Below are 143,628 nucleotides of genomic sequence, written 5' to 3' on the forward strand. Positions count from 1 at the left end.
CAGCTTTTCCCCTCCTTTTTTACATAGCAGGACTCTACAAGATTTTGTTGGAAAAAAGTTGCCACTGCTAAAAAAATAAAAATAATATTTGTTAAGTTTGAAAATTACTGAAATACACAGGCAAAGAGAGTAGAGAATGGGGCCAATTTCATTTTCACAGTCTCATGTTGGTTTTTTTTTTTCAATTTAAATTCTAGTTAATGAGCATACAGCACAATATAGGTTTCAGGTGTAGAATTTAGGGATTCAGGTAGAATTTAGTGTTTTATCACTTACATGTAACACCCAGTGCTCATCGTAACAAGTGCCCTCCTTAATACCCATTACCCATCTAGCCCATCCCCTACCCACCTCCCTCCATCAACCCTCAGTTTGTTCTATATTGTTAAGAGTCTCTTATGGTTTGTTCCCTTCTCTCCTTTTTTTCTTTTTCCCCCTCCCCTATGTTCATCTGTTTTCTTAAAATCCACACGTGAGTGAAATCACATGGTATTTGTCTTTCTCTGACTGACTTGTTCATTTAGCATGATAAACTCTAGCTCTATCCATGTCATTGCAAATGGCAAGATTTCTTTGTGTTTTTTTTTTTTTTGTATTTGATGGCTGAGTAATATTCATTTATCCATTCCTCAGTCGATGGACATTTGGGCTCTCTCCACCGTTTGGCAGTCTTGTGTCTTTAGAGAACTCACCAGAGGTCGGCAGGCATCACAGACTGAGGGTCACAGTGCCAAATTGTATGTGTCGGTATTGGCTGCCTTGGGGCAGGGCTTCTCCTACTCCTGTGAGATCTCAACCCAGGGACCAATGGGGAGGTCAGATACACACAGATTCTGCTTTAGGGCACAGGGATCGCCTTTGTTCTACGAAGACATAACCTCAGTTATTAAATCAGCAGTGAACATGATAACAGTTAGAAAATGTTTTCTCTGGCTGGACCATTGCTTCTAAGCAACAACTTCTAGAAGGGCTGATGGACAGCTAGTTGTCTCTGCAAGTCCCTCTCCTGTTAAGTGACTAAAACCTAATTTCATTCAATTCAGTGGGATCTCAGCTTTGTCGAAGCCTCTCCTCAACCCCCCTTCCTAGCTTTCAGAGGCCTATGGAGAACCAAACCCACCAGCTGGGACTGGGAAAGAAGACAGGACATCTGGTCCTCTATTGTTATCATCAGTTTCTGTTGACACCTGCACTGTCGTGTGGTATTGGGTAGAGATCAGGCAAACAGCCATGGCCTCTACAGGCTCTCCGAGCTCTCTCAACCCCGGCTTGCCCCTCTCCAACGGCATATCAAATGTTCAGCCACTCTTCAATGGCGCTCTAGGCAGAGACCAGGAAATAAGGCGTACATAGAGCCATTTCTCTTCTACACTCACATGGAGTGCGGGGGAATTTTAGGACGACTGTCACTTCCCCGAGCTCCAGCAGGACAGGACTGTGTCTCTCAGAGTATTCTTCCAAGTCTGTTGTTCATATAAATGTTTTATGCCCTCAGCCTTTGGGGCTAGATTCTGATATTTCACAGCTTGTACTCTGATGACCGCTGCCTCTGCCTTGAATTTCAAAGGTTTGTTTTTAAAACCAAAAAGTTAGGAATTACCGTTTTTGTCTACTGTTCTCCTCTAGGAATCATCTCTGAAGAAATGAATGCCTTACCTTAATGTTTTAGTTCTAATGAAGGGAATACCGGAAATAAGAAATATATTCATATTTTAAAAATTGGCCCATTGTATATACATGAAGCCAGCTATCATCAATTTTTTTAAAAGATTTTATTTATTTATTAGAGAGAGAGAGCGAGAGTGCGCACAAGCAGGTAGAGCAGCAGGCAGAGGGAGAAGCAGGCTCCCTGCTAAGCAAGGAGCCCGATGCAGGACTCCATCCCAGGACCCCAGGATCATGACCTGAGCCGGAAGCAGACACTGAACCAAATGAGCCACCCAGGCCCCCCTAGTCTTTTTCTTTTTTTTAAATTTATTTATTTATTTTGGGGTGGAGGGACAAAGGGAGAGTGAGAATCTCAAGCAGACTCCTTACAGAGCGCAAAGCCCGACAAAGGGCTCGATCTCAAGACCCTGAGATCACAACCTGAACTGAAACCAAGAGTCAAATGCCCAACCGACTAAGCCATCCAAGTGCCCTCACAAATCATAAAGTCTTCAAGAATCCATAATGGACCTCTTCCTTTTCAAGATCAAGTGATTCATGATCATAAAATGTGTTTAGGCTAAACAAATCCAGAAACGTTATTTTCCTTAAAGATTAACTTCAGAAATTTATTATGCATAAATTTCTGAAAGCAAAATATGGGATCCTAGCTAATTAAAATCAACAAAACCTGCCGTGTTCTTAATCAGGACATTTCTCTCCTCTAGATGCCAGAGAGAAATCTGGATCTATATCAATGAATGAAGAGGAGCCGAAATGCCTAACGTGTGGATAAATATAAAAGACATTATTTCTTGCTTTACAATTCCTTGTTTAAATAATTGGCTATTTAAAGCAAAATAATAATAGTGTATGGAAGCAAAGCATATGAAAACATTAGCACAAAAGACAAGAAGGGGGAAATGGAATCATTGTTGTCATGTTCTTACATTTTACATGACGTGATAATTATTATCTGAAGGTAGGTTGTAATAAGTTAAAATGTACAGTATAAACCCTAGAGCACCTACTGAAAAATAAAATAAAGAGGTAGACTACTTAGCCAATAGAGAAGATAAAATGAAATCATAAAAACAACACTCCACTCTATTATTCCAAAAGAACATAAGAAAAGAGAAATAATGGGAAAATGGAAAAAGAACAAATGGAGTAAATAGAAAACAAATATCAAGATGGTCGATTTAAACAGCCATATCCATAATTATATTAAATCTAAATGACCCTCTAGAGGGTATTATGCTAAGTGAAATAAGTCAGTCAGAGAAACACAAATACCATATGATTTCTTTTTTTTTTAAGATTTTATTTATTTATTTGTCAGAGAGAGAGAGGGAGAGAGAGCGAGCACAGGCAGACAGAATGGCAGGCAGAGGCAGAGGGAGAAGCAGGCTCCCTGAAGAGCAAGGAGCCCGATGTGGGACTCGATCCCAGGACGCTGGGATCACGACCTGAGCCAAAGGCAGCTGCTTAACCAACTGAGCCACCCAGGCACCCCTAAATACCATAAGATTTCACTCATATGTGGAATTCAAGAAACAAAATAGATGAACATAGGGGAAGGGAAGGAAAAATACGATAAGATGAAAATTGAGAGGGAGACAAACCACAAGAGTCTCTTAACTATAGGGAACAAACTGAGGGTGGCTGGAGGGATGGGGGTTGGGGGCTGGGGTTGATGGACATTAAAGAGGGCACTTGATATAATGAGCACTGGGTGATATATGCAACTGATGAATCACTAAACTCTACCCCTGAAACTAATAATACATTATATGTTAACTAAATTGAATTTAAATTTAAAAATTTTAAAAAATAAAATTACCTGAACCCTCCAATTAAAAGGCAGATATTGTCAGATAAAATTAAAAAGAAAAAAGCAACCAACTATTTGATTTCTACAACAAACCTACTTTAAAGAAACAGATAAATTAAACATGAAATGATGGGGAAATTATACCACACGAACATGAATCAAAAGATTTTATGGGTTTTCTTTATCTAAAATATAGAAAAATATTTTGAGTTTAGGATAAAATTATTTGTAACATTTTATTTATTTTATTTTAAAGATTTTGTTTATTTAACAGAGAGAAAGAACACAAGCAAGGGGAGCGCGCGGCAGGCAGAGGGAAAGAGAGAAGCGGGCTCCCTGCTCTGCTGGGCTTGATCCCAGAACCCCAGGATCATGACCTGAGCCAAAGGCAGACGCTTAACCAACGAGCCACCCAGGTGCCCTATTGGTAACATTTTAAAAGTGCCATACTGATCCCTAAGCGTTAGTTAACCTTTCTTTAGAATGAAAGACAATTACAATATCACCGTGGAACAGAACTATGTAAGTCCCAAAGTGAATCTCAACCATGTGTGTAATTTTAAGTTTTGTAACAGCCATGCTAAAAAGAGTAAAAAGAATAGTGGTGGGGGGACGCCTGGGTGGCTCAGTTGGTTGGACGACTGCCTTCGGCTCAGGTCGTGATCCCGGAATCCCGGGATCGAGTCCCGCATAGGGCTCCCGGCTCTGCGGGGAGTCTGCTTCTCTCTCTGACCTTCTCCTCGCTCATGATCTCTCTCACTGTCTCTCTCTCAAATAAATAAATAGAATCTTAAAAAAAAAAAAAAAGAATAGTGGTGGGGATGCCTGAGTGGCTCAGTTGGTTGGGTGGCTGCCTTCAGCTCAGGTCACAATCCCAGGGTCCTGGGATTGAGTCCCACACCAGGCTCCTTACTTGGCAGGGAACCTGCTTCTCCCTCTGCCTGCTCTGCTTGCCACTCTCCCCGCCTGTGTGTGCTCTCTCTCTCTCTCTCTCTCTGACAAATAAATAAAATCTTAAAAAATAATAATAATAATAGTAATAGTTGTAGATATGTGTCTTCATACATTTGTCAAAACCCATAGGATGTATAACACCAAGAATCAACCCTCATGTAAACTCTGGACTTGGGGTGACAGTAATGAATCAGTGCATGTTCATTGATTGTAACAAATGTGCCGCTCAGAGCAGGATGTTGACGGTGGGAGAGCCAGTGCCTATGTTGGCGTCAGGAGTATATGAGAAGTCTCTTAGTTTCTGTTCAATTTTGCTGTGAACTGAAAACTGCTTTAAAAAAAAAAAAAAGTCGGGGCGCCCTGGGTGGCTCAGTGTGTTAAGCCTCTGCCTTCAGCTCAGGTCGTGGTCTCAGGGTCCTGGGATCGAGCCCTGCATCGGGCTCTCTGCTCAGCGGGGAGCCTGCTCCCTCCTCTCTCTCTGCCTGCCTCTCTGCCTACTTGTGATCTCTCTGTCAAATAAATAAATAAAATCTTAAAAAAATAATAAAAATAAAAATTAAAAAATTTTTAAAAGTCTGTAAAAAACAAAAACAAAACAAAAGAAAAAAACCCCAAAACTCAAAATAAATTTAAAAAGACAGGTGGAATTAATTTCAATAATATTTTCCATTCTTATTTTCATACCAAGTCTTTAAAATCTGGTGTCAGCACATTTCAGTTTGGACTCGCTATCTCTCCAGTACTCAAGAGCCACATGTGGCGAGTGGCTACCATGTTAGACGGTACAACTCAAGATTTTTGACTCTCCTCTCCTGGGAAAGAGCTGGGAAGTAAGGTGGGAAGTAAATTCAGACAGTCAGTTCTGTGACCCATGTTGAAGGTTGTCCGTAGATCTCATATAGTGTTTAACATCATTCACGGTCTGTCAGGCACTGTATTAGACATTTTAAATATAATATCTTCCTTCCTGTTCTTAAGAAGTCCAAGATAAACGTAAAGGGAAAAACCGAGACCCAGAGAAGTTAAATGATTTTGCCCACGGTCAGACAGCTAGTTAACAAAATGAACTACTAATGTGATTAACAGCTAGGGAGTGCAAATTGAACTTAGGTGTATCTTAAGCCCGTGCTCTTTACACTACATTACATTGCTGCTTTCTATTTCATGGGAAACCTAACTGCTTCTGGTGGTCTGATCAGAGGGAAACAGGAAATAAGATATTGGCTTCATCAAAACACGGTAAGGTAATCCCACAATGGACGTGCTGTTTGTTCAAGCATACTGCCCGAGGCCAGGGTCAGATCACTTGCCTCAGTGGACAGTCATCAGTAGACTTTCTATATCCTATATGCTTCATAGGGTGCCCCCCACCCCCACCCAGAAAGGTTAATGAGCCATATAGTTGGCCAGAAAGTGTTTGGATAAGGGCCACAATTGTCCCCGTTTCTTGACTTCCCCCATGATATAGTGGCTGGTCAGCCATCTTTTGGTGTGAGAGGATCTCAGGCAGCTTCCATTTGATGGCTCATCATCACCTCTCAGATTTTAGCCATTCTTCTAACATGTCCATCTCAAATATAAATCTTGGTAGCAGAGAAATTGTCTCTACCACCAGGTGCCCTCAACCTCATTACTATGACTATATCGATTTACTTGTCCAGAGCAACTTTACTGCCGTATCTCATAAGAATTACCTGGAAATAAAGTCATTTTTTATTCTATAGCTAAGAGCTCTCCAAGTATTCAGGCATTCTCTTCGTGCCTGAGACTCCAGTTATCATCTCTGTGAGTCGACAGAGGTGCAGCCAACCACTCCTGTTATTAGGGACTTAGGATCTTTGAACCGCAACTGAGCCGTCCTTTATGCTCTTCCTCCTTCTTCAGCTCCTTCAGAGTCACTGATTTCTGTTGGGGTGGGTGGATAGTCTTTCCTTTAGGAACTGTTATGGGTTGAACTGTGTGTCCCTGCCTCCCCCAAATTCATAAATTGAAGTCCTAATGCCCAGTACCTCAGAATGTGACCATATTTAGAAATAGGGATTATTGTAGATGTTATTTGTTAATATGCAGTTGTACTGGAGTAGGATGGGCCTCTAAGTCAATATGACTAGTGTCCTTATAAAAAGGATAAATTTGGACACACACACACACACATGCACACACACGGAGAATTCCATGTGAAAATGAAGGCAGAGATCAAGTTGATGTGTCTACTAGCCCAGAAGTGCCAAAGACTGCCAGTAACACAGCAGAAGACTAGGAGAGGGGTATGAGTCAGATTCTCCCTCAGGGCTCGCAAAAGGAACCAACCCTGCCAACACTTTGATCTCAGACTTCTAGCTTCAAGAACTCTGAGACAATAAATTTCTGTTGCTTAAGCCACCCAGTTTGTAGTACTTTGTTATGTCAGCCTAGGAATCTAATACAGGGATCCAGTGGTCGAATGGCCCATCTGCATGGCTTGTAACAATCGGTCTACCTATTGAATTATCTTGGAAGTGGTAGCTATTACCTGTATGACCCCATTTTTCCATATGGAAACCTCCTTACAGACCTCTCTTATGACATTTTCTAAGGTGCACAGAGCTAAGGAGACCTATTTTGCCTGGGACTAAGGAAGTGTCTGAGATATGAGACTTTCAGTTTTAAAATCAGGACAGTCCCAAGCAAAGCAAGATGTGTTGGTCACCTTACACAGAGCCCACTTCCTGCCCAGGTCCTTCCAGGGCACAGCTGAACCCAGAGCAACCATCTTAGTCTCCTCAGCTGAGGGGGTTACCACAGGAATTGGGGAATTCTGTGCAGAGGAGTTACATATGGTGGCATAGGGGTGGAAGCTCTTCAGGGGTCCGGAACTAAAGGTAAGAGGTTCTGAAAGAATGGTGGCAGAGGTGCAGGGAGGCTGTGGAGATGAAGCTGGAAAATGTGATTGGGTCCAATGGCTAAGAACCTCTGACCCCACATTAAATAATTGTACGTCACTCTGTCCTATAAAAAAACAGGTGGCCTCTCAGACTTTGAAGCAAGAGAGTTGTCATCAGAGCAGACATTTCAGAAATTATCTTAATTTATATTTTCCCTTTGTAAACTTAAAAGAGAGAAGAGATTAAAAGGGACCTAAAACACATATAAATTACAATATATGGACTTTGTTTGGAACTTGAAAAATGTAAAAGGAAATTATGAAATAATGCAGGAAATGTAAACACTGGATATTTAATAATATTAAGGAATTTTAAATTTGTAGCTGTGGTTATTTTTTTTTAAAAAGGGGGGCCCCCCCTGGGGACTCAGTGGTTAAGTGTCTGCCTTCTGCTCAGGTTATGATCTCAGGGTCCTGAGAGCACCCGCTCTTCAGGAAGTCTGCTTATCCCTCTGCTCCCTCCCCTTCTCCACCCCCACCCCCCATCGCTCCCTCTCTCTCAAATAAAATCTTAAAAAAAAAAAAAAAAGGTATTAATTTGGGAACGGAGAGAGGGAGAGAGGCACTTTAATAGCCAGTGGGCCCTCTCAAACATTCCCCACAACAGCTGTGGTGGTAAGGGGTGGAGGGGGACCTATGCCCAAATTACTTCTTAAACAAAATCTAAATCTGACATTCAAGGTTCTCCATATCTAGATACACAACCATTCCAACACCTGGCTTTTCCTAACAGGAATAAGTACTTAACAGTCCATCAAAGACACATAGAGGCTACATGTGTCAAAGAGCTTTGGTGGTGAAACTGTCCCTCCACCCCATTAGGAGAGGGACACTTCAGCAGTGCCCCTCAGATTTTAGGGGAGGTCGAGTTGACCCGGGTGGATTCTTTGCCTGGGAGGCAGCATCTGGTGAGAAAGGATATTACGAGGCTCATTGAGGGTAAAGAGAAGTGAAAGAAAGAGGTTTCTTTGGTTTAGCCTTGGACTGTGCCCTAGCTCTCCGGCGAACTTAAGAGTGTGATTCTGGCAGGTCAGTCTCCTCTGTAAGCCTCAGCGACCCCAGATGCAAAGCTCAAGAGGTGGTAAAGGTGTTGTAAGGGTCCTTCGTGATCTGACATCTTCTGATCTGGCACTTGGGGAAAGCTGTCTGCGGGACGCCTCAGCAAAAACCGACGCACAGCTGGGCCTTAACAAAGAGACGGGGTCTCGGGAATGTTCCCGCCCCCAGCAGGTTTTGGAAACTCCCAGAGGCTGAGGGGCGGGGCTTGAGAGCGCCGCAACCAATCAGTAAAGGTCCAGGCCGCCGGGGCGGGGTTTCCGCGAGCAGCCGCGGCTGCCAGGCTGGGTCCGAGCATCCCGTGGCTCGAGACCCCCGGCCCGGACATGGCGGCGGTCCCGGCTTCCCGGCGACGTACGGTGCTGCTTCTTCTGGCCGTGGCGGGGGTCGCGGAGGTGGCAGGAGGCCTGGCCCCGGGCAGTGCGGGTGAGTAACTGCTGGGAGCAGCGGTTCGGGGCGGTCCAGGGCGGCCGCCTCAGCGCTCCAAGATGGCGCGAGGCAGGGGGCGGGGGTGCGCGCGACCCCCAGACCTGGCCCAAGTCCGGTGACCCAGGGTCGGAAGGTCCCAGGAGGCGGGAGAGGGCCCTGAGACGCGACGAGCGAGGAGCCCTCTCCACCTTCGCTTTCTCCGCTCCGAACATCTGCTGCACGGGGAACGGTGACCCGGGTTCGAGGCCTTGCCCTGTCACCCACAGGGCAGGGGCCCCGGTATCGACCCTCACCCCCACAGCGGACTCGGGTCTCTGCCAGAAGTGGTGAAATGCCTTTGCCCAGGACGGTCGCAAGGGTTGGATGGGATTTCCGAGGTGCAGCCGCCTTACCGCCGCCCTGGCCAGTTATTGTAACTTGACCCATGGTTCAGAAAGGCATACCTCAGGCGGCGAGCACTGATGGGCCCCACAGCCTACCAGGTTCAAGTATCTGAGAATGGGCCCGAGCCTGCTGAATCTAATTCTCCTGCGGTCCGCAGCGGGTGCATGGTGTGTCCAAGGTAGCGCTGGGCTCTGGCGGGAGATTAAAATCAGTAAACCCTGCTTTCTGGGGGCTGTTGAGCTTAAGGAGAGTTGTGTTCTTGCTCTTGAGGAATTAAACCAAGAATGGATAAGAAATTGTTCAGTGTTTCCCACTTTCTGGGCCTTAGGAGTTGATGCCAACTCTTGTTCCCTCCGCCCCCCCCCCCAGCTCTGTAGGAGGTGGGGTACAGCAGGACACAAGCCACTGGGATTCAAGGAATAAGTGTCCAGAGGAGATGGAAGACTGTGGGGAGGGAGGGAGAGAGATGACATCCATGAGGGTGGGAGGAAAATTGATCCCCCAGTTGCATAAACTTTATAAGATGGCTGGGGTTTATACAAGCAAAGTGGTGAAGTGCATTGCCTACAGGTAGAGACACCCAGAACAAGCAAAATCAAACCCAACAAGATTTTAAGATAGCTTACAGTGTTAAAGGTTTTGTTTGTTTGTTAAGACACTATAGTATTTAAAGAAGAGAGAGAATTGTGTTGGGAACCTGGGATTAGATAGTTAATTGTAATTGAGTTCTAAAATTTGGCTGTCAGACATCAAAGGAGAGAGAGAATGAGAATATGCTGTGTATTCTTGGCTAAATCAGCTGACCTTTCTGGGCCCCATTTTTCTCATTAAGCTGATCTAAAGCACTTCCAAATTATGGCCCATGGAATACTAGTTGTCCATTCTCATCCCACAACCACTTGATTCTGTGGAGTAATTAAGAATATTTGAACAAGTTACTTAGCCTTAGTCTTTTTGTGCATTAATATCCACATTTATCATATATAGTACCTTATGGATTTTATTGTGAGAATTAATTGAAGTAATACATGTATAAAATTTAGAATAGTGTATAATGAGCACTGAAATGTCAACTATTAAATAAGTTTGGGAAACACTGCACATTGTACCCTTCTCTTATAAATTCACAAAACATGTTAGATTCACAATAAAGGGTCCAAAGATTCCTGTAGTAAAGAACCTTGTTTGCTGGGGAATGGGAAAAAGACTTCTAGAGGTATGGAGTTTCTTTTTACAATAATGAAAATGTTCTTAAATTAAGTAGTTGTGATGGTTGCACAACTCTGAATATTTTATTTTTTTTTTTTAAGATTTTATTTATTTATTTACAGACCGAGATCACAAGTAGGCAGAGAGGCAAGCAGAGAGAGAGAGAGAGGAAGAGAGAGGGGGAAGCAGGCTCCCCGCTGAGCAGAGAGCCCGATATGGGGCTCGATCCCAGGACCCCGAGATCACGACCTGAGCCGAAGGCAGAGGCCCCAACCCACTGAGCCACCCAGGCGCCCCTGAATATTTTATTTTAAAAGCAACTGAGTTGTACACTTTTAAGGGTAAAGTTAATAGTACGTGATTGTTAATGTGTAAACTGAGGCATATTAAACATTTTAAGAGTTTATTTGAGCAAAAATTGATTTGAATCAGGTAGCACCAAACAGGAAGTGATAGGAGCTAGAGGAAAGATTTTAATAGAGAAGAGGTAGAAGCAAAGCAAGGAAATTATTTGATTGGCTGTAGCTTAGGGGGATGACTTATTGGGAAAGCCTGGGTGGCTGTTTGTGATTGGTTGTCCTTAGATTTCGATTTCTTAATCTTGAGGCATTATAGGCTTAGGTTTTGGTTTGCTTAAGAAGGCTACCAAGCCATTAAAACCACCCCAGTCTAATGGCCTCCTTGTTTAATTGATTTAACATGATTTATATCTCAATAAAAGTATTATAGAAAGAAGCTTGTTTGCTTATGAACTCTTTTTTGTTCATGATACCTAAAGGACACATTAGAAAATGCTGGGCTAGGGGCTCCTGGGTGGCTCAGTCCGTTAAGGGTCTGCCTTTGGCTCGGGTCATGATCTCAGTGTCCTGGGATCAAGCCCAACATTGGGCTCCCTGCTCAGCAGAGAGTCTCCTCCTTCTGCTCCTGCTCGTGCTCGCTCTCTCTCTCTCTCTCTCTCTCTCTCTCAAATAAATAAATAAATAAAATCATTTATTTAAATAAAATTATTTTTTTTAAATGTTAGGCTAGATAATTTCTAAAGGCCCTTCCAGCTCTAAAAATCCATGACAACATACAGTTTTCATTGTTTGAGAAAAAGAGAAATTCTGTTTGAACCAAAAGTGAGATTTGTCCCTCTATTAAGTTCTAGGAAACATTTATTGCCTGGTCCTTACATAAAGGACATTGAGTATTACAATGGACAAAAGCTTCCATTGTAAATTTGTAGAAAGTGTGGGAAAAGTTCTTCAATCCTCAATAAAAATTTAGAACAGAATATTAAATTGTATTTCAGTGAAGGCCTGGCTTTTATTCCTGATCAGACAGTCTTCTTTTTCCTCTCCAAATCTGGGTTTCCCTATATCCTCTGGTATAAGGCTTTACTTAGAAGTCTTAGCTGTTCTTAGCGATTTTTATTGCTTTTCCGGGGGGTGGAGATGAGGGAATGATATTTCTAGCTCAGTGAAGAAGGGCACACCTTCTTCATTGGAGTAATGCTACTCTTACTATCCCAGTGTACTTTCCAATCCCAGCACTGCCCTCTCCCCCATTTCTGATATTCTCTTTGAAGGATGGGATGAGACCCTATGCTGTGGTTTCAGGATCTGTGTGTCATGGCATCTGATAATAGGTCTGTTTCTATTTAAGATGTTTTGTAATGGTACAAAAAAGGGAAAGATGAAACATTAAGGGCTAAATTTCAATAAGTTAACATTTAAGGAATTATGTAATAGTCAGCCTAGAATCCTGAAAAAGAATGTAATGAATTTTAAGTTAGAAAAAGCAAACGCCTATCTGGAGGAAAGTAATAAAAAGCAGATTCTCTTCTCAAAGACTTATCTTGGCCCACATGGTGGAAAGAGCTAGGATTGGTGATAGACCAGATATGACAGTTTATTCTGGTATGCTGCTAAAAGTTCCTGTCTCATATCCATAGATTTAAGCAATCAGTAACCATGCTTTTCACTGTATGCCTCTTCTAGAAGAAATTGGAATGATGTCAAGGAGGTGGTTTTTATATACTTTAAGTGTGGTTTTTATTTTTTTAAACATATTTTATTTTTTTTAAGATTTTTTATTTATTTATTTGACAGACAGAGATCACAAGTAGGTAGAGAGGCAGGCAGAGAGAGAGAGAGGAGGAAGCAGGCTCCCTGCTAAGCAGAGAGCCTGATGCGGGGCTTGATCCCAGGACCCTGGGATCACGACCTGAGCTGAAGGCAGAGGCTTTAACCCACTGAGCCACCCAGGCGCCCCTAAGTGTGGTTTTTAAAAGAGCAAAACATCCCACAGAGGTTTGTTTATTCAAAAAACCTGTATTTATTCAGTGCTTGCTCCTATCAGGCACTATTCTAAATACAGGATTGCTGCTCTCAAGGAGCTTACATTCTACTGGAGGAGAGATAGACAATAAACAAATAAATAAAATGTGTTTTGATAGTGATAAGTAGGCTGTGAAGGAAACCAGCTGATAATAGGATTGTGTGTGTGTGTGTGTGTGTGTGTGTGTGTGTGTGTGTGTGTGTTGGGTGGTGGTGGGGGGTGGTTCTTTACACAGTGATAACAAGAGAGTCCTTTTTGGGAAGGAAAGTTCAGAAGCAAAATCTGAAGACTGAATGTCTAAGAAAAATAGGGATAAGGACCAGAAAGTGCAGAGGCCCAAAGTCAAGAAGGAACCAGTATGGTTGCAACATGGTGAGCAGGAGGGTGGGCTAGGGCTAACAGTACTGAGCCTTGCAAAAAGCCACATAAGGATTATGGATTTTATTCCTTGTGCAGAAAGAAACCAATAGACTATTGTGTAAGAGATGTAAGCTTTGATTTGTATTTTAGATCACTCTGGCTGCTGAATGAAAAAAAAATGATTGTAGTGGGGTAGGAGTAACAGCAGGTCTGCTGGAAGAAGCCCTCTGAAGTACTTGAAGCAGGAGATAGTGGTGATTTACAGTGAAGTGGTGGTGGAAATAAAAGAGGAGAGATTCAGGATACCACCTGAATCTGATCCCACATGGATCGGATGTGGGAAGTGAGGGAAGGAAAAAATTAAAGATTACTTGTAGGTTTTTACCTTGAGCAGTTTATTAAAAAATGATGCCATTTACTGAAGTCTGGAAGTTGGGGAGAGGAGCATAGATTGGAGGAAGGTTGGCAGGTGAGCCAAGAAGAGCATCAAAAGTTCCGTTTTTGTATGTGTTTAAGATGGATAATAGGAATAACTGCTTAGGTCCATTTCATACCTGTCAGTAATCCATTCAGCAAATATTTGTTAAGCTGTTAATAGTGCCAGATACTGTGATAGGTGCCAGGTATAAAGGGATAAGCAAAAACAGACATGGTCTCTGCTTTCATGGGTTTATTGTTTAGTAGGAAATTCAGACATTAATTATCATATATATGTGTATATATATATCTACATTGCTAACATTATGTGGTTTTATTAGTACATACCCATTTACATTCTAAATGTGAAGAATATATCTGAGGAAAAATGTGATTTAGTTAAGTATATAACATGTAATATGATGGATGTTGTAAAGCACACAGATAACATGAAGAAGATGTCAAGAAGAGTGTAATATTAAGAGAAACTTTTTGGTTATACCACTGGCTGCCAGGCCTTTTTACTTTTAGATTCCTTTTTTTATAGATGGAGTCCTGCAGTGTAGAATGGACAAAGGAATTATCTAAAAATACTGGCTATTAGCCTCTTTGGGGAGGACCTTAGAAGAGTCATTTGCTTTAGTTATTTCAGCATGATGAATGTCTAGGTTATGGCTCTTTTGACCCCTTAAAGGAACAGAAACCAAGGTGGCTCAGGATTGGGCGGCTAGTCTATAGCACCTAACAGGGAAGAACATGGAAAACCAAAGGTAGGAAATTCAGCAAAGCAGACCTCAGGGACTGCTGTGGGAACTAGAAAGCAGCCAGGAGCTGAAACTGCTGTTAGAAACAGTCTCTCTGTACCTTTCATAGTTTCTCTGTGCCTCTCGCATTTCCCACTCCCCACCAATCAGCTTCCTCTTTTTACTCATCATTTCTGAGCTGCCATAAAACTTCAGCTTCCCTAGCTGCAGCCCTTCTTGACCTTATGGCTTCAGGGCCCACAACCACGTGGCCATACACTTCTGTGCCTGAATATATGATTGGGTCCAATTTATCTTTTGACTTAGGCCAAAACCTTGTATGATGTTGCTAAATTATTGATTGGTCACTGTGTGAAGTGTGATACTGAAGTGTCCCGGTGGGAGAAATACAACTTTTTTTAGTTTTTTTCTGATAAATTCATTGTATAACTAAGAAATTTTTACTTATTAACCAATGAATATCATGTTTTGAGCTGAGCAGTATGCTAAATGGATACAAGAAGTTTACAGTCAAATTGGGGATACCATAAGTACACACATGAAGTAATTAGAGAAGATTTAAATGTTAAAGTTGCCAGTTCTGACTAGACTATCAGGACTTTCAATAACCAAAAAATCAACAGGGCTTAGAGTTATTGGAGAGTTGAGGTGGGATTTAAGCCTTGAAAGATGTTCTGGATTTAGGACAGCAGCAAAAGGGCACTAAACTTTTCAGTCAGAAGGCTGTGTTCATGGCAACTGTGGGCTTTCCTTGTTAAAAAATAATAGAAGGTCAGGGAAGGTAAAGTTATAAGAAGACTTGGAAAGTTTAGAACTGGAATAGCAAGAGGCCATTGTGGGCCCTTTATTAGAAGAGTGACATCATGAAGGGTCTGTCTGGTAGTCATACCTGTAATAGAATCAGGTGAATATAACTGGCTGTTCCGTCACTGTAGTACAAGGGAAGCAATGGGGAAGGATATCTGTAATTTGCCAATGATTCAGAAAAAATATGTATCTCTCTAGATAGATAGATAAAGCAGTATGATGAAACGTCAGCAATGCTGAACCCAGGTAATGGGTATATGGGTGGTCACTTCTATTTGGCTCTTCCTTAGCTGATGATACATTTTATGTAGAAACACAGACACCACATATTTTTAAAGGAATAAATGTAACAATTGCAAGAATGTGCTTTTAAGTTGAAGATATAGTTGTCATTTAAATGTTTTAAAAGTGTCCATTTCCAGGCTGTTTTGAAAAAAAAAAAATGTGATTAAAAATAAGATGAGTTTTTTTATTATTAACACGTCTTTTTTATTTAGAATTACTTTTTCTAGTATCAACTCAGATGTAGTTTTTTTCCCTCCTCAACAGTGTAGGATATATATATATTCTGTATTAGTAATTAATTCTTTAGGAAGACATTAATTAGGGGGAATCTTTGTTTTCTTTAAAAAAGAAAGCAGGAATGGCTTTTCATTAAATTGAATTATAGCTTTTAAGAGGTTTCTGTGGCAAAATTCCTTTTAACTTCAAAAATCCTATAATTCTATGAATATTTTAGTTTTAGATTAGGATATTTGTTTTTTTAAGTGCTGGTTGGTCTTAGAAGTTGCATTTTTCCCTTGTGGCTGGAGCATGTGCTTCCTGCTAACTTGCCTATCTTTAGTACACATGTGGCCCAAACTGTTAGACCTTGATGTTTCTAATTATTGGATAATTCTGCTTGCATATTTCTAGGTTACACTAATGTCTTCTTAAAGCCAATATACATGGCTTTTAGCAATCTCTTTGGTTTTTATTAATTTTATAATTATAGACTCTTAGAATGAGGTGCAAAATATCCATATGTCTTTAATGAGGATAACACTTGGGCTTTTTATTTTCATCATGTCAATATCAAGTTTATTTTTAACTAATTTACCTTTATCTGTTCAATTCCATTTCTTGAGAATAAGAGTTTTAAACTATTTTTCTTGAAGAACAAGAAATTAGATTAGAATCAAATTATAAAAACAAAACATTTCTAGAATTGTCTTATATAAAAACATTAGGCCTTGGAAAGTTTTTTTGCACTCTAATTGTTAAATGACCCAATTTATCCATTTTAATAGCTCTAAAAAAGACAAAGACCTTTAGTTGCCACATTAATTGCATTTGAATCCCTTCTCCCCATGTGAAGGGGAGGCATGTGAATTGATGTCTATTTGTAGACTTCTATTTCTTGAAAAATATGTACTGTTAAAGATTGTAAAAAGTTTTGTTGTTTCAAGGAAGAAAAATGTGCACCAATGTAATAATGGTTAAGGTTAAGGATATGATACGGAAAATATGATGGAACATAGGTCCCCTAGCCTGTTCATGGAGTGTGGCAGTCCTCTCAAGGGAGGAAATGTACTATTAGTGAGGAATGCTCTGTTGGGAGGGGGAAGGGAGTTATTACCAGAAGACTTTGGGCTGCCCTCTGTGATCCCATATTGTCAGAATTATCAGAAGGCTTTTAGAGGGGCGCCTGTGTGGCTCAGTCGTTGGGTGTCTGCCTTTTTGCTTGGGTCGTGGTCCCGAGTCCTGAGTCAGGCTCCCTGCTTGGTGGGGAGCCTGCTTCTCCCACTCCTACTCCCCCTGCTTGTGTTCTCTCTCTCTCTGTCAAATAAATGAATAAAATCTTTTTTTTTTTTTTTTTTTTTTTAAAAAGGGCTTTTGAAAGACTAGAAGGAAATATGTCAAAATGTCAGCATAGGTTCTGGCAAGACAGTGGGAGTATAGATCATTTTTCATCTTATTTTCCAAACTTTGGGGTTTCTTTAAAAAAAAATTATTTAAAAAATTTAACTTTGGTGGTCACCACATTGTATATTTGACCTTAACTATTGAACAGGGGGAAATGGGCTTTTATATTTATATTTTTAATAAAACTTTCCATTGTTATTGGACTTTTAATTTTAATTATAACACATTTTGCTTCTGTTCTAAATAGACCTTTGCTCCAAGAAACTGTTTTTACAAAAGTCCCTAGGCCCAAATCAGACTCTTGTCTGCCTGGTTGTTTACTTTTTGCTAAGCTTGTGCTTATTGGGACCATATGTTATCCTGAGTTATCTTTGCTCATGATCAGCTGGATTTTTTTTGCCCTCAAATGACCTTTGTGTTAGAAGATGGTAGAAAGTGGCAACTTCTTCAGCACTTCAAAAGAGCACATCATTATCACACGAGAGAGCCTTTTTTTTGGTTTGGTTTGGTTTTTCTTTTTCCTATCTGCCTTTCCCATTGTAATGCATAATAAGACTGGGGACATAACAGGAATCTTAGAAGATGGGGGGAGCCTGGTGTGGCATGACAGGGAGAAGGGGTGTTTTGTTTGTTTGTTTGTTTTTGAGAAGGGGTGTTTTGAGAAAGCCTCGTGAATGATTGCCCCCCCCCCATACACCCTGTTTTATGGAAAACAATTTCCAGTTTGGAATTTAGAAGGCTTGTTGGTGAGATCTAAAGAGCTCTTTGTTTATTCATCTATTCATTCATTTTCCCCCAATACAGATCCTACCTTCAATCAAAAAAGCTCTGCTTTCGTCTAATTTGTGTACTGAAATTGTGTAGATTGCATTTGAAGAGATAATAATGCAAATTTATATTTTAAACCATTGTATCAGATCCAGCTGCCTGAAATGTAACATTTTCATCTTGTCTCTTTTGACAGCCCCTGATCAATCCAGCTGTATCTTTTTTCCAGTTAGGTAAACTAGAATAACATCTCTCTGCTGTTTATTTCCGTAGCCCATTTATGCATTTCCTGGCCTGTAATGCTGCTTGGCAATGTTTTTCCTTTTCTCTGATTTGTTGTTTCTCAAGCTGGCATTCTGAAATGTTAGTGCCATGAAAAAAATGCTGTGCTCTGAGAAGTCTGTCTACTTAGATCTCTTTTGGGGAGATTAGTAAAGTGTAAGCATATTAAAGGCTTTGTGAAGTCCTACAATAAGGAATTCTCTTTAACTTTTTAAAATTCTTCATTTCCCAATTTGTTTGAACATGAAACGTTTTCTCTTGAGGGATAATATTAACAACTCATGAGTAGAATACAAGTTTGAGAAACATATTTATAGTTGCCTCCTTTCTCTGTTCTCCAAAGTGACTGCTCCACACTTCCAGTTTCGCCTCAAGCCCCCAACCCCATCTCAACTGTTTTTGTTTTCAGACCTAATCTGTGTTTCACTGAGAAAATGGAGGCTATCAACTTCCCTCATAATTTATTAGTGTCCTTATATCCTTTCCTCTTGTCTAGACTTTGTTTTACCATCAGACTATATGTAACCTGCATAAAGTCAGAGAATATAACATTTATTCACTGTTGCACCCCTTGCCCTGAATTCAGTGCCTTTTCTTTTTCCTTTTCTTTTCTTTATTTCTCTTCTCTTCTCCTTCCTTCCTTCCTTTTGTTCTTTCTTAAGATTTTATTTATCTGAGAGAGAGAGAGAGCACATGGAGGGGCAGAGGGAGAGGGAGAAGGAGAAGCAGACTCCCCACCGAGAAGGGAGCCTGATGCGGAGCTCAATCCCAGGACCCTAGGATCATGACTTGAGCCAAAGGCAGACACTTAACTGACTGAGCCACCCAGGCACCTCAGTGCCTTTTCTACTTTTTTGTTTTGTTTTGTTTTTTTGTTTTTGTTTTTTAAGATTTTATTTATTTATTTGACAGACAGAGATCACAAGTAGGCAGAGAGGCAGGCAGAGAGAGAGGAAGGGAAGCAGGCTCCCTGCTGAGCGGAGAGCCCGATGCGGGGCTCGATCCCAGAACCCTGGGATCATGACCTGAGCCAAAGGCAGAGGCTTTAACCACTGAGCCACCCAGGTGCCCCTACTTTTATTTTTTTTTTAATGGGATTTTTTTTTTAATTATATTTATTTATTTGACAGAGACAGAGATCACAAGTACACAGAGAGGAAGGCAGAGAGAGAGGGGAAAGCAGGCTCCCTGCTGAGCAAAGAGCCCGATGTGGGGCTTGATCCCAGGACTTGGAGACCATGACCCGAGCCGAAGGCAGAGGCTTAACCCACTGAGCCTCCCAGGCGCCCCCCCAGTGCTTTTTCTTAAACCCGTATCTCTTTCCAGCAATCACCTCATTTCTCCAATATTCTGTTTCAACCACAGCTGTATGTGTGGAAGTTCAGTTCTGGCACTAACCATCCAGAATTAGAGCAGACTCCACAAGTGCTGTCCACAAGACAGCACTTATCCCAGACACCAGCCACACTTCGGCAGTCTCTAGGCCACCCATACTTTTGAACAACTGGCTATATAAATCCAGACTTCCCATGACCACCTCAAAATCAGTAATTCACTAGAATGATGCATAGAGCTCAGGGAAGCACTATAGTTATGATTGCAGTTTTATTATAAAGTACAAATCAGGAGGACCAGCCGAGTGAAGAGCCACTCAGGGTGAGGTCTAGGAGGAAATGCAGAGCTTCTGTGCCTTCTCCTCACGGGATCAGTGTGTATCACCTTCCTGGCACATCAGCGTCTCCACCAACTAGGAAAGATCCACTTAGCTGCAGTATCTAGTGTTCATTGGGATTTCATCACATAGACATGATTGATTGGATTGTTGGCCACATGGTTGAACTCGATCTCCATGTCCAGTCTTGCTAGAGGTTGGGCTGCTGTCATGTGGCTCAAAGTCCCAATCTTCTAACCTTCTAATCAAATGGCTGGTCTTTTTTGACATACCGGCCCCTATCCTAAAATTATCTAGGTGAGACATTTGGGGGTGGGGGGTGTACCTCATTGGCATAACAAAAATATACCTCTTACTCTAGAAATTTCAAGTATTAGAGTCTTCGTCCCAGGACTCAGGGAAAAAGGCCAACTACAAATGGGGAGGGAGGATTTTTTCTTCCTTTGATCCCGCATCCTCCTGTAACCACTACTCTCTTTTTCCCTCCCATTTCTCTCTCTCTTTTTTTAAGATTTATTTATTTGAGATAAGCGTGCGCAAGCAGGGATGGACAGAGGGGGAGAGAAAGAGAGAGAACCCCAAGCAGCCTACCCACTGAGCACAGAGCACTGCTCAGGGACTCAATCGCTGAGATCGAGACCTGGGTGGAAACCAAGAGTTGGATGCTTAACTGATTGCATCACCCAGGTGCCCCTTCCCTCCTGTTTCTGCCAGACTTAATGAGAGCCATTATTTGTTGTTTATACTTCCTCACCTCTGGTTTACTACTTAATATCATCCACTTGTAGCTCCACAGAAAGTACCTTGTGAAGATTACTAAGTGGCCTCCTAATTGATAACTCCATTTCCTTTTTTTGAGTCTTCAATCTAACCTGTATGTTTTGGTACATGACACTGTTCCCTCTTCTGTAATGCTACTCTTCTTGAGGCTGACCAGCCTGTCTGACTATTCCATCTCAGTGTTTTTTCTTATTTCTTCCCATGTCACAGACTTTGTGTTCTTTAGATTTGGTGCTGTGATTTCTCACTACTCACTCTCCCTAGGTAATGTCTTTCATTTCCGTATGTCTCCTTTATGTGGAGGACTTTCCACCTGGATCTTTCAGCTTGGCTTTACCTGCAATCCAGGTTTAGATTTCTGACTTTACTGCTATTCCATCTGGATGTCCTATAGGCCTTAAATTTAACATATCCAAACCAAAATTTACTACCTTTTTTTTAATCACTTAGTCATACATTGTAGATATAAGAATAGAATATAGCCTATAGGGTAATTATAAGGATTGAATGAGATAATGCTTAAAGCAAACTTAGTGGGCGCCTGGGTGGCTCAGTGGGTTAAGCCACTGCCTTCGGCTCAGGTCATGATCTCAGGGTCCTGGGATCGAGTCCCACATCGGGCTCTGCTCAGCGGGGAGCCTGCTTCCCTCTCTCTCTCTCTGCCTGCCTCTTTGTCTGCTTGTGATCTCTCTCTGTCAAATAAATAAATAAAAATCTTTAAAAAAAAAAAAAAAAAAGCAAACTTAGTAAAATTCTGGTGCATAGAAAGTACACATGACAGTCTCCCTTATTAGCCTGCAAGCTTCTTGAGGGCAGGAACCATGTGCTCAGACAGCACTGTCCTTGGTTTGTAAATGTTTGTTAAGTTAAAATAATAATAATAATCTGTTGAATAAATATTTTTTGTAGCCATTGGATTTAGTTTAATTGTCTTGTTTATTTAATAGTGGGCAACATCTGGTGTTTATTTTTTCTCTTAGGTGCACTGTGTTGTAATCATTCAAAGGATAATCAGATGTGCCATGATGTATGTGAACAGGTAAGCTTACATAATAATTGTTGAGGTTATGTGACTGTTTATTAAGTATAGTTTTGGAGAAATCTGCTGGACAGCACCTTAACCAAGTCATCACAGTTCACATCACCAATGATGGAACAAATTAATATGTGTCTGCTGACATAATGCACTGAAATGAAGCACAGCATCTTAAGTAGCATTCCTGTCAAAAATACATAACCCAGGGGCACCTGGGTGGCTTAGTGGGTTAAAGCCTTTGCCTTCAGCTCAGGTCATGATCCCCAGGGTCCTGAGATCAAGCCCTGCATTGGGTTCTCTGCTCAGCAGGGAGCCTGACTCCCCCTCTCTCTCTGCCTGCCTCTCTGCCTACTGGTGACCTCTGTCTGTCAGATAAATAAATAAAATCTTAAAAAAAAAAATACATAACCTGAATCATGAGGAAACAATAGGGCAAATCAAGATTGAGGGATATTCCTCAAAACAATAGCCAGTACTCTTCAAAGTTGTCAGGGTTAAGAAACTTGCAGATTAAAAGTAACTACAGCTATATGACAACTAAATGCAATATCCAGTCTTGGATTGGATCCTGGAGTTTAAAAAAAAAAAATTGCTGTAAATGACATTATTGGATAAATTGGTGAAATTTTAATATGAACTATAATAATAATGAATCAGTGCTATGATCCTAAATTTGGTGATTGTATTACAGTGACGTAGGATAGTGTCCTTTTTCTTGGGAGATACATGCTGGGAATTGGAATGAATGACCATGTCTGTAATGAATCCTAAAATGTTTCATCAAAATAGCAATAATATCTGTATATGTAGAGAGAGTTAAAGCAAATGTTGCAAAATGTTAATAATGAGTAACTAAATGAAGACTATGTAAGTGTCCTATACTATTCTTGAAACTTTTCTGTAGGTTTGAATTTTTCTGATTGAGCCTTCTAAGTTAAGTTCCACTGAGACAGTACCTGTGCATAAAGTCTTTACTTTCTTTCATCACCTTGGTTGTGCAGTTCTGGCCTTGGCACTTGAGAACAAATGGTCTCCAGTATCTTTTTTTTTTTTTCTTTTTAAAGATTTTTATTTATTTATTTGATAGAGAGAGATCGCAGAGAGGCAGGCAGAGAGAGAGGGAAGCAGGCTCCCTGCTGAGTGAAGACCCCCGATGTGGGGCTCAATCCCAGGATCCTGAGATCATGACCTGAGCTGAAGGCAGAGGCTTAACCCACTGAGCCACCCAGGCACCCTGACCTTGAGTATCTTTTGAAGAGTTTTCAATAATGTATATTTTGTTACTTCCTAGAATTTAGAGAGCTACCTAACTGGAATTAAAACTTCTCTCAAACAATGTTAGGAATTTATGTATTTATTTATAAAGATTTTATTTATTTGAGAGAGAGAGAGAGCTCATGCATGAATGAGCGGGAGTGGTGGGCAAGAGAGGCAGAGGGGGAGGGAGGGGCAGAGCAGATTCCTTGCTGAGTGTGGAGTATGATGGGGGGTTAGGGGCTGGACCCACAACCTGAGCTAAAACCAAGACTTAGCTGCTCAGCCAACTGAACCACCCAGGCACCCCCTCAAACAGTATTTTGAGTTTAGAAAGATTTTGCAAGACACTCTTTAATTATAAAACAAGATAGTGACTCAGCTCATGTAAGTACATAATTCATGTCAAAACACTATAGCAGATTAAGTTTTCTGCAAATGTATTGTCAGAACAACAGCTTTTTTTTTTTTTTAAGTAAAATCCATGCTTTTTTATGTACAGTTTTGATTATGTAACTAACACCATAATGCACCAATTTTATCAAGTCCTCCCAAATTCTCCTGTGCCACTGTGTAAACAATCCCCTCTTCTCCCCCTGGCCCCTCCCCTGGAAACCACTGATTTATTTTCTGTCCCTTTTTCAAAATGTCATATAAATGTAGCCTTTTGAATATAGCTCTGTCAGCACAATGTGTTTCAAATTCGTACATGTTATATGTGAATCCATAGTTCACTCCTATGTATGGCTGAGTTGTAGTCCATGTGGCTGGTATGCTACAGCCTGGTTACCAACTCCTCAGGGGAATGCATTCTATAGACCATCAATTTATCCATCTAGCAGGGCATTAGGACATACAGTCATTCTGAGATTGAGGCTGGTAGGGTTGTAGGATCCAGCTTTTAAAAGCAAAAATGGCTTTTAGATGGTATCATCATAAGGGAGCTGAAGCACTGCTTTCCTGACTTTGCTTATTTGGTGAATAAATCTGGCCATTTATCCTGTAGTTTCTCACAATCTGAGTTATGCCATTTGCAACTCCATGGTATCATTTATTGTGTTCCCCTGTCCTCTATATTGCTTAGTAATTGGTAGGTAGATTTAGAGCAGAGCTATCCAATAGAGCTTTCTGCAGTGATGAAAATATTCTGTATCTGTGTGATCCACTATGGTAGCCACTAGCTACATGTGCCAAGTGAACATTTGAAATGTGTTTAAAGACAGATGAATGGATAAAGAAGATGCGGTATATATACACATACACATACACACACAGTGGAATACTATGCAGCCATCAAAAAACCCCAAATCTTGCCATTTGCAATGACGTGGTTGGAACTAGAGGGTATTAAACTAAGTGAAATAAGTCAGTCAGAGAAAGAGAATTATCATATGATCTCTCTGAGGAATTTGAGAGGCAGGGTGGGGGTCGTGGGGGAAAGGGAGGGAAAAGTGAAACATGATGGGACCAGGGAGGGAGACAAACCATTAGAGACTCTTTATCTCAGGAAACAAACTGAGGGTTGCTGGAGGGTAGCAGGGTGAGAGGGATAGGGTGGCTGGATGACAGACATTGGGGAAGGTGTGTGCTATGGTGAGCGCTATGAATTGTGTAAGACTGATGATTCACAGACCTGTACCCCTGAAACAAATAATACATTATTATATGTTAATTTAAAAAAATTTAAAAGTTAAAAACAAAAAGAATGTGTTTAAAGAGGTCGAGGAGAAAGAGAAAAAGTTTGGGAAACTGAATTTTAAATTTTATTTAATCATAATTGATTTAAGGTTAAATTTAGATAGCCACACATGGCTAATAGTAACCTAATGAGACAGGTCCAGAGGCTTGATCAGATTCAGGTTAGGTTTTGCTTTATTTTGGTTTTGTTTGTTAGTTCAGCAGGTCTTACTCATAATGTTATTTTGTCTGATTGCTTCTTTTTGTAATTAACATTATAGTCATTATTGATAATTGCCTAAATGCATAATTCACTAATGGTTGCAAAATGGTGATATTCTAGCTCTTGTCACGTATTAACTATAGTTGGTAGTTTGGGAGAAAAATGGCTACTAAAACTAACTGGAGATAAATGCTTTTTCATTGCCCTTAGCATTCATGGATTTCACAGTCTTGACTTGCAGGTAACCATGAAGTTCTATCCCCTATATAATGGCTTATAATTTACTGAGACATCAAGTTGTAATTGCAGTAATTAAAATTCTGTTTGGAAGAGAGCCACCAGTTAGCCTGGTGAATGAATTGGTCACCTCCTCAGCATCTTTATTAAAAATGGCTTTGGGGCGCCTGGGTGGCTCAGTGGGTTAAGCCGCTGCCTTCGGCTCGGGTCATGATCCCAGGGTCCTGGGATCGAGCCCCGCATCAGGCTCTCTGCTCAGCGGGGAGCCTGCTTCCTCCTCTCTCTCTGCCTGCCTCTCTGCCTGCTTATGATCTTTCTGTCAAATAAATAAATAAAATCTTTAAAAAAAAAAAATGGCTTTGTCTCTATTTAATGGTATTTTATGGAAGTTTATGCCATAATGCTATTCACAGACTTGTTGTTCATTAAGAAGGGTATGACATAATCTTTTTACATTGTTGTCAGTTGACTAACAGCGGTTTATAGAACAGTTTAGAATAAACTTATCTTTTTTTCTTTTCTGTTTTCTTCTTTTTCTCCTTTGTCCTCTAACAGATTTGGTAGCATGGTTTTTTCCATTTTTGGTCGTTAGAAAAGGTCTAGACTTGCATATATGGACTTTCTTGATTATTTGCCAAACTCACCAACTGTTTAAGAGATGTTACCTCAGCTTAATTTAGATCTTTCCAAAGGTTTCCCATTTATAAAAGGAAGTTGGAAAATAGACAACTGATAAGTATAGAGGACAACAAATTTTACATCTTCTTATTTCTTGCAGAAAAATGCCACAAAAACTTTTTTTTTTTTTTCAAATAGATATTCTCCTCAAAAAGTGAATCCCGACTAAAGCATCTGTTACAGCGAGCCCCAGATTATTGCCCTGAAACAATGGTAGGTTTTGTTTAACTTAAAGCTTTTGTCTAAATGAAGCCATCTAATGAGTTAACTTCTAGATTCAGGAAAATTTTCAAAATGATTTGGGTTTGTGACCAGATTAAAATGTTAGATTTAACTAGGTATTTTAAAAAGATCGTCACACAAATTGCTAGGCAGAATATTATCTTTCATCTTTTATTGTTTATCCTATGATGTAGGTATAAAAATAATACTAAATATAAATGTATTACAGTCTTCAAATTTCATTATAACCTTTTATCTGGAATTTGGAATTTTACTTATTTTGATAATGTTATTAGATATTGTTACTAGATAATGTTATTAGATAACATTATCTTGATGATAATATGAAAACCATAATAACTATATCTTATATTTATTTTGAATTTGAAAAGTTAAATTTGGGATAAGGGGAAATGTGTGACTTCTCATTATTCCTATCTTCCCAATTTTTGGTGTATTGTAGATATATTGCTTGCATGTCTGAATCATGTAACTTAACATCTTTACAGTGCTTGGTCCATCCTCAGTGTTCAGAACACTGGTGGGCCAGGCTATGGAATATGAACTTACATGAGACAGACTTTTTAGATATGGTGACTTGCATTATGTGAGGGGCGAAAACTTGATAAAAAAATTCTGACAGTTACATTTACTTTTACTTGCTCTATAGACACTTTTGTCTTTGTGGTTAGAAACAGTGATTCCAATAAGCATCCTGAGTACCCAGACTCATCGTTAGTGCTCTTAGATGGGAAGATAGCGAGCAATATTTTTGCATCTCAGTTTTATTTTTTCTTCCTTCAATAGCTGCTTGATACTCATATAGTCTTAGAACACTGACTACATAGAGACAAACATAATCAAATTAGCTGTACATAATTTCTGTATAAATTGTCGTATTTAGGAACTGGTTATATAAAAGCTTTTTGGTGATTACAATTTTAGGTTGAAATTTGGAGTTGTATGAATTCATCTTTGCCAGGTAAGCAAAGAAGTGTAACATTTATTTAGCACTTTATCTTTAAAAACTTATTTTGTGGTTGTAAAATCTGTGTCATAGTCCTGTAATGTAATGTATCCCCTTGAATTCCTATCTTCTCTTTCTTGTAGTCACCCAAATTTTCGAATGTATAGTTTATTCTCATTCACTCAATCATTGACTGTACTCTTGTCTCTACTTCTTCCATTCTAGTGAAACGGGTCTTTGAAAGAGCACTAGGATCTCACGATACTTAAAATCATACGGACTTTTCTCAGTACTTACTCCCTTTGACTGCCCTGCAGCACCTGGTACTGTGACTGCTACATCCTTATGACTCTACCTTGGCCTCATGCATGACCTTATCCTCTCCTGCCTTCCCTCTCCACTCCCCTCCCCCCATTAAAGACCTTGGTTTTTCGTGTGTGTGGTCCTCTTCTCTTCTCTCTCCACACTTACCTGGTAATTGCTTTCCTTCCCAGAACTGTTAACTAATCAGCCCCGGGAAGACAGCCTTCAAATCTAAGTTGTACTCACAACTTCTAGACACAGCACCAGGATGGGTCTCTGCATCCTGGTAACATCTGAAGTATAAATTTAAAACCAAACTCATAGGGGTGCCTGGGTGTCTCAATGGGTTAAGCCTCTGCCTTCAGCTCAGGTCATGATCTCCGGGTCCTGGGATCGAGCCCCACATCGGGCTCTCTGCTTGGCAGGGAGCCTGCTTCCCCCTCTCCCTCTGCCTGCCTCTCTACCTACTTGTGATCTCTCTGTTTGTCAAATAAATAAATAAAATCTTAAAAACAAAAACAAAAACAAAACTCATAAATGCCCGTCTTGTGAATGACACTGGACTGGAATCTCTCAAGTTATCTTTGATTGCTTTTTCTTTTTAGCCCCATTGACTCTGTCCTTGGACAGAGTCAGTGGGGCTTTTATTTATTTATTTGACAGAGATCACAAGTAGGCAGAGAGGCAGGCAGAGAGAGAGGCGGGGAAGCAGGCTCCCTGCCGAGTGGAGAACCCGATATGGGGCTCCATCCCAGGACCCTGGGATTATGACCAGAGCCAAAAGCAGAGGTTTTAACCCACTGAGCCACCCAGGCACCCCACTATTTTGAATGTAATAATCCTTATGCCCTTTTTTGTTTACATATTACGTTAAATTAGAAGCTTTGCCTCAGATTCACAGTTGTAAAGTGAGGAGGCCTCTTCTTGCTTTCCTTAACCTATGTGTCCTCTAGAGACACTGTCTACCCAAGAGTGAGAATGATCTAAAGAGAGTTTAGGGTGGGCAGAGAGAAAAGAAAAAACAAAGCACCTGATGACTATGTTGTGGGGGCTCTGAGAAGACTGACAGCATTGCGAGTAATGGTGGGAGGAGGGCCTTAATAATTTTGAGGCCCTGCTGTCTCAGCTAGTTTTCCTATGGACACCTGCTTTGACTTTTAGTGAGATCCACGAACCAGTTTGGCATGCCATTTATGTTTGTTACTGCTTATGACCAAAACATTTGAATATTTTGTTTTTTAAGGTGTCTTTAAGAAGTCTGATGGCTGGGTTGGCTTAGGCTGCTGTGAACTGGCTATTACCTTGGAGTGTCGACAGGCATGCAAGCAGGTAATACTGGGCAGTCAGACTCATAAACTGCGTGGCATACAGTGTGAGTATTAGCTGTGTGTATGTCTTGGACTTTGCCCACTTCATACCTTTGGAGAGGTGACCCATAAAAGCTGCCAGTTTAGTATTTCTTATGTAGACCACTTCCTTTTAGATTTGCTGCTTTCTCAGTTATGGCTGCTGCTTGTAAGACCTTCAGCCTTTTCTTATTCTTTCTTCTCTTAGCCATGCAAGAGAGAAGAAAGAATATTATAGGAACTGAAGCCTTTTGTATCTGCCTGTGGTGATACTTAGTCCATGCTGAGTGACTACAAATGGTTGTATAAATTTAGAGTATGCTTGGATGAGAGCAGATGACTCAGTTGGCTTATTTAGCTTTCATCTTTCCTTCTCTCTTTTATCATGGGTTTATCCTGATCATGTTCTTATATCCCTTCTCTGCTCCTAAGGTGAGCACGACTCCAGCAGTGAACTATGACTTCTCTTTGATTGGATAGATCTCTGGTCCAATTCAAGTTAGGCCCCTGAGCTCTTCCTCACTGTGTGTATTTTCACACAGTGAAATTTCACTGTGTGTGGTTTCTCAGAGTGCTGTGGGAAAACTGGTCTCCTAGCTGCTCATACTCCCAACTGGTGAGAGTAGATGTAACTGGGAAATTTAGGTGGACTGGAAACCACAGCTCGAAAGCCTTCTCTTATTTTCTTCTTTTAATGAGTGGTCTCTGGACCAGAGTCCATGAGACATGGTGGCACCTTTACTTTCATTCAGACCACTGTACTATTTAGCCTGAGCAAAGCTCACTGAGCAGCACACAGCCTAGCAATCTGCTGCTCTGCTCCAGCAGATGAAGCTGAAGTTGCAGTTGAGATGAAGCTGAGTTGCAGAGGATTTGAACTGTAATGGGTCTAGGGGGACACAAAGAGAATTACATAAAAACAACTTTTTTTAATTGCCTGGCATAACCTTTCCCTCTTTAGTTGCCCTGTCCATTATATGTGGATCTTTTCTGAGGAGATTGACTCATAAATCAGTATGAGAATTTAGAATATAGGGGCGCCTGGGTGGCTCAGTGGGTTAAAGCCTCTGCCTTCGGCTCAGGTCATGATCCCAGGGTCCTGGGATCAAGCCCGCATCGGGCTCTCTGCTCAGCGGGGAACCTGCTTCCTCCTCTCTCTCTGCCTGTCTCTCTGCCTACTTGTGATCTTTGTCTGTCAAATAAGTAAATAAAATCTTAAAAAAAAAAAAAAAAAAGAAAGAATTTAGAATATAAAGGGTTTAAGAAGAAGCAGAATATAAATGCCCTGGCAGAGCTTCACAAGAAAATTTGCCACAGAGTGAAATTCAACTAAGAAAAAAGTTCTCTGATTTACATTTCCTTCAAAGTCATCTAGTTTCTGAAATAACAAAAGAACCCTGTTATTATGTGAGATTAAAGCCATAAAAGAGTGAAGTTTTAGCATATCAGGGAGGTTCTGGGGCTGATATTTGTTTTAAAGAACGTGCCTGAAATTTGTTTGTTGTATTTTGTGAACTTTTAAGTATTGGAGCGTAAGATTTTCCTTATATCATACCAGCAAGTAACATATTAATGTATGTTCTTTTTGTTCTGTATTGAATAGCATGTGTAATAAATTAATGGAGAAATTTGTTATCTTTTAGGCATCTTCAAAAAATGATATTTCCAAAGTTTGCAGAAAAGAATATGAGGTATGCATTTTACTTAACAAATTTGGATAGATAATTCAAATATTATCAGAATCAATAAAACCATTAAAATTTAAAAATGAATTCATTCTTGCATTAAACTGCCTTTTACTTTACCTTGTTTAGAAATGTCATGACATTAATCGACTTGTTGAAATTGAACATTAATTTTAAAGAAATGCCCTATTAGCTATACATGAGTTAAGAAAATAAAATCTTAAAGTTAAAAAAAATTTTTTTTAAGAAATGCCTGTATCACATAGATGCTTTAACCTGTAATGTATTCATAATAGCAACTGATTGTATCCAAGTTTGTACAGTAGTTTTTCTTAGGTTCCATGTCCTTTTTTGCCTCTTTTCCTATACATTGACCCATCCAGGTATCCATCTTTATAAACTATCTCTAATTGAAAGAAACAAAATCACACTGCTAGTGTGAATAGCTTCAAACTTTGCTAGCTCTTGCATTTGGAGGAAAAAGTACTAAATTACAAAGTCTGAATTAAATCTGAAGGACTCTTGTCTCCCAGTGGTGGTATTTCCAGCACGTGTATCTAGATGGGTGGTTCCTAAGGCAGGCGTAGAGGAGGTATTTCACATCATGCAAATACTTACAGATGATTGTCCCTGATGTGAAAAAGCTCCTCACTGGACTACTTTCTTCAATTTTTAGAACTCCATTGTTAAATGTGACATAATTGTTCTTCATAGCGTTAAGACCATGCAGTTAAGGGTACTTACATGCATATGCCTCATTCATCATTTTTACCTATTAACATTGGGATTCCTTTGCTTGTAATAGTCTGTATTCTCTTAGAAAAGAAAAAACAGTTCTCTTAATACCTTCTAGATTATAGTTCTACCTTTTTTTTCCTTTTCTCGATGCCTATAATTACATCTCTTGATTAATGTTTTTAAATTGGAAAAATCTTAATTTATCTTTTGTCCCTTTGTACTATTTGCTAAGTTATATCTGTTTCTCTGAACACATTTCCAGAATAACAGCAACTCTTCTCTGTTCTTATTAAAAGGAGCCTTGCTGCAAAGAAATAAAAGATTTCTTTTTTTTTTCCTTATCTCTCTACCTTTGAAATAACTAGTTTTAGTTTCTCTTGAACAAAATGGCTAACTGTGATAATTCCTTCTTTTCTCCCACATGATGTCTGACACTGTCCATCTCCTGTAGCCTGTCCTCCATTATTTTAGTGTGCTTCCTTCTCTTGTCTGGATTTCTGCATTGCCCTAGGAAGTCTGCCAGTATGTGTTGATGAAGGACGGGACAGGAAAGGTAAGAGAGATAAACACTGTCCTATGAGAGAAATACTAAGGATAGTTTACTTTTCCCAGTCTGTCCTCCCTTATTGGCCTAGAATTAAGCAACTGTTTTCCAAAAATCTACATGCCAAGGGGGTTCTTTTACATATATATGTAAAAATACATATGTAAAATACATATACGTAGTATGATATATATGAAAAATTTACATATGTAATATAAATCTGTTAAAAACTGACTCTATAAATTATTCAAGATAATTCAAGGCTCAATTTGATTTCTTATGTATTACTTAGAAATAAAAGAACACTTGAATGCCGAAGGAGGGTTCTGCATTATAAACCCCAAATAACATTCACTCTCACGATTGTTGAAGTCTAGTCCAAAGACTATGACTATTTGTTAAGAAGTGAATAGGGTAAATACAGTGTAATGCAAGCTATTTTAACTGGACTGGTTGTTTATCTACAAAGTATAATTTATAAAACTAGGCTTTCAGTATCTTTTCCTTAACACTGAGAGTGATCCCTGGAGTGAACTTCCAGATGTGTAAGCTGTTACTTTAGGCTTACAGTTACAGGGGTTAGCATTTACCCTGCAGGATGGTTTTATGAAGCTTGATTAGATATTCAGAGAGTGAGTAATTTTATTTGGAGGAGCTAATGTTTGTCTTAACTGGAAAGCTGCTGCAGGAGCCCTTTTGAGGGCATTTCCTGAGAAATGTACTTAAATGAATGAAGTTTAAAAATTTTAATGCCATTTAAAATTCTGTTTTGTTCCAACCGAGCTAAGAGAAAGTAGTTAATTGTAAAGCATTGTTATGTCTGATTTTATAGCATCTGGTTCCTTTTCTTATACAAATCAATTATTTATTGAATGTAAAGGCAGTTTTATATAATAGAAAGCATAAACTTTGGAGTTTTACCTAACTTAGAATTCTAGCTCAGCTACTTATAATTTAACTTCAAATACTAAAGAATTGTATCTGAGTATAGAATTGAAATATATACAACACACACGAGGGTTCAGGGAAATCAGAAAGCAGAGTGAGCACATTGGGGTTTATCAGGGGAAACTTTGCAAAGGAGAAAGGCCTGAAAGGATTGGCATACTTTGGTAAAAAGACTGTGGATCAAAAACATGGCTTGTGCAGGGGACAGAAAGAAAATAGACCTGTTTGGGGCTGAGAATCTGTGCTTAGTTGGATAGGCAACATGGACCAGATCCTGGAAAGATGGTATTTTAGGGCTCAGCCCATCATTAAGTAGAAGGAGATGATGAAGATTCTCTAATAGGAGACCAATATAACAACTCCATATTTTAGAAATATAGGAATAAAAAAGCCTTAATGGTATGCATGCTAAGTTTTAGATCTCACAAATCCCTGTACCTTAGCTAAAAGTAGGTAAGGCCCCAAACTAGGATGATAACAATAGAACCAAGTATTCAGGAATAAATCAGAGATTTGAAGGCAGAATCCATCAACAGGATTTGTTAATGGCGAATTGAATATAGTAGATAATGTTCAGGAAAATATACAAAAAAAAAAACACAATTATTCCTGAATTGGGAGGTAGAACTGAGGAAATTATATGGACAAACAGCACAGAAGGACAGACAAAAAGAGAGTTTAAGGGACATGGGAGATAAAGTGTTCAAATTGGAATACTAGAAGAAGAAAAGAGAATATGGGACAGAGGCAATATTTAATAAGACCCAACAAATCTCCAGCAGGATTAAAAAAGAAAAATCCTTACATTACAGACATACCTCATAGCCAAAGATCTTAAAAGCAGTCAGGGAAAAAAGACATTGCCTTCAAAGGAGACTAATAGCTGATTTCTCGAGAGCAGCAGAGGAAACCAGACACAGTGGAATGATACCTGAATTGTTCTGAAAGAAAATAATTATCAACCTAGAATTCCATATCCAGTAAAAATATTTTGCAAGGGCAAAATTAAGGTATTTTCAGACAACAAAAATGAAGAATTGCCATTACTGGACCCCTATAGGCAGTTATAAAATACCTTTTTTGAGATGCAAAGGAAAATGAGAATGATGAAAATACAAAGTGACAAAGGTAAAACACACAGATTGTAGAAAACAATAATAATACTCAGTTTTTTAAACAAGAGAAAATACACAGCAACATATATGTTGTGAAGCATATATGTTGTGAAGGGAGTTTAAAGAAATGGAGAGATACTGAGTATTAGTGTTTTTAAATATAATAACCTGTATCTCAGAGGTAGTTAGAAAACAGGACTAAAGAGGAGGAGAGAGATCATGCCCAAGTCAACTGTGAAGTAACGCTTGGACCTTGAGAGTTAAAGAAAACTTGATGAAAGATAAAGTGTTGAAAAAAGTGGAGAGCTGGATTTTGAAATTGCTTTTTTAGGGACCTAGAAGAGATCCAGATACCAATTAGGAGGACCCTACCTGTGTTGGAATGAGATGTTCCAAGAAAAAGAGAACTAACTTCTTTTCAGTGGAAATGGTCAAGCAGAGGTTTACTGGATTCACATATTGTGGGAGGGATTTCTGCAATGGATGGAGATTTGGCTGATGATCTCCCAACTCCGCAGTTCTTTTTCTGACCCGTACCAAAGAAAGAGTACTTCAAGTACTGATGAGTATTTTTTCAGAATCACACTTTTTATTAGAGCTACCTTTATCAACCAGTAGCTTGATAACTCTGACCCAAGGACATGTTCAGGTGTTGTGGACACACTCAGTTCTAGATTCTCCATGCATTTTCACAGGTGTGGTCCTTGGCCCACCTAAATATTGGTGAGGCCCCATGGATTTGTAGATGTGTGATACTAGAGTCAGGGATGATAGGGAAAATATTCAACAGCTAGAAGGCACCAGCTGAACAGCTGCTGGCTGTAAACCATCACCAAGCCATACTAGCACACACCACCTGTTAGAGCACCATCCGTAAGCCATATGAGTCTGCACACACTGCCTCATTAGAGCCCAGGTACAAACTAAGTTGTGTTTTCTATGAGTTGTGAGACATCTAGTATAAGATATTTTTACATAATTTTTGTCTGCAAGTTAGCTGAAAATATTTTCTTCTAGCCACCAAATGGTGATTAAAAAAAGAATTTTATTGTTCATAGTTTTTTTCTTGAATGTCAGGATAAACGTTAAGTGAAGCTGATTAATTTCCGGAGACTTGGCAATGGCTGTAGAGTGGTGACACAAATTTTAGTTTTGGGTTCATGGATTCTACCTTTATGTCAGGCTGCCATTCTTATAACGTAGTGGTCATAAATATAAATACCTTTTTCATTTGCTGAGTGAACCACTGAAATACAGTGCTACAGACTTTTATCAGACTTCTACATTTTTATTTGTTTCTTCTCCCTTTCACAGATCCTTTTCTATGTTTCTCTTTATATTCTTTTCAGAAGTGTCATTTTCAATTCTCTTTTCTTTCCTGCCTTTTTTTCACTCCAGTTATTTGATGTTACTTCATTAAGAAAAGTGAGAAACTATAAAGGAAAGCAGTAGGAGGTATTTTTGTGAGAGCTCACTTTTTTTTTTTTTTGACAGAGATCACAAGTAGGCAGAGAGGCAGCCAGAGAGAGAGAGGGAAGCAGGCTCCCTGCCGAGCAGAGAGCCCGATGCGGGGCTTGATCCCAGGACCCTGGGATCATGACCTGAGCCGAAGGCAGAGGCTTTAACCCACTGAGCCACCCAGGTGCCCCATTTTTTTTTTTTTAAATCGTAAGGCATTTGGGGCGCCTGGGTGGCTCAGTGGGTTAAGCCTCTGCCTTCAGCTCAGGTCATGATCTCAGGGTCCTAGGATCGAACCCCACATCTCTGCTCAGCAGGGAGCCTGCTTCCCCCTCTCTCTGCTTGCCTACTTGTGATCTCTCTCTCTCTCTCGCTCCCCCTGTGTGTCAAATAAATAAATAAAATCTTTAAAAAAAAAAAAAAGTAAATAATATATATATATGTGTGGTTCTCCTCCACCCCCTATAACACAAGTGGTCATATATCCCCGGATGCCAGTGTTTGGTACATATTTACGTATGCCTACATGGGCTGTACAGTGTATTCTCAGTAAATATCACAATAATATGTTCCGCTTTAAAGATTTCTATGTATTAATTTTATTTTGTTCCTTTTTCTCTCAAGTTAACCTTGATTCTAGATTTACTACCAGAAGCATAAAGGAAAGGGATGAAGAAATAGCCCTAAAAATTTGGAGATAAGAAGGTGGGGATGTCAGGGCCAGCAGGATTATCTGGACAGATAGAGGCCTCTGATGACTCATGTGATTGGATCTGTTCTGCAGTGTTCTAAGAGTAGAGTAGACCATCTTGTATGGCAAGTGATAGTCTAGGCTGTAGTTAGTCAGCTTTGGGGAGTTTAGCAAGAAGAATAATATGGTACTTTGCCCAAGCAAAGCCTTCAGGACCTAAATGTAAAGCTTCTTTGAGTTAGTGCTAAGGAAATTCCAAGAATTGGCAGAATATGGTAAATAGAAGACTGTGAGTGGGAGGCTTGTAGATGAAACAATGCGGTATCAAGACCCTGTACCAGAGTGGATATGAGCCGTTACCTGCAGCTGATGAGCTCCAAAAAGAGCGAAACCTATTAGGTCCTGCAGTACTGGCTTAAGATGGAAAACCTTGATTATATTCCATGTGCATTTGGTTTTGTTTTGTCATATTTTGTATTGGAAGGGAATAACTCCTATTCAGTCTCCTTGTGCTAGTGTATTTCCTCTTCTAGTCCTTTTTCTCAGGAGTCACCTGAATGAGATCATTCTAAAGGGAAGTTGGATCTAGTTTGATTAGATTGTGACCTGGTCTAATCTAAATGGCCAGGCTCTTCCCCCTAGGCAATCTCATCTACTCCCATAGTTTTAATTGTCCCATTATGATGATGGCAACTCCAAAATCTTCTTTGGCTAACCTTTTTCTCTGAGTTCCTGAGTCACTACTGAATATGTGTACTTTTGATGTTCAACGGGCATTTCAAATCCATGAAACTGATTGTTACCTTCCCTACTTCCCCTTCCCTCCAAGCCACTGCTACACAGTTTGTGTGTGTGTGTGTTTGCGTGCATGTGCACACGCACACATATCCAAGACAAATTTTCATTCATTTCTTGTTTGGTTGTTCCAGCACAGTCCTCCCAGACATATAAACTAAAAAACCAAGAGGTATTGTCTACTCCTTCCTCTTTATCACCACCTCCCACAAATAAGAGACTATCAAGCCCTAAAGATTTACCTCCAAAATCTATCTTAAGTCAGTCTCCCTTCCAGATCCTCAGTTACTGCCTTCCCTCAGGATGCTATACCACTTTTCTGGACTACAGTAGCTGCCCAGATAGCCTTCCTATCTAATTTCTCCCCTTACTGACTCTCTCCAGTTCTGACAGGGTGATCTCTTTAAAGACTAGATGTGGTTGTGTCACTCCCTTTCTTAAAACTCTTGAGTGGCTCACCTGTAGGATATAATCCATGTTCCTCGGTTGGTAAACTAAGCTTTTCTCCATCTAGCCAGTGACTGTCTTCTCCTTTGCTCTTCAACAGCATGCTACTTGTAATTTCCCAGACTGACCATGTGTTTTGTTAGTTGTACTTGTACGGCCTGTTTGTTCTACCTAGAATTCCCTCTCCTGGAATCCATCCTATTACCCCATCCAGTGGTATGCTGGAGCCAGCTCCTCCTAGCTAGGGAGAACTGTTAAATATTCAGGAATTTTGCCAGCCAGTTTTTAACCCAAAAACAGCCACGATGGGGGTATTTTCACCACAAACATCTGCAAATATTACAAATCAGGGCTTTCCCTCCATCCTCAGCCCTACAAAAGTTGGTCCTAGCACACCAGTCCAACTGCCAACAACCTTTGCCTCAAATTCTGGCTTAGGTAGTTCTTTGAAACCTTTCCTGCCCAGCCCTCTTTCTGCTATACACATAAAATTGCTACTTCTAAACACTTTACAGCTTGATTATAGCATTTTCGATGTATAGTATAACTCTGTGTTTACATGTCCCTTTTTAATATTAAACTTTTAAGTTCCTGGGACAGAGTATACCTCTCAGTTGTCTTTGTATCTGTCATCATTCATTCACTTAACATTCACTGAACTGATAACACACCAAACTGATACACTTAATGTGTCTCAGGTACTGTTCTCAGGATACAAAGGTGAAGGGATTTAGCCACTGTGTAAGAAGCTCATAGCTAGTCCATGGTAAGAGAGAAATTCAAATAGCTCATTATAATAGTGAGACAAGTCCATTGCTAGAAGGCTGTACAAGACACATTGGAGCCCAAAACAAAACAAAACAACCCTGCACAGTGTAATGGGAAAGTCTTCACAGAGCAGGTAAGGCTTAAAGGATGAACAAAAATTTGTTGCCTTTAAATAGGTGCTACAGTTAGTATTTTTACAGATAGAACTTTTTAGTAGAAACTTTCCATTGTGGAAAGCTGTTCTTACACAGTTCTTTGTTTCAGAGTAAATAGCAGTTTTATGTGGAAACCTTGTATAAATGTCTATGTATTAGGCATTCGCAGAATAAGAACAGAAAGCACTGAATGCTGTATCTGTTATCACAGTAATGTTGTGTAGCAGACTATTCCCAAACTCCATCATTGCCTGAAACTATAACAGTTTATCATTTCTTATGAATGTAAGCACCAGGTAGGCAGTGCTGGTCTGGCCAACCTTAGCTGATTTGGGCTAGGCTTACTCATGATTCTGCAGTCAGCCCGAAGGTCAGCCTGAGTCTAGCTTCTTTAGGATACTGTTGGCTAAGTCAGCTCAGCTCTCAACCATGCGTCTCTTCTAGCCTTCTAGCTCAGGCATGTTCTGGTGGTGGTGATAAGAGCGCAAGAGAGTAAGTGGAAAGATGAAAGTCTCTGTGCAGGCCTCTGCTTGCCTCAAGCTTGCTACTGTCCACTTGACCAAAGCAAACCACGTGGCTAAGTCCAGTTAGTGTAAGAGAAATAGGTAGAGGAAAGTGTGAAGAAATAGGACCATGACTGCAGTCAATCTACCAAAACACTGTGCCGAGCTCTGTCCTAGTCCTTGGGTTACTCTCAATAGATATTCCTTGCCCTTGAATTTGCTTCCAGTTGGTTGGGTGCTCTGGAGTAATGAGTAAACTTTGAGCAGTCTAGGCCTATTATTCTTATTTCAGTTTTGAGTGTTTGTTTTTATCCAGCTCTTGAAATGGTATTTATTATTTGGGAGGCAGAAACTGAAGAAACCCTCGTTTAGCAGTATCTATATCAAGATATTAAATCCTTGACATATTCTAGTCACTTAAACTTTTTGACTAAAAAGCCATGGTGTCCACAATAAGGAAAAAGCTTCTTGTAGAAGTTTAAAAACATGTTTGTTTTTAAAGGTCAATTATTTATGGGTGCCTGGCTGGCTCAGTTGGTAGAGCACGTAACTCTTGATCTTGGGGTTGTGAGTTCAAGCTCTGCATTGGACCTAGAGCTTACTTAAAATAAAATTAAATAAAAATTAAATAAAGTAAAATAGAGAACAATTATTTAATCTCTCCAACTTAGCACCTGATGAGCTAGATTCCTCATATGAAATGCAAAACTTCAATGTGGGGGAAATTTCAGTCCATTTATGAAAAAGAAACATTTTATTTATTGAGGCCTTAAGAACAGAGCAGCTCCTTTACTTTTAACTAATAGCCTTGGGAATAGGGAACATTAAATAACGGTTCATAAAATGTGCTCTTTTGGGTCTTTATCCGGGAGTAACTGAAGCATCCAAAATGACCCCCCTTTTTTAATGAAGTTCATATAGTCCGTGTTTGTTTAGTTTTCATCATCCTCATCATTGAGACAAATGGGCAAATGGAGAGATGTTAAGTAGGAAGAAAAGAGTCCCAGAAATGGAAAAGGATGTGTGTCTGGGAGAGAAAATAAATCCACAGAGCCAACTTCTGAGCAAGTGATTGGATCAGGAGAGTCTACCTCCCAGTTGCGCTCCAGTGGCTCTTCCCCCAAAGGAGGATCAGTATGGCTTGCAGGATCACTGTGGTTCCCTTGACTTTGATTTTACTTTGTATTTTAGTTTTTCTGTCAGGCTTGCTCCCCGCTCCCAGCACTAGGTGGAAGGACTTGTTGCAGTTCTCTAAAGCCACTGCGAGTGGGGCAGGGAACTAGAAGTAGCTACCTGAGGAAAGATTCATGATCAAAAAATTTTTTTAAAGATTTTATTTATTTATTAGAGAGAGAGAGAGAGAGAGAGCATGAGGAGGGGGAGGGTCAGAGGGAGAATCAGACTCCCCACCAAGCAGGGAGCCTGATGAGGGACTCGATCCTGGACTCCAAGACCACGACCCGAGCCTAAGGCAGTTGCTCAACCAACTGAGACACCCAGGCACCCCATGATCAAATATTTTTAAGAGAAATAATATGAACCTCAAGAAATGATTGTTGTCCCTACAATTTAATGTGCTGATTCTAAAACTAGGAGACTGTTAAAAAGAGATTACAGGGGCAACTGGGTGGCTCAGTCGTTAAGCGTCTGCCTTTGGCTCAAGTCATGATCCCAGGGTCCTGGGTTCGAGACCCATGCCAAGCAGGGAGCCCACTTCTCCCTCTCCCACTTGTGTTCCCTCTCTCACTGTGTCTCTCTCTCTGTCAAATACATACATACATACATACATACATAATAAAAAAAAAGATTACAATATGGACGTAAATTCAACCTTGCATTGGCTGCATTCGGAAAAATAATCCAGTCTTCTTATAGCATAGTGGCATGAGAGAAAGTGTGGTGCCCTGGCTCTGCCCTTTGCTTACTGAGTACATTGTCTGTCCAGCTGGATAGTGGAGGCTTTTAGATTTGAAGATCTATTGGGATCCTGTCAGCTCCAGCACACTGCTGTGTTTTTTGGCTTTCTGAGGTTGGGGCAGATCCTCATCTTGATAACACTAATTTTTATCTATTCTAGAAGAAGATGAGCAGAGGAGGGAGTTGTTACATGGAGGCAAAGTGCGTACAGTAATGGCCAAAGGTCAGAAGAGACTCCATCATGTTAGTATAAAGCCTCAGTTACCTCTTTTGCCACCAGATGGCGACCAGACACTTGCAAGACAAGAATTAGCTTTCGCTAAGACTTTTTTTTTTTTTTAAGATTTTATTTATTTATTTGATAGAGATCACAAGTAGGCAGAGAGGCAGGCAGAGAGAGGGAGAAGCAGGCTCCCTGCTGAGCAGAGAGCCCGATGCAGGGCTTGATCCCCAGGACCCTGGGATCATGACCTGAGCTGAGCGCAGAGGCTTTAACCCACTGAGCCACCCAGGTGCCCCAGCTTTAGCTAAGACTTAACAAATGTCTTAAGAAATGAAGAAATTATAAGTTAATGGTGTAATGTTATATGTATGTCTAAAACCCTGTCAAACTATCAGCAATAGTTTCAGCAGTGAAAAGGCCGTTATCTATGATTCATACATTAGATATACTTACCCAAGCTATAGTTTATGCCTACCTATAGTTACTTAATGTTAAGAATCCTTTATCAAAGAGGATGATGTGATCAGAGTTTGAAATCATGATGCGTATAAAGTAAGCAAGAGAGAATTGATTAATTCATCAAATGCTGGTATACTTGGAATGAAGGACCATTCTTTAAAACCTTAAAATTAATAAAGATAAAAATAGAGATATAAAAATTGTCTTTATTAATACTAGAGGTACTGCTATATATAGTTCAATAAAGCAGAAGTACTGCTATATATAGTTCAATAAAGTAAACTTATCCACAAAAGTTCTATCAGTGAACATTAAGAGAAAATCCGAAGTGCTTGAGGAACATTTCTGAACTGTGGATGTGACATCGAGGGAGACAGTTGGCCCTCCTTTTGCCTCAGGGGTTGACAGACTTTCTGTAAATGGTCAGATAACAAATATTTTAGGTTTGCAGTTTATATGGCCTCTTGTCTACTCAACACTACCATTGTAGTATGAAGTAGCTGTATACAGTATGTAAACAAATGAGTGTGACTATTCCAATAAAACTTTATTTACAAAAAGAGGCAGCAGGCAAGATTTGGCCATGTGCCATAGTTTGCTAACCCACATGAGGGTGAAGGCTAGAGTTCTGAAGATTTCTCCTTTTTAGGCTTCTGTCTCTGGCTTTGGTCAAATAATGGGTTGAATTAGATGATCTCCGACATTTTTCAGGTTTTGTGTCCTTCAGTATCCCTCCCTGAAGCTAAGATCCATCAGGCCAAGTCAGAATGATATTTCTTTTATTTATAAGGTCAAATTTCTAAAAATCCAGCTTGAACAAATTTGAAAGTCTCCAGAACAGGGTTTCTGAACCTTGGCACTATTGATGTTTTGGCCTGTTGTTTGTTGTTGTGGAGGAGATGCCGTGTGCCCTAGAGGGTGTTTAGCACCACTGGCCTCCTCTGCCCATTAGATGCCAATAGCGCACACGCTCCCGCTCCACCCCCAATGCCCCCTGGGGAGCACATCACCCCCAGCAGAGAACCAATGATCTGGAGACTTGTATGAATAACTGGAAGAATATCAAAACTGGAGATCAGGCCATTTGACTGAGGATGGCCACCGAGATAATAAATGCATTCCTTTAGGTACAAGGTTGAAAAAGCCAAGCCCAAAAGAACAACCAGTTTATTAGAAAGAGAAAGGTGATGAGAATCAAAGGGGGCTGGAAACTTGGTAGTAGATTGCTTTTTATTTCTATTTTATTTTATTTATTTATGTATTTATTTTTGAGTGAAAGGGAGTGAGCGGGTGGGCGAGCAGAGGAGCAAAGAGAGAGGGAGAGAGAGAATCCTAAGCAGGCTCTATACCTGGTGTGGAGCCCAACTCAGGGATTGATCTTCCGACCCTGAGATCATGACCTGAGCCAAAATCCAGAGTTGGACACTTAACTGACCAAGCCACGCATATGCCCTGGTAGATAGCATTTTAATACTGATTTAAATCATTTTATGGAAAGTGTTCCTAGAACCACTGAACCAAAATAGATGGCTATATATAACAGGTAGGTAAAAAGTCAAACAAAAAAAAACATGTCTGAAGAGAGATCTAGAAGAGATCATTAACGTCAAAAATGTTTACTTTTCACTCCCCATATCACTTGAGATCTCTAGCAGAAAGAATTCAGACTGGATGAATCATTAGCCCTTATCTATCAAGTCTGGGTTTTTTGTTTTGTTTTGCTTTAAATGGATAAATCAAGTATGGTTTATTTCTACAGTAGAATATTACTTAGTGGAGAAAATGAATGCAGTATAGCTTCACACAGCTGCATAGGTGGGTCCTTAAAGGTAGATTTTAAATGTCAGTAAAGCTGCTCCTTTAAAAGTCTAGACCACATAGCTGGCTTGTGATTTAGCTACAATTAAAAGCCAGAGTCATCTATATTGAACTATAAGAGCACTTGATTTCCATCTTCCTTTTATTTATGCCCATATTATTTCTTTTAGGAATTCATTCTCTTTCAGTTGTAATTATGGAATATTAATCATAGCCAACAAGCCCTGAATATCCATATGGCTTTGAACAAGAAATTTTTGGGTTTTGTCTTATTTTGCCTCTTGTTTTCCTTACAGTGACGTTAACACGGTGTGATGTTTTCTGAACAGTGATCTGAGAACTCAGAATACTGATTCTAGTCTCAGGTTCTATTTTTGACTTGTCATATGACCTGGGGCAGTCTCCCCACTGCTGAGGGAAACAGTTTGTTCATCTTTAAAATGGTAGAGATTCCCCAGCTTCCCAAGGTGGTTATATAAGAATCATCATTTTGTTTTTATTTTAATTCCAGTATAGTTAACATACAGTGTTACATTAGTTTCAGGAATACAATATAGTGATCCAACAGTTACATAAGAATTATCTTTGAAGGCTTATTTAATATGTAGATTTCTGTGGTTTATTCTCAGCTCTTGATTCTTTAGTGTAGGGTAAGGCTTAGGAAGCCCACATGATTCTGGTGCATCGCCATGTTTGAGAAGGATTAAAGATGATCTCTAAGGACCTTTCAACTCTAAAATGCAGTGTTACATGAGGTCTCTATTTCCCTAAATGCCTTTTATTATATTACCTTCTGGGAGCTCTTTTATATACTGCAAGAAATATTTGAGATCAATACATTGTAGGTTACCCCACATATACACAGGTTCAGCTTTGGTTTGCTATGCTGTGATCATCTTATGGCTCAGGATGAGAATCTTGACCCCCAATAATTGTGTCAGAAGATGATTTCCCTTTTCACCAGGGTCCCATGCTTTCTTTGTCTTCATCCTTGGATTTAGAGAAGAATTAAATAACTTGATATTCTGATTTCCCTGTAACCATAAAGTGGAATAAAATTAGAAATTCTGCATCGTGGTTAACTTGTTTGTTTTTCTTTAATTTACAGAATGCTCTTTTCAGTTGCATTAGCAGAAATGAAAGTAAGTATATTGTCAATGGTTATATGAGCAGTCCAAAGAGCAAAATACAGTTTAGAGAATATGATTTAGCTGTTACAAGTATTGCCAAGACCTGGCATTATGACGTGGGCTGTTAGTAAGCTGCCTGAAGGCCCAGCAGGATTTTGATAGGCTCTTTCCTCAGTGGTATCCAGGGTATTCGTGAATTATGACAGTTGCTATGTCTTAACAGTAGCTTTACAAAGCAGATACAACTGTTAGATGGGAAGATCATGCCCTACTTGAATTAATAGGATTACTTGCAGAAATTAAGCATACCCAGGTGATACAATGTTGTGCTTACCAAAGACTACTTCCCAATTCATTCAGCAGACATTTACTGCCTACTTGCTCTGAGGAGACAGACACAGGATTGGTATAGTGTCCTGATAAAAGTGCCATGGGAGTTCAGAGGAAGGAGGGATCACATCCAGCAGGGGTGTTTAGAGTTGACTTTGTGGAGTTGGCAGCTGAGCTGGGCCTTGAAGGATGGACAATATATCAACAGTGGAGATGGGAGGAAGGGCATCCCAGGTGAAGGGAGTAGTGAGAGCAGTTGCAGCTAGGAAGACACAGCTGAGGAACAGAAGAGTTGTTTGGATTAGCTTGGCAGTTCAGTGTATCAAAGTATGATAAGAAACATCAGCTGGCTAGACTTTATCTTCTAACTCTCTCTAATTAGGGCTTAATTCACAATTTCCAAGACATTCTCATAGTGATCTCTGTCCTCCCACACTGGCGAGGAAGCCAGGCTAATGGAGGAATCAGAAGATGGGCGCCCTTGGCTTTTCTTCACTTGTCTCTTCTGTCCTCAGTATTCTCCACCCCACCCCTCAGTTTATCTTAAGGTTAATGGTGATACATGTAGCCGTTAATCACTTTTTGTTGAAATTGAACAGTTCAGCAATGAGGATAGTAAGTAGTAACTGTAAGTTACAAACAGGTGGCACAATAAGTATTAAACAGTTTCCTGATGCAGGAAACAGACCTATCCTGTATCAGTTCAGTCCCAGTTTAATTTGTGTATAATTTTATCCTTGTCATTATTTCTGGAAGTTGCCTGATTCCTTGCTGATTCCCTGGTCGGTGGAATTCACCAGAAACCTGATTCTGGTTCCTCCATAACCTCTAATAATTATAAGAGATTTCCTACCTGCCTTTCTCTTACCTGTTTCCTGCCATACCTGGGTTCCCTTCAGCTTCGCACGACCCTCTAACCTCTCCTGTGTGGGTCTCTTGCACTTCCCCAGTATAAAACCCACATCTGCACCCCCAACCACTCATCTAGGCCCGCCCCCAGAGACCTGAGATGGTCCCCCTTGATTTCTAAAAATGCACAAATCAAAAAAGGTATTTCAAATGTGGGTTTTACTTTTCAGTATTAAAGCAGGTAATATCAGTTGTAAGGTAAAGACCACTTCAAATTAGACATGTTCTTAGAGATGTTCAAATGCAATAGAAATTTTGAGAATTTTCTCAAGATACACAGTTATATAACTGTCAAATATATGAAATGAGCCTGGTATCCCAGCTTTTACTGGTCCTGTTTTATAAATGGGGAGCATATTGGGTTTGGTTTTATTTTGGTTTTATTTGCCTTGCTTTGTTTGTTAATCTCCACAAATCTCACATGAAAAGAAGCTGTTCCAGTGGTTCTTGGCATGGGCAGTATTGGCATTTTGGGAGACTGCTTTGGTTCTGTGAGATGGCCCTGTACGTTGCACAGCAGTGAACAAACCCAACCCCATGCACTAAATGCCAGCAGTGGCCCCCAAGTCATTGTGAAAACCAGAAACATGCAGAGGGGTGATTGCACTCTTCCTGAGAACTATACAGTATAGTATAGACTATACACTCACAAATACAGACTCTTCTTCACACCAGCAAGCACCTGAATGTCCTCATGGCTATGCCTATAGTAGTGATGGTTTAATCTGTGCCGTGGCTTTATTTCTCAAATTCAAAAAGGTACATATTGTTCTATTAATATTCTGATGATTTATTGTTAGCAAATGGCTATTTCCATTTCAGCGTCATCTCCTTTTCTTCCCCTTAGTGGGCTCTGTTTGTTGCAGTTATGCAGGCCATCACACAAACTGCCGAGAATACTGTCAAGCCATCTTTCGAACAGACTCTTCTCCTGGTCCATCTCAGATCAAAGCCGTGGAAAATTATTGTGCCGCTATCAGCCCGCAATTAATACACTGTGTGAACAATTATACCCAATCTTATCCAATGAGGAACCCAACAGATAGTAAGTCAAATGAACATATTCCTCTCATTTCAGTCAGTGGTAAAATCATTTGTAAAAAGGAAGTAAATGCTTGGGAGATCTGCATGGATCAGTTGTTTAAGCATCTGACTCTTGATCTCAGCTCAGGTCTTGATCTCAGGATGGTGAGTTCACACATCCCAGTGGGCTCCATGCTGGCTGGGTGTGGCGCCTACTTAAAAAAAGGAAGTAAATTCTTGTAGATATCTGCAGTCTCAGTCGTTTGGGAAACACCAGACTTCCTTTGGTGTTTTCATTTGGCAGATTGCACATTATTATCACAGCTGAAAGGTACCAAGAAAGGTAGAGCTGTCAAGGGTATGAGGAAGCAGACACTCTTTGTTCTGGGGATGAGAGAATTCATTGGTATGGATATTTTGAAGTTGGGTTATGACCATGAGAATTTCAAATGATCAGACCTTTTAATCTAGCAATTCCATTTCTCAGAATTTATCCTTCATGAAGATTCATAAGTTTACAAAACTATACACACACGTGTAAAGGATGTTTGCTACCACACTGATGGTAATGAAGAAAAATTAGAAATAACCCAAATACCCATCAATAGGGTATTGATTAAAGTTGATGAAATAAGTTATATATCTGTATAATAACAATACTTCATAACCAACATAAAGAAAAAAGCATGTTTATGGAAAAAGAAGTCCAAGATAGAGTAAGGAAGATAGTCAAGTTGCAGAACTAACTGTAGAGTATAATACATTTTTAGTTATATACATATTTCATTTTATGTTTTTATAATGTTTGAATTTTTATAATGAACAGTTATTACTTTTACAATAAAACCATCATAAAAATGAAAAGAGATCCTGATACTTTGGAAAATCGGGACCTCCTAATGAACCTGTACCTTATGGGATCTTCAAAGTCTCAGCTTTGTATATCCTATAATCCATTTTCTTCATTTAAAAGTGGACAAACTTTAAGCGATTGACTAATTAACCAAACTGACAAAACATTTACAAGATTTATAAGCCAAATGCCAAAATTTTGTTTACCCTGGGATACTGAATGACTTGTTTTTGTAAACTCAGAGGCAGTGATATGCACCCTGTTTGTCCAGCACCTGAAGCAGAACTCTAATGCTTATAATATTTTGTGGTGTGGCTATATGATGAAAATAAGAGGATGAAGCATTTGCCACAGATAACCTTTATTCATTTTTTTTATTTTAAAGATTTTATTTATTTATTTGTCAGAGAAAGAAAGCGGGAGTGTGAGTGAGCACAAGCAGGGGGAGCAGCAGGCAGAAGGAGAAACAGACTCCTCACTGGGCAGTGAGCCGGATGTGCAACTTGATCCCAGATCCCCAGGATCATGACCTGAGCTGAAAGCAGATACTTAATCACTGAGCCACCCAGGCATCCCTATTCTTTTTTTTTTTTTAAGATTTATTTATTTTACAGAGAGGGTGCGTGTGCATGGGGGGAAGGGCCAGAGGGAGAGGGAAAGAGAATCTTAAGCAGACTCCCTACTGAGTGCAGTGCAGACTCAATCTCCCAACCCTGAGATCCCTACCTAGGCCAAAACGAAGAGTCTGATGCTTAACTGACGGCACCACCCAGGCACCCCAAACTTCATTCATTTTAAAGGCAGAAGCAACCTGATGTCTTGTCAGAATTTGCTATTGTATTATTTAAATACAGCTTAGGGGAGCCTGGGTGGCTCAGTAGGTTAAAGCTTCTCCTTAGGCTCAGGTCATGATCCCAGGCACCTAGGATTGAGTCCCACAGTGGGCACCCTGCTCATCAGGGAGTCTCCTTCTCCCTTTCCCTCTGACCCTCCCCTCTACTTGTTATGTTGCTCGAGTCCTCTTTCTTTCTCTCTAAAATGAATAAATTAAAAATCTTTAAAAAATAAATTACAACTTAGTTAACTTGTACAGATACATGAAAGCTTTATATCCCAGAATGTGACGGAATATGGTTTTTGTGGATTTTGCTATTGAAATTGGTCATCTCTGTCATTCTGTCAAGAACACAGTCCCTTTTAGGCAGTTGTTTCTAGCATGAAATAATTCCAGTTTGATCTGTAATACCTTTTCCAGGAACATAAGATACTTTGCATGTCAGGACTTCCTAGGTGTAGGATGAGATGACCTTTCATTTGTGTAGTATTGGTGCTAAAGATCCCATGATTGGAGACAATGGTAAATTCTGGTAATAGATACCTTGTCTATTAGCTCTTCAGTTATTTGTTAGACTGCAAATAATGGAGAGAGAATTTGGTAGACCCTGTGTACTGTGGATACTGACATATGACTGAGTAGTAGTGTTTCCGGGATACCACCATGTTCTTCTGTTCTGAGCAGTGCATGACATAAAATCAGCTAATTAAGCCACATATATTCTGAAAATGTAGGTTTATATTGCTGTGACAGAGCTGAGGACCATGCTTGCCAAAACGCCTGCAAGAGAATTCTGATGTCTAAGAAAACGGAGATGGAGATTGTTGATGGCCTCATCGAGGGTTGTAAGACCCAGCCTTTACCTCAGGATCCTCTTTGGCAGTGTTTTCTTGAAAGCTCACAGTCTGTTCACCCTGGAGTCACTCTACACCCTCCTCCCTCTACGGGCCTCGATGGAGCTAAATTGCATTGTTGTTCTAAAGCAAACACTTCAACATGTAGGTCAGTATCTCATTTTCCTTTATTAAAACTAGTAGAAAATAGCATTTTACTTAGTGATTTTAAGTCTAGCAAATGTACATTATGTTTTTGCATTGTGTAGACTTAAGAGTTTAGAAGATGTAAAATCTTTCTTTTATCCAGCAAATATTTATTGAGTGTCATGTGTATGTAAGACATTATTTTTGAACATTGCTAAAAAGAACTGTATTTTGGGATATAGAGGATTAACATTGGCAGGGCAATGAATATTTAAAGATGATGAAGCATGGATTCTACCCTCAAGGCTATCATTAGGTAAGCTTACAGTTTAGAAGATGTTTTGATGTGACCTCTAAGGGACATTCTCTTTGTTAAATTATGAAACTTTGAACAGTAACTGACCTTTTGTATATATTGGTGAATGATCTGGGTTGGCACTTAAACCCAAAGTTAGATAGCAGTGTATTGGCATTCATTTGGATGATACACTTAGGGAAAAATTACACAAATATAAGACAGAAGAAACAATCTAGAAACAAGAATAAATGGAGGTAACTAAGGTCATGGTAGAAAACAGGTGAACTAGAAGTTTACTTTATTAGGGATATTTTAGATGAAAATGGACCACATATTACTAGAAATTACTAGAAATTTCAGAATATCACCTACCATGAGTGAAACAGTTTTTCCTAAAACTGAATGGACCTTTAGCAAAAATTTTGCCTAGAATAACTCCTCAAATACCAAAGATATTAAAAAAAACTGGAAGATATCCGAAGAAAATTAACAGAAGAACTTAAAGAGAAGTTAAATTGGTCCGGTAATTAAGGGAATTTGATTGCTAATGGGAATTAAATGTATTTATGGGAGGGATGCTGAGTAATTCTTTGAATGTCCTTAAAAGTATTTATGCCCTAAAGTCACTAGAGATCGGAATTGCTGTGTCGTCTAGAAGAACTTCACTAAGAAACACTTTGCCCTACCTTACCTTGATGTAGGGTTTTTTGGTTTATTTCCATCTTATGATTGGTGTTGGTTTGTATAATTCCTGCATATATATAGAAAACTAATTCTGAGATGTTATTGAACAGTCTGTTGAAGGTCATAGAGAAAGTTAAGGACTAGAGAAAGGACTGGTTTCCAGCTCAAGGTACAAAATTTAACTCAGTTGCACCTTCCTCATCTCAAAGATGGATAAGCTCCATGGAGAGCAGGGACTTTATCTCCCCTATTTACTGTGATATATCCAGTGCCTTGAACAGGGTCTAACACAAAATAGACACTCAGTAAACATCAGCAGAGTGAATGAGCAAAATTATAAAAGTAAAAACATCCTCCTAATAGGGTTAGTTATGAAAGTCAAATAAAATGCGGCAGGAATGGAGAATTTTTATGTGTGACTTTGCATATTTTGGGAGTATTATATTTTATATTACATGTATTTTTTAACCTTTTTATTACTTTTATAAATTTTAAAAATTAATATGAAATTAGTTTGGAAATGGTACTGATACTATTTTAGTCATATGCAAGTTGCTTTGTAATCATTGAGTACTGCAAATAAGATTGTCATATATGAACTACAATAGTATATAGAAGCCTTGGAATTCATAAGCTTTTACATGTAGACTACCTTGGCCTATCTTTAAGAATGTAAGTGGCTTTGGGATAACTTTTCAGGGAGAAACTAATGAACCCTAAGTCTGTATGCCTTCTTAAACATTTTTTTTTTATTATTTTTATTTTTTTTGTCAGAGAGAGTGAGCACAGGCAGACAAAGTGGCAGGCAGAGGCAGAGGGAGAAGCAGGCTTCCTGCTGAGCAAGGAGCCCGATGTGGGACTCGATCCCAGGACGCTGGGATCATGACCTGAGCCAAAGGCAGCTGCTTAACCAACTGAGCCACTCAGGTGTCCCTGTAAGCCTTCTTAAATCTGAGGACCATGTCACAGTTTTATCTCCTGTGATTGAAATATAAATATAAGGGAATCTATCTTTGTGGAGGCAAAACCATATGCCTTACCTTACTTTATGTAAAGGTAAGACAGAGATCAGAAATATAGGAGAAATAACTGTGCCAAGAATAAGGATGTACAAATACTGTAATTAAACATTACCTTTAGCACTGAGCTTTGTAGCAATGATGGGAAAATGGAAAGAAATAGATGACAAAACAAGGCGAAGATTTTCATGGAAAAGTTCACTGTTTATGGCTCTAAATTCTAAGAGGTAAATTTGAGTCTTTTGGTTTTAGTAAGTTTTTTTTATTTATATTCTGCAGTATAGTTCATAGATTTTGAGTTTTATGCAAATCAAATTATTTATTCATTTGGCTCATCTGTGTTTCTACATTTGTGCCTTTGTTTCAGAGAACTGTGCACTAAACTTTATAGCATGAGCTGGGGCAATACACAGAGTTGGCAAGAATTTGATCGTTTTTGTGAATATAATCCAGTGGAAGTGTCCATGTTGACCTGTTTAGCAGATGTTCGGGAACCTTGCCAGTTGGGCTGTAGAAATCTTACTTACTGTACAAATTTTAACAACAGGTAGGAGTAAACTATTGTACATGGAATGGAAGTATTTTATCATTATCTTTTTCTTAAATAAGTGAAAAGACCACTTTACTCTGATTTTTACTCTGATGCTAAGTTAAAAGGAAGTAGTATTTTTTTTTCTGATTTCATCTTTAAATGCTATAATCTATCCAGTAAATCACCTCTGGGAAAGGAAGCACCATAACAAAGTTCCTTCTAGACTAGTGATACTTAAAGCATCTAGAATTCAAAGAACCTTTTCTGCCTCAGTCTACCATTCTTCCCCTCTTCCTTCTATTACACAACCAGTGGAAACAATACATTGCAGAATAAATCACTGTAAACAATTTGGCCATCAAATGCCCTCTTTTGAACAGTTTGCTTCAACCAGTCTGGAAGTCCCACTCAGTTCCCTATTTCATACAAAAATATTGTCTTCTTTGTATTTTCTTGAGGTATCAAGTATGGTCAGAAAAATTACGGCCCAAAACTGAATGCCTGAACAAACAGTGAAGAAAACAAAAAGGCATCCAGAGGCATAGAGAACACCATGTCAGAGAAGGCAGAGACACAGTTTCTAAGCAAGAGGGGGCTGGTTTTGTGAGCTACAGTCCGGAGATAAAGGGGGCAAAGAGGGAAAGTATCATTCAGTTGGGCCAGACAGAAGTTCCAAAGGACATAAATCCTATTCTTTTAAAAGTATTCAGAATATTTCTTTAAAAAGGTATTCAGAATATTATTTTGAGTAAGAAAACTGAGATATCTCGGGGCGCCTGGGTGGCTCAGTGGGTTAAAGCCTCTGCCTTCGGCTCCAGTCATGATCCCAGGGTTCTGGGATCGAGCCCCACATCGGGTTCTCTGCTCAGCATGGAGCCTGCTTCCTCCTCTCTCTCTGCCTGCCTCTCTGCCTACTTGCCATCTCTATCTGTCAAATAAATAAATAATCTTTAAAAAAAAAGAAAACTGAGATATCTTTACAGCTGGTGATAGAGTATTAGCCAGTAAGGACCTGGTTTAGAGATTGAGTAAATTGAAACCTATGAAATGTTTGAAGTTAAGCTTGGACTTATAGTCTGGCTTCGGGGGATAGTGGAGTAGTTTGTATCAAACTAATACTTCTGCAAGTACCAATTATGAACTCTGTACAAAATATGAAAAAGTATTGTTTTGGAGGTGGTAGAGAGTGACCGAGCTGTATCTCATGAAACATAGAAACCGTGCTGCATGAGGGCCACATTTATCCAGTTTTTCCTTCCTGAGTACCCTTAGCTCCCTCACATGGCCTGAAAAATTCAAGCAAAAAGCAGCCACCTTGGGCTGAGGAGCTAGAGATCAGAGTTTAGGGCTGCCAGGGTGGCTAGATGTAGGAGTAGAAAACCCCAGAAAGGTGGGAACCACAAAAGGAGTTGCGCCCAAATCTGCAAACAAACTCCCTGTAAATCCTTAAATTTAACAAAGTGACAGTCTACAAGGTTAACGTAGAAAAGCCAACTGTAATTCTGTATGTTAGCAAACAATGGGAAAATGAAATTTATTTTAAAAATACAAATTTACAAAATTACATCAAAAAACATGAGATACTTAGGGTAAATTTAACAAAAGAGGTGCAAAATCTGTATATTGAGAACCAGAAAACTTCGCAGAGAAAAATTAAAGACAGTGAATAAACAGAGAGAGGTACCCTGTTAATGGATTAGAGGACTCAATATTGTTAAGATGTTAATTCTCCTGAAACTAATCTCTAGATTCAGTACAATCCCAATCAAAATCCCAACGGGCTTTTTAAGATTGAAATTGCCAGACTAATTCTGAAATTCAAATGAAAATACAAAGGACCTAGGATAGCTAAAATAATTTTTTTTAAAGATTTTATTTATTTATTTATTTATTTGACAGATCACAAGTAGGCAGGCGGGAGGGTGGGGGAAGCAGGCTCTCTGCTGAGCAGAGAGCCTGATGCAGGGCTCGATCCCAGGACCCTGAGACCATGACCTGAGCTGAAGGCAGAGCCTTTAACCCACTGAGCTACCCAGGTGCCCCAGCTAAAATAATTAAAAAAAAATTTTTTGGAGAACTTAGAGTATCTGATTTTTTTTTTTTTAAAGATTTTACTTATTTATTTGATAGAGGTCACAAGTAGGCAGAGAGGCAGGCAGAGAGAGGAGAAGCAGACTCACTGCTGAGCAGAGTGCCTGATGTGGGGCTCGATCCCAGGACTCTGGGATTATGACCTGAGCCGAAGGCAGAGGCTTGAACCCACTGAGCCACCCGGGCACCCCAGAGTACCTGATTTTAAGACTCGTTATAAAGCAACACAAATTAGAGGAACCTAGGGTGTCTCAGTGGGCTAAGTGTCATGATCCCAGGGTACTGGGATGGAACCATGTTGGGTGGCATGCTCATCACGGAGTCTGTTTGTTATTTTCTCTCCCTCTCCACCTCCTACCTGTTCTCTCTCTCAATAAATAAGTCAATAAAATTAATTAATTAATTCTTAATTAATTAATTTAAGATGGGTCATAGAACAAAACAAAACAAAAGCTAAAAATATAAAGCTTCTAGAAGAAAATATAGGAGAATATCTTGATAAACTTGGTATAGATAAAAGTTTTGTAGACAGGAGACAAAATGCGCTAATTATAAAAGAAAACAATAATGAGTTAGGGTTCAACAGTAAACACTTATTCACCAAAAGACACCATTTAAGATTTGAAAAAGCAGGCCACAGTTTGAGAGAAAATATTCAGTGTATCACATGTGCACACTTATAGTCACACACACATTTGACAAAGGGCTTGTAACCAAAATATATAAATAACTCTTATAACCTCATAATAAAAAATCAAACAACCCTTGGGGCGCTTGGGTGGCTTAGCTGGTTAAGCATCTGCCTTTGGCTCAAGTCACAATCCCAGAGTCCTGGGATCGAGCCCCACATTGGACTCTTTGCTTAGCAGGGAGCTTGCTTCTCCCTCACCCTCTGCCTGCCATTCCCCCTGCTTGTGCTCTCTCTTTCTCTGTCAAATAAATGAATAAAATATTTTTTAAGGATTTTATTTATTTATTTGAGAGAGAGAAACAGAAATAAGAGAGAGCATGAGTGGAGAGAGGTCAGCAGGAGAAGCAGACTCCCTGCCGGGCAGGGAGCCCAATGTGGGACTTGATCCTGGGACTCCAGGATCATGACCTGAGCCGAAGGTAATCACTCAACCAACTGAGCCACCCAGGGGCCCAATAAATAAAATCTTAAAAAAAAAAAAAAAGTCAACCCAATTTTTAAAAAATGGGCAAAAAAACTTTCAAGGGTCTTTCACCAAAGATGACATCAAAATAGCCCCCATACATTCAAAGCTGATATCCTTTGATGCGTTATATGTACTTTCTTTAAGAAAATCAGATTTTCCTACTGCATTATGTATATATGTCAGGATCTTAACTATTACTTCTCTCTAGAAAATAATTTCCTCTTGATTCTTTCTGGATGTTTTTCTTTTCAGGCCAACAGAACTTTTCAGGAGTTGTAATGCTCAGTCAGATCAAGGAGCTATGAATGACATGAAGCTGTGGGAGAAAGGAAGCATAAAGATGCCATTTATCAACATACCTGTTCTTGACATTAAGAAGTGCCAGCCAGAAATGTGGAAAGCAGTCGCTTGTTCACTGCAGATTAAACCTTGTCATAGTAAATCCCGGGGAAGTATTATTTGCAAGTAAGTTTCTTCCCTCTTAATGACTCTCCAGTCTTGTTTCAGATGATGGTCTGAACCGCAGCCTATCTTTAGAGTTTTCTCTCCCACCACTTCCCTTTGCCCATCCTCCCCACATGTCAAATGCTCTCTCACTTTTTCCTTCTCTGCTTGAAACACTCTTCCATCTCCATTTGCCCACTCCTGTCTTTCTTAGCCTCTCTCAAATGCCAGTCATTCCCATGGAATCTTCCCAGCTCTCTCCAGCTAATAGTAATTTATCCTTCCTACAAACTTCTGTAGACCTTCATCTGAACTTCTCTTATGGAATTTAGTTTCAGAAATATTTGTCAAGTGCCTTCAAAAATTCCATTTTTATATTTTAATTTGTTTACTTATAGTCTGTTAGACTTTGCTCTCCTTGAGTTTATACTTTATGACTTCTTTTTCTTTTCTCCTCTTTTCTCTTTTTCTCTTCATCAGGGATTAGCAAAATTCTGACACACAGTAGGTGTTCCATACTGTTTAGTGAGTGAGGGAGTTAGTGAATATAGTCATTAGGGCCTATTTCTAGTGAGCATTTTGTGAATGGTTTGCTTAGGAGATCTAGGATAAAATAAAGATGAAAGCTGCTATCTTGGGTGAAACCAGAAGCATTACCCATGTAGTATCTATGCCAGCTGATCTTCAACATCTATTTTTTCAAAAAGCTTTTCTAAAAACCAGGTTACTATCCAGCCCCTAAGCTGTTGGTGTGTGTCTTGATGCCACTGGGCACTTGATGACTGATTGCAGATCATTTCAACCTTAAACAGGGTCCAGATATATTCTGTGGCATGACTTGGTAATGACTTGAATAAGGGGAAAGATGGGGGATAAGTTGGGTGACAAGAGGCAACCAGTGGGAAATTTATTGACTCTTAGCATAAGAACTTATAGAAAAGGAGTCAAATCCCTTTTAAGACTGAGAAATTTTAAAGTAGTGTACTTTCTAGGTGTTATGGGCCAATCCCCTTAACATTGATAACAAAAAGATGTTTAAAGGGGGCCTGGGTGGCTCAGTCGTTAAGTGTCTACCTTCGGCTCAGGTTGTGATTCCGGGGTCCTGGGATCGAGCCCTACATTGGGCTCCCTGCTCAGTGGGAAGCCTGCTTCTCCCTCTCTCACTCCCCCTGCTTGTGTTCCCTCTCTCACTGTGTCTCTCTTTGTCAAATAAATAAAATCTTTAAGAAAAAAATATATTTAAAAAGAGAGGGGGAGGGAGGGAGTAAGAAGCAAGTAAGTATAAGATGCTGAAAGAAAAGGTGTATGATTTTGCAAAGAGCAGATCAGACTGGTCTAGTTTAATTTCCTTTCGAAGACCGGGACAAGCCACACTGATGGTAGTAACAGTATGAGCATAAAATTTGAGCAAGCCCTTGGATCTCAGGTAAGAGAAAGGGATGCTTTGCTAGTGTAATACATTACTTACTACTCTGCAACCTGAGGTAGTCTATGACTCCTGGGTTTTTTTGCCATTACTCTGACAATTGTAAAATATTGTTATGAAAACTCACCTTCTGGAAGGCTTCAGAAACAGGATTGATACTGACTAGACAATATGAGGAGGTTCCTTGAACCCTAAATTTGTGTGTATTTTTCTTCTTAAGATCAGACTGTGTAGAGATTCTGAAGAAATGTGGGGACCAGAACAAATTCCCTGAAGACCACACAGCTGAAAGTATTTGTGAGCTTCTGTCGCCTACAGATGACCTAGAGAATTGTATACCTTTAGAAACATACCTCAGTAAGTACTTCGTTTTTTAAGATTTCAAGTATTTCTGCCTTCCATCTCTGCCCTTCATGTTTGCTTTGGATGAACATCTATCTGTTGCGAATGTGTGGTTTAATGATTCTATCTCAACTGCAGACTCTTATCTTATTTGCTTGGCCTTTTTGGCCCTGGAAAGAATTGTCATCTTAAAACATATAAGCCCAAGTGACTGTCTTATCAGTCTGAGGAAATGATGAACTATTGTCAATCAGGAATTGTAAGCAGTGAATCTGGGGCAAGCATCATAGATAATAGTTCCATATCATTGCTGTCCCCTTGCCATGATTTGACCAGGAAGTGTAATTTCCCCCTGGGGCATATTCAGCTTTTTGTAATTAAAACATTAGTGGGCCTGAGCCAGGCATTGGTTTGGACAGATCTACCAAATAGGGAGTAAGAAATTGACGGTCTGAGTTAGTATGTGAAAATGGAACTTTTATCTCTGCCAAAATACTCCTGCCAAGAGCTAGGCAAAGAGCCAGAAGAATTAGTCGGTATCTCCTTGAGGGATCCTGGAGCTGAGTTTCTCAGCAGGAGGTGACCTTGCGTGGTGGAAACCAGAAGGATAATGAGAAGAACTCAAACACACCATGTATTGTAGTAGCGGTAGTGCAAGTGTCTAGGATGCCGCCAGAGGGCGTTAGTGCCCCAGGCTGGCTGAAAAGGCACACCTTGAATTCAGCTCCTGCTTGCTTCGTTCTGTGTTGCGTATGACTAAGTTCTACTGCAAATAAACAGAACAATAGGTAAACGTAAAGGGAAGCCCAGAAATAAATAGTCCAGGGCTTAGAGTGGTTCCACCGTCCAGAGTCCAGCCTCTTTTTGCTTTCTGCATTCTCCTTAGTGTTTCACTTCCATCATCAAGGTTACTTCAGGTACTTTATTCTCATGACATGGCTCCTAGAAGTCTTATATCTTAGTGTAAGGGAAAACCACCCTACCTGTAAGGGAAACTGAGAAAGATGATCATTTTAGCTATGGACCCATTGTCACACTATTATTAGTAAGCAGAAAGAGAAGAGTGGATGCTAGATGTGCAGCTAGTAATATCAGCCACATTTTCTTAAGGCCAACAAACTATGTCCCTCAGCTTTTATGATCAATATAACAAACAAAAAAAAAGAGCATTAGACTAGAGTATAGACCTCTGTGACTTTGGACAGATCACCTCTTTCTGCCTCAGAAAGGCTAACGAGATGAACTCTAAGAACTCTTATACCTTTCTTAACCCTACAGTGTGAGTCTGGCCTAAAATCAAGTGAGCAAAGCTAATGTATTCAAAAGCCTAGACTCTATTAAAGCAGTGAAATATATGTGTAGAAGGAAAAAAGTTAAAAAAATATTTTTGTTTGAATTTTAGTACTCTCTTTAAATATCATATATGCTTAATATAAAGTGAGACTCTTCCATGGTCATTATTTTATAAGGTGACAAATATAATCATGGTACGGGATCCATCGTACCATAGTGAATTATTGTCGTTTATAGTAAAATGTGCCAAGTTATTCCTCTTAGGCATAAGCACCTATTTGACCACTCTACCCAATGTATACTTGTCACTTTCCATTCCTTTATACTACTTATTACTTATCATTAGGTGACTTTTTTATTTTTACACACAGAGAGACGCACACACACACATATCCCCAGTCTGTTTATTGTCTCTTTCCCAAATAGAATATAAATTCTACATTAGGGATTTGTCAGTTTTGTTCACTACTGTATCTCTAGTGCTCAGAACTTTTTCCAGCGTATCATAAGTACCCAGTAAATAAACAGGTGAATAAATGTATATATGTTTATGCTAAATTCATAAATTATCAGAGAATCTGTGTGTTTTAATAGTTTCTTGGAATCAGGCCTTGCTTTCTGCTCATGAGCTCTCATTTATTCTAGCCATAATTAATTTGGATAATTTACAGACCTCTGTTACCTTTTTGGGTTGGTTAAACTGATCTGTGTTTGGTTTTTCAGGGCCAAGTACTTTGGGTAACATTGTAGAAGAGGTCACTCATCCCTGTAACCCAAATCCTTGCCCTGCTAATGAGCTCTGTGAGGTTAACCGGAAGGGGTGTCCGTCTGGAGATCCCTGTCTTCCATACTCTTGTGTTCAAGGTAAGAGGTAGATGGGTGTGATTGTGGAGTGGGTATGGATTTGTGCTGCTGGTGTTTCTGTATAGGGATACTCTTTGGAGTAAGCTCTAAATAAATAAATAAATATCTTTTTTTTTTAAAAGATACGTGTAATTTTACAACTAATTTTTTTAATTTTATTTTATTTCTAAAAATATTTTATTTTTTAAAGATTTTATTTATTTACTTGACAGAGAGAGAGATCATAAGTAGGCAGAGGCAGGCAGAGAGAGGGAGGGAAGCAGACTCCCTGCCTAGCAGAGAGCCTGATGCGGGGCTCAGTCCCACGACTCTGAGATCATGACCTGAGCTGAAGGCAGAGGCTTAACCCACTGAGCCACCCAGGCACCCCACTAATTTTTTTTTTAATTCAGGAAGCCTCTTGAATAAGAAATGCTTATCCCATTGAATTTTGATAGTCTTTCTTTCTGCATCCCTTTAGGGTACAGTGGGCAACGTTTTGCTTCCTTTTATTTTTTTCCCAATTGAAATTGTTTCTTTGTCCTGTTAAAATCACCATTTTAAAATATCTTGAAGTGGGGCGCCTGGGTGGCTCAGTGGGTTAAAGCCTCTGCTTTCGGCTCAGGTCGTGATCCCAGGGTCCTAGGATCGAGCCCCACGTCGGGCTCTCTGCTCTGCAGGAAGCCTGCTTCCTCCCCCCTCTCTCTCTGCCTGCCTCTCTGCCTACTTGTGATGTCTCTCTCTCTCTCTCTCTCTCTGTCAAATAAAATCTTAAAAAAATAAATAAATAAAAATAAAAAAAATAAAATACCTTGAAGTAATAAGGGATATAAGATTAAATTAAATAAGCATGATGTCTCAAAGGATCATCTATAATATGTGTATAATACCAGAATATATCAGTCAATATAAATTTTGTTAAAATTGGAAATGAATGGATTTTCCTTAAGCCCAATCAAGTATTCAGCTTTTCTTGAATTTATGATATCCTTATATTCTATCCCTAAAAGTTTTCCTGACCAAGAAGTTTCCATAGTCCATTTTTAAAATATCTATGATTTTTTAAAATATCCTTGATAAGCCCAAAGCAATTAAAAAAAATACATATCTTATAGCATTTTTATTCTGAACTATAGCTAACTCTGGGGAATAGGTCCATAATCACCACCATCTTACGGAACATGGAATTTTCCATTTGAGAGGGTATGTTTCAGTCAGTGAACCAGACCAATTCTTTGACTTAGTGAAAGTTCTATTACATAATCTTTAGTAGCCACACAATACCTATGAGACCAATGTAAAATATATCTAATGTCATAACAATGTCATGGCACAATACCATCTCTCTCAGCTTATTTTTGTTTGTACAGGTTGCAAATTAGGAGAAGCCTCTGATTTCATCGTTCGTCAAGGGACACTAATCCAGGTGCCATCATCTGCTGGGGAAGTTGGTTGTTACAAAATTTGCTCATGTGGACAAAGTGGACTCTTGGAAAATTGTATAGAGATGCACTGCATAGATCTTCAGAAGTCATGTATTGTTGGAGGAAAAAGAAAAAGTGAGTCTTGAGCTGTACTTATTTGCTTTTTGTTTTTAATATGAGATCAGTTATCTTTTTTTTTTTTAAGATTTTATTTATTTATTTGACAGAGATCACAAGTAGGCAGAGAGGCAGGCAGAGAGAGAGAGGAGAAAGCAGGCTCCCCGCTGAGCAGAGAGCCCGATGTGGGGCTCAATCCCAGGATCCTGGGATTATGACCTGGGCCGAAGGCAGAGGCTTTAACCCACTGAGCCACCCAGGCACCCCTGAGATTAGTTATCTTAACTTTGTAGGAAGAACATTGGATAGATTCCCACCAAAGAGTAAGGTCTACAAATCAGATCCTCCAGACCAGTATTTTCCAAACTGTACTCTACAGAACACCAGGACTTCTAAGGAACCCTCTTAGGAGCCTCCTCAAAAAGGGACTAATAGCTAATAATAATTAATACTACTAAACTTTTGGGGGGCCTGGGTGGCTCAGTGGGTTAAAGCCTCTGCCTTCGGCTCAGGTCACGATCCCAGGGTCCTGGGATCGAGCCCCGCATTGGGCTCTCTGCTCAGCAGGGAGCCTGCTTCCCTTCCTCTCTCTCTGCCCGCCTCTCTGCCTACTTGTGATCTCTGCCTGTCAAATAAATAAATAAAATCTTTAAAAAAAAAATACTACTCTACTTTTAATTGTGTGCCAAGCACTATGCTAAGTCTTGGCCTGTGTTATCTCATATGACCCTTCCAGTTGTTCTTTGATTTCTGTGTTGTTGTGAGGAAGATGATGCTCAGGCAGGTCACCCAGCTAGTAAGTAACTAAAGAAGAACTCAGTCCTGGGCCTGTCTGACTCCAAAGCCCTTGACCTCCACAGGCAAAGACACAGGTGTGCTCCTTCCCATTCCTTCCTCAACTACGTTTCTTTACGAAAAGTAAAAGTCAGAGTTTGATGTTGTAGAAAGCTAACTATTGACTAGGCATTGGGAGACAGCACATGAACAAGTGCCACCCTTTGATGCCCTCTCTAAAAGTCTGAGGGTCTTGCTTTCTTATTGCTTCCTTAACCATGTTTTGCTTATAGCCCTAACAACCATTCTGTCAATATACAACCTCTGAGGATAAAGAAATTCATTCCTTCCATAGACTTCCAATGATTAAATGCCTGCTCTTTACAGAAGAACATAGTAGCACCTTATGGGGCTGAAACTGGGATGAGGGATTCAGGTCATGTTGTACATGATCAGATGGGGGAGCATTAGAGCCACAAAAGGAGCAGACCCAGTGCTCTTCAAGGACCTAGTCATTCCCACCAGGGCATCAGGAAAGTCTTCAATTCAAAGATGGCAGGGCTGATTGTGGAGAGATGACTGAAGTTCCAGAAGGAAGAGAGGAGCTTGTCAGGCAAGAGGGGCAGCCAGAAACATTCTCAGAGAACAGGGAGCAATCTGGTAAGACTAGCACTTCGGGGGTTTGGAGAGAAATGGTGGGAGATAAGCATGAAAATATAAATATTACAGATTTAGCTTCTCAGTTTGTATATTCAGAAGTCATCTTTCAAGAATTTCTATTTTAAAACTTTTTAAACTACTAAATTGTTAATATATGATTTATTTATAAATGCATGAAATGGAGCAACATTTTATTTCTCCTTTCCTTAGGTCATGGGACCTCCTTTAACATTGACTGCAATATCTGTTCTTGTTTTGCTGGCAATTTGGTGTGTTCTACCCGCCTGTGCCTCAGTGAGCACAGTTCAGAAGATGACCGGCGCACCTTCACAGGTAACCACGGCCACCCAGAAGCAGCCCTTAGTGGCCATCATCCCTTTTCCCTTCAAGGTAGCTTCACCGCTCTTGCCATAACTGCAGATGTACACGGTAAAATAAATACATAATCTGAGAACAAGGTACTTTCCCTCTCTGGATCTGTTTCTTCCTCTGTGAATTGAAGGCATTAAACAAATGATTTCCTGGGACCCTTCTAGCACTAATACTCTGAAATTCCATGGGTTAAAAAGAACAGGGCCAGTGACTGGGACGGTTTTGGTAAAATGAAACTTTGCTACCTAGTAAAATCCACCCCTACCATTATATTAGAAAATCTATTTTCTAAGTTAGTCTGTGTTGTAATGTTTTTCTCATCACCTTTTCCCTGTCCTGCCTTAGCTTACTAGTTCATTCAATGGAGACCCCTATAATAAAGCTATAGATAGGAAAAGTAAAGAATGCTCCTTCCAATCTAGTGTATAAAATCTAGAAATTAGAGATTTAAAGTCTGGCTTGGGGGATTTCTGGACTGTCAAAGGGTAATACCAAAACCAAAATAAAGACAAAGGTTGTAAACTCGTCGTGTTCCACTCTTCATCTCCTTAGAGAAGGGGAAGAACAAGAACTTGGGAAATTATTGTAATTTTGAGACTTAGGCATTTTTATGAACATCTCTGGGTTGTGTTTGGACTTAGACAATATCTGAGTCCCAAAAAATGAGGTACACTTTGTGGCCAATAAAATCTCTTTAGAGTCTGTTAGCTAAACGGTCATTACCTTAATTTATCCCAGGACATGAGGGGCTACACACCACAGGGAAAAAGAGTCCTGCTAGTTGTAAAGTTCATCTTCCAAATATATTTGGATATAAGTAAGTTAATAAGTAAATTAAATAAATAAATAAGTAGTTTTCCATAAAAATCTTTAATTCTTCATCCCCAGTGGTTTTATGGTTTCTCTAAGCAGAATGAATTGCTCTCATCAAAACAAGCAAATAAAGGATAATAATAAGGATAACAACAACAAGAATGACAATAAAACATCAAGATTGGTACTCAGGATAGGTAGAGGGTGGGGTGGGGTTAATCCTGTCTTTCCTTCCCTAGCAGCCTGCTGTGTACTTCTTATTTCTGATATCCTTTTTATTTTAATGGGCTGGAGGTAGACCAGTAAATCCCTAATCAGTTCTCATCCCATCCCTCTCTATGTGCCATAACAACTCCCGGGAAAGAAGAATCAACTTGCTGCTGCAGCTGCATGAAATGGGGTAAATTTAGGGGGCTACCTGGCTCGTCTTTACCCAGAACCAAGCGTATTTCAGATCTGGAGCAAAACAGATCCCAGTAGATAGCAAGAGACCCTGCTGTTGCTGTCAACAGCTTTAGCTGCTTCTCAAGAAAAGAGCCTCGCATCTCACTGGCCTGTTTGCTTACTGGAGCATAACCCAGCAGAATAAAGCATAGCAATGTCAAGAAAGCAGTGTTCTTGATTGATGCTCATAAACACTTCTAAGTCTCAAAATTACAGTAATTTCCCAAGTTACTTTCTTGTTGTTTTGGTATTACCCTTTAACATTCCAGAGATCTCCCAAGCCAGACTTCAGACATCTAAATTCTAGATTATTCACGAGATTGGGAGGAGCTTTCTTTACTTTTCCTACCTATAGCTTTGTTTACATGGGTCTCTACCTCTGGGGTCAAGGTCTGGAAGCCCCCAATTAGCTGGCAATAAATGGAACAAAGGAAAGCCATTATGCAGACAAATGGCTTTTCAGAGCCTTGCCTCTTTAAAAGCACTCTCAGAGACTGGAGGGATGCCTTTTCCTGAACTTAATTCACAATGCTGTTTTAATGTGAGAGTTCCATGTGAATTAGGAAATATGACAGGCAGGAGAACGTATAAGTAGCCAGCATTAAATCTGTGTCCTCTTCCACAGGTCTGCCCTGTAACTGTGCAGATCAGTTCGTCCCTGTGTGTGGGCAGAACGGCCGCACTTACCCCAGTGCCTGCATTGCTCGCTGTGTGGGCCTCCAAGACCATCAGTTTGAGTTTGGATCATGCATATCAAAGGATCCATGTACTCCAAATCCCTGCCCAAAAAACCAAAGGTAAATTAAATGACTCCTTATCTTTTTTCCTTTTTAAGATTTTTATTTTAATCACCTGCTGCTGATCACCTATTTCACCAGTCTCCCCACATCCCTTTCCGCTGGTAACCATCACTTTCTTCTCTATAGTTGAGAGTTGTTTGTTGTTTTGTCTTGCTCTTCTTTGCCCCGTGTATGTTTTGTTTCTTAAATTCCACATCTGAAGGAAATATATTTGTCTTTCTCCGACTTCTTTCACTTAGAATTACACTCTCTAGCTCCACCTATGTCATTGGAAATGGAAAGATTTTATTCTTTTGTATGGCTGAATAATACTCCATTGTGTATATATGTATGCCACATCCTGGAGAGTGGCTCAGGGGTCCCCAATATGGAGGATTTGGGGGCCAGGGCTCTGGGGACAGAAGCCCAAAGACACAACCTGAGTTTATTGTTAGGACCTCAAGGGCATAGCAGGCCTGATCTGCCAGCACAGAAGTGGGCTTCCAGGGAGCTGAGTAGAGGGCAGGGTTGGCAGGTGTTCAAGGATATTCCGGCCATGCGGTCACCTGGCATTTAGCGAGCTTTCTCTCAGGGTTCAGGCGCGACCACTCAGGACCAGGGGCCGGTCCAGGCGGCTCCCCTGAAGGCACGCGCAGCTGGAAGCGAATTCGCGGGGGGATTCTGGCCAATTCTCAGGAGCTTTCTGCCCAAATTGACATCGATTTGGGCAGAAAACTTGTGAGAATGGGCCAGCATTAGGCAGCGATCCGTGCCGCTCACGTGCCTGGTGTCTGCAGCACTTTCTAGCTAGGTGCGTGTTGTGACCATCGGGGACCGCGGGCCGGGCACACGAGGCTCCCTACGGGGCCTCACTGAGACGAGCATCCTGGGGGCAGAGTTGAGGGAGGGGGTCAGGCTGAGGGTCAGGCTCCCGGTTTGTGGCCCTGTTGGGGACACCAAAGGTGGGGGTGGCCTCAGGAGGGCATGTGGGTTTCTCCCGCTCTGAGGGTTTTGCGCGGCTCCAAATGGCGCGGTATCCTCCAGGGGCGGGGGGCAGAAGTCCTGGGGTGTGGCTTGGGGTCCCCAACATGGAGGGCTTGGGGGCCAGGCCCCAGGGAATGGAAGCCTGACAACCCAACCTAGGGATAGGGTTCGGGCCTAGGGGCATGGCAGGCCCGATCTGCTGGCGCTGCAGTGGGCTCCCAGGGGTCTGAGTAGAGGGCGGGGTTGGCAGGCGTTCAAGGTGATTCGGACCGCACGTGCACCTGGCGTGTAGCACGCTTTCTCGAAGGGTTTGGGCTGCGACCACTCGACCACTCGGGACCATGGGCCAGGTCCAGACGGCTCCCCTGAAGGCCCACCCTGCTGCAAGCAAGTTTGGCGGGGGTTTCCGGCCAATTCGCAGGAGCTTTCTGCCCAAATCGACATCGATTTGGGCAGAAAGCTCCTGAGAATTGGCGGGCGTTGGGCGGTGATTCAGGCAGCTCACCCGCCAGGTGTCGAGTGCTTTCTTGCTAGGTAGGTGTTGCAACTGTCAGGCACCACAGGCTGGACCCACGCCTCTCTCCTGCTGGCCCCTGCTGAGGCAAACTGCCTGGGGCCAGAGTTGAGGGAGGGGGTCAGGCTGAGCATCAGGCTGTGGGTTTGTGGCCCTAGGGGGTGGGGCGCTGAAGGTGAGGGTGGCCTCAGGGAGGCATGCGGGTTTCTCCCACTCTGAAGGTTTTGCGAAGCTCCAAATGGCATGGTTTCCTCCTGGGGGACAGGTGGAGTTTTGGCGTGTGGCTCAGGGGTCCCCAATCTGGAGGGCCTCTTGGGACAGAAGCCTGTAAACCCAACCTAGAGTTAGTGTTAGGGCCTAGAGGCATGGCAGGTCTGATCTGCTGGAGCTGAGGTGGGACCCCTGGGGGTCTGAGTTGAGGAGAGGGGTCACGCAGTGGGTCAGGCTCCAGGTTGGTGGCCAGGGGGTTGCCAGATTTGGGGATGGCCTCAGGGAGTCATTCAGGTTTCTCCCAGTCAGAGGGTTTGGAGCAGGACCAAATGGCACAGTTTCCATCTGGGTGGCAGGCAGACTCCTGGGGTGTGGCTCCGGGGTCCCCAATCTGGAGGGCTTGGGGGACAGGCCACGGGGGACAGAAGCCTAAAAACTGACCTAGAGATCGGGTTAGGGCCTTGGGGCATGGCAGGCCCCATCAGCCGGCGCTGTGCTACGGCAGGGCTCCCCAGGGGCCGAGTACAGAGTGGGGTTGGCAGGTGTTCTGAGGCAATTCGGGCCACACGTGCACCTGGCGTTTAGCGTGCTTTCTCACAGGGTTTGGGCGGTGACCACTTGGGACCATGGGCCCTTTCCAGGAAGCTCCCCTGAAGGCCCATGCCGCCAGAAGCGAGTTGGCTGGGGAATTCCGGCCAATTCTCAATGATCTTTCTGCCCAAATTGACATCGATTTGGGCAGAAAGCTCATTGAAAATTGGCCAGCATTGGGTGGCGATCCAGGCCGCTCATGCACCTGGTTTCTGGAGTGCTTTCTCTCTAGGTGTGCATGGCGACCATCAGGGACTGTGGGCTGGGCCCATGAGGCTCCCCAGTGGGCGCCCACTGAGGCGAGCTCCCTGGGGGCAGAGTTGAGGGTGGGAGTCCGGCAGCCCATGAGCCCTCCGGGTTTGTGGCCACTGGGGGAGGGGGGAGGTGGGCACCGAAGGTGGGGGTGGCCTCAGGGGCACATGCAGTTTTCTCCCACGGGGAGGGTTCTGCGTGGCTCCAAACAGCACTGTTTCTTCCTAGAGGGCAGGCAGAGTCCTGGGGTGTGCCTCAGGGATCCCTGATCCGGAGGGCTTGGGGGCCAGGCCCTGGGAGCTGGAAGCCTGACAGCCCAACCTAGGGTTAGGGTTAGGGCCTAGGGGCATGGCAGGCCCGATTTGCCAGCACTGAGGCGGGATCCCCGGGAGGCTGAGTTGAGGGCAGGGGTCTGGCAGCACGTCAGCCTCCGGGTTTGTGGAGAGGGCGGAGGGTGGGGATGTAGTGCCAAAGATAGGGGTGGCCTCAGGGGGGCATGCACCTTTCTCCCATTCTGAGGGTTCTGCAGAGCTCCAAATGGCAGGGTTTCCTCCTGGGGGGCCAGTGGTGTCCTGGGGTATGGCTTAGGGGTCCCCAATGGAGGGCTTGGGGATGAGGCCTTTTGGGACGGAACCCTGAAAACCCAAACTAGGGTCAGAGTTAGGGCCTAGGGACATGGCAGTCCCTATCTCCCAGTGCTGAGGCAGGCTCCTTGCATGGCTGAGTTAAGGGCGGTGGTCTGGAAGTACGTCAGGCTCCCTGTTTGTGTCCAGGGGCCCGCTGAAGTTGGAGGTGGCCTCACGGGGGCATGCAGGTTTCTCACACTCTGATGGTTCTTTGCATCTCCAAACGAAATGTTTTCCTTATGGGTGGCAGGTACAGTCCTGGGGTGTGGTTCATCAGTCCCCAATCTGGAAGATTTATGGGCTAGGCCTCTGGGGACAGAAACCTAGAAACCCAACCTAGGGTTAGGGTTAGGGCCTAGGGGCAGGGCAGGCCGATCTGCTGGCACTGAGGTGGGCTCCCCACATGCGTAAGTTGAGGACCCAGTTTAGGTGGCGAGTCAGCCTCTTCTTTTCTGGGCACTTTCCATAGTTTGGCTATTTAGGACTTTGCTGCTATAAACACTGGGGTGCAGGTATCCCTTCGGATCACTACATTTAAATCTTAAGGGTGAATACCCAGTTGTGTGATTGCTAGATCATAGGATTGTTCTATTTTTAACTTTTTGAGGAATTTCCATGTTGTTTTCCACAGTGGCTGCACCAATTTCTATTCCTACCAACAGTCCAAGAGTGTTCCTTTTTCTCCACATCCTCACCAACAACCAGTTGTTGATTTTAGCCATTCTGGCCAGTGTGAGATGATATCTCATTTTAATTTTGATTTGCATTTCCTGGTGATAAGTGATGAGCATCTTTTCATGTGTGTATTGACTATCCCCATGGAAAACATTCCATATGTCTTCTTTGGAGAAATATCTGTTCATTTCTTCTGTTTTTTTAACTGGATTCTTTTTTGCGTGTTGGGTTTTTAAGTTCTTTATGTGTTTGGGATACTAACCCTTTATCAGATATGTCATTTCCAAATATCTTCTCCCATTCTGTAGGTTGCCTTTTAGTTTTGTTGATTATTTCCTTGGCTGTGCAAATCCTTTTTATTTTGATGTAGTCCAAATAATTTGTTTTTGCTTTTATTTCCTTTGCTTCAGGGGACCCATCTAGAAAAAAATTTCTACAGCCAATGTCAGAAAAATTACTGCCTGTGTTCTCTCTAGGATTTTTATGGTTTCATGTCTAACATTTAGGTTTTAAATCCATTTTTAATTTGTTTTTGTGTATGGTTAAAAAACTGGTCCAGTTTCTTTCTATTGTGTGTTGCTGTCCAATTTTCTCAACACCATTTGTTGAAGAGACTGTCTTTTTCCGATTGGATATTCTTTCCTTTGTTGTCAAAGATTAATTGACCATATAACTATGGGTTTACTTCTAGATTTTCTATTCATTGATCTATGTGTCTATTTTTGTGCCAGTACTGTATTGTTTTGATTATACATCTTTGTAATATAACTTGAAGTCTAGAATTAGGATGCCTCCAGCTCTGCTTTGCTTTTTCCAGATTGTCTTGGCTATTCGGGGTCTTTTGTGTTTCCATAAGCATTTTGGGATTATTCTAGTTCTGTGAAAAATGCTGTTGGTATTTTTTTTTCTTTTTTTTTTTTTTAAGATTTTATTTACTTATTTGAGAGTGCAAGAGAGAGGGAGAACATGAGCGGGGCGGGGGGGGCAGAGGAAAGAGGGAGCAGCAGACTCCCCAATGAGCAGAAAGCCCGATGTGGGACTCGATCCCAGGACTCTGGGATCATGGTATGAGCCCAAGGCGGATGCTTAACTGTCGGAGCTGCCCAGGCATCCCTGAGTTACTCTGAAAATCCCTTAGCCTTAGTTACACAAAGGCAAAATGGGGCAGCTAAGAGTACATATAGGGTTATCAGTGAGAATTACATGAGTTCGTGGTATCTAATAGGTACTTAATGATAATAGCTATTATGTTGTTATGGGGTGGGTATAGGCTTAATTGGTTTTCAGTATCCATGGACACTTGTGTGAGACTGTCTGTAGTTCAGGAAGCTTCTCAGAGAGAAGAGATTGACTTGGAGCAAAGATTTTTAAAAAATTATAATTTGGCAATTCAAAAAAATGAACATTTGCTAAGAATTTAAACAATCCAAAAAAGAGCCAAGCTTTCCTCTGACCAGATTTATTGAATGTAAGAAAATTCTGTGTACAAAGTGACTGGGACCTGCTGCTTCAAAACATGATCCTTTCTTACTAATATTTGGATAAGTCAGTCCATTGAGTGTCCAAAAGAAGCTTACTCTAAAATTAAGAGAAAAGTGCCCAATGCACACGAAATAAATGGCCTGACTATTGGGACTGGTGTAGTTGTCTAAGATAATTTACACAGGCGGGATCGAGCCCCGATGACAGGCTGCTGGAGAACCGCCATGAGCCGTCAGGAGGCCATCTTGAGCACCGCCACCATGATGCCGTCGTGTTTCTGGATCATGATGTTCCCATTATCTGATTCTAGACACACCACAGGGATATCAGTGGGGTCTGAGGTCAGCTTAGCTGCTTGCTGGGCTAGAACGGATATCACCCCGGCCTGCTCATCTGACAGGGTCCCATGGCAGCCCAGATTAAGTCCTTGTGAATCTGTGCACAGGACTCCAACAATGGATGGATTCTTCATTGTATCCTCCAAGTGCTGCTCCAAGGTGGCCTCCATACCCCCCCCCCCCACCCGGGGGATCCCGCAGCTCGACACCTCCTGCTCCGCCCCTGCTGTTGTTATTTTGATAGGGATTACATTAAATGTGTAGATTGCTTTGGTTAACATAGACATTTTAACAGTGTTTGTTCTTCCAGTCCATGAGTGGGGAATGTCTTTCCATTTCTTTGTGTCATCTTCCATTTCTTTCTTTTAAAGTTTTCAGAGTATAGGTCTTTTACCTCTTTGGTGTGGTTTATTCCTAGACATCTTGTGATTTTTGGTGTGATTATAAATGGGATTATTTTCTTAATTTCTCTTCCTGCTACTTCATTATTGGTGTGTAGAAATGCAACAGATTTCTGTAAATTGATTTTGTATACTAGGTCTTTATTGATTTTGTGTATCAGTTCTAGCAGTTTGTTGACAGAGTCTTTCTGGTCTTTTTTTTTTTTTCTCATCTTTTATGTATAGCATAGAAGCATGTCATCTGCAAATAGTGAAAGCTTTCTTCTTCCTTACTGATTTGGATGCCTTTTATTTCCTTCTGTTGTCTGATTGTTGTGTCTAGGACTCCTAGTACTATGTTGAATAAAAGTGATGAGAATGGTCATCCTTCTCTTGTTCCTGACCTTAGGGGGAAAGCTCTCAGTTTTCCCCTTTTGAAGATGATGTTAGCTGTTGGTTTTTCATATATGGCCATTACTATGTTGAGGTATGTTCCCTCTAAACATGTGTTGAGGGTTTTTCTCATGAATAGATATTGTACTTTGTCGAATGCTGTTTCTGCATCTATTGAAATGAACATATGGTTCTCATCATTTCTCTTAGTGATGTGATGTATCATGTTGATTGGTTTATGAATATTGAACCACCCTTGCAACCCAGGAGTAAATCCCACTTAACCATGGTGTGTGATTTTTTAAACGTATAGTTGGATTAGGTTGCTAGTATTTTGTTGAGGGTTTTTGCATCTATGTTCATCACAGACATTGGCCTGTAGTTCTCTTTTTGTGATATCTTTATCTGGTTTTGGTGTCTGGGTAGTGCTGGCCTCATAGAATGAATTTGGAAGTTTTCCTTCCTTCTCTATTTTTTGGTATAGTTTGTGAAGAGTAAGTATTAACTCCTTTTTTAAATGTTTGATAGAATTTGCCTTTGAAGCCATCTGGTCCTGGACTGTTGTTTTTTGGGAGTTTTTAAGTTACTGATTCAGTTTCTTTGCCAGTAATCAGTCTGTTCAAATTTTCTATTTCTTCCTATTTCAGTTTTGGTAGGTATATGTTTCTAGGAATTTATCCATTTCTTCTGGGTTGTCCAGTTTGTTGACATCATTTTTCATAATATTCTCATAATGGTTTGTATTACTGTGATGTTTATTGTTACTTCTTCTCTCTCACTTGTGACTTTATTTATTTGGGTCCTTTTTTTTTTCCTTGATAAGTCTAGCTAGAGGTTTTTCAATTTTATTGATTTTTTTTTTTTTTTTTAACTAGCTCCTGGTTTCATTGATCTGTTCTATTGGTTTCTGGTTTTTTGTTTAGTTTCTATATAACTTATTTCTGCTCTAATCCATATTATTTCCTTCCTTCTGTTGGTTTGAGGTTTTAATTGTTCTTTTTCTTGCTCCTTTAGGTGTAAGGCTATTTATTTGAAATTTCTCCTGCTTCTTAAGGTAGGCTTGTATCGCTATAAATTTTCCTCTTAGAACCACTTCTACTGTGTCCCAAAGGTTTTGGACCACTGTGTTTTCATTTTCATTTGTTTCCATGTACTTTTTAAATTTCTTCTTTTATTTCCTGATTGACCCATTCATTTTTAGTAGCATATAACTTAACCTCCATGTATTTGTGGTCTTTCCAGATTTTTTCTTGTCATTAACTTCTAGTATCATAGTGAGAAAAGACATATGGTATGAGTTCAGCCTTTTTAAATTTGTTGAAGCTTGTTTTGTGGCCTGATATGTGACCTCTTCTGGAGAGTGTTCCATCTGCCCTTGAAAAGAATGTATTGTGCTGTTTTATGATGGAATGTTCTCAATATATTTGTTAAATTCATCTGGTCCAGTGTGTCATCAAAGCTATTGTTTCTTTGTTGATCTTCTGTTTAGAGGATCTGTTGATGTCAGTGGGGTGTTAAAATCCCTTACTTTGTGTTATTATCAATTAGTTCCTTTATGTTTGTTACTATTATATGTATTTGGGTGCTCCCAGGTTGGGGGCATAAATATTTACAATTGTTTTATCTTCTTGTTGGATTGTACCCTTTATGATTAAATAGTGTCCTTCTTAGTCTCTTGTTACAGTCTTTATTTTAAAGTCTGTTTAATCCAATATAAGTATTGGCCTTTCTTTTGTCTTTCTGTCTTTCTTTTGGCATCCATTTGTATGATAAATATTTCTCCATACCCTCACTTTCAATCTGCAGGTGTCTTTAGATCTAAAACAATTCTCTTGCAGGCAGTATACAGATGAGTTGTTTTCTTATCCATTCTGTCAGCCTATTCTTTTGATTGGAGCATTTACCTCATTTATATGCAAAGTAATTATTGATTGCTGTGTACTTATTGCCATTTTATTACTTGTTTTGTGGTGCTTTCTGAAGATTTCCCTGATCCCTTCTTGTCTTTCTCTCTTCAATGGTTAGCTGGTTTTCTTTAATGATGTATTTGGATTTCTTTGTCTTTATTCTTTGCATATTTATTAGTAGATTTTGAATTGTGGTTACTATTAGGTTTGTATATAACATCACCTCCATATAACCATCTATATTAAGTTGTCAGTCATTTAAATTTGAACTCATTCTTTACTCCTCTCCTTCCCACATTTTAGGTATATGGTGTCATATATTACATCATTTTATTTTGTGAGTTCTTTTATTTTTTTACAGAAATACTCATTTTTTATATTATGTATTTCCTACCTTCATACTACAATTTTTGGTCTTTACACTCAAAAAATACTCTTTAATATTTCTTATAGGGCTGGTTTAGTGGTCATGATCTCTTTTAGTTCTTGTTTGTCTGGGAAGCTCTGTCTCTCCTTCTGTTCTGAATGGTAGCCTTGCTGGATAGAGTATTCTTGACTGCAGGTTTTTCCCATTCAGCACTCTGAACATATCATGCCACTCCTTTCTGGCTTGGAAACTTTCTAGTGAAAAATCCACTGATAACCTTATGAGGTTTCTTTTGTCTGTAACTCTCTTCTTTTGTCTTGTACCTTTTAATATTTTTTTTCTTTATCACTGTGTTTTGCCATTTTAATTATAGTGTGTCTTGGTGTGGATCTGCCTTTATTGATTTTGTTGGGGGTTCTCTGTGCCTCCTGGATCTGGTTATCTGTTTCCTCCCCCAGACTGAAGAAATTTTTCAGCTGTTACTTCTTCAAATAGATTCCCTGACCCCTTTTTCTCTCTTCTTCTAGGACTCCCATAACATGAACATTATTTTGTTTGATGGAGTCACTGAGTTCCCTAAGTCTTTTCTCATTTTGCCTAATTCTCTTTTCTCTTTTTTGTTCAGGATTATTACTTTCCATTACTCTGTCTTCTAGGTCATTAATTCATTCCTCTGCTTCTTTCAGCCTGTTGTTTTTTCCATCAAGTGGGTTTTTCATTTCATTTATTGAGCCCTTTATCTCTGTGTTATTCCTTACTCTGTGTTAAGTGTCTCACGGATGTCCTCCACTCTTTGGTCAAGTCCAGTGAGTATCCATATGATCATTGCTTTAAGTTCGCCATTGACGTGTTACAACATCAGTTGTTATATCTATTTTGCTTAGATCTCTGGTCATGGCCTTGTCCTATTCTTTCATTTGGGACAAATATTTCTGTCTTCTCATTTTGTCTAAGTCTCTATGTGTTAAGAAAGTCAACCACATCCCCTGTTCGTGAGGGTAATGGCTTTATGACGAAGTTCTGTAGTGCCCTGTAGTGTCTCCTGTTCCTCAGGGCCTGGTGCTTCTGGGAGTGTCTCCAGTGTGTGCTGTGTGTGCTCTCCTATTGTGTCCTGGCCGCTTTATCCTTCAGGCCCGTCGTCAGCAGAGGATCTCTGCTTGTTGTGGCAGTGCTTGGTCCTGGCCTGGATGTGGTGCTTTTTACCTAGATGTACTCTGGTTTGTTTGTGAAATGAGACCTGTCACCATTGCTACTAGAACCTAGGCTCTCCAGAACCCCACATGGGGAGATGCAGTGTTACTGGGGTTTGGGCTAGTCTTCTGGAGGAAGGTGCCTGCCACACTGGGACTCAAGCAGCTGTGCCCAGAAGGGGCAGTTCTACCAGAACATGATGGTGTGGAGCTTGGTTTAAGCAAGTAAAGTAGTGAGTGTTGGTGCTGCACTGTTTCCCAAAGGTGGCCCTATGGTTTTGCTGAGAAGCAGGGGAGGGAAATGACACCTTCCAGTTCCTTTTTTCCCTGGAGGGGTCTCTCGGTGAATGCTGTCTCTCTGGGACACATTCTGAGATGAATGAATAACCGCCCTACTGTGTGCCCCGGGTACTCTTCAGATTGCCATTTCCACACTATATGTCTGCAAACTCTTTGCCCTGCCTTCTTTTCAAAACCAGCCCCAATGTCCTCTGAGCTCTCCCAGAGCCAAGCACACTGACCTTTAAAACTCCAGGCTTTAAGCACACTGGTTCCAAGAACTCATGAAAATCAGGCCCTCTCACTTTCCAAGCCAATTGCTATGGGGATTTGTTTTCCCCATGCACTCCCCGGTATGCAAGTTTGTCTCTCACCTTCCTTTGCAACTGTGGCTGCCTCCCCACCACAGGGGCTACAACCCATTTCTCTCCCAAGCCATGTCTCTGCACTTCCTGCCTTCTTCTCTACTTCTAGTTTTAGAGTTTGTTCTGCTAGTCTTCAGATCAATTTCCAGAGTATTTAGAATGGTCTAATAGTTGTCTAGTGTGTGTGTGGGTTGAGGTGAGCCTAGGGTCCTCCTACTCTACCACCATCTTCCCCAATGGCTCCTCATCTTTTTCAACTGAAGACCAGCACTTACCAAGCATCTATTGTATACCAGACACGGAAATACAAAAATGAATTAAGAAGACCTCTGTCCTGAAGAGTTCAATCTACAGGTAAAGAGCCATGTAAAGCTCCTTGATGACACACTATGATTAGGGGCCCAGAAGTGTAGCTGATGCAGCCTGAGGGAAGCCTGGGAAAGCCTCTAGAGGATGTGATACTCAGCTAAGAAGATGAGAAGGAGATTGCCAGCAAGGCTGACAGTAGAGGGTGGTGTTGGTGAAGGCAGGGAGAACAACAGGAGCAAAGATCTTGGCCACTAGAAATGAGAAAATAGTGTGATGTCTCTTGGGAGCTACAGCAATTCTATAAGACTTAAACAGAAAGTGCAAGGCACAGAATGGTAGCAGACAAGATGAGAGAAATGGATGTGTTCTCTTTATTAGCTATTTATGCCTGATAGTAATAGAAATTTTCTTCTATTTATCTACCTCCATATTAGGGATTGGAAATGAGAAATCGCTGGAAATGCAACTTCAGCTTTGTGCGAAGTTTTTTGTTTAGGGGCTTCTTCCTCTGCAGTTTCCTCATGAGCTCAGAGTACAGTGGACCTAGCCTTCATGATGGGTTTCTGTATATGGTGGCGAGAGGGCAGGAGTCCTGCTGACTGTCTTAGGTTTAGACTTCTAGAGCAGGAGTTTTCCCTAGCTGCCTTAGTGACCTGAATAGGACATATCCTTTCCTAGTGAAGAATGTTGTGGAGAATAAGCAGTTGCATCTCCATCCTTAAAACCTGTTGCAGTAGGGAGTGAGGGAAAGATTCTCACACATGCTAAGAGAAATGACAAAATTGGTCACCTATCTGGCAAAGTTTATACATGAAAACTAAGCCCAAAAAGTTCTTATAGAAGGAAGACAGGATGCTGGGCATAAGAAATAAACTGATAGGATGATATAGTTGTGTTGGGAGGTGACTTGAAGGTTGTTTTGTTATTTGTTCATTTGTTTTCTCTGTTAGCTAACCCTTCTGAATAAGGTTGTTTTGCTCTTATAATAAAACAATAAAATCCCAAAGTGGGAAGGTCATGCTGGGTATAGTACAAAACCAAAATAAAAAGAAAAGATTGGGGCACCTGGGTGGCTCAGTGGGTTAAGCCTCTGCCTTCAGCTCAGGTCATGATCTCAGGGTCCTGGGATCGAGCCCCACATTGGGCTCTCTGCTCTGCAGGGAGCCTGCTTCCCTCTCTCTCTGCCTACTTGTGACCTCTCTCTCTCTGTCAAATAAATAAATGAAATCTTTGTTAAAAAAAAAATATATATATATGTATCATATATATGATACATATATATACATACATATACACATATATATATGTATTAAAAAGAAAAGATTGAGGGTGCCTGGGTGGCTCAGTTGGTTAAGCGACTGCCTTTGGCTCAGGTCATGATCCCAGGGTCCCAGGATTGAGTCCCACATTGGGCTCCCAGCTCTATGGGGAGTCTGCTTCTCCCTCTGACCTTCTCCCCTCTCACACAAATTTTCTGCATCATAACAAATGATAAACTGGAAAGAATATCACAGAGAAAGGGCTGATGTCCTTAGAGTATAAAGAGTCCCTACAAATCAACAGGAAAAAACCAACAACCTAATATCCTCTGGCCAAACAGAGAAGAAGGTACAGGGAGCTATGAGTCTGCAGGAGCTGGGAGTCACTAGATGGAGGGATCTTAGGTTTCTGAGTCATTTTGTGGAAATCCACTTGCTGAACACACAAATGGATTGTATTTGAACTTATGTTATATTAAAGTACTGATACTTTGGGGGTTGTAGTCACTAGAGAGAATTACTCTATAAAAGCCTTATTTCAAATGTTTAATAACTATTTGTTTTTCTTGTTTATATCTTTGGTTCATTTTTCTATTAGGTTTTTTTTTTTAATTTTTGCCCATTTTTATATTAGGTTGTTGATGAAGGTTGCTCTTGAGAAGCTTTCATAGGCCAGGTTTAAAAGTGACATTTACCTCTACTTCTAGCCACACTCTCCTGTTAGAACTCAATCATTTGGCCACAACTTTTGCCAGGGAGTTTGGGATATATACTCTAGATGTGTGCCCATGAAGAAAATTAAATGAACTTGATGAACATCCAGCCAAATGTACCACCATGCTTCACCTTTCTCATTTTAAGAGAAATGTAAATTAAATTAAAACTACAACTATACACCATTTTCCATCTATCAGATTGGCAAAGGTAAAAAGTTTGTAACATAATGTAAGGAAACAGGCACTCTCCTACAAGAAGGGGGTTGAAGGAAGGGTTGGTACATCCCCTGTGGAGGGCAATTTGTCCAAGCCTATCAAAATTTTAAATGCACATACTCTTGACTCAGCATATATAAATATTTATACTTACATAAAAGATCTTGGGAAGACTAAACAAAAAATTGACAATAGCAGCTGTTTCTGGGAAGTTAGGGGGGCAGCTGGGATGGAAGAGTAAGAGGCAGACTTATTTTGCACCACATATAATTTTCTATCTTTCCAGTTTCACCATGGGCTTGTGTTATCTGTTCAAAAAATAATTGGTTAAAAAATACAAAGTTGTGTTCATTCATCAAATACCTACTGATGTACCAGCCATCTTTCTAAACATCAGGACACAACGATAAGAAAGACAGAGTCCCTGCCCTGATCATGTTTAATTTACTCCCTGGATTCTCAAATTTCTAATTGATCTTATTTCTCTATACTCAACTTCATAAAGTTTTTCCTTCAACAATTACCAAATGCCTCCTGATATTCTTGTTCTCATCCCTTCCATGTTAATAGATAATGAAGTTCTAAATATTCTTTTCCATTATTTTTTTTTCAAAGTCTTACATTTCCCAAAAACCATAACTATGTGCATTCGAATTTTAAATCCCATCAAGAAAGGCGCCCATGTGAAGTAGTAGTGATGGAGCTGGTAGTCATTTCAGAGCAGGAGACTTATCCCTAAAGAGATTAGAGGTCATTTCCTTTGAAATCAAAATAATGCTAGCTGCTATATTCTTCTCCTTTTATTGTACAGACTAACATTTGTGTTTCCTGTTATTTCAAGGCCCAGTGAAACCTCAACATTTTAATAGGTCTCCTTATAGAAAGTTATAAATGCCAATGTAGAAATGAAAGAGCAGAAAAGTCTAAAGAAGAGCTATCATCCCCAGCCCCTCCAAGGTAGTTCAGGAATTAAGAATGAGGCAAGGTCCTGACATTACTAGGAAGACCCAACTTTGTGGGGTGGCATTGTCTCCGTGATTCACAACCAGCCGGTGGCAGGTCCTCAGCCTATAAGCACAGAAGCCTGAGTTTTTCAGCTCATACTATGAAGCCTTCTCTTAAGACAGACTCAGTAATACCCAAGCTGGAAATTAAACCCCAGAAAAAGCTTCTTTTATTATTGACTAGAAGGCCTCTAGCGTCAGACCCCAACCCACCTGATGAGCCCTCATATCCTGCCACTTCTGTCCCTGTGAACTTGGCTCCTACCCTCAGGGTCACCTCCCCTTTCCCCCAGCACTGTAGTCACATCACACCTTTGCTCTTGCTGCTTCCTCAGCCGGGCAGGCCAGTGCGGCCCTCCTTATCCCCCAGGTGACAACCAGGACACCACCTGTTCCTACTGCTTTCTCCAGGCTCCTGAATCAGAATGACTCACTCCCATGGGCATTTTGTGTAGAACCTACTCACTCACTTCATATGCATGCTTGACTCTCCTCCTCTACATAAGCTCTCGGGGATAGGGACTCTTTCAGACTTCCCTCTTGCTTTTTCCTCAGCCTCTTGCCCCTTGTCAGTGTCTTAGCAGCCCCATCATCACCCACCCCCACCTGCAGCACTGGCTGATGGTGCCACATTTGTGTTTTTCAGATGCATACCCAGACCACAAGTGTGCCTGACAACTTTTGATAAATTTGGATGTAGCCAATATGAGTGTTTGCCAAGACAGCTCACTTGTGACCAGGTTCGCGATCCTGTTTGTGACACAAACCACGTGGAACATGGCAATCTCTGCACTTTGTACCAGAGGGGGCAAAACCTCTTATACAAAGGCCCTTGCCAGGTACAGTTTGGTGTCAGTTTGGCTGACAAACCCAAGCATAAAATCAGTTGATGATCTTTTACAGATGAAGCAACAGTAAGACCACTTGGGGGTCTTCTATAAATCCTATCAAATCTAGAGAATTAAAATGAGCCATCCCAAGTCTGGCTTTTTCTTCCTAACTCTGGAGGGCTGTCCTACTCCTGTTGGTACTTTGGTCATCTAGTGGACAAGCAAGAACAGAGTGGCCTCATGCCACCCACCATTAGGGAAATAATGTAAAGTTACACACCCTGGGGTACGTCAGTACCATTTTCACTTCCCCTTCTGTGGCCCTCATTAGCAAATGGTCCAGGAAGAATGCAAGTTAAAACCACCAAGAAAAGAGTGCTTTCCCACTCTTTCCACTGAAGTCCCACTCACAGAAGAGTGAGTGAAAAATTCTTGAAGACTTGATGTCTTTTTACATCAGTTTATCTTGCAGCCTTTTGCATTTCGTGTCCAGAAAATACCCCCAGGGACAACCACACACACACACCACTGCAGGGCCCCCACTCATGGCCAACTAACACCTGACATGATTGCTTCTCATTTCCTGGTCTTCACTGGCAGGAGAATGCCTTCAGCATGTCTCCCTAGGTCTGTTTTCCCTCAGAGCTTGTGTTCCAAGTGCATTGATACCATCTACTCTGAATTCCCAGTCTTCCCTTCCTATCTATTCCCTCCTACTGGCTACAAGTTTTATCTTACTTAGCCTAACCTACCTGATGGGTCCAGAGTCTCCACTCCACTGAGCTCTCCACCCTTCCCTCTCCCTATCCCTACCCAGCACGAAATGATAAGTCTTCTGAATTTGCATGGAGATTGATCTTGTTTTCATCAAACAGGTAGGTACTTCAGAAATGATAGAAGTCTGGGGCGGGGGAAGCAGTATCTCATATCAGTTCACATGGAATGAGCACCCAAGTCCCAGAGAGGCTCAGCAAAGTAATCATTTCAGTTCATCTTGGGATAGCCCTATTGACCCCACCCCGAACCCAAAGTTTAGCTGACCTTAGGAGCTTAATTAAGAGGGTCCAGGAATTTATACCTGTATCTTTTTTCCTTTCTGTTTTGTGCTCTTGGTTAGGAAAAGTGTACTACAGAGGTTTATAGGCTAAATGTGCTTTGTTTGTCATTAGCCCTTCTGCAGAACCACGGAGCCCATCTGCGGGCACAATGGGGAGACGTACAGTAGCGTGTGTGCTGCTTACTCAGATCGCGTAGCTGTTGATTACTATGGGCCCTGCCAGGCAGTTGGGGTCCTCTCAGAGTACAGTTCTGTCGCTGAGTGTGCTGCGGTCAAATGTCCTTCACTCTCTGCAACTGAGTGCAAACCCATCATCCCACCAGGTAGGCTGGCAGTATTTGGGGTGGGATTGGACAGACAGACTGACCCACCTCCAGGGAGTGAGTCACTCAGAAAGAGAGTTGACTCATTTACTTAAATTTTTCAAAAAGTCTTGACCTGAGGCTCCTGGGTGGCTCCATCAAGTAAGCATCCAAATCTTGATTATGGCCCAGGTCATGATCTCGGGGTTGTGAGATCAAACCCTGCCTCAGGCTCCAGTGCTCAGTGCAGAGTCTACTTGAGATGCTCTTTCTCCTTCTCCGTCTGCCCTTCCCCTGCTCATGATCTCTCTTTCTAAATAAATAAAATCTTAAGAAAAAAAAGTTTTGGCTCTACCTGATGCTGATTAGATGCATTACTCTGGGTCCCCCTTAAAAAGCTCTAGATTACTTTAGACATCATCTTGTCCATGGGACTTAAAACAATATAGCAGAGGCGCCGAGCTGCTCAGTCAAAAGAGCATGCAACTCTTGGTCTCAGATTTGTGAGTCTGAGCCCCACATTGGGTGTAGAGATTACTTAAAAATAAATCAGCTTAAATAAAGAAATAAATAAAACAATATGGCAAACATTTTCAGGCAAAATCCCACCAAACACCAATATATAAATAGATAAAGCGACATTTCATTACTAAAATTATGGTTAGTAGCTCAAATGTGTAAAGTTTACTCATCATAAAGGTAATAAACAAAGAACTAGTAGTTAATGAATAAAGAGTAAGTAATTAATGAATGAATAATTGAAGTACTTTTGAGGAACACAAACATTTGCAATTCAGAGAAATGTAAGATATTGGTCTTAGATTGGCCTTAGCATCTAGTTGCCTATAATCAAGAAAGTCTTGTTTCATACAGAATGTTATAAGAGTAATGAGTTGTTGTTTTTTTTTTTTTAAGAAGATTTTACTTATTTATTTGGCAGAGAGAGAGTACAAACAGGGGGAGTGGCAGGGAGAAGGTGAAGCAGACTCCCGCTGATCAGGGAGCCCAATGTAGGGCTTGATCCCAGGACCCTGGGATCATGACCTGAGCCGAAGGCAGACGGTTAACCACCTGAGCCACCCAGGTGCCCCAGTAGTAAGTTTTCTTAAACTACTTACCATAAAGTGCTGTACTTTTCAGTTAAACAGAGATAACAGACAAGACTTTATCCAGTGTCTGCACGGAACAGGTTAATCTGGAGTCTCCCAAGTTCATTCATCCATCCCTGGATTCATCAAGTGTTTCTTGAGCTTCTGCTGTTTGCCAGAGACTCTTCTAGACACTGGGGCATAGCAGTGAGCAAAAAAAAACCAAAGCCTCTTTCTTCCTGAAGACCATGTTCTCATATTTTGTCATTTTTAACAGCTTAAATATAATTTTTAAGATTAAATTTGAATCAAACACTCATGGAATCCCTAGAACATCTGCTCCCTTGTTTTGCAGACAGGAAATCAAAGTCACAGGAAAGCACTTCCCTGGGATCACAGTGAGTTCTGAGTCAGGGCAGGGTCCAGGCCCCACACCTCGTGAAAGGCGAGCTCTCTCTCCTGCCTTATACCATCACGGGTTGCCCTGAGAAGTGGTAAAGGATGAAAGCAAGGGTGGTGGAAGGTTTTGGGTAAATGTATAGATAATAAGATCCCAGTTGGTGAGGGAACATATCTAAAAGTACATCAGAGAGGATAGCTACAACTCTCCTAGCACAAAATGAAGGGTTGGTTATTTCACTATTTTGAATTCCAAATTTCTAATTCTGAACACGCATAAAATGGTTTCTGTTATACAGGTGCTTGTTGCCCATTATGTGCTGGAATGTTAAGAGTTTTATTTGACAAAGAAAAACTGGATACTATTGCAAAGGTAAATCGCTTTATGTGCCACATAGTGTTGAAACCTTATTGATAAACTTCTCAGTAATCACAGAATAGAATGTGTTGTCCCATTTATAGAGGAAGAAAGTAATTCACAGAAAAGCAGCTTGCCCGACACTGTATAGCTCATAACTAGTAGAACTCAGGGTGTCTGGCCCCCAATCCCGTGCTCCTTTCCCCTGCACTCTGGCTGTTTGGTGACCTTGCTCTGCACAGCACAGCCTGACCTGCCTTAGAAGAGGCCCCTGGCTTGCATAGTATGTCGAGTTAGGGCTGGAGGCAGAACCAAACAGCCAGAGACTGGTAGATGCCTGGATGGTTTCAAGGCTGCCTGCCCTCATAGTCCCCATTCCTCCCCCGGCCCCCTGCCCGGAGCGGGGGCGGGGGAGGGGCGCTTCCAGAGCCCGCCACCTTCCCGTGTCTGCTTTGCCCCTTTCCCTTCAATATACCATCACTTCTGCTCCACTTCTGAGGACACAGGGTTCCAGAAATGTAGCAGCCAACACTACCACTACCTAGAAAATTATCCCGTTTGGATTCAAACAACTGTATTTTTATAGGAAGACTTTAATCATTTTCCTGTAGCTCCCAACTCAGAACAGTGCCTTAAAAGGGAGTGGGGGCTTCGGGTGAAAGTGTTTATCTTGAGCTACAAAGCTCCGGAGTCAGACAAAAGCCCTCTGGAATGGACTCTGTAGATTTCGAATTTAGCCAGCAGGGGCTTTTGGGGCCCCATACTTGGGGGTTCCAATAGGCAAGATAGCAAGGCAGCCTCGGCAGTAATAAGGAATTCCTCTTTTATGCAGGTAATGGAATTTTTTTTCTCTTCCCAGGTAACAAACAAAAAGCCAATAACAGTTCTGGAAATACTTCAGAAAATCCGCATGCACGTGTCTGTTCCACAGTGCGACGTATTTGGATACTTCAGCATTGAATCCGAAATAGTGATCCTGATCATTCCTGTCGATCATTATCCAAAAGCTTTGCAGGTGGGGTTCAGCACGCCTTGTGCAGCCTTCTTGTTTAGAGGATTTAGGAGAGGGAGGAAGTAGAGGCATTTGGAAAGTTAGGTAGGGCAGGAGCAGGAAAAATCAAGGCAGTCTGGGAAGGTGTCCCAAGTGCCTGCTGCCGGGCTCATCTCTAACAGCAGAATGTGAAGGAGTGGGAGAGCCGAAATGCTGAGGGGCCACTCAGAGTGCGCACACACAGAGGGCATCTACTTACGTATGGATGAGGCAGCTGAAGCCCAGGGAGGGAAGCAGCTGGTACAGGTCGTGCCGTGACACAGCCATAGAGGACACCGGCCGCATGGGGGCTGTGCTCCCACTTGGGAGGAGAAGCCCACTGGGCCTGGTCTTATGGACTCCATTTTTCTTCCTCATACTCTAGAGGTGATCCTCACTGCTGTGGGCCATCAGAACAGTCAGCATCAGAACAGTGGGGGCTCCAGTGAGGGGAGTGAATACAAGCGGTTTGTAAACGGTCAGTCAGGAAGCTGAGTAAAGCCCCATTGCTGTCCTCTGGGATGGATGAGGAAGCACTGAAAGTCCATTGCCTGGGACTGTATCTAACTGTGGGAAGGTAATGTCTGAACATGGCTGAGTGGTAAGGGCAGTGGCATTGTGCATCATTTCTTTTCTGATTTAATTTCCCTCGGTGCTATTACTATTGGTATAATTAAGACTATATTAAAATGTTACTTTGGCTCAGAAAAGGAAAGAGAAAGCATATTCTCTGCTGGGATATATGTGGATTGTGTCTGACTTAACCTTTTCACAGGTTCTGTGGTTGTAAATTTTAAAATCTGATTCTCCTTTCCCAGATTGAGGCCTGCAATAAAGAAGCAGAGAAGATCGAATCCCTCATCAACTCCGACAGCCCCACTCTGGCGTCCCACGTCCCTCTGTCTGCCCTCATCATTTCCCAGGTACAGGTCTCAAGCAGTGTGCCATCGGCCGGTATCGAGGCCAGAGCCCCCTGGCCCTCCTGCCTCGTCTTCCTCAGTCTGAGCCCTGCTTTGCACATGGTCTGGACACGTAACTGACTGCCCATGAAAAGTGCAAAATGTTCCTCCATCGAGTTTTTCTACATTGTGAGAGACATGCAAGACTCCTGGTTTGAGGTTGAATAGTGGCCAAGGAGAAGCACTTGTCACCTCTGTTCACCACACAGTATTTTTTTTTAATCTGCCAATATTAGGGGTTTTGTTTTATTACAAATGTCAAAATATGTTCTTCCAAATACTAATGAAAAGAGGATGTTTTCTTTTGGTGGATCACTGCCTTACACTTTATACTTTGCTCATTAGATGGGTCATCCCACACTGTAAAACAAATTAGGAACCATTGGTTAAGTGAGATGATCACTTTTTAGAAAGATAACTCACTTTACTATAAGCTTCACACCCAGAAACTTCATTTCGGAGTTCCTTTAAATACTAAGGTGCCCCTAGTGTGTGTGTGTTTACAGAAAATTACCTACTCTATCTAGAAGCTAGGGGTCACTGTGAAGAGCCATTTTAGAGTGTGAAATAAAGATAATGCATCTTTGGAATTATATAAATCATCAGGCAAATTTAATTTGCAGAAATTTAATTCAGGAACCTATCTATTATGTTCCGCAAAGCCTGCTAAGGAAGTGGCATTTATGAGATACATTGTACACAATAGGCTGAGTGATTACTAATGTGTGTATGACTTTGTGAAAGGGAGAAATTATACCACATCAAAGCATATTGCATTACGCCTTTTTATATTAACCGATATATATTATTCGGTATTCATCCGAGTTAAACTTAAGAGTTTTTAAATATCAATCTTTAAACCAATTGCTGCTACTTATATACTTGCCAAAAAGTGAAATAATTAGTAGTTTGTGTAAATAATACATGATATTTCTATTTTATTATGAAGAAGGTAAATAGCCATATTTGTAAAATGACAATCATGTGTGTTAACCCAGTACTTTCCGTTCATGAAGACACATTGCTTTTTGTGATATGCACAGTGTGGGTAAGTGTTCTGTCTGACTTTCTTTTTTGATATAGAATTATAAAGACTTGTGGTTTATATATTTAAAAATGTCAGTCTAAGTATTAAAGTGTTTGCATGTTGTTTAAGCAATTGAATACTTTGAATGTGTTTCACAGTTTGAAATAAGCTATTCAATGTAATGCCTCCTGTTGGTATGCACCTAAACTTAGATGTTACATGAAGTATTTTTTTCAGTATTATATGTACCCTTTGAAATATGTAGGGATATGTTCATTATACCAAAATATGTTTAAAAGTGGGCACTTAAAGCTTTCAGAATATTTCAGTGCTGATGTAGCATGTTTGTTGCAATTGCTTTTTCTATATAAATGTCTTCAATGCAATATACTGGAAAGCTTTTCTATTTTAATAAAAATAATTTTATATGATTATGTGTACTTCCAAGCAGTGTGGACATTTAAAATGAAACCACTGACCACTCTAGTGTAAGCTATGTCCTTTGCTCTGGAAAAAGAAATTGTGGGAGTTTTATTATTCCAAGCCAAGGGCCCCGGGAAAGCGGGGCAGCTGGAATGGAGCTGGTCAGACCAGATGGAGGCTTGAGCAGAGGGCATATGGTGGCCGGAAGCCAAGTACAAAGACTCCAGCTTTAGGCCCTCCAAGACCCCAGAACAGACAAGACAGTCCTACTCCCCACTGCCTTGGGCCCAGTGTTGCAGTTCCAGGGCACACCCTGAGGCAGAGAGGACTCTGGGCCGTGGAGACAGAGGGCTTGTTGATTAGAGCCTGAGAGGATCTGTCAATCAGCTGAGGCTAAGGCCCCAAACCTCCATGGCTGACAACAAAAGAGGCTCACACTTTACTTCCATCCCGTGTTTACTGTGTGTCAGCTACACTCCTGCTTTATACCGTCTTCACTCAAGGACCCCTTTCAGTGTCCTCACAGAGTGGGAGGAAAGGGGCTGGAGCTCTGAGGGAGCTACTCAGAACTTGCTCTTGGGCTGCTGGTCCTCACAGGGTCGACAGCGCAGGTGCTGTTAAGGCCCAGACTGAGGACGGATGCCTGCCCAGTTCCTGGAGAGGCCGCCGGGGTCATCACTTCTGCCACCACAGATTCACATCCAGCTATGACAGATTCCTGTGCAGGAACTAGGAGACCCATTGGTGTTTTACCTGGAGGCATGGCTGGCTGACTTGATCTCCAGCCCAGACCACGTCATAATTCTGAAAATGGAGTGGCTGAGCCAGGTCCTGCCAACAGTGGACATACTTTACTCTGGAAACTGAGCTGGAGGAATCACCATCTTTGGTCAACCCTGTGTACAAAATTAGGTGGAGAGCATACCCCTGAGCCCGGCATGGTGGCACCAGAGATATGTGTGTGCACAGAGGAAAGAGCACGTGAGGACAAAGGAAGATGGGAGCTGTCTGCAAGCTAAGGAAAAAGGCCTCAGAAGAAACCAGCCCTGCTGACACCTTGATCTTGGACTTCTAGCCTTCAGATCTTTAAGAAATATCTGTTGTTAAAACCAAAAAACAAAACAATAACAACAAAAGGAGGAGGGGAAGAGACAGAACGAAAGCTGTTCCTTAGGCCTCCACTTAAAAGTGACTCTATTATTTCTGCTTACATCTTACCGGCCCAAGCAAGCCACGTGGCCACTCCTGAGTTCAAAATGTAGGGAGGTAAAATCTTCGGGGGTGGGTGTTGTGTGTTGGCGGGGAGGCAGCAAGGGTGGAGCTGGGGGAGGGACCGTGAGTATTTGGAACAATAATATAGGCCACTATGGAAGTCGTTTGTCATCAGGATAGCCAGAACGGACTAAAATGTTTTATTAGAAAATAAGTAGAAATTTCATGTTCTGAGAAGGAATAAGAGAAATGAGAGAGGTGCTTGGGTTTGGGGGAAGGAGAATATTAAGAAAGAGAAAGATCTACAAGTCGCTCCTGCTCTCCCAACACAATCATGAGAACCCTGAAGACAGGTGCAAAATAAGGCCAAGTCAGGTCCATCTGGGGAGATAATGCTCCTCACTTGCACGCTGCTGTGGTGAGCATGCCCTGCCGGCCGTGTGGGTGATGGTCGGTGGCTCTCCAGCACCAATGCAGGACGGAGGCCCTGCTGCTTTGCTCCCCAGCGTGCTGCCTAAGGCCCAGTGTGTCGGGCTGGTAGAGGCCTTGAATCGGGATTATGTGGGAAACAACTGGGGCTGTGGAGGGAGAGAGAGGAGGTTCCTGCACCCCCAATAATTTTAGCAGGGAGGACCTGGAAGTTCAGGAAGAAGTGGTTCTGCAGGAAGACAATTTAGGTGAGATAACCACATGAAAAGTAGTTTCGAGAGAGATCCAGAGGCTCCTCTGGCCATAGGTAATGAAACCAAGATACTAGAAAAACAAATGAAATCATTCCCCTTCCAGTCTATGGTAAGTTATTGGACAGGAATGGACCCTGAGAGAGTCATAGGTCCAGCCTGGGTCACATGCCCACCTCTGTGGCAGAGAAGGAAAGGCAGGGCGCTCCGGTCCCACCTCAACCTGATGGAGTGGATTTCTCTCAGGGAATAACCCCTTTCCTAGAAGAGGCCTTCTGCCAGATGTGTCCTCTAGGGAGTGTGCATTTCTCTAATAGGCCATTAGCCCCCAAACCAGTTCAGCCTGGGAGCACACAGCAATGCCTTGCCCTCGGGCTGAGCACACACCTGGGGGTTTTACACCCGTCAGCCCCAGGAGCCCACTAACGACCATAGGGGTGCTCTGAAGGCTGGCCTACTGAGAAAGGGAATTACCCAAAGTGACTAATAATCATATATTTGTTATACCAAGAGCAAAACTGGGAACAAAAAGGACAATCTGTGATGAGTGCAGGAAATTTTAAATCCATTAGTGCAAAAAGGAACAGGCCAACTCAAGGAAGATTCTCCTCACTTCCTGGAAGCCTCGCTTCAGAAACAGCTTTATCAGGGGGCTTCCCAGGGCTCCAGGACGGAGAACCCGGGCTTAAGGCCATTCACTGGATAAAACTGAACGGTTGAGCTCTCCAAAGTCACCATTTTCCTATAGCACAGGGACAGCACAGGTATGTCCCTCATGCCACCACCTCCTCATTTTGTGTCTATGGCAGAGATCACAGCTCTGTCATGGTTTCCTGGTGGTTGTCTCAGCTCCAGGCTAAGCTTCGAGCAGTCTTCTGAGCAAGAAGAAAGATAAAAGTCACAAGGGCCTTCTCCTTTTGCTGCCAGTGCCTCTTCTGAGTATGAAAACTATTTCTCAGAATAGTGCCTCCTGGGCCCAGATCAGATGGTACTCTGGGCGCAAGACAACTGGCCCGGGGAAGCGGCATGGCTCTAGTCGGCTCGCCAGGGGCTGTACCCTCCGCTGCCCAAGCTGAGCCAAAGTCCAGGAAGGCAAGCAGGAAGGCAAAGGCTACCAACAGCCTTTGCCTCAAGATAAAACCAGTCTTTTGGCAGGCTCAGCTTGTTAGGGCGTAAACATGAAAACACTTCTACTTTTCTAGGAAGTGCCCTCAGCTGTTCTAGGTAAACCCCTGTCTGCAGCTGGGTAGCAGAGCCCCATACTGACATTCTCTGCCTCCATATTGTGAGTATTACCTCCAGCTACCCAAACAGCCTCATTTCATTTCTCGGGCCTCTGACCGGGTTAATTTAAAACTTCAATCCCACATGCAACACCTCCTCCAGCCTCAGCTCACTTCTCAGTGAGTTGGTGAGCTTGGCATGGTGTCCCTATCAGCATCGGTGACAGTCCCTAGGACATCTTCAGTATAAGCTTTGGGACATTTGTTTCTGGTAAGGTTTGTCCACTAAGATCTCCTGAGCGGCACGGCCGTTAGTTACGGCTTGCCTGTACACGACAGGAGCAGGAGGTCTGACTGCGGTCTGTTGAGGTGTAGTGTGTATACTGTCCAGTGTGCCTTGGGAGGAGTTAGGAGGAGGAGAGACAGGGGAAGCCAGAAGGCTTCTTAGAGAGGGTTTGATTTGAGCAGCGCCTGAGAGAAACAGGAAGGCTTTGCCAGAGGCCTTCAGGAGATGTATTATCGGTAGAAGGTGCAGTTGGAGCAAAGGCACAGAAGCAGGAGAGCCTGCGTGGGTCCCAGCAACAGATGAGCGGAGCTGACAAGTTAGGAAGGGGAGGTGTTGGGCAGATCAGATGTGCTGGCCTCAAATGTCAGGCCAGAATGGCATCCAGAGCCTCTGCCCTGGCCCTCTCAGTTCTTCTGACTGACCTGGTGTGCGTCAGACTTCAGTGTCATGAGAGATCTTTGATTTCAGATCATCCCCTAATCTCATTCTCAGGCTGCGCTTCCTCTCCTCCGTCCTACGAGCATCCTGGACTCCACTGAGCAGACGATAACTGAGCCAGTCCAGGTGCCAGGCTTTGCCTGGGGCTGGCCTCCGTTCTCCAGGTTTACCCTCAGCCTGTTCCAGCTCCACTGCAGGAAGAAAGTTAAGCCTGCCAGCAATGCTGGTGGCCTTGACACAAAATGCATAGAAGACATTTTATTTTCCTTCATTTGGTTTAATGGTTTTCCCTCAGCCCTGGGCTGCTGGGAGTCAGACCCCCACACCCCACAGACACTGCTCTATTTCTCAAAGGGACGGGAAGCCCTACTCCAGGATACTCCTCTCCCCTTGCCTCCTAGCTGTGGAAGAGGCCTGAGATGTGAGCCCTGCCAGCTGAGGGGAAGGGATAGCAGAGGCCTCATTCCTAAGGAAATTCCTTTCCCCAATCCAGCAAGCTTGGAGCTAGAGGGTAGATTTCCACTATGTACATAGAGGGAAACAGGCCCAGAGAACAGAAGTACTATCCCAGAGTCGCACAGCAAGTCAGAGCAAAGACAAGGCCCGGGGCCAGGTCTGGGCTTTCCCTGGCACAAGGAAATGGGCTGGATTTTGCTTCTGGGAGATGGAGCCAGCCATGTGGGAGAGTTCCACGAGGGTGGACACCAGGGGCTGGCTAGAGTGAACTAGGTTCAATGTCAGGTCAGATTGACAGGGCAGGAACACTAGGCAGGGTCTGATAGACAAGTCCAAGGAGAAACAGGAATCATGAGAGTAACTGATACAGTTCTCTAGCATTTTTATTGATGGTTTACACAGTGTGTTTCATCTTGTTCTCTCACTGGCCCACAACAAAATGATGCACAGAGACAGTACATGCAAAGTCTAAGATTGAGTTAGATTCTCAGGAACTTAGGCTCCTGGGAGGCAAGGGTAAGGGAGGAAGGCTTCATATGGGGAAGCATGCTAATACCCCTGCTCCCAACTCCAAACTCTTTAATTTTTCCAAAATGAAGTCCACTGTACTGTTTTCTCATTATAAAAAATAATACATGCATTTCCCCAAATACTTGGAAATATAAACAAAGGGAAAAGTTACCCACAATGCACTTTCCTCTCCCTTCTTCTACCAGTGAGTGCAAAATCCTTATAGAGCCTTCTCTGTAGGAAGTTCTCTGATTGGGGCAGGATCCCTCCTCCATCCACCTGGGGGCAGAGGTGGTTATCTCCCAGCCCTGCAAGGGAAACTTCAGGAACCTGGTTTCAGATTTGGGATGTCTCTACTGTTCCCGCTGGCTTGGCACATTCCTGCAGATGGAAACTCCAGCTTGGCCAGAACCAGGTGACATGCTACCCTCTTCCTGAGTACCACCTCACCTGTCTTCCCCCTACCAACCCGTCACTGAACTCCGCTGGAGATGTGAGTAGTTGCTTCCCTGTTGGTCCCGGTGGGGCAGGAAAACTGGTGGCCCTCCCAGTTGGGATCTTCTGAGGAAGGCTTGATAAGGGAACTATCCACAAAGGTGTGAGCAGAGTGTAAGAAACTGCAGGGGGTTGTGGGTGACAGCTGTAACAGGTCGCTCCTAGGGCCCCTAAGCCCACAGCGGGGAGGTGGTCCCCAGGACACAGAAGGGCCCCCAGGACCGGTCCTTTGCTCCCATCACTGAACCCAGTCACAAGACCAAGGACAAGGGAGCCCACTGCTGTGACAATGCAGGTCAGCCTCCTGGAGGGAGAGAAGAGCCAGGTCAATTTAGGGAAGGAAGTGGAGCAAAAAGAAGTCAAAGGGGCACATGTGTTCTGCCCAACCATTCCAGCGCAGCACCCAAGATGGCGAAGGCCTCTTGGCTTCACCCTCCAGAGGCGACCCACCTGCCCGGTGTGCTCCTTCCTGCCTGACCCCCCTCCCCTCCTGGGTCCTCTCCTGGCCCTTCACACCACCGTTTTCCAGCGTCTGTCCCCACCCTTCCTGGTGGAGACCACTTCCCCGCTCTCTGCATCCTCTTCACTGGCACGCCCTCAGGCAGTGGCCCTTGAGGCGGGCGCTCTGGGGCCCCCTCACCTGCCCCGCACAGGCACCCCTCAGAAGAGTGAGTCTACGTTTTGTTGCTAAAACAGCCAGGGCTGTTCTGATGAGGAAGGGAGGTAGTCCCCAAAATAAAGTGCATGTGGTCCTATGTGTACAGACAGAAGCCTGTACCTGAGTGCTTTTAAAATGCGGTGCTCTGGGTGCTCTCCCAGCATGCCCCCTGGTGGAGCCTAACTGGTTACTGATGCTTTGTAATAAAGCTTTGATTATTTATTTATTTGTTTGATTATTTATTTATTTATTTATTTGAGAGAGAGTGAGAGAGCACCTGTGGGGGTAGGGACAGAGAGATGGAGAGAGAGAGAGAGAGAACCTCCAGCAGACCAGCATGGGGCTTGATCTCACAACCCTGAGATCATGACCTCAGCCAAAATCAAGAGTCAGATGCTGAACCAAATGAGCCACCCAGGTGCCCCCTCCACTGATTTTTTAAGAATATTTCTTGGATCTGGCTATCATTTTTTAAAAATTTTATATTAATGTAATGGATTTCCTTAGGTTTTTCCAGAGGGAAGCTTACAGCTTCTTCTCTCTCCCTTTGAAAATATTTATACTTCTTACATCTTTCTGTTGCCCTAGTATTGGCTAGAACTCCCAGAAAAAAGTGGAGTAACAGTGGCGATAGCTGGAAACCTTGTTATGTTCTTGACTTTTAATGGTAATGGCCAACCTTTCACTGTTAAGCATGGGGGCTTCCCTTTATACTGCTGAGGGAAAATTTAAGAGGTTTTTTTTTTTCCTTTTTAACTCAGTAATGGATATTGAATTGTAGCAAAGATATATTTAGCATCTGTTTATGTTTTTCTTTGCCTTATGAATATAAATCATGAATATATTTCTTAATATGAAACCATCCTTATACCCTTGAAATAAATGTTATTTGGTCATAATGTATTATTCAAGTAATACAGTACTAGATTCAATTTGCTGACTCTAGCATATATATTCATAAATGATGTGCTATGGTTTTTTGTATTTGCTATACTTTTCATTGTTTATGCACCACACCCAGTGCTCCATGCAATACACGCCCTCCACAATACCCACCACCTGGCTCACCCAACCTCCCATCCCTATCCCCTCCAAAACCCTCAGTTAGTTCCTCAGAGTCCACAGTCTCTCATGGTTTGTCTCCCCCTCTAATGTCCCCCAACTCCCTTCTCCTCTCCATCTTCCCATGTCCTCCATGTTATTCCTTATGCTCCACAAATAAGTGAAACTATATGATAATTTACTCTCTCTGCTTGACTTATTTCACTCAGCATAATCTCTTCCAGTCCCATCCATGTTGATACAAAAGTTGGGTATTCATCCTTTCTGATGGAGGCATAATACTCCATAGTATATATGGACCACATCTTCTTTATCCATTTGTCCATTGAAGGGCATCTTTGTTCTTTCCACAGTTTGGCGACTGTGGTCATTGCTGCTATGAGTTGGAGTACAGATGGCCCTTCTTTTCACTACATCTGTATCTTTGGGGTAAATACCCAGTACTGCAGTTGCAAGATCATAGGGAAGCTCTATTTTTAATTTCTTAAGGAATCTCCACACTGTTTTCCAAAGTGGCTGTACCAACTTGCATTCCCAACAACAATGTAAGAGGGTTCCCCTTTCTCCACATCCTCTCCAACACAAGTTGTTTACTGTCTTGTTAATTTTGGCCATTTTAACTGGTGTAAGGTGGTATCTCAATGTGTTGGGTTTTTTTTTTTTTAAGATTTTATTTATTTATTTATTTATTTATTTATTGACAGACACAGATCACAAGTAGGCAGAGAGGCAGGCAGAGAGAGAGGGGGAAGTAGGCTACCTGTTGAGCAGAGAGCCCAGTGCGGGCCTCAATCCCAGGACCCTGGGATCATGACCTGAGCTGAAGGCAGAGGCTTTAACCCACTGAGCCACCCAAGCGCCCCTCAGTGTGGTTTTGATTTGAATCTCCCTGATGGCTGTTGACCAGGAAGCTGGATGCGGGACTCAATCCCAGGATTCTGGGATCATGATCTGAACTGAAGGCAGACACTTAACTGACTGAGCCACCCAAACTATAATATTATTAAGTTTGGTTGATGCAACCAAGCCTTGAGATTAAAGAATTTCTCCAAGGTCACGTGGCTGGTAAGTAGCAGAGCAGGGACATTTTGAACCCAGGCCTAACTTAAAGCTTATGCTCATATTCATTGTACTGTGTATTTTCCTTTAAGAACAGCTTTGGCCACATCCCATATATTTTCTAACAACAGTAATAAACAGAATATAAAAGGATAAAATAGGGAGATTTTCTGCCAAGGTTTTTAACTTCTAGTTGCCATGGCTTTCTACCCATTGAGCTACTACAGTGAATTTTTTGTTCTAAAAACCTCTGCAGAACAAGAGCCAAAGCCTGAAGCTCTTAAAGCATAGTTTGTATCTTAAACTATGGGGAAGACTTTATAACTATGTTAGAGCTTAGACTGAGAAGGGCAAGTCATGGGATGCAGCACATCCTGGGGAAACAGATTTTAGGACAAAAACAAAATGCCTTTTTTAAAAAAAAGATTTTATTTATTTATTTGACAGGGAGAGAGACAGCAAGAGAGGGAACACAAGCAGGGGAACACAGCGAGAGGGAGAAGCAGGCTTCCTGCTGAGCAGGGAGCCTGATGCGGGGCTCCATCCCAGGACCACGGGATCACAACCTGAGCCAACAGCAGACGCTTAATGACTAAGCCACCCAGGTGCCCTATCCTTGTCCTGGAAAAGGGAGATCTGGTTGACATTTGCTGGGTTTACGCTGCTCAGCTGGTGGTGAAGATGAGTGTAAAAGATCTTGTACCTAACTATGGAGGCTGCAAGGGGGTAGACATTAATTTCTCTATTTTCTTTCTGAAAGCATGGGTGAAGGCATGGGACCCTGGCTCCACAGATGCTCCTGCCCAGGAATCTGAGTCCGAAGACCCAGAAATGTAAAGAAAGTCAGGAAAGATTCTGGATTGTCTGAGTATTAATCCCCAAGAGACTATGGTAGATGTGACTGAGTTTCCTTCAGTGTTCAAGTTTACGTTTTCTGCCATCAGTTGAACTTGGACTTGATCTAGACAGAGAAAGAGTTCCCTTTTTACACATCTAAATTGTGATTGGGAAATGTTAAGTGCACTGTGTAAACAGTGACATTTAAAGAGTGCTAAGTATCATCTCATTTAATTGGGAAAAAACCCTCTAAGTGTTACTATCTTTTTATGAATACCTGGATCAGAATCACAGTCAGTGGGGAGCAGAGCCAGAACTTGGACGACGGCACTTGACTTCACGTCCATGCTCCACACTCTCAAACATTATAGTTATTCCGTATTCTAATTCTCACTCATCTCTGAACATCTGCTTTGATTTTCCCTTTCAGTGTACTAGGAGGGATTTTTTAAAATGTATAACTAGTTCCAAATTTTTCAGTTAACCTTTTGTTACTAAGTTTTAGTTTTATTACATCATGCTCAGAAAATTTAACCAAACTGATCTACTTTCAGGAATCTATCATGGTTTACTTTAAGGCCTACTATTGGGATCAAGTTTTGTATTTGTACCCTAGAAATTTGAAAATAAAGTTATCCAGTTTAAATGGTCTTAACACAAATTAAAAGGCAGATATTGTCAGACTGGATAAAAATAAAGATCCAGGGGTGCCTAGATGGCTCAGTGGGTTAAGCCTCTGCCTTCGGCTCAGGTCGTGATCTCAGGGTCCTGGGATCGAGCCCCACATTGGGGCTCATTAAAAAGTTTTAATGACTACATTAATATCAGACAAAGTAGATTTCACATGAAGAAATATTACCAGAGATAGAGCCCTTTCATAATGATGGGTTAATTTATCAAAATGATGCAAGAATTTTCACGGTTTATCCTCCAGATAAAAAGTTTTAACGCACATGAAGCACCCAAAGCAATCTACACATTCAATCCAATCCCTGTCAGAGTACCATCAGCATTTTCCACAGAGCTGGAACAAATAATCCTAAGATTTGTATGGAACCACAAAAGACCCAGAATAGCCAGAGGAATGTTGAAAAAGAAAACCAAAGCTGGTGGCATCACAATTCCAGACTTCAAGCTCTATTACAAAGCTGTCATCATCAAGACAGTATGGTACTGGCACAGAAACAGACACATAGATCAAAGGAACAGAATAGAGAACCTAGAAATGGACCCTCAACTCTATGGTCAACTAATCTTCGACAAAGGAGGAAAGAATGTCCAATGGGAAAAAAGACAATCTCTTCAGTAAATGGTGTTGGGAAAATTAGACTTTAACTTCCCCCTTAAGAAACTGGAAAAATAAGGGCACCTGGGTGGCTCAGTCTATTAAGCGGCTGCCTTTGGCTCAGGTCATGGTCCACAGGTCCTGGGATTGAGTCCCACATCAGGGTCCCCTTGTTGTGTGGGGAGCCTGCTTCTCCTTCTACCTCTGCCTGCCACTCCCCCTACTTGTGCTCACGCCCTCTCTCTTTCTCTGGCAAATAAATAAATAAAATCTTTTAAAAACCTGGAAAAACAAGGGCAACTTAAACCCCATGTAAACAGAAAAAAAGTAAGAAATATAAAAATCAATGAAATAGTAAATGGGAAAACAATAGAGAAAATCAATGAAACAAAAAGCTGGTTTTTAAAGATCAATAGTACAATTGAGTCTCATGATTTGCAGCAGTTATGTTCTATAAAATTGCAGGGGACATTGCATTAGAGAATACTGACCCACTGCTGCTAGGGTTACAAAATAATCTTAGCAAGTAGATGAATTTATAAATACAGAATCCACAAATAATGAGGATCAACTGTGTTGATAAACCTTTAGAAGGCACAATATCAGAATTGATAAAGGGTCACCATTAGACATCATTCAGTTAAAGGATGACAATATTAGCAACCTCATGCATATAAATTCCACCATTTATGTGAATGAAATAGACAAATTTATTAAAAGAGTCAAGTTACCAGAGCTCACTGAAGAAGAAAAGGACAATCTGAAGAGTTCCCTATCTATCAGTACAGCTGAATTTGTAACTGAAAACCTTCCCAACCCCCAAAAAGAAGAATAAAAAACTCCTCCATGACTAGATAGCTTCACTGATGATTTGTAGCAAATATTTAAGAAAGAAATAATACTAATTCCATACAGACTCTTCCAGAAAATAGTAGAGAACCCTTTCCAACTTTTATAAGACCAGTGTTGATCCCCAAATCTGAAAAAGACATTACAAGAAGGAAAAACTAAATACAGAGCAAGCAGCCCACAAAAAATAGGTTAAAGAAGATCTAAATAAAGAAAATGATACACCATGGTGATGGACCAGCAACTCGATATCATTAAGAGGTCAGTTCCCTCCAAGTTTATGTATGTATTCATGACAATCCCAATCAAAATCCCAGCAGATTGTTTGTTTTACAGTAACTGATGAGACGATTCTATGGAAACGCAAAGGGCTTAAAATGGATGAAGCAAAAAAAAAGTGAACATAGCAACTTTGAAAAGAAAAAGAAGAGGATTTACACTACTTGATACCAAGATGTATTATGGGGCACCTGAGTGGCTCAGTCAGTTAAGCGTCCAATTCTTGATGTTGGCTCAGGTCTCCATCTCATGCTTGTGAGTTCAAGCTGCGCATTGGGTTCCACAAAGGGAATGGAACCTACTTAAAAAAAAAAAAAAAAAAAAGATTTATTATAAAGCTGTAACAATCGAGGCATGGTGGTATTAGTGTAAAACTATGTGTATCAATACATGTATAGATCAGTGGAACAGAATAGGGAGCCCACATATAGATAGCCAACTCCAGAAATGATACTGGAGCAATTGGGCATTCATATGCCAGATAATGAGAGAGAGAGAGAGAGAAAGTTCTAATCCTGACTTCATACTATGAATGACTTCATACTACAAACCATAATCAGAATGAATGTAAGAGCTAAAACTAAATGTGAGAGCTAAAACTTTAAAACTTCTAGAAGAGGGGCACCTGAGTGCTGCAGTGAGTTCAACATCCGACTCTTGGTTTTGGCCCAGGTCATGATCTCAGGGTTATGAGATAGAACCCCACTTCTGGTTCCATCTCAGGGTGGAGTCTGCTTGAGATTCTCTCTCTCTCTTTGTGTCTCCTTCTGTCCCCCTCCCAGTTTGCAATCAATCAATCAACCAATAAAATCTTTAATAAAAGTTCTAGAAAACATAGAAATATTTCATAATCTTGGAGTAGGTAAGGAGTTCTTAATATAGGAGGTGAAATGAAAAAAAAGTGGTAACTTGGGTCACCTCCTCCCTGTGTCTGACCTTTGTTACCATTTCTCTCATCTCTGTCTGCTTCCTGGACACTGGCTGGGACAAGCTGGGCAATGGTACCCACCCCCCACCAGCCCACAGCCCTTGGAAGGGAGCAACTTTGGCTCTGCCCTAACCCCACTTAGCACACTGTCCCTTCCACAACCTGCTGCTAAGGCCACCTCTATAGCCCACAGCATCCCAGCCCACACAGACTCCAAAGACGCCACTAAAGTTTGGATTTTGTCCTCCCGTCCCTCCAAGCCTACCCTCATCTCAGTATGGGGGTGAAACAGGAGTGAAACTCAGTGGTCTCTCTCAGCAGGCAGTGAGTGGCTCCATTGTGCTCTGCTGTCTCCACTCGTGGCCTTGAAGTTTTCCTTACAATGGAGACAGCCTTCTGGGGATTCTAGAGGTGATATGAAACAGGGTGTATTTGTGGACATTTCAATGGGGATTTTTGGCAAAATGGGAGAGGGCATTGAACAACACAATGGGTTGGATCATCACCTAACACCAAAAATCTCTTTGATTCAGGGTGGGCCACTCTTTCTAACACTCTACCACAGTTTGAAAGTCTGACATAGGAGGAAGAAGTAGAGAGTACCATTGCCTTACTGGACTTTCGAAGCCCGTGCTATTGCAAATTCTCCCCTTCTAATCAGCAAGTCCGTTCACTTCAGTGCCCATTTATTGAAAGGACTACCTAAATTTAGCTTCCTTTACCTCAGAGTTACTCTGGGGAGTGACGCAGGTGTCCAAGGCTGTGTCTTCATGCACGTGCTGTTCTCACACACGGGTAGGGCATTGCTGAGACCAGTCTTCCCAGTGCCAGGTGTGTACTGACCACTGCCCCCAAAGTCAAGAAAGGTCGGGGTCTCTGGAAGTTAAAGGGACCCAAAGGCCCTGAGGGATAGTTAGGACTCCAGTGGGCAGAGATGAGCCTGCACCCAGACTGCAGAAACAGCCCCAGAAAAGGTGAGAAGGGATGAAGTTTCCCAGCATGTTTGGGGAATATGAAGAAGTCTAGTCTGGAGCATGGGATGAAGTTAGGGAGTTGAAGAGACAGGTCTGGAGCCAGACTTCAAGGGTGGGGGATTTGGCTTGGTTTGATACCCAGTGAGGGACAGGCCCACGGGTCAGAGCAGGGCTGCCGCACCCTCCCTGGGAGGGCCCACGCAGGGTTGGGAGGTTAGGCGGGTGAGTGCCGGACTCCAACCCTGATTCGCACCAGAGGGTATGGCAAGTGAAGAAGACAGAGATGCCCTTGGAGCCCTGTGTCACTGGGGAGCAGAAGGTGGGGCACTCAGAGACAGGTGTTTGGGAGGGTCAGGGCGAAGTGGGGAGAGCCCTGGCCCCTGGTGATGCGGGCTGGAACTGTCTCCCTCGTGCCGCGACAGTAAGCACTATGGTCCTCGCAGCGCCTCAGCGGCTTCCCTATGCACTCCCATTCCGCGTCCAGAGAGGGGCCGTTCGGGGCTGAGATCCGGAAGGTCCCCGACTCCCAGTCCACACCTGGAGAGCTCTGGACAGTCGAGGCGGTGCCCTCGCGAGGCGAGTTCTCCCGAGCCGGACTCGGAGGCGCGCAGAGCGCTGGAGGCGTGGCGCCTCTTCCGGGAAGCCGGCGGGCTGCCCCCCGGCGCCTCCGCCTGCGGCTACTACTGCCTTATAAGGCGGGGGCCGGGCCGCTCCGGGGGAGGGGCTGCGGCCGCGGGGCCTCCTCCTCTGCTGTCCAGCTGCGCGGCGCCGGCAAGAGAGCTCAGCGCAGCGCAGCGGCGGCAGGAGCCGGGGAGCGCGCCGAGCGGACCATGGGCAAGTCAGGTGAGCCCGCGGGCTGGCCGGGCGGGTGCGGGGAGGGCTCGCGAGTCTGGGCGCCGGGGCCGCCCTCCCCCCGCCTTCACACTGCCCCGCGGCGGGCAGGTGCCCCCGGGAGCGGGGCGGCCGCTGCCACGCAGGGTCAGAACGCCGGCTGCGCTGCGGGATCCGGGGTGCGGGATGGGGAGGCGTGCGGGACGAAGTGCCGGGAGGCTCCGCGCCGGCAGTTTCCGGGGCAGCCAGGAAGCCGGGGTGGCCGTCGGGCCACCAGGAGGGAGCGAGGGAAGGAGAGACCGAGGGAGGGTCCCCCTGTCTGCGAGCCAGAGATTGCGTCAGGGAGGGTTTCCAGGCGCTGATGGGATTAGCGCTCGGCGTCCGGCCAAGGCGTGGCTTTTGCTTTGTTTCTGGAGCAGAGTTAGACTTGGAAAAAGCCTCCCAACTCTGACAGCATCTCTTGCTGCAACACAGCTCGCCCCAGCCAGCTCTCTTACGGACAGCTCTGAGCATCCTTTCCTTCTGTCGTCGTCCCTCCTCCCCCGAGCGCCCCTTCTGTGCCAAGCTATGTGCCAGGCTCAGTCTGGCTCCACCGGTACAGACTCGCACTTCCTCTTTATGTCTGACCTGTCGCTGCCCATCCTCACCTCTGTGGCTGTCCCGGTGAACTTTCTAAAATGCAGATCTGTCTTGTCACTTTCTAACACCTTCCATCCCATTGTCTTTGGGAGAAAGAGTACCACTCTGCCGCTGGGCCTGGGGCCCTGTGGGAGTTTATCGGTACCCTTACCTCCCCCTCTGCACACTGCTATTAGGAGACTGGCCCGCTGGTCCCTTCCCCTGGGTTACCTCTCCCAGCGCTCACCACCAACTTTCTGTCTTTCCCACTTCGCTGAGGTTGCAAATCCTCCCCATACTTCTAGGCTCAACTCAGGCCTGGGACGGTCCCACTCTGTATCTTTCTTGTTGCAGCCCTCCCAGCAGTCAGCTTGGGTCACTGCCTCAGCCATGGACCTGTTTCCCACAGACTCCTCACTGCTGGGGCCCCGGGGGCCGAGTCTAGCCCAGCATAGTTTCTGCCTCACAGGAGGCTCTCAGTGAACAGCTATTCAACAGGGTTCAGAAGTCCTGCTTCATGGGAAGTTGGGGCTGTGAACCTCAGGTGGGTGAGGCCGGGTCCCTCCTTGAATCTCTTCTCAAGATCCAGACTCATGAGGTGCTGGTGTTGGGGGTAAGTGGCTTTCCCTGGCCTTCATCCTGACCTGCTGTGACAGGTCTGGCTTTCAGACTGTTCTGCTGATCACTTGCTGTGTGATCTTGAACAAGGCTTTTTACTTCTCTGTGCCTCAGAGGGTGGCCCATATACTCTCCAGTATGGAAAGGTGGCATGAGTTGTCATGTAGTTCAAGAACAGGGTGATAGGCGGCGATAGGGCAAGAGGATGGCAGATGTGAAAGGCATTTTGAGAAATCAACTTTTTTTCTGTACCCTCGGAGAAATCCACAAATTCTCTAAAGCCACATTTGTATCAGTTGTTTCTGCCTTCTTCCCTAAGAAACAGTTTTCCAGAACTTCAAATATTCAGCTATATGCCCATTTTTCTATCTGTTCATCCATCTATCCCTCCCTTCCTCTTTCCTTCCCTCCATCCCTCCCTCCCCTCTTCCTTCCTTTTCTCTTTCCCTCTGTCCCACCACCTATTAGCTGTGTGCCAAGCTGCAGACCCACTGCTGTTGATGCATGGCCTCTGTCCTCAGCAGAATTTATTTGGATCATGGATATGCTCTGGAAAGAGGTGGGAAGTGATTCAAGGCAGGCAGGTGCAGTGAAGAGTGGCAGGAGATCAGGGGAGGGAGAGATCTCTGCAGAGGGGACCATCGAACCTCCTCGGGGACTTGGGGATTTGGACTTTACCCATGGGACCTCAGGTGCTACTGAAAGGCATTGATCTGAAAGCCTGAGTTGTGCCAGGGTGGAGGGTGGCTAAGACGGGGAGACTTCTGTGGCTGCTCAGGAGAGGCATGTAAGGACTGCAGAGGACGAGGAGATGATAGCCAGAAGCAGACTTGGTGACTGACTTACTGTGAACATGAGGGAAGGGCCAGCAGTGTGCGTCTGGTTGCAGGCTGGTGGTGACACTCGGAGGACCAGAGATGCACAGTTAGGTGGCTCTCAGAGGTAGAAGGCAATGGCAGAGGCCGGGAAGAGCTGGTTCAGGCAGATGTCACCCCATCCCCACCCACACCACGCATACCCGGAGACCTTCCAGAATGCCGGTCCAGGCCTATCTCCCCCATAGCCACATGCATTTTATTTGGCTCTCCCAGAGACTATGAGCCCCCAGGACAGTATCTGGCTCTCCTAAGGGTCCCCAAGAGAAAGGGACTTTTCTAGGTCACCCAGGCCCCACGGCCCTTCAACACGGGCCCAGCCTTGTGGTTCCAGGCCACCAGCCTGAGGTCCTTGCCTGCAGGGCCCCTAGCACTCACAGATATTTATCTACAGAGAGGCTTTATGTGGTTCCAGAAAGACCAGGGAAAGAGCCAGCCCCTGCCTCTGCTGGGCCTCAATTTCCTCATCACTGCATAGGGGCCAATCTCTTTTTAATTTGTAACCTCAGATGTACGTTAGAGCTGTCTGGGGTTGTGGGCATTGCTGAAAAAGTATCACACAACTGACACAGCTTAAATTCCAGAAGACACTCAGGCTAGTGCTTCGAGATTCCCAGGACCTGCTCCTAGCCCGGTCTCCCTGTTGGGCTTCAGTTTGCAGCAAGTGTGATGGGGGCAGAGAAGAAAGGCAGTGGCTTCCGGCTCTGTAGAAGCCTTTGGTCCCTAATTTACCAATTATTAAGCTCCTAGTGCATGCCAGACTTGGAGCTAGGTATTTTATTTTACTTTTTTTTTTTTAAGATTTAATTTATTTATTTGACAGAGAGAGACAGAGAGAGAGAGAGAGAGAGAGAGAGACAGCCAGAGAAGGAAAAGAAGGGGAGGGAGTGGGAATGGGAGAAGCAGGCTTCCCACAGAAGAGCAGGCTTCCCACAGGGAGCCTGATGCGGGGGGGCTCGATCCCAGGACGCTGGGATCATGACCTAAGCCAAAGGCAGACGCTTAAGACTAAGCCACCCAGGTGCCCCGAGCTGGGTATTTTATACACATTACTAACATTTGTTAACAGCCTACAGGGCAGGTATTACCAATTTTGTTTATAGAGGTTGAGTACCTTGCCCGAGTTCACACCTTGACCCATAAATGGACCAACTGGGATCTGAACCGGGTTTCTGCCTTCCCAGCTGTGTGCTTTCCCCTCTACCACATGGACCACTTGCCACCTGCTCCCCACCTGCTTTTCACCCTGGATTGCAGCCCCGTAGAGACTTCTACACAGCCTGCAGTTACCTCTGGGAATCTTAGTGCCCCTCCGCCCACAGCATGCAGCACCAGAGGACAGCAGAGCAGAAGGCCTTTTAGGGACTGGCTACCCTGGGAATTCCCTACTGAGTGGGGGCTGTCACACCTCTGCTAGGGAGGGCTGTGTGGGCCAGGTCATTCCAGCAGTTCCATTTTCATGTTGATTTTATTGAAAAAAAGGGGGAGTGGTTCAAAGAAAGGGTTTCCTGCTTTGAAGATACTTTGAAAACCACAGATGTCATCCTTCCTTCACACAGATGGGGAACCAGCCCGAGCAGAAGCCCAGGGACTCGCCAGTCTGTGTGGCAGGCCTGAGGGGCCGCAGGAACACACAGCCACTCTGCAGGCCAGAGCAAGCTCTCCCTGGCTCTTTCAGTCCTTCAGGGATGAAAGTCTGTCTGCAAAGGGGCAGCCTGGGGCCAGTGCTCCGGGACATCTGTGTTCCCAGGTGGCACTTGGGCAACTCTTCATTGTCCATCGTTTTTGCCCTTAGGTAGAGGAAGACATCTGTGAAGTGGTAGTGTGCGTGATTTGAGGGAGGGAAGAAGGGGAAAGGAGGGACAACTTAGATAGGGCTGTAATGTGGACTCATTTTGTGACCTTGGGCAATTCACATGTGCAACTGAAAACCACAGTTTCCTCCACGTAAAGAGAAGGCTCCCATCCTAGTGCCTTCTCGGAGCTCATGTGTGGAGGCTCCATTCTTTTGTTCATGGACTCATTCACCCAGTAAATGTCTGAGACCAATTTAAATACCAGCAGCCCTGCTCGCTTTAAAATCTAGGTTTTGTTTTGTTTTAAGATTTTATTTATTTGAGGGAGGGAGAGAGAGAGAGCTCGTGCACAAGCCTGGGGGTGGGGCAGAGGGAAGGGAGAAGCAGGCTCCCGCTGAGCAGGGATTCCCAACATGGAGCTCCATCAGGGGACCCTGGGATCAGGACCTGAGGCACCCAGGAGCCCCTAAAATCTAGGCTTTGACAGGGCAGTTTCTCCCAAGGCCAAGGGATAAAGTGTCTCTGCCCAATAATGATGCTAGTAGACATTTAGGAACTGTTCACTGTGTTCCAGAACTGTTCTGAAGCATTTTCATAGGTTAATTCATTTAATTCTCACCACAACCGTGTGAGGTAGAAACTGTTCTGCCCATTTTATATATGGGAGAAATGAGACACAGAGTGATTAAGCGACTTGTCCAAGGTCACACAGCTAGTAAAAGGCAGAGCTGGTCTTGAATTTCCTGGAATCCAGGCAGAAAGAGCAGGAACTGCCTGCGACCCATCTGGAACTCACTTTTTTTTTTTTTTTAATCAACTTATAATTTCTCTTCCTGATAAACTAGCAAAGCCAGCTTTGCCCCAAAGGTGGGACCAGGTTGCTTTCCAACCTCTTGCCAAGGGGACCGAAGGGGCCTGTCCACAATTTCTGCCCTGACCCCTGATGGACGTCTTTGGGGAGGATTTTGGAGAGGGCAGGGAAATGAGTCAGACTGGGCCCAGGGAGGCCTCAGAAGAGGACCAATGGTGAGGGAGGAGTCTGTCCCAGCCAATAGCCCCAAGGAGGAGGGGCACGGCCTGAGTTTTTATCTGGCAGTTAGAAGCCTGGGCCCCAAGGATCTCCAAGAGCCTCCACCCCAGCACAACACTCCCTCCCCTGGTGGAGACAGCCCAGCCCTGACTCCGTAGTCGCTCAGCCACGGCAAACCTTGCCCAGGCAGCTCCTTGCACCTTCCAGCGGCTCTGACCTTAAACCCCACACCCGTCCCTGGAAGCTCCTCCTTTTCATCTGGGGCCTCTCAGACAGGTCTGTCCATAAAGGGCTTGGCATAGAGGAGGCTTCTGAGGAAGTTCTTTTCTGCTCTTCCTGCCCCTCCTCAGAGATTGGCAGGCCCAACCCCACTGGACTTGATCCTCCTCCCGGATCTGATGACCCCACTGTCTCTTCAGTGTGTTTCCTCTGTCTCCTGGGCCTCAGGGGTGGTATAGAGTTAAGGACAGGGTTTCCCTCTTCGTGGGTCTACTACCCCTGGACCATTTGTGGGAACTTGCGTAGGTAACTTCCCTTCTGGAGCCTCAGTTTCCTTATCAAATAAAAGGTACAGTGGTGGGGGCTCCCACAAAAGGTGGCAAAAAGCAAATAAAATCATGCACAGGCTTGGCACCTGGAAATGGTTGGTCAGCAAAAGAAAGGACCTCTTCCATTCTGGGCTAACACCCTGAGCCTGTAGGAGTTCTCTGAGCCTTGGTTTACCCTCCTACAACATAAGGACATTATTCCTACCCTCCCCGATTGGGGGGGTGGCTGTAAGGGCTCTCCCTGTCTAATGTGGGGATGGGTGGGTTTTCTTTGACTTTTTAATATTTACATTTATCTATGTTCTAGGGTTTTTGTACAGAATAAGGTGTGCCTTTCGCTGGGTGTGTTCACAAGTGATATCTTGCCTCCGGAGGCTAAGGCCCTGCTCTAAGGAGTCTCCTGGGCAGGGACTGGCCTCTGAAGTATGGTTGGGGATAGGGAGAGAAGGCTCCCCTACCAAAAAGTCTTCCTGACCCCTGTCTAGAAAACCTGACCCAGGACACTGGCCTTGCTGGCGACAGTGATCAGCGTGGGCTTCTGGGCACCAAGCTTAGATTGGGCTCAGGAACTTTCACTTTTGTTTCTTTTTACTTCTCACATTCTGGTGTGACCTAGTTTTTAGCAGCTTTGTGTGTCCCTCTCTGCCAAAAAGACTGCAGGACCTACAGCACTGCTGGGCGCAGTGCGACCTGAGCCCGGCACTCAGAGCTGGCTTTAACCTGGCTTCACCTCAGCTAACCCACCCACTCCCCATATTTCCCCCTCCTCCCCATAGCCCTGGGTCCACCAGCTCCTGCATCCTGCCTGGCTCTTTCTGTGTCCGCTTTGCCTCCTTACTGCCTCCTCCGGGGAGGATTCCCTGGTACATCGGTGGTCCCCATAGCCCACCCTCCTCAGTCCCATGCACCTCCTGTGGTGTCCCACTGTGGCCTGCGGGGGACATGGGAGCTGGCAGGGACATTAGTGTGGGCCTCACCAAGCCCGTCTCTCAGATGGGGATCCTCTGCCCCTTGACTGTGTGCACCCACACCTGCCCCTGCACAGACACATACACTTGTGATCACTGCATCTCCTTAGAGAAGCTCCAAACTCGCTGCAAGTGTGAGGTCAGCCATTACTTGTCTCTTCTCACCCCACCCTGATGGGACCTTATGGGATCTCAGGATTGGAGGGACTTGAGGGTCATCCAGTTGGCCTCCAGTGCCTGAACCCTTTTGAGACGAGTCACTTGTTTGTACTCCCCCAGTGCTGGAGAGCTCATTACCTTGTAAGGTCACTCTTTCAGTTTTTGTGGAAAGCTTTGATTGCAAGATCTTTCTTGGGCTGAGCTAAAATCTGTCATCCTGCCTTTTTACCCATTGGCCCTGATTTTGCCCTCTGGAGCCCCAGAATTACCAGAGGTCTCCACTGTGTCTTCCAAAGGCTGATCTCCAGGATGAACAGACCCAGTTCTTGCCACCTTCCTTATAAGACCCTGTTTCCAACCCCTTCTCCACCTGGCCACCACTTGTGGACACACTTCCGATAGTTGCTGCCTCTCAGACAAAGCCAGGGCCAGGCTGGGTGAGGAAATCCAGCTGAACACCGGCTCCTGCAGGACTGGCAATGCCTTGCCCAGGGGCTGGTGGCACTCTGGCCTCCAGGCCGCCCTACCGACTCCTTTGCATCTCTTCGACTAGAACCCCTCTGGCTCCCACCAGTCGCTATGGCTTCCATCTGACATATTCTCTAAGAACCTCTGTGACTCCATTATCTCAAATACCACATTAACATACTGAACCCCAATTTTTGTTTTTATTGCTCTGGTAGAAAACACGGGACACAAAATTCACCATCCTCACCATTTCAGAGCCTACGGTTCAGTGGCATTATGTACATTCACATGTACGTAATGTTGTTGTACAACAGATCTCCAGAACTTTTCCATCCTGAAAATCTGAAACTCCACCCAGTAAACAGTACCTTCCCTTGTCCTCCTCCCTCCCATAAACCTGACATCTTTACCTTTCATACCAACAAGGGTTTGTCCCCTCTCTTGACCACAAAGACCTGAAGAGTTCAGGTCACAGCTCCTCCCCTGTCTCGGTGGCAAGATGGTAGCAAGCAGCTACCATCACCCCTTCCTTCGTGGTGTCCCCCATGTCTGCCTGTCAGCTACAACCTCCCAAATCCTGCCGTTCAGCCCCCCTGCCCCTGTCCACATTGCTGTGACCAGACCTCACTGAACTGCCCCGCGGGGCCCCACAGGCCTAACTCATCAGGTGATTAGAACCCCCTTGGGCCGGCTCAACTGCCACCCACCGTGGGCGTGACCCACAGTCACCTCGCCTGTCCTGGCCCACATGTAGCCCAGAGCTCCCTGAAGGCAGGCCCCGGCCTGGGTCTTCCTTCTCCTGCATCGCCTCAGAGACCCAGTGGGATTTGATTCAAAGCCCCGGGAGACCTGGGGAATCTGGCTGAGGCAGGGGAAGAAGACTCCCTGTTGGGTCATGTCGGTCTCTGGGGTGAGAAGAGCAGAGGAGAGGAGAGGAGGCTGGCGAATGACCTTGGGCGGGGGGAGGAGTAGCTCTTCTTCACCCTCCACGTGCACCCTTACCGCCCACGGCCAAGCCTCAGGGACAGGCCCCTGCCAGGAGAGACAAACTCTGTGTAACGACCCTGTGGCTCTTACTAATAACCCACACGACTCGCTCCCAGATTCCCTCTGCTGGTGCTCAGTGTCTTCCAACCAGCCTCACTAGCTTCTGTCTGAGCCACTTTGGGGCCTCCAATCAGGGGCCACCTTCCTGATCCCCAAGCCCATGGTAGGTTACTTTTCTCCAAGTTCCTCTTGGCTTCCTCACCTGCACCTTGGCTATCACTCTGCCGGTGCCTCTTTACAAGGCTGCCTCCCTCTGTGTGTGAGCTCCCTGAGGGCTGGACGAGGTGGATGTGTCTCTGGAGCTCTTGTACAATCCAGGAGGCCGGTGTGGAGGAGGCACTCAGAGACCAGATGAACCGATGGGTGGGTGATGGGTGGCTGGCTGTGGCTGAACAGATGATGAACCACAAGATGGACGGAGGAGTGGTGGGGAGACGGATGGAGGGTGGGGGATGGAGGGGGTTCCATTCCAGAGCCAAACTGGGGTGACTTCTGTCCGCTGTTGACCTTGCCTCCACCCACTTATTCTCTCTCTAACTGCAGCCTCCTTGAGCTTGTCCTTTCTGAGGTCATGACCCAGTTGCATCCCTGGGCCCAGCTGACCCCCCCACCCCCCCCACCACATTCTTTTCCACCCTGTCCCCTCAATCCACTTCCCCAGTGCTGTCCTCCCTAGGCCCTTCTTTATCTGTCCCAGTCTTTTTGGTTTCCACAGCACAGTATGGGTACCCTCGCCACAGCCAGGCCTGTTCTCCCTGGGCTGCCACCTCCAGCCCTTCCCAGCCCCCACCATACCCCATAGGTCTGGTCTGAGCTCTTCAGTCTCCATACATTTTGTCCCAGCGGTTCCATTGCTCCCTATCCCGCCCCGCAGCCCCCCACGCCTTCTGTGCACCTGCGGCCCAGCCTCCACTCAGCGGCCAGCGGGGTCTCCCAGAAACACAGGTGTCCTCCTCTCAGCCCCTTGTGCCCATTCAGCCCCTTCCCGCTGCCCTGGATAAATCCCCAGTTCTCTCATGTGCGGTCCACGGGCCCTACCTGACCCAGGAGGTGCCACTGTGCAGAGATGGGGAGGCTGGCTCAGGGGTGTGGAGCAGGGTGTCCCTGTCGCCCGGCTGGCCTGGGTGCCGAAGGGGAGCACAGTCTCGCCCTGCAGCCTGGGGCTCAGGCTGGGCGGCATTCTGAAGCCGCCATCGCACTTTTTTGGTGGGTCCCTTCTCTGCACTGAGACCTTCTCCATTTTGAAATCATTGCAGCTTCCAAGCAGTTTAATAATGAGGTCCTGAAGGCCCACAACGAGTACCGGCGGCAGCACGGTGTCCCCCCACTGAAGCTCTGCAAGAAACTTAACCGGGAGGCTCAGCAGTGAGTCCCCAGAGCGCGGGGGTGACGCGGGCCCTTCACGGCGCTATCACGGGGCAGGGGGAGGGGGAAGGCAGGGGGCAGCCCGGAGGACGTGGGTTTGAGGGGCAGGTACAGCCAGGCTTGAATAAATAACCCTTGCGCCACTGACCTCGGCAGGTCCTTTTCCTCTGAGCCTCGGTTTGCTCCTCTGTAAAATGGGGCTATTGTGGGGCTCAGAAGAGCAGCTGGCGTGATGCTCCCGATCTCCACGGCCAGCCTGGGGCGGGAAAGGAGGCTGGGCCGCAGCAGCTTAGGGCTCACATCCCGGGGCTTCCCTGAGCGGGCCCGCTCTGAGGGGCGCGTGGACTCTGGCAGGTATTCGGAGGCCCTGGCCAGCACGAGGATCCTCAAGCACAGCCCGGAGTCCAGTCGTGGCCAGTGCGGAGAGAACCTGGCATGGGCCTCCTACGATCAGACAGGTAGGTCGCTTTCTCGGCTGCCCTCCCCCTCCTCCCCTCTGGCTGAGCTGGGCCCAGGACATCCAGTGTTCAGGCCCCAGCACCCCCCTCCATGTAGCCTTGGAGCCACAGGCCCAGAGAGGGAAAGGGGCCCCAGAGCTCTCTGTGTGTGCTCCCGGGGGCTGCCTGCAGCTCTCCGAAGTCTCAGATGGCCAGCTCGGGGATGGGCCTGTGCCGGGTGCCAGGGACACAGAGATGAGTCAGACTGCCCGGCCCTCCCCCTCGGAAGAGCTCCCAGCTGGGGCGTGGGGGCGGGGGCGAAAGTCTTGTCTCTGCCCTTTCTGTGCAGTTTCAGCCTGACCCTGTAGGCTCCCAAGTATCCCCAGCTGCAGTTTTGCTTTCTTCCCATTTTGCTTTCATTTTTAAAATGTTGGTGTATTCATTTTTATCATCAGAAAAATGCAATTGAGCTTCTTCCATGTTAGGAAAAAAAAAATGAGAAAGATAATCCCTCCATCTGAGGTCACAGCCTGGAATGGTGATCCCGCCACACTGACCAAACATTCTTGAGCTTCCCGGCTCTGACGAGGCTGTCCTGGCTTTTTAGGAAAAATGCTGGAGAGAGACACTTTGCCCTCTGAAGTCTTCTCCAGACCCCAGTGGGAGATGGCTGCTCCCTCCTTCCTGGGCCTAACATTCCTGGGAGTTCCCCTGGGGAGGCCTGCTGTCCTCCTCTCGGTTTCCCTTCCCTGAGCTGCCGGCCCGCAGAGCGGGAGAGGTGAGCCCACGCTGGAGCCTGCAGCCTCCTTTCCAGGCCGGGGCCATGGGCCCTAATGGGGAGAAGGCTCCCTGAAGGGTCAGGAACCAGCAGGCAATGGAGGTGATTGGTCCCAGCCTTGCGTTGGTCCCCTATAGAGCCCTGAGCAAGTTGCTACCCTCTGTGGCCCCAGTTTCCCCATCCCTCTCCACAGACTGTCTTTATCCCCACCCTGGGGACACATTGGGATCTTTTGCAGCACTTTTAGAAAAGACCCATGCCTGGGTCTCTCCTCCAGAGACACTGACACAGTCTGTGGCAGGCCCCAGGCATCGGCCTGGTTTCAGTGCTCCCCAGGTGAGACCCGTGTGTGGAGGCCTGGCTGCTCGAAGTGTGGTCCTTGGGGAAGCAGTGGCATCTGGGAGCTTGTTACAAATGCAAACTCAGAGGCTGCAGCTTTGACCTAGGCAGTCAGAATCCAAATTTTAACAAGTGCCCCAGGTGATCCATGTACATGTGAAAGTTAAGGGTAAGACTTAACTGCTGTGGAATGGAGGCTCCCACAGTGGCCTGGACATCAACAGCTCCCAGGGAAATGCTGTGGGTTTTCTCCTGCCTGGAGTGGAGACCCTGACCCACCAGCCCAAGGGCCTTTCCTCCTGTGGTTATTTCAGGAGACACACTTAGGTTGGGGTGAGGGCAGAGTGTCCCGAAAACTCAGAGCATCATTAGAAGCCCTTGGAGTACGTTGCATACAACCCTTGTACAGAGGCCCAGAGAGAGGAAGGCCTTGCGCGGGATTACACCATAAATTAGCGGCAGGGCCGGTCCCCCAAAGCCAGGCCAAGGGTCTTCCTAAGCAAGGCCCTCTCTGCAGAGGGGAATGGGCAGGGGTCCCTGTTTCAGCTCACTGGTGCTTTATCAGACGTCTATGGGGTGTGTGGTTTGGGGTTAGTGGGAGAAGGTGGAAGGAGTAGCGAGTGGGTTAATTTTGCTGCCGAGTTTGAAACAGTGTCTTTTCCATACAGGAAAGGAGGTGGCTGATCGATGGTACAGTGAAATCAAGAACTACAACTTCCAGCAGCCTGGCTTCACCTCTGGGACTGGTGAGTGAGGGGGTCACCCCCGTGGCCTGGGCCTGGGCAGGGTTGCAGTTTGGGCCTCTGACTTTGGAAAGGTACTAACCCTCTGAAAATCAATCGTGTCTCTCCTCTTTTACCTCTTCTGTATTTCTCTGGTTTGACTTCACCCAAAGGGCAGTACTGTCCCCGTCACTTCCTCCAACACTCATGCACCCCGCTCTGAGTACACCCGATCCAGGAATTCCTGTCCCACCAGCTCCAAGTTCTCCACATGACTAGAGTGTGCCGTAAGGAGGCTGTCGATTTTAAAAATTCCCAGGTGCCTCCTCCCAGAAGTGGTGGTATAACCGGTCATCCTCCTGCCAGTTTTGGTCCCCTCCAATCCAGCCTGCTCCAGCATCCAGAATATTCTTTCTAAAGCCCTCTCATCAGGAAAAGGGCCACACTGTTCACTCTCTCCTTCTAGTCTTAACTCCCTCCCCCTCATACCCTGCATCCTTCCAAGGTGCTCCCCACACCTCCAGCCTCCCAGGCGTCTCCCCTGCCCCCCAACTCCCACCCCTTCACCTGTTCTCTCCAGTTTGCGTTCAGATGAGCTTGGAGCGCAGACAGCCTAGATCTGCTCTCAGCTCCAGCACTAGTCGTGTGAATTTAGGTTGCCTCTCTGTCCTTCCCTGTCCCATAGGGCGAGGGGCAAGGCGGTAGCCTCTAGGGGACATTCTGAGAGCCTGTGTGTAGATGCAGGGCAGTGCCACAGGCCATAGCGGCCTTGGGACCGTCCCGCTTTCCTGTGAGGCCTCCAGGGTGAGCAGGAAACATTTAGCTGACTGAGGCCCCAGGCAACCGCTCTGTGTTCTGGACCCCCACCTGCCCCTCAGCCGACTCCCCTCACCTGACACCTGTCTTTCCTCAGAACTGACTCAGATCTACTTGCGGCCCAGGAGGGGTTGGACAGGACTGAGAGTTTCTCTGACAAAAGGAGCCAGGGAAGCTGAAAAGGGGATTCCCTGCCCATCCCTACCCTACCCTACCCCATCCCACCCATGGGTGGAGCCCCTGTGGCCTCTCACCCTCTGGAAGATTCTTCCGCAGCAGGAAGTGACATGCTCTCAGAGCCAGTCACTGTTTCCTGTGGTTTGCTGCTCACCCCTTTGGGGCAGAGGTTCTTGCAACAGTGTGGGCAGGACTGTGGGGCAGAGGTGCAGATCTACTGAGGCATTTCTCTTCTTAGCTGTCCAGCCAGGGGTAAGGAAGCTGCTCTCAGTGGTGGTTCTGTGGCAGTTAAATTCAAGAAGTGAGGGAAGGAACAGGAACAACCTTCTCCCAGTGATCAAAGCTCTTTGAAGACCCAGAACCTATCTTTTCATAAAGTTCAATGTCCAGAAGACATTGTATTTCGCACCCTCTGGATTTGCTTTTCCCAGGAGCAAGGCTCCCGAGCAACTGGACATGTGTCAGAGCAAGTTACTAGCGTTGCTCCTGTGTGCCTGCCACTTGACAATTACAAAGTGACTCCACATTCCTGGCCACGTGAGCCTCACAGCACCAGTTGTAGGTGGGGCTTTATTCTATCCATTTTGCAGAGGAGGAAACTGAGGCCCAGAAAGAGGAAGAGACTTATTATAGATCTCCTATCCTCAATCCGATGTTTTTTCCATGGCTCCTGCTCCAAGGTGGGAGTCTCGCAAGTGTCAGAGCTGGGAATGGAGCTTGCCATGATCACTGACCACCTGTCCAACCTGTTGCCCCACATCTCCCATCCCTAAAGAGGAAAACCGCAGAACAACTAGCTCCTAGGCTGTCCCACTCAGGTGCCAGTGGGCAATGCCTGGGGACAGACAGAGCCTGATCCTAAGACAGGAGCACAGCTTTGGGTGGTGGTAGAATGAGAGTTTGCAAGACCCTTAAAGATCCTCAGGCCCATTCCCCATGCCTCATTCCCTGACCTGAGTCCATGTTGTAGGGAAAGAGACTTTGAAATACCCTGTAATCTATCCCCACCCACCCTGAGTCAGCGCATCTAGTGATGAGGGGCACAGTCCTATGCTACAAGCTGAGTGGAGAAAAACTGTTTCTTGCAACTCCTTTGTTACCTTTTTTTTTTTTTAAAGATTATTTATTTATTTGAGAGAGAGAGAGAGAGCATGAGATGGGGGAGGATCAGAGGGAGATGCAGACTCCCTAGCCCATGTAGGACTCCATCCTGGGACTCCAGGATCATGACCTGAGCCGAAGGCAGTCACTTAACCAACTGAGCCACCCAGACACCCCCTTTATTACATTCTATTTTAATACATAGATTGGTTTGTTTATTTATTCTGAATAAATAATACTTCTACATGACATGAAATCTGCAAACTGTATAAAGTAAAAAGTCATCCTTCCATTCCTGGTCTCTAGCACTTTCCCTTCCATTTCTTATTTATTATCCTAGAGTTGGTCCTATCTTATACCAGCATTAAGTAAATATGTTCTCTTTTCCCCTTTTTTCTACCCTGGTCTATGATCTGTTTTGCATTTGCTTTCTTCACCCAGCAGATTGTAAGAGATTGTTCCATGTTAATACAAAAAGAGCTTTGTCGTTCTTTCTTACTGTTACCCATTATCATTATTCTCTTGCAGAAACATACTGTGACTTATTTAATGTGTCTTTCAACTGTATATTCTAGGGCTTTTGGGTCGGTTGCAGGAAAGAGGATGTGATCCCTTTAGAAAAAAAAAAGAAAAGGTTTTGTGTCTGGTTTTGTGTCAGTTAGTGATTTAGTTAGAAACCACTGTGTGTCTGATGGTTGCTAAGGAAGTTGTATCCTTTAACTCGTCTCTAAATAACCACACTTAATTATCTCTGGACAGAAACCTCCCTGGCCAGAGGGAAAATCACTTAGTCTCCTCTGTTTGGAAAAGGCCTCCACGGGCCCACATGCTGCTTGTGTCTGTGATCATTTTCTTGGCAACCCGTGGAAAAATGGCAGTTCTTCCTCGCCCGGGCAACAGAGGAAGCAGGTGGTCAGTAGCCAGAGTCCAGTTCTTTTGAGAGAAAAGGCTCACACGTGTCGAAGAGCTTGAGCCTTAATGAAAAGGCAGCCTTTGGGAACGGTGACACCTCACCAAGCTGCTGGACAGCCTGGAGCTGTGACTCAGAGAGTAGGAGGACCCAGGGGGAAGAGGCAAGAAGCGTTTCTCTTTGATTTTGAGGTGAAAATCAGAGATTAGCGAGCACTGGTTAATACAAGTTTAAGGATAAGTGAAAAAGATGCATCGGGGCACCTGGGTAGCTCAGTTGGTTAAGCGGCTGCCTTCGGCTCAGGTCATGATTCCAGCGTCCTGGAATCGAGCCCCGCATCAGGCTCCCTGCTTAGCGGAGAGCCTGCTTCTCTCTTTCCCTCTGCCTGCTGCTCTGCTTACTTACGCTCTCTATCTCTGTCAAATAAATAAATAAAATCTTAAAAAGAAAAAAAAGATGCGTAGTTGTGCCTGGGGTTTGTTTTCCTTGAGTTCTTGCTTTGATTTTATCACAGCAGCTCTGCTGATTACTATTTATGGTTTGTTATTCTTGTAAACAATTTGGTAACCTCAGATCTTCTATGGACATAGACAATTAAATAAAGTATTACCTACATTTAGAAATCATAAAAATGGAGTTCATCTGTAGGACGAAATACACACAATCTTTTTTTTAAAAGATTTTTTTTATTCGTGAGTGAGAGTGAGTGAGAGAGAGAGAGAGCACATGCAGGGGGAGCAGCAGAGGGAGAAGCAGACTCCCTGCTGAGCAGAGAGCCGGGTGGGGTGCGGGGCTCCGTCCCAGGATCCTGGGATCATGACCCAAGCCGAAGGCAGACACTTAACTGACTGAGCCACCCAGGTTCCCCCTTTCTTTCTTTTTCTCTCTTTCTTTCTTCTTTATCTTCTGGTAAAACATATTTACCATAAAAATAACCATTTTGGGGTGTCTGGATGGCTCAGTGGGTAAAGCCTCTGCCTTTGGCCCAGGTCATGATCTCAGGGTTCTGGGATCGAGCCCCGCATTGGCCTCTCTGCTCAGCGGGGAGCCTGCTTCTCCCTCTCTCTCTCCGTCTGCCTCTCTGCCTACCTGTAATCTCTCTATCTTTCTGTCAAATAATTAAAAATCTTAAAAAAAAAAACCATTTTTAGGGGCAAATCTCACAGGGAGCCTGCTTCTCCCTCTGCCTCTCTCTCTGTCTCTCGTGAATACATAAATAAAATCTTCAAAAAATTAATCATTTTAAGAGCACAGTTCAGTGAAATTAAATACATTCACTTTGTTGTACAACCATTGCCCTATCCATCTCCAGAACTTTTCAGTCATCTCAAATTGAACCCATTAAACAATAACTCCCATCCCTCCCTCTCTCCCTGCCCACCCGTAAGCTCTGGTGACCACTCTTCTACTTTCTGTCACTGTGAGTTTGGTGATTCTCGGTATCATATAAGTAGAGTCATATAATATTTGTCTTTCAGTGTCTGGTTTATTTCACTTAGCATAAAGTCCTCAAGGTTCATCCTCAAGGTAGAATATATCAGAATTTCATTTTTAAGGCTGAATAATATTTTATTGTATGTGTATTTATAACATTTTGTTTATCCATTCATCCATTGGTGGACATTTGGGTTTTTTTCCCCTTTTGGCTACTGTGAGTGGTGCTGCTATAAACACGAGTGTACCAGTATCTGAGTCCCTGCTTTCAGTTCCTTGGGGTTTATTCCTGGAAGTGGAATTGCTGGTTTAGATGGTAATTCTATATTTCATTTTTTTTTAAAGATTTTTATTTATTTATTTGACAGAGAGAGAGATCACAAGCAGACAGAGAGGCAGGCAGAGAGAGAGGAAGGGAAGCAGGCTCCCTGCTGAGCAGAGAGAGAGAGAGAGCCCGATGCGGGGCTCAATCCCAGGACCCCGGGATCATGACCTGAGCCGAAGGCAGAGGCTTAACCCACTGAGCCACCCAGGTGCCCCTCTATATTTCATTTTTTAAGGAACCCCCGTACTGTCTGCCACAGCGGCTGCACCATTTCACATTCCCCCAGCAGCGCACAAGGGTTCCAAGTGCTGCACATCCTCACCGACACTTGTTATTTTCTTCTTCTTTTTCTTTTTTAAAAGATTTTATTTATTTATTTGCCAGGGAGAGAGAAAGAGTGAAAGAGTGAGAGAGTACAAGCAGGGGAAGCAGCAGGCAGAGGGCAAAGCAGGCTCCCCACTGAGCAGGGAGCCCGATGCAGGACTCGATCCCAGGACCCCGAGATCATGACCCAAGCCGAAGGCAGACGCTTAACTGACTGAGCCACCCAGGCGCCCCTGTTATTTTCTTTAAAAAAAAAAAAAAAATCCACCCAAAGAGGTGTAAAATGGCTACCTCTTTCTTTCTTATCCTGTGGGATACTTTGCCATTCTGATTCAATTTTCCTCCTTTCCTCTGTCTCTTTCATTTATATCAGATATTGGGAGAGCATCTCCTTTGTGTCAAGCTCAGTGCTAAACACTGGGGATATTGTGACCAGTAAGTCAGGCATGGGGGTGCCTGGGGGGCTCAGTCGGTTAAGTGCCTGCCTTCAGCTCCGTTCCTGATCTCCTGGTCCTGATATCGAGCCCCGCAGTCAGGCTGTCTGCGCAGCAGGGTGTCTGCTTTTCTCTCTGTGCTATCTCTCTTGCTCTCGCTTTCTCTCCTATAAATAAATAAAATCTTAAAAAAATAAAATAAAATAAGACAAGTGTGGTCCCTACCCTCAAGGAGGAAACATAATCTCTTCAGTGTTGTTTGAGCAAATGAATGTCATTCTGTGCTATGGAAGTCAATATTTGACCTGTCAAAGGATCTCTGAGTCCTTAACAGTGAAGGTGCAAAGGGTAAGCACCCTCTACTCCTTGGAGACAGAAGAATTTATGGTCACTGAGCAAAGAGTACATTACAGCAACTCTTTTACTCCCCAAGTGGAAGGGGAGTGGGACGCTGAGCTATATGAAAAGTTGGAAGGAAGCAGTGAGTGAGGGGCAGGCAGCCTCAATAGCAGGACACAATAGCTGAGAAGCTTAACAAACCACAGAAGTGTCTAGAAGGTCAGGCAGTAGCTTGAGAAGGAACCAGGCTGCTTGGCTTAGAGCAGAGGGAATTAAGGAGGCTCCAACTTGTGAAGATTTCAAAGAGTGCAAAATGTAGAAGGCCTGCACTTGCAGTGAGGGTAGAAGCCAAGTCCAAGATGGTTTTTCCATCTACCTTTTCATTCATCCCACGTATTCATGCAACGAAGGTTTATTTTACACTTTTCATGTGCCAGGCTGGGCCAGGGTACCGAGTATACTTTGCTGAATAAAACAGTTTCATTCTTGCCCCTGTGAGTCTGAGAGCCCTAGCGATGGAGCCAAGCAAATGAACAAGAAATCAAACACACGTAGCATTGCAAATGGAAGAATGCTATGAGGGGGAAGAACAGGGTATGATAGGATGATCTTGGGAGGGAGGTGTTGAGGAAATAAGTGATTGTGAAAGGCTTCTCTGCACAAGTGACATTCGGGCTGAGGCCTAAGGGATAAGATGTTGGTCATCAGGAGAGCATTCCACACAGTGGCCAATGTGTGCAGGGGTTCCATGGTGGGGACTAACCTGATATGTTCAAGTAATGGAAAGGAGGCCCTTGGGCCAAAGCATCCCCTTTCATTCTAGGTGCAACTGGAAGCAGTTGAGGGATTTTTAAGTGGGGAAGTAAACAGATATGACTTATGTCTAAAAATGGTTACTCTGGCTCCTTTAGAGAAAGTGAATTGGAGGAGGCAAAGGTGGGTGCTGGGGAACCAGTCAAAGGCTATTAACAGTGGTCCACATGAGAAAGTTTGTGGTTGGAACCCAAGTTTGGGGAGTGGATAGACTTAAGATCTGTTTTGGAGTTAGAGTCTCCAGGATTGAATTATGGGTTGTAGAGGGGGTAATGAGGGAGAGGGAGGAATACAGATCAGTCCCTAGGGTTGTGTGCATGGAGGGAACATAAATGGAAAAGGAAGGTAGGAAGAGCAATGACTCTGGGGGTAACCAAAATCAGTAGTGAGGTTTGGACAGGTGACATTCGAGATGCCTGTGAGCCATCCAAGTGGAAATGTCAAGTAAGTAGTTGCATCTGGAACACAGAGGAGAGATCTGGGCTAGGGAAATAAATTTGGGAGCCAGAGAATGATGGAATTGCCTAAAAGAGCGCAGCAGGTAAAGAAAAGCAAGCCCAGGACTGAGCCTTGGGAAGGGCGGGCGGGCCCCTCCAGCATTTATCAGGAAATGGAAGAGGCGGAAGAGGCAGAAGAGGAAGATGGGAATGCCCAAAGAGGGCAGCATCATGGAAACCAAAAGAGAGGGTACTTCAAAAAGGGGAGGAGTCGACTATTAAATGTTCCTGAGATGTCAAGTAAGAGAGGGACAAAAAGTGATCTTCAGGGAGAAACATGGAGATCATGCATGACCTTGAAGAATAGAGTCTGGGGGGCGCGGAGGGGTGGAGGCAGGTGCCAGTGGCGTGGCATCCTAACTGTTGGGCTCACTTGGCTTTGTTGTGATCTCCGGGACACCACGACACCTTTGGGCATCTGGAAACGGTGAGGTGAGGAGGGTCTGTGTGGCTGATTGAGAGGACCCAGTGCCTCAGAAAGTCAGGCAGGGGAGTGTTCTCTGTCTCCTGCCTCTGACTGGTGTGTGTGAAGCTCAAGCTTCCCAAGCCTGACAAGATGGTGCAGGGTTCGAGAACCCCTGGAAACGTCCTTCTCCAGATTCTGCCCACTAACCTGTTTCCCTCTCCCCCTGCCTCTGCCCCTCCAGGACACTTCACAGCCATGGTGTGGAAGAATACGAAGAAGATGGGAGTGGGGAAGGCATCCGCAAGCGATGGGTCTTCCTTCGTGGTGGCCCGATACTTCCCTGCAGGGAATGTCGTCAACCAGGGCTTCTTTGAAGAAAATGTCCTGCCTCCAAGGAAGTAATTCATTAAATGGAATGGGAACGTGGCAGACTTAACATGGATACGAAGTGCCTAGAACAACAAAAACTCAGCTGCATGTCTGTCCCTGTGGGTGTATGTGCTTGTGTGGGGGATGCTTTTGAGTGTCTCTTGCACATACACTTGGATATACAGTTCTGTACGAACTTATTCTTATCGAAAGAAATGAGCCTATTGAAAGCCTTTACCCTGATGGTTACTTAGACCACAATTATTTGGACTTAGGGGGAAAACAAAAAATCAATTTTAAAACTTTTTTTTTTTTCTAAGCGAACTTCTTTTGTACATTTCTTATAATATCCATCCCTGGTCTTTTTCTAATTCCAAATGTTTGTGATGCTTCAAGGTGAAGTTCATTTTATGGGATCTTCATGCATTGTAATCTACTTCTGGTAGATATTTAAGATTATTAAACCCTCATCTAAATGTAACATAAAACCGCTTTAAACACATAAATATAAAGCAGCTTCCATTGGAAACATGGGACAGGCAGGAACTGCCTTTCACAGAATAATCGAGATTTCTCAGTTTTAAGACATGATGTCATCTGCATGCCTCCTGGAATTCTCTGAGGGGAATGCCAAAGAACAAATGGAGAGAAAAGTTTCACTTCCTTGCATTTTCTCCCTTTAAATAGCAAAGTACCACTACTCACCACCACCCTTGTCCCCCTCCCACCTTTTCTCTTAAAATCCTCTGGCATCTCAGAGCTCCATATGTGCCTCCCGGTTCCTGGGGCCTCGGGTCAGGCCGGAAAGCCGCCCCTCCCCCACCTCAGCGAGGTGGCCTAGGGCCTGTTCTGGGAGAGAAAGCCCCTCACACTGCCTGGGCTCCCAGCCAAGGGATCGAAGGATGAAGTCAGTGAGTGTGGGGGTGAGTGTGAGCTCACCAGGGCCCCCGGAGGAAGCCCTCCGGCCTCTGCCCTCCCCAGGCGGGAGCCACCGCCTGTTTCTGGCAGCTGCAGGGGCAGCTGTGCCGCTGCTCCCTCCAGGAATGCGGGACAGGCCCAAATGTTCCAGGGAGACATCCCAAGGAGTGAGCGGGGGAGGGGAGCTTAGAGTTGCCGGTTTGGTTCTGTGTTTGGCCTCACACCATACAAAGATCCCCTGCATAACGATTTCACGTGGTCTGTGTGGGAGGACCCGACCCAGATGTCACGCTGGGCGTTGCAGAAGCAGGACCTCTCCAAGGGGAGAGACAGCAGGCTGCTGCCTTAGAGACCCAGTCGGAGCAGGCCAGTCAGGGAACTCGCTTCCTGAAGGTATGGCTGCACTGTGAACGCAGCCTCGTGCTGTGCCCCTCCTTTCACCCAGGGATATTGACTAAGACAACAATCAAATCTCTTTTGTGTAATATCTTCCATGTCATTCATGCCTGATTCTTAATTGGTGACTAAGGTCATCATAACTCTTAGTTCCTGCCTTAGGTAACTCAGGCTTCCCAGTCCCTCCAAACTCTCCCCGGAACCTTGCACCCCGCTGGCCTCTATGCTTTCATCTGGGGGACCTACTCTCACACGGCTGATTGGACCAAAGTGGACATGTGATCCAAGGGCAGCCAATCCCTGGGCTGGCCATGGGCCAGGCATTGGAACTAAGACATAAGAAAGAATTTGCCAGTGGAACTAAAATGAGGATGCCATGAGTTTGAATTAGGGCCATGGCCAGCCAAAACTATATGCAAGCCAAGTGGCCAGTTGAAAATAAACGGAAGTGAGAAAGCCAGCGTTAGAGGTACAAATGAGGGAGTTCCTGAGCTTTCTTGCTGAGGCCAGTCTGTGTATCATTAAAACATACCCCTCATCTTCAGGGCTTCCCAGCAAAATGATATGTCAAGTGATGTTCCCCAGAAGGTTAGAATATTAGGGTCACCTCCCTTAGGGAGTCTTCTTAAGCCAAAAATGCTGAGCTGGGCAGGGAGTGGAGGGCGGGGAGTGGAATAAAGACCGGGCTGAGGCCACACCTGGGCAACAGGGACTGAATGACCAACCAGTCAGTGAACTTTCTGGTAGCTCCCAAGGAGACCATGCGCCCAGTACATATACATAGCCAGGTCATGGACCCTGGCATGCAGCCAAGTGCTGACCTCTGTTTCCTCACTTGGCTGGAGGAAGATAAAAGCTGACCAGAAGAGCTTTCTAGGCTGAAGAAAAGCCAGGCAACAAAGCTGGCTGAGCAGGTGTACACTAATTTTACTTCCTCGATGGATTTCTTAAAGAAAGCAACTGCTACAGTTCATGAAGGGCAGAGGACAAACCAGACTGCCAGCTTTCCTTTGTGGCCAGAGAACAGAGGAAGGAGACAGGAACCCTGGCTCCAAGCTCCAGCCCTGTGCTCTCAGAGTTGTGTTACCTTCCCCTCTCTGGGCTGCAGTCTGTCCAGCTGTTCAAAGTCTGGCACAGGGAGTTAAGTCTACTGGATCTTCTCAGGTCCATGGCACCCCCATACCCAACTTTCTCAACTGGAGAGACCTTCCTGCCCTTGTGTTTCTGGTGCTTGAAACAAATGCAAAGGGGCACAGTCATTCCTCCACCAAAATGCCCCAGGATGGGGGGTAAGGGGCAGGTACAACAACAGATCTGACCCTATCCAGGCTCTACTCTTGGTTGGAATGCCCCAGAAGCTGAGGCTGACCAGCCTCTCACCAGGGCAGGCCTGGATACTAATGGGAATGAAAAGGTGCCTGCGATGAACACCAACAGGTCTCACCTGCGCGGAAACTGCTGCCACTTCTCGAGAGAGCAGGCTAAGCCTTTGGAGCTCAGTCTCACGTGGAGACAGCAGAAAAGAACCTACCCAAACCACACAGCTTGTCTGATGGAGAGGCTGAAATCTAAGCCTTTTTACGGGGAAGACAGAAGTTCTTAGCCTTGCGCAGAGATCTGTCAAGAGACTGAGTGCCTCTATACCATTCAGGAATCAAGGTGAACGGATTCAGCACTAAAACGTAAGTACTTTTAAATCGTTTTCAAGTTGCCAAATCCCCAAGGAAAAAGCCAGGTCTGAAATGGAAGAATGAGATACAGAGAGGATGACTGATAACCTGACTAAGCCAGGGAGGGAAAGAGCTGGCAGGCTCCCATGCCCCAAGCTCCAGGCTCCACTCTTCCTTGTAGGGGCGCTAAGGACGACCTAAGGGTTGGGAGTGGGGCTTGGGGCCTAGGTCCCCTCGGGACCATCTGGCCGTCGCCACAAAGGCCTTCGAGTTGAGCCCCTTGCCGGGAGCCCCCCAAGGCTGGTCCGGGGTGGGGCCCCTGGGCTCTTCCACTGTCCGCAGAAGCCATCCACCCTCCGCGGGGGCTCCGCTGAACTTTAGCCCTTCCGTGGCACGGGCAACACAGAGACGCGCGGCGGGCACTCCGGGAACCCCACGCCCTCCGGCGGGCGACGGAGTCTGCCGCCACCCCACCCAGCGGGGCGCCCGGGGGGACGCCGCGAGTCAGAGACGGCTCCTGTCCCGCGCTCCGCACCCCACCTGTAAAGCGGGCACAGGCGGCTTTGTGCTGGACGTGGGAGGCCCTGCCACGGGCACTGCAGTCGCCACCGGGCGCCGGGCGCGAGGGAACCGCGCGGCGAGGGGGCTGGAGTGGTGGGAGGGGGGCGCTGCTGTCCCCGCAGGGAGCGGGGGCTGCGGGCGAGCTCAGGGAGCGCGGTCGCCCGGGCCTCCGCGGCCGGAGATGGCCCTCCAGCTCCACCGCGTGGCAGGACCGGGCTGGCGCAGCCCGCCCAAAGAGGGTGCGGGATTGATTGCCCGCCACCACCAAACACCAGCCAGAGGATGACAGGTATTTACGTACAAAGGGAGCACCCAAGGATACCGGCGCTGGGTGAACTAATATAATATCAATAAAGTAACGGCAGCTAAATTTATTGAACGTTTTCTACAAGCCAAACATTGTACTTAACACGCTCTAATCATTTTCTCATTTAAATTATTAATAACCTTCGAAGCGGGTGCTGTTATTCCCGTCTCACAGATGAGGAAACTGAAGTTTACAGAGTCTGAGCCACTTGTCCAAGTCGATGCTTGATGGAGAGAGCTAACCGGCCACAGCCCCCAAAGTTGCATGACTACAGACTTGGAAATGTGGAGAGAAGGTCCCAGTTTGCTGTAGAACTGAAATCATCAGGGCTTCAGAAGCCCTCCCATTCCCCAGTGTGTGGCTGACTCTTCTATCCCTGCTCCAGTCAGTGGCCTCTACCTCTCCCTCCATTTTAAAGAAGAATGGTGTCATTAAAAAAAAAAAAAAAAGTGGTGTCCATGGCTACAAAGGTTAGAAGGCAAAGGACAGAGCCTGAAATTCTTCTCTGATGGCCAGGAGCCTTGGCAGAGAAAGGTACCTTGAGTACCTTGAGGCCTAAGAATCAGAGACTGGGGAAAGCTAGATAGTTAGGAGCTTCCTGGAAAGATGAGTACTGTGACAGAAGACTTGGCTTCCAGGGGTCTGATTCCAAACTGCTGTGTGATCTTGGGCAAGTCCCTTCTCTTCTCTGGGCCTGTTTCCCTCCTGTACATGGAAGGATCCTTCTAGATCCAAAAATCGCTTTTCTTCCTCCACCTTCCCCTTTTCCCTTCCTATACCACCCCCACCCAGACTGGCTCAAACATTCCAGAAATAGGCTTGAACTGAGTTTTAAAAGCCCTGGATAAGAGTCGCAACCCATCTCCAAGTTTCTCCTGAGCTCTGGGCCCAAGGCTTTAAGTCCTGGCAGGAGATCTAGCCTTGACAGGTTGGAGCCATCAGAGGGGGGAAAGGCCCTGTGCTTCTGAGAAAGGCCTCAGGGGCTGGCATTGTGACGACCTCATCCATTCTATGACATCACCCTCTCTCCCAGCCCCCCTCCTCCCTGATCAACTGCTCTGCAAACAACCATCAATCTGAATCCCAAAGGCCTGAGAACGTCTGTTCTCCAGTACCCACTGCTGATCTTCTGCCTCAGCCAGCCAGAAGCACCATGAAATTGGAATTCACGGAGAAAAACTACAACAGCTTTGTGCTGCAGAACCTGAACAAACAGAGGAAACGCAAAGAGTACTGGGACATGGCCCTGACTGTGGACCACCATGTCTTCTTTGCACATCGCAACGTGCTGGCTGCTGTCTCCCCACTGGTGAAGAGCCTCATCTCCAACAATGACATGAAGACCACCGATGAGCTCTTTATCACCATTGACCCCAACTACCTGAGTCCAGCCACGGTGGACCAGCTCCTGGACTACTTCTACAGTGGCAAGGTGGTGATCTCGGAGCAGAACGTGGAGGAGCTCCTTCGCGGGGCCCAGTATTTTAACACGCCACGCCTTCGAATCCACTGTAATGACTTCCTGATTAAGTCCATCCGCCGTGCAAACTGCTTGCGTTACCTCTTCTTGGCTGAGTTGTTTGAGCTCAAAGAGGTGTCAGACTTGGCCTATTCTGGCATTCGTGACAACTTCCACTACTGGGCCAGTCCCGAGGGCTGTATGCACTTCATGCGCTGTCCCCCTGTCATCTTTGGACGCCTGCTCCGAGATGAAAACCTGCATGTGCTCAATGAGGACCAGGCTCTCAGTGCCCTCATCAACTGGGTGTACTTCCGGAAGGATGAGCGGGAGAAGTATTTCAAGAAGTTCTTCAACTACATCAATCTTAATGCCGTCTCCAACAAGACACTGATGTTTGCCAGCAACAAGCTGATGGGCATGGAGAACAGCTCAGCCCACGCGACCCTGATCGAGAGTGTCCTCGTGGACCGAAAGCAGGAGAGGCCGTCCAGCTTGCTGAGCTACCAGCGGAAAGGTGCCCTGCTTGACTCAGTGGTCATCCTGGGCGGCCAGAAGGCCCATGGTAAGTTCAACGATGGAGTGTTTGCCTACATCATCCAGGAGAACCTGTGGTTGAAGCTGTCAGAGATGCCCTATCGGGCGGCAGCCCTTAGTGCCACCTCTGCTGGCCGCTACATCTACATCTCTGGTGGGACCACTGAGCAGATTTCAGGGCTGAAGACGGCTTGGCGGTATGACATGGATGACAACTCCTGGACCAAGTTGCCGGACCTGCCAATTGGGCTTGTCTTCCACACCATGGTGACCTGCGGGGGGACAGTGTACTCAGTGGGTGGGAGCATTGCCCCAAGGCGGTATGTCTCTAACATCTATCGCTATGATGAGCGCAAGGAGGCCTGGTGCCTGGCAGGGAAGATGAGCATCCCTATGGATGGCACAGCTGTGATCACCAAGGGGGACCGGAACCTGTACATTGTCACGGGCCGCTGCTTGGTGAAGGGCTATATTTCCCGGGTCGGAGTGGTGGACTGCTTTGACACCAACACTGGGGATGTGGTCCAGTGTATCACCTTCCCCATTGAGTTCAACCACAGGCCCCTGCTCTCTTTCCATCAGGACAACATCCTCTGTGTACACAGCCACCGGCAGAGCGTAGAAATCAACCTGCAGAAGATAAAGGCCAACAAGACGACCACCTCGGTGCCTCTCTTGCCCAACAACTGCCCCTTGGATGTGTCCCATGCTATCTGCTCCATTGGTGACAACAGAGTGTTTGTGTGTGGGGGTGTCACCACAGCCAGTGACGTCCAGACAAAGGACTACACCATCAACCCAAATGCCTACTTGTTGGACCAAAAGACAGGCGAATGGAAGACCCTGGCCCCCCCACCGGAGGCACTGGACTGTCCTGCCTGCTGTCTAGCCAAGCTACCTTGCAAGATTCTTCAAAGGATTTAAACAACTTTTTAACTGGGAGAATAAGTAAATGCATTATTATTCACAATTTAATGAGAGAGAGAGGAAGACGGCCTGTTGGTTCCTTCTTAGTGTTCCAGTCTGTTTGGCCCTGAAAGTGGAGATTCTGGTCTAGGGCTGCTCCCAGGGGCTGGAAATTCAGGGCTACTCTGTCATCGGAGGGATCCAAGCTGAGGCTGGAATGGAGTCCCTGGCGGGTGGGACTGGGCACTGGCCAAGGTGGTGTCTGGGAAGCCCCCATTCTGTCCCCTGTAGTCACCTTGCCGACATCTGCTGGACGGACAGATACAGTGTTTGCTTAGAGTTAGGAAACCTCAGGCTCCTCCCACACTCACTCCCCTTGAGTCTATCCAGGAAGGCAGGGGAGGGCCAGTCCCAGGTTCAGGACAGGAGACTGGGGCTGCGGGGGGAGATGGAGAAAATGGTGTGGGAAAGGCTCAGGGATGGGGATGGCAGGAACAGAGGAGGCAGGGTCACTTGGCTGTTGTATTTGACCGTGCAGCTGTGGTGTGTTTTTGACTTACTGGTGGGGAAATTGGGGGTTACTTAAAATTATTTTCAGTAAGCAAAGTACATCGGGAACTTTGTCCAGGAATATAGGGCCTGAGGGATTGGGAGTGAAGGAGAGTTTAGTAAAGGGAGAAAAAAGGATTCTAATGCAGCACTCCCCCCCTCCCTTATCTGTGGTTTTGTGTCCTGTGATCAGCTGTGGTCCAGAAGCAGATGATCCTGCTTCTGGCGTATCCTTAGAAGGTCGGTAGTAGCCCTACACCATGTCCCAACGCCCCCGCCATTCACATCACTTCATCTGATCACGTAGGCACGTTATCACCTCACGTCATCACAAGAAGGGTGAGTACAGCATAATAAGATATTTTGAGAGAGAGACTACATTCACATACTTTTATTACAGAGTATTGTAAAATTGCTCTATTATTCACTATTGCTGTTAATCTCTTACCATGCCTAATTTATAAATTAAACTTTATCATAGGTATGTGTGTAGAGGAAAAAACATAGTATATAGAGGGCTCGGTACTATCTGCAGTTTCATGCATCCACAAGGGGTCTTGACACGGATCCCCTGCAGATAAAGGGGGGGGGCTACCATATCTCTGTTGGGGAGAACCTTGGGGATGAGCTGAAAGGACAGGATGAGAGACAGGATGGTATAATCACTAGGAGTATGGCCACTGGGGCCAGTCGGCCTGGTTTAAATACCAGTTCCAACACCTGCTGGATAGTCCTGGCCAAACTACTTCACATCTCTGTGCCTTAGTTTCCTTATCTGCAAAAGAGGAGTGCCTACCTCCTAGGGTGATGTGAAGTTTAGATGAGTTAATATGCACAGAATACCTAGGACAGTCCCTGGCATCATTAAGGTGCTACAGAAGGACATTTTTTTTTAAAGGTTGGGGGGGAAAGAGTGTGGCAAGGGTCCATGTTCTTGAGCCTTTATATCAAATATAAGGTCCCCTAAAATGCTCTTGAAGATTTCCTCCCTCAAAGCCTTGGTGAGCTTGCCTCAATTCTAACTATCTCGGTTACCCTTTCATATATAATTCTCCACAACTGAGAAGAAAACGACCAAGTCCTCGAAAACCATATAGGATCCTCATTTATCCACTCACTCATTCACGAATTTACTTATTCATCTACTCATCAATTCACACACACATAAACACACCATTCCCTGAGGCCTCTCTGTGTAGGTCCTTGTCCTAGGTATTGGGGCCACAGGCATGACACAGACAACCCATGTCCCAGTAAGGGAGTCTCTAGAGCAGTGCTGAGCAAGAGAAATATAACACAAGCCACACGTGTAATTTAAATTTTTCTAGAAGCTTCACTACAAAGGTAAAAATAAACAGGTGAGATTAATTTTAATAATTTATTTAACCCAATAGATCCATATATTATTTAAATAAATAATCAGTGTAAACATTTATTAATGAGATATTTAATGTTCTTTTTTTTCATATTAAGTCTTTGGAGTAGCATGTATATTTTACACTTAGAGCACAAATGAAGTTTGGACTAACGCCCAGGAGGCCAGTGGCTGCTGGATTAGATGGTGCAGGACAGTTCGGATAGCTTCATGGCTCACACCGGCTCCAGCTCCTTCTTTTTCATGGGAAGTCCCAAGGACTTTTTCTTTTCCCAGGAAGTCCCAAGGACTTTTTCTTCAGTCCTGTTCAACCCACTCAAGATCATCTCCTTGACCTCTCTGCCGAGTGGCCACTTGCTTCAAAGCCCACCTTCTGCCCAAGTCTTACTATGCTCCCTGCAGGTGAAGATCTTGGACTTCGCAGCTGACCCCCTCTTCCATGGACCGTCTCCCACCTTTCTTTCTTCTTCAGCACTGGGCAGCCCCCAGCTCTCCTGACCTCACTGCCATCCTCCAGCTGGAAGTACAAAGGGTCTGGCAGACCCAGGCAACTCAGCCCAGCTGCCAGCCCCCCGAGGCTGATCTGACTCCTGGTGCTGTTCTCCACAGCTGATTCTCTAGCCCTCTCTGGTGTCCTGAGGCCCCACTCTTCTCTCCTCTTTCTCACCTGCTTGCTTCTCATTCTGCCACCGGATCTCCAGATCAGAGAGGTCACGTGATCTGAGCTCCACAGACGGTCCCACATCCACCAAAACCCTCTCCAGAGCTTCTGCTGCTTTCCTGCCTCTCAGAGGAAGCGGCGTCTTTCCACGATTCAATGTCAATCCCTCTGCCCTGGCTCTCCATTTTGTCACCTCACAGCTTCTCAGGACCCTCAGTTCCTTTTCTCTGTACATCCCCTTCCTGATAATTTCTCTCTATTGCATAAACATTCTCAAGTTTCTCTTTCTCTGGAAACAAACCTTCCTCAGTTCTCAGGCCCACCTCTTGCTATCTGCCCATCTTTTTTCTCAGTTGAGCATCCTAAATGTCTCTGCTCTGGCTCCATCTCTCATTTCCAGATCAATCTCTAAACGACTCAGTCTGTCTTCTGTTCCTACCACGCTGCCTAACTGGCTCCTGACCACGTTGTCCTCTTTGTCCTTTTCTGCTTTGATTCTTTCCCTTGCAGTACTGGGCAGCATTGGCCTCTCCTGCCTGTGGCAGAATCACTAGGGTGCTCACTAAAAAGGGAGATCTTTGGCATGGTAGGATTATAATTTGATATATTAACCCTTGTTGCCCTTCCTTCCTCCTCTTCCTTCCTTCCTAATCCCCTCCCACATTACAACTAGACCATAAGGCTGAAGCATTCAAGGCTTACCACCTTGAGGAGGCTGGCAGAGGCCAACACAAGACTCAAAAGCCAAAATCTTGGCTTTAAGCTACAAGGAAAGCTTTGGCAATTCATAGCAGAGGTTGTGGTCTTGAAAGATAAGGCTTTTGAACTACAACTCAGGTCTTCAAACTCAGAAACATGAAGTCTTTCCAGGAGAAATTCAGACATGCACAGTTTTTAGCCAATTAGTTTTCAGATCTTTTTTCCTTTTTTCCTAAAATCAATCAACTTTTTTCCTAAAATCAACCCACCGGAGAATACACCTGTGGTGATTTCCTTCAAGTTCTCTTTTCTTTCCCATCTTCCCTTTCAAAATTATTCTTCAAACACTTTACACACACACACACACACACACACACACACACACAGAGAGAGAGAGAGAGAGAGAGAGCAACCTTTACCCATTCCACAGCTTCCTAGGACGTATTGCCTTAAGACGCCACACAAGGATCAGTGAAGCCTCCTTTCATCAAGACACCAATATCCAAAGAAGAATTTGTTGTATTTTTCTGTGTTATTTATACAGTGTTTCTGTTAAGATGTGAAATCTGGTGTTAAAAACTGGGGTACTAAAAAAAAAACTGGGGTACTTTTGTCCCACTTAGGTTGTTCTGAAATATTAAATAACACAATGAAATGATGACATATTTTGAAAAGCTTTATTGTAGATATATAACTTACCTATTATATGGTTCAAGGTGTCCAATTAACAGCTCTTCGTATATTCACAGAGTTGTATGATCATTATCACAATTGATTTTATAACCTTCTCCTTACACCCCCCCCAAAAAAAACTTGAACTTCTTAGTTGTTACTCTCTAGCTCCCTTATCTTCCCAGCCCTAGGCAATGACTAGTCTACTGTCTGTCTCTATGGATTAGCCTATCCAAGACCTTTCATAAATACAGAAGCATACAATATGTCACTTCTTACCTAGCTTCTTTCACTGAGCATAATATTTGCAAGGTTCACCTATGTCATAGCTTAATGCTGGTACTTCATTCCTTTTTATGGCTGAATAATATTCTACTGCACGGATATACCACTTTTATTAATTCATGTATCAGTTAACTGATGGACCTCTGGGTTGGTTCCACTTCTTAGTTGGTATGATAATGCTTTATGGACATCCACGTCCAAGATTTTGTGTTCACGTGTGTCTTCACTTCCGTTGGGTATATACATCAGAGCAGAATTGTTGGATTCTGTGGTAACTCTATATTTAATTCTTTCAGAAAGTGCCAGAATGTTTTCAAAGCAGATGCATCCTTTTACATCCCACCTGCAATGTATGCCAGTTTCAAGTTCTCCATGTCCTTTTCAATACTTCTTATTATCTGTCTTTCCAAATATAGCCGTCCTACTGGGAGCAAAGTGGCATCTCATTATGATTTTGATTTACATTTCCCTGATGGTTAATGATGCCAAGCATCTTTTCATGGGCTTATTATATGACGGTTGCTTAATAACCTTGTGTCTTCTGTGCTCAGTTGTCAGAGAAAGCATTTTTCCTGAGAAAGGGCTCTGTGAGGACAAAACAAAGATGATGTGGCTCAGAAACATGGACAGTCATAGTGTATCATTTCATTTTGGCCACAGAACCATGGCAAGTCTGTGCTTACCTTCCTACCATTTATTTTCGAATTAGAGTAAGATTTATCAGAAGTATTTTAGAGGGGCTCCTGGGTGGCTGAGTCAGTTAAAGTGTCTGCCTTGGCTCAGGTCATGATCCCTGGATCCTGGGATCGAGCCCCGCATCAGGCTCCCTGGTCGGTGGGGAGCCTGCTTCTCCCTGCCTGCTGCCTGCTGCTCTGCTGTTCTGCCCACTTGTGCTCTCTCTCTCTCTCTCTCTCTGTCAAATAAATCTTTTTTTTTTAAGTATTTTAGAAAATACCTGGGACCAAGTATGTCCACTTTGCATTTTTACCTTTCTCGTGAGAAGGAGCTCCGTTATCCCATGTCTAGTTGCGTATTTTATACCATTTAAAGGATGACATAAAACATTCCACATTTACTTCCAAAAGATCAGTGTTGCATCTTTGAACAAAAGTAAATATATCATATATAAGTTAGAATGCTTATTGAGAAATGTAAGAAACATGCTAAATAAACCCTTTTTACTGTGAACACAACACATAAAACCAATGATACCTAACTATGTAGCTTAACAGTTTATTGTGAATATTTTAAGTATCCATGTAACTACTACTGAGCACAAGAGAGCATTGCCAAGACCTCAAAAACTATGTGGCTGCTTTCCTGATTATGATCTCTTCTCTCCCCTCTGACCTCGATGATAATGTGTTCCTAACTTTTCTATATAGTTTTATTATCTAAATAGGCATTTCTCATGTATGGGTAAGTTCAGCCTGTTTTTGGACTTCACAAGAAAATTGTACAGTATGAATTGTCTTGTACCTGGCTTCTTTGCTCAAAATTATGTTTTATAATTTATCCATGGTATATGCACGTTTAGTTCCATCCATTTCACATCTGTATACTATTCTGTCATATGACTATGTCATTTTCCCTATCCATTCTCCTGCTGACGGACGTCTGGGTTGTTTGCATTCTAGGTGATTAAAAACCGTGCTGTTCTTGTGAGTGTATCTTGGTGCACATGTACCAAGTTTGTCTAGGGCATACACCTAGTAGTGGGATTGCTGTCTTATTTGTAAGGTAATTTGCAAATTATTTTTGCAGAGTGATTGTTAATTAACATTGTCATTTGCAGCATATGAGAAGTTCTGTTGTTTTACACGCTTGCCAGTCTTGGTATTGTCAGACTTTTATTGATTTATTGATTTATTTGTTTGTAAAGATTTTATTTATTTATTTGACAGAGAGAGAGAAACAGCAAGAGAGGGAACACAGCAAGGGGAGTGGGAGAGGGACAAGCAGGCTTCCCGTTGAGCGGGGAGCCTGATGCCAGGCTCCATCCCAGAATTCTGGGATCGTGACCTGAGCTGAAGGCAGGCGCTTAACCAACTGAGCCAGCCAGAAGCTCTGGTATTGTTAGACTTTTAAATGATAGACAATTGCATATTAAGTGGTATCTCAGTGTGGTTTTTTTTCAAGATTTTATTTATTTATTTGTCAGAGAGAGAGCAAGCACAAGCAGGAGGAGCAGCAGGAAGAGAAAGAAGCAGGCTCCCTGCCAAGCAAGGAACCTGATGCCAGGCTCAATCACGACCTGAGCCAAAGGCAGATGCTTAATCGACTGAGCCACCCAGGCATCCCTCTGTGTGTGTGTGTGTGTGTGTGTGTGTGTGTGTGTGTGTGTGTGTGTGTTTTAAGATTTATTTATTTATTTTAGAGAGAGGGAGAGTTGGGGGAGGGGCAGAGGGACAGAATCTTCAAGCAGACTACCTGGGGAGTGTGGAACCTGACCCAGAGCTCAATCCCATGATCCATGAGATCATGACCTGAGCCAAAATCATGAGTGGGTGCTTAACTGACAGCCACCCAGGCATCCCTGGAATTCTTAAAATATTCTGGATATGAGCCCTTTATCAGTTATATATGTGGTAAATAGCTTCTTCCCCTCTGTGTCTTGTCTTTTCACTCCTAATGCTTTATTTTAATTGTAATCAGCCCAATTTATCTTTTCCTTTTTGGTTACTGCTCTTTGATACTTGGAGAAAACATTCTCTACTCTGGGTTCACAAAATTCCCATATGGATAGATAACTGTCCAATCCATTTTCCACTTCCCTGCAGTGCAACCGTTGTTGTAAATCATGTGTCCCTATACGGAAATGTGTTTATGAGCTCTCTTAGTTCATTGGTCTATTTTTCTGATCTTAAACCAATAACACAGTGAGCAGTTACTGACATTACCAAAACCTTATCACATCCTACACAGTTTAGATTAGCAGAATTAGAGCATCGAGATCCATAAAAAACCTGTTGGGATTTTAGTTGTGATTGCGCTGATTTATAAATCAGTTTAGGGAAATTTGATATATTTACAATATCAATTTTTTAAATGCATGAACATGGTATATCTCTACACTTTGGAGAGTCTTCTTTAATTTCTCTCAAAGTTTTATACTTTACTTTGTAGAGGTCTCACATACTTTTGTTAGATTTATTCCTAGGTATTTGACATTTAAAAATTTGTAAACACATGTAAGTATGTATACTTTATAGTATCCTTTAAAAAATTCATTTCCTGGGGCACCTGGGTGGCTCAGTGGGTTAAAGCCTCTGCCTTCGGCTCAGGTCTTGATCTCAGGGTCCTGGGATCAAGCCCCACATCAGGCTCTCTGCTCAGCAGGGGGTCTGCTCCCCCCTGCCCCGCCTCTCTGCCTACTTGTGAGCTTTCTCTCTCTCTCTGTCAAATAAATAAATAATCTCTTTTTTTAAAAACTCATTTCCTCTTTTTATAGTCAGTATTTAGAAATATAGCTGGTTTTTGTATGTTGATTTGTATTTAACAAATTGTAGGACATCTTTATGTATTCCGGATGTGAGCCTTTTATCAGTTGTACATGTGGTAAATATTTTCTCTCCACTAATACAAATTATAGCTGGGCATGTAAAAAGCGAAACTACAAAACTTTTCAAGGAAAACAGAGGAGAATATATTTATAACCTGGAGTTAAGCAAAGATTTCTTAGATATGACACCCAAAGCATGATCCTTTTTAAAAATTGATAAATTGGACCTTTTGAAATGAAAAACTTTTGGGGTACCTGGGTGGCTTAGTCAGTTGAGTGGCTGCCTTCAGCTCAGGTCATGATCCCCAGGGTCCTGGGATTGAGCCCCACATCTGCTCCTTGTTCAACATGGAGGCTGCTTCTTCCTCTCCCTCTGCCTGCCATTCCCCCTGCTTGTGCGCTCTCACTCTCTTTCTCTCTCCCTCTGTCAGATAGGTAGATAAAATCTTAAAAAAAAAAAAAAGAAAGAAAGAAAAAAACTTTTGCTCTGGGAAAGATACTGTTAAGAGCATGAAAAGGCAAGCCACATATTGAAGAAAATATTTGCAAATCACCTATCTGGCAAAGGACTTGTATCCAGAATATGTAAATTTTTAAATAGTTTACTTGTAGATACTTGTATGCTTTCCAAATATACAATTATATTATATATAATGACTTTCTATTTCTTTAAGGAAATTTCCTTTATTCCAAGTTTGCTAAGAGTTTTTATTGTGATAGTAAATGTTACCAAATTTTTTTTCTGCATCTAGTGAAAGGAGCACAAGTTTTCACCTTTAATCTGTTAATTAGGACAAGTCCCTTTTATTAATTTGTCAGCGCAAAACCATTCATTCCTGGTATAAACTTATAATATAGTTTTATATATAATACTGTATATTTTTATATAATTACTGGACTTAGTAACTGTAGAATTCCTTCTATATTTTGCTGGATTTCATTTGCTATATAGTCACTCAATTTTATTTTACTTGTAAAATTATCATAGGAAGCTATCAGAAATGGTATTTTAAAAATTCTAGTTTCTCGGGACGCCTGGGTGGCTCAGTTGGTTAAGCAGCTGCCTTCGGCTCAGGTCATGATCCCAGCGTCCTGGGATTGAGTCCCACATCGGGCTCCTTGTTCTGTGGGGAGCCTGCTTCTCCCTCTGCCTCTGCCTGCCACTCTGTCTGCCTGTGCTCGCTCTCTCTCTCTCTGACAAATAAATAAAAAATCTTTAAAAAAAAAAAAATTCTAGTTTCTAACCACACATTGTTAGTATAGAGAAATATGATTTTTGTGTGCTCACCATATGTCTTGCAACTTGGCTAAACTCACTTATTGATTTTAGGAGTTTTTTGGGTAGATTTCTTGAAATTTTCTAGGTAGACAGTCATGTCATCTACAAGTAGGGACAACTTCATTCTTTCCTCTGCAATCATTATGCCTTTTTTAAAATTAAGTTTTTAATTTTAATTCCAGTATAGTTAACATACAGGGTTATGTTAGTTTCAGGTGTATGATATTGTAATTCAACAATTCTATACATTACTCAGTGCTCATCATGGTAAGTGTACTCTTTACCCCCCTTCATCTATTTTACCCATGCACCCCACCCCGTATGCCTTTTATTTCTTTTTCTTATCTTACTATTTTAGCTAGGACTTCCAATGAAATATTGAATAGGAGTAGTGAGGGAATATCTTTGACTTCACTGATCTTAAGAGAAGAGCATTCAGTTTAATTTTGACATTAATATGTCAAATTTATCATTAATATGATAGGTTGTTCATAATGAGACTATAATAAGTAGGTATTGAATTTTGTCAAGTTTCTTTTCTTTTTTTTTTTTTTAAAGATTTTATTTATTTATTTGACAGAGAGAGAGAGATCACAAGTAGGCAGAGAGGCAGGTGGGGTGGGGCAGGGTGGGGGGTGGGGAGCAGGCTCCCTGCTGAGCAGAGAGCCCTATCCGTGGCTCCATCCCAAAACCTTGGATCATGACCTGAGCCAAAGGCAGAGGCTTTATTTAACCCATTGAGCCACCCAGGTGCCCTCAAGTTTTTTGTTGTTTTTTTTTTTTTTTCTGTGTGAATTACATGATTTTTTTTTTGTTTTTTTTTAGATTTTATTTATTCGACAGAGAGAGATCACAAGTAGGCAGAGAGGCAGGCAGAGAGAGAGAGGAGGAAGCAGGCTCCCCGCTGAGGAGAGAGCCCAATGCGGGGCTCGATCCCAGAACCCTGGAATCACGACCTGAGCCGAAGGCAGAGGCTTTAACCCACTGAGCCACCCAGGTGCCCCTCAAGTGGAATTTTAAAAACTTACTCCATATAGGTCCCTCTACCCTCACCCTTTATATTATAGTTGTCTTATATATATCCCATCTCCATGCATTGAAAACTCCATCAGACACTGTTATATTTTTTTGCTTTCAAATATCAAGTTTATTTTAAAGAACTCAAGAGAAAAAGAATGGTCTATTCTATTTACCCAGATGCTTATCATTTTTGTTGTTTTCCTTCATTCCTGTTGTTCTAGCTTTCATTTTGGTGTCATTTCCCTTCTCTGAAGAACTTCCTTTAGCCATTCTTTTAGAGCACCTCAACTGGCTATGAATTCTCTTACTTTTCCTTCTTCTGAGAATGTCTTTATTTTGTCTTCATTCCTGGAGGTTATTTTTACAGGATAGAAAACTCTGGCTTGATAGTTCCTTTTTTCAACACCTTAAAAATGTTGCATCACCTCCTCTGGCCTTCATGGTTTCTTTTTTCTTTTCTTTTTTTTCCCTTAAGATTTTATTTATTTATTTATTTGAGAGAAAGAATGTGAGCGAGGAGAGAGGCAGAGGGAAAGGGAGAGAGAGAATCCCAAGCAGACTCCACACTGAGCACGGGGCAATCCCATGACCCTGAGATCATGACCTGAGCTGAAATCAAGAGTTGGATGCTTAACTGACAGCATCACCCAGGTGCCCTGGCCTTCATGGTTTTTGACAAGATTTCAACATTCATTCAAATCATTGCTTCTCTGAATGTGTTATTTTTGTGTAGCCATGTCGAAGATTTATTTTCTTTAGTTTTCAGCAGTTTTACTATGATGTGTATGGGGACAAAATTCTTTGGCTTTATCTGATTTGGAGTTCATGGAGCTTCTTGAGTATGTAGGTTTGTCGTTTGCCAAATTTGGGAGGTTTTCAGCTGTTATTACTTCAAACATTTTTCCAGCTCTGCACCCTTTTCTATTTCTGGAAGTCTGATGGAACAAACGCTGCACTTTTTTTATTATTACACAGGTCCCTGGGGATCTTTTGGGGTTGTATTTTTCCTCACTGTTTTCCAGACTTATTTTTACTCATTGTTATGTTTGCTGACTTTTCTGTCATCTCTATTCTGTTTTGAATATACCAGTGAGTTTTTAATTTCTGGGTTTTCTTATTTTCCAGTCCTAACCTTTCCATTTTGTTATTCTCTATATTTTCTATTTCCTTACTGAATCTTTCTAGTTAACCGTTTGTTCCAAGGGTATTTATGATTCTTAGAGCATTCTTAAATTAGCTGCTTTAAACTCTTTGTCAAATGATTCCAATGTCTAAGTCATCTTGGTATTGACATGTGTTGACTGTCTTTATTTGTGAGTTGAGGTTTTCCTTACTCATATGCCAATTAATTATTCATCTGCCAAGTTTAAGAATATATATTAAACATTTTGAATGTTAGTCTATGAAACTCTAGCTCTTGTTTAAATCATATGAAGAATGTTGATATTTTTGTATTAGAATGCAATTGACCTCATTAGATTTAGGCCATAAGTTCCAAACCACTCTTGTGGACTGTGGTTAGAATTTCATTTCAATTTTCAAAGACTTTGCAAGGGTGTTCAGATCTACACCACATGTGTACCACCCAGTTGACAGTCTGGAAAAGACAGTGGAAAATTCAGTTCTCAAAGTCTTAGGTACTGATTAAGACCAGGTCAAACCTAATTACAGCTCAGGGCTGAGCCCAGAAGTTTGTAAACTATTTTACATGGTCACTTCCCCAAGCTACTCCCTCTCTGTGATCTCCCTTGTACTATTCACTTCCCTGAGGTTCCTCTTTTTGGCTCTCCACCAGAAAACTAGAGCTTTGCTTAGCCCACTCAGCCTGCCATCCACTTTCATAACTGTGCCCCTATCTGAGGCCGGGTGGCAGAAGAACCAGAGGATAAAAACTAGTGAACTCATTGCCAGTTCAGTGCTTCATATTTTTGGTCTTCTTCCCAATTTGCCTGCCACTATTTACTCTTCAGAGTCCTCAAATAGCTTCTGTTCCATGCATTCTGGCTAGGTTTTATAGCTGCATTCAGTGGGAAAGACCAGGAAGAATGTGCTTACTCCATCTCACTCCCACACATGGTTTTTTCAACTATATTCATGAACAATTTTGCCTGTAATTTTCCTTTCCCTTACTGTCTGTTTCGGGTTTTGTATCAAGACTGTGCTTACAATAAAATCAGTTGGAGTGTATTCTCCCTTTTAAAATTCTCTGGAAGAATATGTGAAGACAAGTTTCACTGATGAAGGCAAATGGAGTTTTTTTTGTGGGAAGGATTTTGGTTTATTAAACTGGTTTTACTAGTTATAGGAATATTCAATTCTATTTCTCCTTGTGTTATTTTAAAGTTACATTTTCTAGGAATTTTTAATTTAAACTTTCAAAGTTATTAACATATAACTGTTTGTATACCTTCTTTTGATCCTTATATTATGTTTAAATTTTCAGTGACCCCATTTTTAGTCCAGATTTTGAATTTAAAAAAAAAAATCATTCTCACATAAGTGTCTTTATGACTTTGGATAGGCAATGGCTTCTTAGATATTACTCCAAAATCACAAATAACCAATATCAAGTTTAAATACATGTGTGCCTCAAAGGACACCATCAAGAATGTGAAGACACAATTGAGAAAATATTTGGAAAGCACGTATCTGACAAGGAACTTGTATTTAGAATATATAAAGAACTCTTACAACTCAACAACAAAAAGCAAAAAAATTAGAAAAAAGAAAAATTAAAAGATGGGCAAAGGATCTGAATAGACATTTCCTCAAAAAAGATGTGCACATGGTAAATAAGTGCATGACAAGATGTTCAGTATCATTAGCCACCAATGAAAAGCAAATCAAAACCATGAGATGCTACTTCATACCCACTAGGATCACTATAATAAAAGTAAGTGTTGGTGAGGATGTGAGAAAAAAAAAAAAAAGGAAACCTTATACAACGTTGGTGGGAATGTAAAATGGTTTAACCACTTTGCAAAACATTATGGCAATGTCTCAAATGATTAAACATGGAATTACCATATGACCCAGTAATATATATATGGGGTATATTATCCATTAATTTCATTTTTAGGTATATATACTCAAGGGAAATGAAAACACATGTGCATAAAAAAACTTGTACATGAATGTTTATGTGTAACAGTCAAAAAGTAGAAACAACCCAAATGTCCATCAACTGATACATGGATAAATGAGATATATTCACACAATGGAATGTTACTGAATCATCAAAAGAAACGAAGTACTGATGTGTGCTATAACACGGATGACCACTGTAACTATTATGCTAAGTGAAAGAGGCTAGTCACAAAGAAGCACATATTATATAATTCCATTTTCATGAAATGTCCATCTTAGGCAAACTTATAGAGACAAAACGTAGAAACCTAGTGCCTAGAATTAGAGGGTTTGAGAAGATGGAATGTAAAATTTCTCTGGGAGTAATGAAAATGTTCTCAAATTGATAGTGGTGATGGATGCACAACTCTGTGAATATGCTAAAAGCCACCAAATTGTACACTTTACCTGGGTGAATTGTATGGGATGTGAATTGTACCTCAATAAAGCTATTAAAAGATATCATGCCTCTGTCTTGATCATTCTTTCTTGGGTTACTCACTCTGGAGAATGCCAACTGCTCTGTCCTAAGCAACATTTTGGAGAGGCTCATGTGGCAAGGAGCCAACAGTTTCTGCCAACAGCCATGTAAGTGACCTTGGAAGTGGTTATCCTGTCCCCATCAAGATTTTCATGACTGCACCCATTGCCAATAGATTGACTGCAACCTTATGAGAGATCCCGAGTCAGAACCATCCAGTTAAGCCTGCCCAGATTCCTGACCCTCGGAAATTGTTTAATGATGTTTGTTACCTTAAGGTGCTAAGTTTTAAGATAACTTATTACAGAGCAATAGATAATACAAGCCCATCTAGCTCTTTAAGACAGGAATTTCTAATAAAATTTTGTTTTATATTTAATAATTATAAGATTTTCTGGTATACTTTGCTATTTGATTAAATGTATACTACTAATAATTATGTCAATCCAAAACAAAATTTTAAGAGCCTTATGGTCATGGGATATTTTTAAATAGTCAATTATACTTATATCACATATTTTTGTTACAAAGAAGTATGATACATTGACCAATAAAAGTCTTTCAAGCAGGGCTGCCTGAGTAGCTCAATTGGTTGAGTGTCCAATCTTGGGTTTCAACTTAGGTTGTGATCTCAGACTCATGGGATGGACCCCTGAGAGGAGCTCCATGCTCAGTGCAGAATCTACTTGTCCCTCTCTCTCTGCTCCTCCTCCTGCTTTATATCTCTAAAATAAATAAATGAGGGGCGCCCGGGTGGCTCAGTGGGTTAAGCCTCTGCCTTTGGCTCTGGTCATGATCTCAGGGTCCTGGGATAGAGCCCCACGTCAGGCTCTCTGCTCGGCGGGGAGCCTGCTTTCTCCTCTCTCTCTGCCTGCCTCTCTGCCTGCTTGTGATCTCTGTCTGTCAAATAAATAAATAAAATCTTTAAAAATAAATAAATAAATAAATATATGAAATCTTAAAAGTCTTTCAAGCACAAAAACATTCTAGGGGCAAGTGTTGGAATGATGGGATATGTTCAAGGAGCAAAAGTAATACTATGAAGTTTTTTAGTGTTAATAAAAGACTTTGCAATGTATTTTTTTAATGGATGATAGTATCAAACCATTACGTAGACATCATTAGATACATTTAGAAGAGCAATGCAACAATTTTATTTGAAAGGATCAATATTTACAATATATTAGAAATTACATCCTTGCAACTACTTAAGTTATGAAAAAATTAAGATATCAATTCAAAAATGCACAAGAGGCCTGTAAATTTTTTAAAAATTGTTTTAGGGGAGTATTTTTTAATTTTTAATTTTTTTAATTTAATTAACACTTAACATATTATTAATTTCAGAGGTAGAGGTCAGTGATTCATCAGTCTTATATAATACCCAGTGCTCATTACATTTTGTTGGGAGGGTACTTCTTATCTTGCTTGGAGTTCATGGTGATTCTTAAAACTATGGTCTGGTTTCATCAATTTTGGGAAATTCTTAGCCATTTTATCTTCTAACACTGCTCCATTCTCTCTCTCCTCCTTCTAGCTGAAATTACATGTTTATAAAACCTATTCCAGGGGCACCTGGATGGCTCAGTCAGTTGAGCCTCTGACTCTTGGTTTTGGCTCCAGTCACAGTCTTGGGATCACAGGACTGAGTCTGCATCTGGCTCTGCCTGCAGCGCTGATTCTGTTTGAGATTCTCTCCGTCTCCAGCCCCCTACCACTGCTCGCTTGTGAGCACACGTGCTCACACACACTCTCTCTCTGCGAAATAAAACCTTAAAAAAGCAACCCAAAACCTATTCCTCATATCCCATATGATTTTTATGCTCCTTTTGGTGTTTCAGCCTGGATACTTTTGTGCTTTATCTTCTGGCTCACTAATTCTCTTTTCAGCCAAGTCTGATCCACTATTAAATTTATCCACTGAATTGTTAATAACACTATATATTTTAATAATACTATAAATTTTAGTTCTCACATTTTTAAACTGTTGAAATTCTCTATTTTATTTTTTAAATTTTTTAATTAACATATAATGTATTAGCCCCAGGGGTACAGGTCTGTGAATCGCCAGGCTTACACACTTCACAGCAATGAAATTCTCTTTTAATTCCTTTAACTCAATCATAGGTATTTTATTTATTTTATTTTTTTTTAGATTTTTTTTTTTTATAGAGATCACTAGTAGACAGAAAGGCAGGCGGGTGTGTGTGTGTGTGTGTGTGTGTGTGTGTGTGTGAAGCTGGCTCCCCGCTGAGCAGAGCCCGAGCAGAGAGCCCAATGCAGGGCTTGATCCCAGGACCCTGAGATCATGACCTGAGCCAAAGGCAGAGGCTTCAACCCACTGAGCCACCCAGGTGCCCTAATCACAGCTATTTTAAAACCTAGGTCTGATAAATCCATTATCTGATTGCTCTGGAATTTCTATTCTAAGTCTGTCTCTCAAAATGTCTCTGAGCACGTTCTGTCTTTTCATGCTTAAGTTATTTTTGGATGAAATTTTTTCTATTGGAGAGAATTTACTGTTGCTTTTGGCAGGCAGTTCTAGGCTAAAGACACTAGAAAGCCTGGATCATTTTAATTCAATCAAGGAATTATAGGATTCAAAGCTGTGATTTAGTCAATTTTCACCATGATTCCAACTGTGTAGCCCTGCAGGAGCCCAACTAAAAACCTGATACAGTTATCAGGGTCCTTCCTTTTTGGTAAGCCCTCAATTATTTTCTCCTCCCAGCCTTGTCCCCCAAGCCCCAAAGATTTATTTATTTGAGAGAGAGAGCACGAGTGGGGTGAAGGGCAGACAGACGAACAGGCTCTCTGCTGAGCCTGCCCAATCCCAGGCCCCCGGGGACCATGACCTGAGCCAAAGGCAGACACTTAACCCAGGTCACCCAGGCGCCCCTCCTCCCAGCCTTGTTTACTGAAAGCCCTACTCACCTTCTTAGCTTTTAGAACGATCTCTTTGAGAGAAAAAGTGGCTGGAAATGTTAGGATCATTCTTCTTGGCCTACCCTCCTCTCCTAGAACTTGGGCCTACAATTCCTTACTCCTTTGGTAGTCCGCTGATGCCCTCAGATTTTGAAAACTTCTTGCCCAGCTTTTCTAGTTATTTTCAGCAGAAGAGTTCGCTCTAGGCAACTCTGCCCACCATTGCTAGAAGTAGATCCTCCACTCCTAAATGTCAGACTGATTTCCAACATCCTGTTGAATGCCTCCTGAGTATCTCACAGTTCCCTTGGGCTCACTAAGAAGCCACACTGAAGTCTTGGTCTTATCTCTTGCCTCATCCTACTCAACTGGCTTTTCCTGTTGTAGCTATTTCTGTTCGTGGTTTTCTAAGCTATAAATATTGCTTGTGGGGGCACCTAGGTGGCCCAGTCTGTTAAGCCTCATTTGGCTCAGGTCACAATCTCTGGGTCTTGAGACTGAGCCCCACGTGGTGGGCTCCATGCTCAGCAGCAGGGAATCTGCTTGAGATTCTCCCTCTCCCTCTGCTGCTCCCCCCTGCTCGCATTCTCTTTCTAAAATAAATCTTTAAAAAATATTACTGTGAATGTCTTCCCTCCTAAGTGCTGTCAGTTACCAAGTTCTCTGTACATTACCTCCATTATTTTCTTTCCATCGGAGCCCA

General features: G+C 43.5%; 3 protein-coding genes and 1 pseudogene across 6 annotated transcripts; 3 read left to right on the plus strand and 1 right to left on the minus strand.

Annotated features, from left to right (window-relative positions):
- Positions 1–8,723: 8,723 nt before the first annotated feature.
- On the plus strand, positions 8,724–85,829 carry LOC111146094 (reversion inducing cysteine rich protein with kazal motifs). Its single transcript, XM_022501477.1, has 21 exons — positions 8,724–8,840; positions 21,494–21,552; positions 25,757–25,831; positions 26,786–26,822; positions 28,354–28,439; positions 30,100–30,147; positions 43,829–43,862; positions 45,937–46,134; positions 48,535–48,802; positions 51,149–51,328; positions 54,814–55,026; positions 56,652–56,788; positions 58,790–58,930; positions 60,280–60,468; positions 62,095–62,217; positions 64,139–64,310; positions 78,996–79,188; positions 80,349–80,559; positions 82,325–82,398; positions 83,243–83,398; positions 84,232–85,829. Exons 1-21 carry the CDS (start codon positions 8,741–8,743, stop codon positions 84,451–84,453), a joined length of 2,916 nt encoding a protein of 971 aa, XP_022357185.1. The 5' UTR covers positions 8,724–8,740; the 3' UTR covers positions 84,454–85,829.
- LOC111146095 lies at positions 69,595–70,182 on the minus strand (annotated as a pseudogene). Its single transcript, XR_002640518.1, has one exon. The product of XR_002640518.1 is annotated as a ragulator complex protein LAMTOR5 pseudogene (transcript).
- Positions 85,830–99,817: 13,988 nt separating the features above from the next.
- On the plus strand, positions 99,818–120,395 carry LOC111146019 (GLI pathogenesis related 2). 3 transcript variants are annotated; one of them, XM_022501383.1, is made up of 5 exons: positions 99,818–99,896; positions 109,268–109,376; positions 109,731–109,834; positions 111,599–111,676; positions 119,470–120,395. In XM_022501383.1, the coding sequence occupies exons 1-5, from the start codon at positions 99,884–99,886 to the stop codon at positions 119,628–119,630; spliced, it is 465 nt and encodes a 154-aa protein (XP_022357091.1). In that variant the 5' UTR covers positions 99,818–99,883; the 3' UTR covers positions 119,631–120,395. The 3 variants fall into 3 exon arrangements, with proteins under 3 accessions (XP_022357091.1, XP_022357092.1, XP_022357093.1); XM_022501384.1 differs by lacking the exon at positions 111,599–111,676; XM_022501385.1 differs by lacking the exons at positions 109,731–109,834; positions 111,599–111,676.
- Positions 120,396–124,530: 4,135 nt separating this feature from the next.
- Positions 124,531–126,440, plus strand: LOC111146037 (calicin). Its single transcript, XM_022501407.1, has one exon. It carries the CDS (start codon positions 124,603–124,605, stop codon positions 126,367–126,369), a length of 1,767 nt encoding a protein of 588 aa, XP_022357115.1. The 5' UTR covers positions 124,531–124,602; the 3' UTR covers positions 126,370–126,440.
- Positions 126,441–143,628: the final 17,188 nt, after the last annotated feature.

This window comes from Enhydra lutris, unplaced genomic scaffold, assembly GCF_002288905.1.
Source record: "Enhydra lutris kenyoni isolate GAN:26980312 unplaced genomic scaffold, ASM228890v2 scaffoldscaffold13, whole genome shotgun sequence".
In the NCBI taxonomy this organism is placed as follows: Eukaryota; Metazoa; Chordata; class Mammalia; order Carnivora; family Mustelidae; genus Enhydra; species Enhydra lutris.

Bases quoted from the DNA above. Each gene is read 5' to 3' on its own strand.
- LOC111146094 (XM_022501477.1), top strand. From the start codon at position 8,741: ATGGCGGCGGTCCCGGCTTCCCGGCGACGTACGGTGCTGCTTCTTCTG. The intron at 8,841-21,493 runs GTGAGTAACTGC...TTTTTCTCTTAG, and splicing joins CCTGGCCCCGGGCAGTGCGG to GTGCACTGTGTTGTAATCAT. The intron at 26,823-28,353 runs GTAAGCAAAGAA...TTGTTTTTTAAG, and splicing joins TATGAATTCATCTTTGCCAG to GTGTCTTTAAGAAGTCTGAT.
- LOC111146019 (XM_022501383.1), top strand. The intron at 109,377-109,730 runs GTGAGTCCCCAG...GGACTCTGGCAG, and splicing joins CTTAACCGGGAGGCTCAGCA to GTATTCGGAGGCCCTGGCCA. The intron at 109,835-111,598 runs GTAGGTCGCTTT...TTTTCCATACAG, and splicing joins GGCCTCCTACGATCAGACAG to GAAAGGAGGTGGCTGATCGA.
- LOC111146037 (XM_022501407.1), top strand. From the start codon at position 124,603: ATGAAATTGGAATTCACGGAGAAAAACTACAACAGCTTTGTGCTGCAG.